The sequence below is a fragment of the Juglans regia genome, chromosome 7 (genome assembly GCF_001411555.2).
Source record: "Juglans regia cultivar Chandler chromosome 7, Walnut 2.0, whole genome shotgun sequence".
NCBI lineage: Eukaryota > Viridiplantae > Streptophyta > Magnoliopsida > Fagales > Juglandaceae > Juglans > Juglans regia.
In genome coordinates this window covers 25,613,094-25,728,778 of record NC_049907.1, presented here as the reverse complement: position 1 = coordinate 25,728,778, position 115,685 = coordinate 25,613,094, and the positions used below count along the sequence as shown (strand labels likewise).

Here is a 115,685-nt window from a genome sequence, read left to right as displayed (position 1 = left end):
TGATCTTCTCACTGCCTGTACTTGCTGTTCATTAGCCAGGTTGTTTCTTGCCAACTTAAGTTCGCGATCCGTCGACATAGCCCTAAGATGTTGTTTCATCGTGTGGTTAGAGTGCATCTTATAGGATTCAAACCTCATGATTAATCCACGCAACCTAATGGTTGAAGTTCCACCAAACTTCAGCTTCAAAGCCTCCCACATGCTTTGGGCAGTTTCATAGGTCTCGAACTCACACATTAGATCATTATGCATACTGCTTAACATTATTATGCGCACGCACCGATTTTTCTTAGCCCATTCAGTATAGGCTAATTCATCTAACTTGTGTTGTTCCGAGTCCCCTTCCTTGGGCTTTGTCAGGGAGTAAGATAAGGCCTCTACAACCTCTTGTTCATCTAAGACATACTGGATCTTGCGATGCCATATGTCATAGCTATCTCCATCCAATTTCTCCCATTTGTTTAAATCGACAAATATACTCTTGGATGCCATTTTACTACAACATGCAAAGAAGGGATATTACACACACACTTAATAAATCTGTCGCGTCCATCCAAGCTAGAAAAAGAATAATTTAGACATATCGCAAGATTGAAAAATAGCAAAGTTTCATAATCATCTCTTGGGCCACAATATCCAATTATTAAATATCTAACCTAATTCTCGTGCAAGTTTAAAACAGATATGGGAGATTTAATCATTGGGAGATTTAATCATCATAAACCTCAACTATACTCCCACTATCTAAATCACCTAGTCCTAGTCATGCGTATAGATAATCTTACTAAAATTGCAGCAACCTTTTGAGCTAGTCTACAAGGACAACTACTCCAACCACATCAACATGTTGGGCCAGTCTACATAGAAGACCATTACAGTCAATTTTTCTTGTTCCATCAGTGCATTTACAGTTCTTACTGGGGCTACCACGGTCTTTTGGCTATACAGTGCATTTACAGTTCTTACTGGGGTCACTGTAATTCTTTTAGCCTATCATTTATACTGACAATTCTAACTAAAACTACTTAGTTGGAATTTTTCTATTTTATCATTAAAAGAAATGAAGACTAATGTCTAAACATTCAAGCCTAACATTCATAGATGATAAAATACTCACATATCCACACGTTCAATTCATACATACATGTAATCACATTTAATCTAAAAAATTAAATAAAAGATAACATGTAATTTAACACTATGAAAAAAAAGCATGAATTTAACCATATATTCACATGTAATCACATTTAATCTAAAACATTAAATAAAAGATCACATGTAATATAACAAAATATCTAAGCATTTATTAAATCATATCAATTTTTTTTATTTTTTTTATAATACAAAATAAATGTATAATAAATACATTTAAAACCCCCCACCAAAACTAAAGGAAAGTTGCAACCCAGTGGTGTGCTCTTCCCTTGTTTAAACGGTGGTCTTGGGTTTGAATCTCAAGGGTGCCACTTTCATCCCTTTATTTCATTTTATGTTAAAAAAAAAATAGGCTCAAACAGTGTTGGACCGCAAAAAATGGTCAAGACCAGGTTTTTTTTAAAAAAAAAAAAAAAAAGAAAAGCCGAATGACCTAGCCCAGATGTTTTTGTTTTTAAAGAAAACTAATGGGCCGAAAGGCCCAAGCCCAACCTAGATTACTAGCACAGATGACTTAAAAGTCATCTTCAACCTCTCGTTAACAGTGCCACTCCTTGCAACAAGGCAGCTGCCGCCACCATCTCAGCCATAGAAAATTGCGGACTCCCGCATCCGTTATTTTCCTCACCTTGAGCCATCGAGAGATGGCAGTTGCTAGAAAAACAGGTGGGGCCGCACCACCTTTTTGGTGCATGCAACACCATTGTGGTGCTCTTCGTGTCACTGAGGTAGTGTAACACCTTGCATGGTGCTCGTTGCACCAGAGAGGTGCACACTGAATCGTGCTTGTGAGCGCTGCACCACCCTGGTGCACGTAGCACCTATGTTATGCTTGTAGCGCCATTACCCATCAATGGTTCCGGTCACGGATGCCCACTACTAAACTAGGAACAATTTTCATGGGCTTTTCAAAAACAATAGAGGACAAAAAAAAAAAAAAAAAAAATTTGGCACCCAGATTTCAAGCATATGGAAGAAAAAAATATAAACTGGAAACAACTTAAAAATGGCTCTGATACCAATGTTAGAAAGCACAGCGGAAAAATACCTTAAGCATAGCTTACTAAGTTGCTTCACAAGTTTATCCATTTTAGCAATCCTCAAGCGTCTCTTCTTAGTGGCGAAGTGTACTACGTAGTATAGACTAGAGTAACACTTAACATATCTAAAGCCTAAATACTATTTCAAGATAGAACAAAAAGAGAAATATTTCAGATGATCCAAAAAACCAATCGAGGGGGGTTATATATAGCCCACCCCACACGGTTGGCCTTAAAGGTCAGCCTTCAATTGCCATTTAAATGGCAATAATGCAAGTTTAGGCCATGCGTTACACGCAGGAGAGGAAGGGGACAGCCCCACGTAGGCGCCCTTCCATTCAACATATATATTTATTATTTTATAACAAAAATAAATTTATAATTTAACGTACGTATAATATTAACTCATGTCAATTTATAAGTTTAGTTTTATAAAATTATTTTATAACTAAAACATTTCTCTGAAATAAACCTATGAGTTGATAAAGAATAATTTAAAAAGTTGCATAATAGTAGTATTGTTATAAAATTATTAATTTTCCTTTATTTTTATTGTACTGTCAAATAAGGTCCTAACCGTATGATTGTTTTATTTCAAAATTTTCTTTCTCATTATATATGTATATTTTTTTAAAAAAATTTATTTTTAAGTCGGTGACTTTTCCAAACGGTTTTCTCTTAACTTTTCTCATTAAACAATATTCACATGTGGGCAAGATGACCATAACGAGATTACCTATCAGGCCTTCTCTAGCTAACCAAGCCATTCTATCTTATCCTATATGGCTAAGCCTAGCATGCCATTTATGAATCCAAATTATTAGATGCAGAAAGAAAAGCAATAGACTCATTCATATTTGAATAATTCAAATCCAATATTATAAAACCGTCTTGAAGAAAAACATTACCATAAAACACTTGGCCCAAATAAAAGGAAACATAATTATTTTCAAATATGATCCGAAAACCAAGTCTTAATAAAGTAATTACAGAGAGTAAGTTTCGTCAGATCTCGGGAGCGTATAACACATTGTGGAGGAAAAGAGTGCGGTGACCCCGCAAGTCCAACTTGTAGGTACCAAGTCTCGCACCTCCACGCTAGCACCATCCCGCACCTTGATATCACGGCTCCTAGCTGCAATCCGGCGATACTCCACAAATCTGACTATGTATCGTGCTATGTGTTCGGTCGCTTCTAAATCAACAGTCCACACATAATAGGAGTGAGCAACTATCACATGGCTAGTTATAAAAATAATGTGAGAAAAGTCAGAGTATACATTCTTCAGCTCAGTGCAGTCACAAGCGAAGTTGCATTTCTTTTCACAGTTGAAACACTCTAATGTTGACTTGTTCTTCTCGCTCTTGCCCCTTTTGCTGTGCTGAGAAGTTCCTGACACATTCTTAACTTGTCCAGCAGCTACCACGTTTTTGGACTTCTTGTGCTTAGGCCTTGATGCCTTGCATGAACCAGAATCAGCCACATAGGCCATATGATTGGGCTTAGCAGCTTCTACGCGCTCAGCCTTCAATTCTAAGTGACGTGAAACATCATCAAAGTCTTTGATATTCTCGTATTCTCCTAATAATTTAAAAAGTTGCATAATGTTAATATTGTTATAAAATTATTAATTTTCCTTTATTTTTATTTTACTGTCAAATAAGGTCCTAACTGCATGATTGTTTTATTTCAAAATTTTCTTTCTCATTATATATGTATATTTTTTTAAAAAAATTTATTTTTAAGTCGGTGTGTAGAGTACACTTAATAAAGTGTTTACATGATATAATTTGATTTCAAAGATAAATTTTAAAATTTAAATATCAAACTGCAAGAATCATAAATAAAAACATTAGAAAACGTAAAAACAAAAGAAAATCTTAAAACATATCAAAGTGATGTGCGAGTTTCAACTCTCTTCTATAAATAAACATTTAGTATGGTAAGCCATTCAAACTTTATTTTTGACCAGATGGGCACCACGTGGAGAGTGAAATAGTTGACCAGATGTAATCAAAATCCTCGAACCTTAGTCAAATATTGGAATTTAATCTCAATCAATACACGATTATACACTTCCAACTCCATTACCATCAAAACAGCAAATAAAATACTCATGATTTTATATGCCTATGTATTATTGGGATTTATTATAAAATTAAACCTTTATCATTTTTACCCCTTTGAAGATTTAGGCAGCCTCGCTCAATATTTGACTAAGGTGGTTTTGATGATGAAAAAGTGGAGCATTGGATTACCAAACATTCAAGAGAAATGATTTTTTAGTAGTAAAGAAATGTTATAAAAATAAATCTATAAAATTTAATATAATTTTTCAAAATTTTCAAATAAAATATAAGAAATAATATAAGTTTTTTAAATTTTAAAATAGAAATTATATTTAAATAATAATTATATTTAAATTATTTTTTAAAATTTAATAAAACACTTTAATTAAATCATTTAACTATTATTTATATAAATTTTAAAATATTCTAAATATTCAAAGGAGACATTTAATGCTAAGCATGTGTCAGTCACAATAAGCAGATCTTGACTGTCGTGGGCTGCACGTGGTTAGTTAATTCATATGATTATGTTAGTGTATTAAATTTATTTATTTTTAAATTATACAAGATGCTTATATTTTGAAATTTTTAATTTAGATTTAAAAAATAAAAAAATGATATAATAAAATAAAAGAGATATAATATATAATTATCCGTATATAAATAGTGATATCAAGCGGTGTACTGCCACGTCAACCTTAACCTTTGACCTGCACAACGGTCAAATTATTGGGATCGCTTTAATAGGAGTTGTCTTTTTCAAAAAAAGTAGCCGTGGGCCCGTGAGCCATCTAAAGTTGTAAATTATGTGATCTGAAAAATATTCGTATCATCAGCTTGTGAGGGGGAGTAATCCCAAAGTCGTACCGGACCTGTAACGCTTCGTGTATGGAAGGGTCGAAGAATTAATATCTATCACTTATAATAAATCTGTCTCTTCAAGTACTTAAAATTTTAAAGACTTTATAAATAACATGCAATCTCATATTTCTAAGTAACCATAATACAAATTTCATAAATCGTCATTACAAAATAGCATAAACTAAAGAGGTCCACAATTTTTTAATAATTTCAACGAAATAAAATGACACAAATTTAATTTTCAATAGGTCCAACCAACTCAAAGTTCTTCAAATACTCAAGTTATACCCTTCTACTAACAATGAGACTCGACCTTCTATCCATATCTAGTCAAACTCTAATTTCTAATCCAGACCCCTAGCTGGGAAATCAATGTCATCTAAAAATATATGAAGATAAAATGTGAGTTATCAACAACTCAGTAAGCAGAGAACATATACTAGTATGTAAACATGAGTCATTTTTAAAAAGAATGGTATGCAGAAATAAAACATTTTATTTTCATATGCACATCTCGAAACATGTCATCAGAAAGATCAGAGCGGCTTTTCAATCTTTTCATATTCATAAACTATTTTAATATTCAAAAACCGCTTTGGCATAACGTAATTGCACATCTTCATCTTATCATATCATATCGTATCATATTATGTCATATACCATATTTAACCCCATAGTAGGGTTATGATATCCCCGGTGGTCAAACCAGGCAATATCATGTTATGAAACTTCATCTTTTTCAATCTCGGAGCTCCGAGTATGCACATAGGAAAGAACACATAAAAGACCACTTTGTTTCCAAAGTGGGTACACTCGTATCATATCATATCATGTTGGTACCAACCATATCACGTGAACCAGTATCATCATATCAAAACCATATTCAGAATCAGATTCAGAACAGATAAGTATGCCAAAAGTTTATCATATCCATATCATATTAAAACATGTGTGAAACATATTCGTATCATTTCCATTTGATTATAACAAACCCAAATCATTTTCATATCATATGTACAAAAATTCACAGATATCGTATTTGTTTTTTTGCACATTTTAGAAACATGTCAAATATTTCTCATGTCTACATATTTAATATCAAAAACATTTCTTTTCTCTTTCATACGTATCTCATGAGTGAATGCAAAACATATACTGAGGTTGTTTTTCACTTTTACTTTTAAAACAACATGCACATTTTTACCAACCAACCTCAGTTCATTTCTTTTTATGCAAATATAGCATAGGAACCCAGCTTATCTAGACTTCTTAACTTTTCGAAAATTTCCTCAATAATACCAAACAAAATTAATTATCACCTATAAGATAATCACGTAAATTTTCATAACTTTCCAATCAATCTCTTATTTTAATATTCACGCCCAAAACTTCTAAAATTCCATTTTAAAATTCCTCAAACCCAAAATTCTCATTATTCCTAAAATACCCACATCTACTTTCTAAACTCATCAATATCCAACATAATAACTCTGACCAAAATATTAAATTTTAACTTATTTACGATTGAGATCTTACCATGATTTATAAAACTAAATAACATAACTATATCGAAATTATTATAAGTAGATAATCATACTTTTGTTTAAATAAATGAAAAAATATTCTTTTAAAAGGATTCAAAAATAAGATTTTGCACTAACTGATCATTCCAAAAAATCAGCACTTAATAAATATTTCAATAAAAATATCAGCCTCTAAAAAAATACCAACTTAACAAAAATAGACCCATATGTGCCTAACTCCCAAATAAAGAATAAATCACATGCAGCCCCCGTTGCACACACAAAATACACAGTTAGTTGATGTATTCAGACAGAAAGAGAGAAAAAGGTAATAACACCATTTATCTACTTGGTGACTCGTGACCCAACATTTCCCTTTTAAGTAACTACAAACAACAACAAAAAAATAAAATAAAAACCAACAGAGGCCAAAAACGTGAGCGATGGCTGGGACTAACCAATGGAAAGAAAAACTGAGGCAGTGGCACCATGGGAGTGCGACGAATGCTTGGCTGAGGTGGTAGGTCTTCCTCGGCAACATCGCACAAGGAGAGAGGGAGAGAGAGAGAGAGAGAGAGAGAGAGAGAGAGAGAGAGAGAGAGAGAGAGAGAGAGAGAGAGATGAGGGAGCGGTATGTGAAAGAGAAGACGGAGGGAGAGTAAACCGAAGGGGGAGACACGGCGAGGGGGTGATAGTGACTTATCGAGAAAATTGAGGTGTCGTGCGGCGGACTGGGGGGTGACAGTAGTCTTTGTCGGCCGTTTCTGTGGTGGCAAGGATGAGCTTTCAGTGGAGGGTGATAGCAGCGGCTTAAGGTGGCTAAACTACTCTATTTTCGACTACCAAAAACAGAGGAAGACAAAGCTTGCAACAGAGGCCACGGGGGCGTTGGGCGGCAGCTTCGTGTGGTTGGACACGATGGTGAGGTTTGGACTAAGTTTCACAGTGGAGAGTGATGACTGAATGGTTTAGGATGGCTGAGGCGTGAAGAGAACAGAGGAAATAAAATTATGGTTGAGAAAAACTTAACATATATATACGCTATAAATAGAAAACAGAACAAACCTCAAACAAAGGGAAGGGAAACATGCATGAAAAAGGAAAGATGGCTTGAACTCGTGTGATGGAACCTAGAAATGTTATCCACGTACATGAGTTTGGCAATGAGTTGGGTTTTACAAGACCAAACAAACTTGTCCCATATGGTTTGAGTAGTTTTAGGGCTTGAGAACAAGGGGTGGGTCGGGCCAAGTCAGTCCAGGAGAAATAGTCAGGCAACACGCACTGGTCAGGATTTGGAAAACATAATTGTTTGACGTCACTATTGACGGACAACCCTAGTGCTCAAAGTCAAGGACAACCTATGTCCCTGAATCCCAATGTTTGGACTGGCCTAAGGAGTAGATGCATCTAACCTAGGCCATGCTGCATTTAATGAAGGGTGGAAATGGGCATGCCACGATAAGGAGCCACACCTCATTTAATGAAGTCTGAGGCTAAGCAAGCCATGACGTGCCTCCTAGGTTGTCCGTGGTTGCCACGATCAAATCTGGCCCACAATCAAGTTTGGCAAGTCTGTTGCACAGCAGGGAGCTGGTAGGGACACACGATCTGAGCACTGAGCGACACATCCACAATCTCCTTCCTAATGATCGCCCCCGACCAGGTATATATACCCCTCCCTCAGCGAGGGGAAATGTTCAGACACTTTCATACTTAAGATTTCAAAATCTTCATAAGGAAATCACATACTGACTTTGGCATTGGAGGTGTCCCCCACCACTCCGAAGCCCTAATTTCTTTATAGTTGCAGGTGGACGAAATGGGCCCCCGTAGAGTTGTTAGGGTTGCGAAACACGACATCAACACAACCTTTAATTTTTTTAAGGTGTCTAACGAGGAATTTAGATTTCAAAATCGCTCATTGCTCGGTCCTTAGTGATTTAAATATATATAAATATATTTGTAATATTTATGAAATGTTAGATGGAGGGGCGCCCATGTGGGGCTGACCCCCTCCTTAACTGCAAGATAAATTTTGATTTGTAAAATAAGTTTAAAATGAAGTGTTGTTTTCTAATCAAAGTTGAAAATAAATGATGTATTTTCCTATCAAAAGTACCTCTGAAATCAGATGCCTCATCCTCTCTTTCAATTGGAAACTTTTCAATTTCTTGGATTTAATTTTTTGCTGAATTCTTGTATGTTAATTTCGATGGAGGGCAAGATATGCCGAATGCCACCCACCTCTGCCTAATAAAGTATTTTTGACAATCAAAAAAAGGGAAAAACGAGAAATCAGAGATTTCCAAGTCACTTGTGTGCATATTTTTCAAACATCTTAAACTGTGCTATTTGAAAGTTCAACATGAATGTATTTTCTATATGGAGAAAGAAAATGATATCTTCAGCACCAGTAGGCAATATGCTTGTAGAATTGCACGTTCGCTCTGATTCAGGAAATCCAAACACAACAATAGCCATCTTTTGAAAATATCAGCAGAACAAGTATTCTTATTAGACAATGGGGTGGTGAAGAGCGTAGACAATGGCGCTTGTGGTTGGAATTTCGCAATGGACTTTCTCACAAAAATAGAATAAACAGATGAAAAGTAGATTCCGAATATCGCCTCAACTACCATAACAGCCAACTGCTTCAAACGAATAGGCAATCCCACCCACTGCTTTCTCCATTTGAACATATCATTCTCCAACTATGAAATATAAATATTGGGACAGCACAATGACCACATAACAAATGTGGCAAAATACAAATAACAAAATCAAGGTAAGAGTTAAAAGTTTCTAATACCACAACACACAGATCAGTCACTCTGAAAATTAGAAACACACTTGACTCTCTCCACTCTATGGTAATCATCTTAACCCAACAGATTCTTCTTGTATAGTTTTAAGCCATTGGAAACGCAAGAAAACTGGTTCATATACGAGGCCAAGCACTTCAAGAGAAGCAAATACTTATTTCTCGGCTTTATACTCCATCTTTTACCTTTCTCCTAGGGGTGAAAGCCGATCGTTTCGGAGCAAAAAAATCGATGTTTTGATCCGGACCGAACTGACCAAATTCAAAACATATGAAATATAAAATTTTAAATATATTTTATATCATAATTATATAATTTTTATCTAATTTATTATCATTCAATATATAAAATATTTTTTTAATAAATTACTTATATAATCCACATTAATAATTCACTTAATTTTAATTTAAATAAATTTTTTTATTAATTTATTTGAAAAAAAAAAAGAAAAAAAAAATAATTAAACCGGACTGTACTGAATTGGTCCAGTCCCTATCAATGTTCGGTCCAATCCAAAGAATAAATGATGGATCAAAAATTTCGATCCATCACCCGGACTAATTTACACCTTCTCCTCGTTGGAAAATGGTGCATATTTACTTCAGGAAGAACTATAACACCAGAACAGCTTAACTTATCGAGCTAAAGGTACATTTTGAAAACAATATCTTGAAAATATTCCAACATTCAAACAAAACTTTGATATTTAATAGAGAAACATCCATGTATTTAACACCAAATGAAAACAAACCACGACTCTCTTCTGACGCAGAAATCAAAATATCTTTTCCAAGAGTTAAGAAACTAACAAAGGACAAATTCGGATAAGAAAGCAGCCGAACAACAACAGCAAAGACCTAGTAACCACCCTTAAGATCGTTGACAACATCGTAAGGAATGGGAGTCACCGTCTCCAACGTCGCCCCCTCCACCATGAATCCTGGTTTAGGGCCCTCTGGCTGCCTCTTGGTGCTAATGATCTCACCTTTTGACTTTGCCTCAGCCTTCAACTGATCATTCTTAAGCTTCCTCATACGGAAATCCTCCGTGCACCTTGAGGGCAACACGTGCTCCACACGAACATGGATCCTCTTCCTGATAATTCTGTTACCCACCTGCATTTACATACACACATCTCAATCAATTAAGACCCATCCAGATCTAAAATGCCCAGAATTGGTTATGTAAATGTTGTCACTTTAGTCAATATATGTTGTCTAGCATGCTACATCTTGGCAAATGGTGACATCCAGATATACCCAAACATGCTTTAAAAACATCTCACACCATCCAGCATCACTACAACAAACTAAAATAGCATTTGAGAAATAACCTTACACAAGTATGTGGGTGAAACTAAAGCAAATTGTACATAGATCCTCCCAAGGAAATGCACTTGTTATCAAAGCAAATAACTAATATACCTTATACGCATTATGTTAAAAAAAAAGGGTCACAATGGGCCAGGTTGCTTAGTCATTACTAGATTTGGACTAATAGAAAATAATTTTATACCAATCACATACCCACTACATGAAAACAAAATTAAGAAATGAAGGAAAACCACTGAAATTAACAACCATGGATCCTCAATTCAAGCATAATGGTGCAAACAGAAAATGAATATAATCTTCCATGTTATTTCCCAGAAAACCATATATACAACAAAATCATTAAAAAAAAATCAGCCACACAAGCAAAACCACTGAAATTAACAACCCAGGATCCTAAATTCAAGCATAGTGGCGCAAACAGGAAATGCATATATCTACTATAAACCAACTAAATCCAGAAAATAGACAACACCATTTATCAAGCAAGATCACAGAAACCCAAAAATTAAAGAACAAAAGCGAATAGTCGAACACATATGCAACACGAGAAAAAGTGTAAATAAAACGCAAAAAGCAAAAACCCAAACAAGAAAAAAAACATAAAACATAAACTTCTACATCACCTGCTTGTTGATCTCAACGCCGATGGCGCGCTTGGTGACGTTCCAGACTATGCCGGTACGGCCATGGTAGAACTTGTGGGGCATACCCTTGTGGACGGCGCCGTTCACTTTGATGTCGACATAGTCGCCGATCTTATAGGTCCTAAGGTAGGTGGTGAGGGGGATGTAACCCTTCTTCCTGAAGGGCCGAGCGAAGAGATCTCGGGTCCGAGAACGAAGACCGTGACCAGCAGGCATTTCCTCTCGCTCGCTCTCTCGCTCTCGAGGAAGAGGATATGGGTGTCGCAGCTAAAACCCTAAGTGATAGTGTTTGCGGTTCTTTTTATAGCTGGGGGCGGCTTTTAGGGTTTCAGTGCTTTTGCTGTTCCTGGGATATGTGAGTTGGGCCTCACCCGACATTTTCATGAGTTGGGCCATCTCTCTTTTCAAAAACTAAAAGCCCATGTTTGTGTTTTCATCCCTATTTTCCAAGCACGAGAATTTTATCTTTTAGGAATAAGATATAGTTTGTACCTTTATAAATAATTAAAAGTTTCATCATTTACACCATAAACTATTATAACTGACATTATACCTCTTTCATTAAGATATGACAATCAAAATCATATAATATAACTTACTTTTCATTCACTTTAACGATTAAAATTTGATTAAGATACGAAGGATAAGTTCTTAATAGTTTGAGGATCGGTGTAATATATTTATTTTAATAATAAGTAAAAAAAAGATATATTTTTAGCAACTTTATTAAAAGTTCAAAAATAGGGTCTCGCTCATGATTAAAATTATGTTAGTTTTTACTGTGAATGGTTGTGTTTTATGGATCTTAGCATTCTAGCCTTGCTCTTTGATTTTTACCTCTGCTTGGCCTTTGCATCCAATTATCCAACACTTTCAGGGCTATGAGGGTCCATTCTTGCTTTGGGCTCATATCCAATGGGCTTCCTGACTAGGTCCATTCCTTTTAGGGCTATGAGGGTCCCTCCAGTTACCTTGCTAATTCTTCTCTCGTGGGCACGAAGAAAATTTAATGATCGGTTAGTGCTACCCTGCTTGTCGGTTTTCATTCCCACATCTTTTGTAATGACGTTGCTGTTTGTTTGCTCCGCTCTCCCCTTAGGCACCTAGTTGTCCACATTCTGTTGTATGGACGTGGTGGTTATTAAATGGGCAAAATGATTAGTGCTCGCCTTGGGCGGGAATGCAACGAATACCTCACTTGACTATTCACTTCCTTAGGGCTTTGGAGATTTCAACAGCTGCTTACTTTTGCGACATGCGTCCCAGACTTTGGGAGTGATGTAACTACTCCATCCCCCCTTTTTCGTTACATCACCAGATCATATAATGATGTTGTTGTCAGCCTCTTTCTTTTTCCACTCACGCACGTAACTGTCGCTCTATTTCTTCTTTATAACCATTTATTTACTCGTCTTTTTCTTTTCGTCCCTCTTTCTTTTACACTCTCACGCTTCTCTCTTATTCTTTTCCCTTGACTCCCAGACTTCTCTTCGCCCTTGTTGCAAGATTCCAGCTTTCTTTGCTTTACAATGGCCCAACATAGTTCTTCTCAATCTCCTACTAACAACACCCCCTCGTCGGCCCCAAAATTCTCTATTCAAAAGGATGTTCCTTATTTTGAAGGTGTTGATTGGCACTCTGTTCTCACCCCTAGGGACCTTACTAATTTGAGGAACTCTTATGGGATTCCAGATTCCGTGATTCTTGAACTTCCTCAATGGGGTGCTGACGACGAGAAAGGTTTCGCTAAGAAGGTGGCCTTGCCAGCCCAAATTTTTGTTCATGGCTTAAGACTTCCCTTTTGTCGCCCAGTGTGCGATGTTCTTGAAGTTGGCGCCTGCCCAACTTCATTCTCATGCTTGCAGGGTGCACTTGTGCATATTGTGTGGTGGATGGTTTTGGAACCTGTTCTTCACTGGGGTGCTGACGACGAGAAAGGTTTCATTGAGAAGGTGGCCTTGCCAGCCTACACTTTTGTTCATGGCTTAAGACTACCCTTTTGTCGCCCGGTGTGCGATGTTCTTGAAGTTGGCGCCTGCCCAACTTCATTCTCATGCTTGCAGGGTGCACTTGTGCATATTGTGTGGTGGATGGTTTTGGAACCTGCTCGGGAAGAATACCCATATCTGATCGTCTGAGAGTTCCTTGTGGTTTACTCGATTAGGGGCTCAACGGGCAATATTTGTAGCTTTTGTACGCGTTCTAGACGCCTGGTGTGATTTGAAACTTGCCATTCTAATGCTAAATAATGGCAGAGGAAGTTTTTGTTTATTTTTGGTCAAGGTTGGTAATTTCCCAATTGTGAAGCATTGAAGGGCGAATTCCCTATTAATGCCAATTGGCGTAGAGTTCTTGACGATAAAGTAATGACAGTCACTTTGTCAGAGCGGGAACAAGCTCTCATTGAAATGGTCCTCTCTTGGGTTCAAGAGAATGTGGATGCCATTTGGACCGAGGCCCTTTTAACCCCAGCCAATATTTATTTTTTCTTATTATGCCCGATCGCTTCAGTATAAGTGGTTGCTTGTGTTTGACAAAGGTGGCAACACTTCCCAATAAGAGGTCCGCTCCTACTCCGCCTAAGAAAGTGAGTAAACATTCTCTTTCGGCATGAGTTATCTGTCAAGAAGAGGAAGATCCCCTTTCCCATTGGGGCGTTGAGACGTCCGAGCCGTCCTTTGACCAAAATGGCGCTAGAACAGACACAAAAGCCTCTGTGCATGTTGACGACTGTCCCTCATCTACCCCGCCTTCTGTGATCATACACTCGTCGACACGTGGGGCCTCCTTTGGCCTTGACAATCTTGAAGACTTGATGGGCCAAGTGCTTATTGACTTGGTCACTGCCTTCGATTTTGACCTCCATTCTTAGGAATTTGGCTTAGCTCACTAGCCTTCTTTTGAACTTCCCACAATCTCTCCAACCAACTTGGTGCAGGGCGGAGGAGAGGGACACAGATGTCTGCGTCACCTTCTCTTTGGGTCTCTCCGCTTCAACGCCTTCAGGAGTTACCTCGCCAGTGGTCCCTGAGGATTAGGATCAGAAGGAGGAGCAGCTAGTCACCTCGACCTCCAAAAGGATGAATGAGAGAGGGAAGCTACTCCGAACTCTCTTCCAACTACTATCTCTGAGGGTGAGACTCCGCCCACTGATTTGGAAGTGAGTAGGGAGTGGGTTTCCATTCTTTCTCATTTTGACTCATCCTTTGTGGGTGACGGGGTATCCCCCCCTCTCGGGAGGGCATTCCACCATGGGAGATGGGGGTGAGGAGGGGCTTGCTATCCCCCACTTTGTCATGGTGGAACCTATTCGCCCAACTGAGGAATCTGGTGGTGCTCTTGGGGGTGGGACCTCTTATGGTTTTTTCATACCAGGCTCCCATTCTCTTGGGTCTCGACATGACTCAAGGCCAGGGTTTCCATGGGAGAGGCGCCTAGGCCCCTCCCATCCCCCCAAGTGAGAGTCTATCAGAGACATGGTTGGCCGGCTAAGAGGCTTTCTTTCTTTGGTATGACTTACTCTTATCTCTCTTTTCTTTCCTTCTTGCGATTTCTTTACTCTATTTTTTTTAGTGTTGTGTTGGTCTAATTGTTGTAGGGGTGGATGACTTAACTGCCTGGATTGTTGCAGATAGGGTTGATTTGGAATAAGAAGTTCGGTCGAGGTACATGTTTGCCATTTGGGCAAAGAGAGAGTTTGAGAACTGGAAGTCTAAAAAAGCCCGGTTGGAAATCCTCTTCGAGTAGTCGGATGGTTATGCCTGCTCACTGGAGGGTGATCTGGACATTCGTCGATACAACCTTCGAGGTGAGCTCATGCAAGCAAGGGAGGCTTAAGCTGAGGATAGCTTTGAGTTAACATTGTTGAAGGCAGAGCGGGATTTCGCTCAGGCACTACTGTCTAGTCTTAGGAAGGAACTAGAATCCTCCCAGAGGGAGCTAGCCAGTGCTAATCGACGTTGTGTCGAACTTACTGAGGCTATGGCGTCTGGTGAAAAAGCTCGATGGTAGGTTGATCTCGAGCTCTCTGAAACCAAGGGGTCTTTGGAGGAGCTTTCCTAAAGGCATGCAGCGATGAAGAAGGACCGGAAATGGATGGATAAAAACCAGAAGAAGCTGGGTGACTCCTTGTTGCATCTTGACACTATGGTCAAACACCGGGATCGACGAGTTCTGGAGTTGGAATCAGAGTTGGCCTATTTGAAGGAAGAACTTGCTTGACTATCCCCTTAACTCACGATGACCAGGTCTGTCTGTGACTGTGCCTTTGGCTATGGCTATGGGGCTGGTGTGGAGCGTCTCATGTCTTTTCTGTTCGTAAACCCCTGGACCGACTTGAGGCGATTGAACCTTGAGTCATTTAAGCTTGATCAGGTTTCTTGGCAGTTCATTGATGCGTTGGGGTGTGATACCATGCTTGACGCATTCCTAACTACCACGTCAACGCCCTCGGCTTCTGTTGCTCCCCCTTTGGAATCTCTTATAATTTTGTATCGTGTATATCCTCTCATCGAACAATGTATGGAAAATGTATTCGTTGTATTCGTTCTTACCTTTGTTTGGGTACTTGATGTTTGCTTTGCATTTTTAGCAGTTCTTTACAGTCACCTGTTTTGCTTGTCATGAGTTCTTGGGTTTCATTTTGATAGTTGAGGGTCGCGGGGTCATTTTGACTTGCTCGCCCATTTCATCACCGCGAGTCTTTGTACTCAACTTTGGTAGTTTGGGGGTCGTGGGGTCCTTGACCAACACGCCCGTTTCTTGTTTCAAATACGAGATTAAGGAGAGAAATTATCGCTTTTATTCATTGTTCCTTATTACAAAAATATACAAGATCAAGAGTAATATTTCTTTAAATGCTCAACATTCCAGGGATGCATGCAACTCCTTCCCCTGACTATCTTTTAGGCGATACGAGCTAGGTTGATGACTGGCGGCTACAATGTATGGTCCCTCCTAGTGGAGGCCAAGCTTTCCACCCTCCTATGTGGTTACCCCAGTCTTCTTTAGCACTAGATTTATGATTTTGTGAAATGAATTTTATTGGTTGTTTTAATATGCTATTTGGACATAGGACTTGATTTTTTATGTTTCAATATTTTGATTTAAGTATGAGAAATGAGATTTGATAGAATTGCAACAAAAATAAAAAAAATGACCTATGTGTGTTTCAGCCTTGATGAGTTTGTTATGGTTGTGACGTGTTTTAAAATTTTCCAATTAGATATTTGAATTTATGACAAAATTTACACAAGAAATGTAAATTTTGGTGAGCTTGAGAGTTAGGATGTAAAATACTTAAGTTAAGGGTAAAATAATAATTTTCTCATATGTGGAGGGATAAAATGGTAATTTTATTAAAATGTAGAATTTTCATGTTTTTAAACTATTAGTGATGAAGTTCCTAACATTTAGAAATCTTTATTTACAATTTTTCGTGTTTTGTGCATTTTTCTTCGTAACACGATAGTCACTGTAAATTAGCTTCTAACTTATTATCAGATTATGGTGTATGTATATTGGTAAGGTAACAAGTGGTTATGATCTTATGTCATCATATGTGCTATGCTATGTCATGTCACTACATATATATCTATTACACTTTATATTTTATGACACGATGTTTATCTATTACATCTTATCTTCTGTCATAAAATGTTTGTCTATTACACATTACACCATGTCATGAAATGTTCATTTGTTACATATTATTTCATATCATGAAATGCCATCTGTCACATATTATTTCATGTCATGAAATGTTATTTGCTTCATGTTATGCCATGTCATTCATCTCACGTACATGACACATTACGTTATGTCATTTCATCTGTTATTTCATTTCATGTCACGTCATGTCTCGAGTTCAGAATATGTCTCCAAAACAGTATCTTCCAAGTTTAGTCATGTTACGTCCACATACAGTCAAGTTATTGTTCAAGTTATTATTATTCAAGTATCATTATAGTTACCTCATGAGACAAAAGTACTATTATGGTAACCCCATGAGATAAGAATATCATTATGGTAGCCTTATGAGACAAGAAAATCGTGGCAATTCCATAAGATAAGGACATCGTAGTAACCCCATGAGACAACAATATTGTAACGACCTGGCCCAATAATTCTAAGATTGGAATATTGAGAAATCTTATTAAGCCTAAATTATATTTAATGAGTCATATTTGATAAGTTCATGAGTGATAAATTATTGAAATTGATTAAGAATTTTAATTAGGCTTAATAACTAAGTTAAATCTCATTTATTATTTATTAAACGAGTTATAATCATTTAGAATTTAAAGAGCGGCTATTAGAAATTTATTTCAATTTAAAATCATTACTGATTATAGTTACCTATACAGCTTCGGTCATTCTCAATCAACTACTTAATTGTAAAATATATCTTTAATTCAAATTTTGATTTCATCCGTCGATCACTATCAGAGTCCAACTTGAACTTTTCGCCATCCTTTTCCAAATTTCTTATATATCTTCCACTTTTTTTTATATTCCTTAGCATCATGCATGCCCACGTCTAGCATGCAACAAATCTCCAACGCCGACGCATGTCCCTACACTTCTCTATAGCACAGTGAGCCTTCGGCTACGTGGTAGTGAGAGTAGTTTAGATATTTTGTGAATAGTAGTGAAAAAAGTAATGAAAAAGTAATGATATAATATTGAATAGTAGTAAAAAGTAGATAAAAAATAATAATAAATAGTAGTGAGATATTCTGAAAATACTTAAAGTACTCTTAGTACTCAAACCTACTCATCAATTTCTCTTGGCCTCTCCCACTATTTTCACTTTACTCTCTCTAAGGTTATCCTCTCTCAATCATTTTTTCAATATTTTATTAATTTATTCTTTATCAATCGTACACTAGCAGGTATGCAAGCTTAAACAAATGATGGCTGACTATTAGTGACCTTTTGGTGTAGCCCTCTATGTCAAGTGAAAAGAATATCATTCTAATGAAATATTAGTATAGCTTTTCAAAAAGTATGTTCAAACTTTCAATTTAAAAAAAAAAAAAATTATCATTTAATCCTAATAAAATATTTTTTAAATAAAATATCATTTATGAGATCTTTTATATCTGATGCTTCGTTATTAAGAAAATTTTTCAAGTCAAGTTTAATAGCATATTGGTTCCTAAATTCGTTTTAAAAAAATAAATTTATTGAGGAGTGAGGTGTTACAAATATAGTTCAAGTTCATGTTATTTCACGTTCAGGTTCATGTTCAGTCTTAGTTCAAGCTTATGTTATTTCACGTTCAAGTTCGTGCTCAATTTTAGTTCAAGTTCACGTTCAGTTCATGTTCAAGTTCTTCTCATATCAGTTCAAGTCATGTTAGCACATGTCATGTTATTTGTCAAGTTACGCCAAGCTTATTGATGATTATGTTATGTATTCATGCTTTTACTGTCATGCATACATCTCTAAACTGTCAATTAAGTTATTTGTTAACTTGATGAGATTTGTACTTAAATCTCACTGTAGTAGTCACAACTACCATTTCCCCCAGAATGGTAGATCATGTGCCAGGATTAGGAGACGCGGCAGATGATCGACCAGAGGCGGCCGACTAGACAGTGACAACACATTGCGGAGCTCATCGCTTTGATGTTTTGTTTCATCGATAGTATTATGGCATCCTTAACTAAGTTATGGAAGCTACTCGATGGATTAGCCTAGTAGCTACCTTAGTTTTGCATGTACTTAGGGAGCTCTGTCTCCAGTACTCTTATGGCTGTAGACCTTTTGAATTTACGTTGTAACCTATACATCTATTATCTTCAGTTTATGAAATATGTTTTAATTTTTTAGGATATAGCATTCTGGTACTTTATGCATTGCTAAAAGAAAAAATTCACAGCGAATATTGCATATTGTTTAGATGCATGTTAGGTACATTGCATTTTTAATTGTCATGAATGGGCGCAAGTAATCTTGTATTGCATGTCCTAGCGCTTCAGAGTCCGTCCATCCCAAGCGAAAATCTGGGGACGTCGCACTCGCAAAATAGGATGTTTGTTGAGCTTCCATTATCGACTAGAATTCGCCTAGTAGTATAGTTGGTGACGAAGAGGGTTACTACTAGTGCGTCGTCATGCTGGTACAAGACCCCTTCACAATCTTCTTCCCTAAAGGAGATCATTGTTGTATTACCACGCCGTGGGGACTTGGGCAGTCTGTTCACCATGTAAACTTTTTCATATCAAGCCTTGAGGACATGCACTCTCCTACTAGAGTTTTGGCAAGGGGCATCGCGATCGTTTTCTCTTGTCTACTGCCACCTTTTCGGACTAGTGCTTCGACGAGAATTGTGTTCTTGCTTCGGCTTTACACATTCAGCTAGCATCCGTTCAACCTTTCCACTACCTGCCAACTCAGATACCCTCTTTTTCATTGTAGTACAATCTTTCGTCCAATGGGTGTCTGACTGATGGTACATGTAAAAGCGTTGCCCTTTCCTTGCCTGTCATTGTTCCTTTCTCGAAGACCCCTCTTTTTCTTTGTACATTCAAGTTATTATGAATGACCCGGGCTCCTTTTTCACATTTGGACGCTTGTCTCTCATGCCTTCTCTCTTGTTGGCCTAAGCTAATCTTCATATCTCATGTTTTGCTAGAATTCTTGCCTTCTGACTTCATCTCACTCTTCCTTAGCTCAATGCTCAATAAGGGCTTGTACGGTGTTTTTCGCATTGACAAAGTCATCAGCTCTGTCCATAAACTCCCTCAGGGTTGAAGGAGTTTTCCTCGCCAACTCGACTATGAATGGGCTCCTAGGCCATACACCTCCCAGAAGAGCTACCAATGTTATATTTTTATCTTGGTTGTCAGTTGTTAACCTCTCCTTATTGAATCGATCAAGTATGCCTTTAAACTTTCTTCCTTTCATTCTTTAATGGTTAGGAGATATGCAGCAGGCCATTGATGCCTCTTGCTCGCCATGAATAGCGTATGGAACTGCTTGGCCAATTCTTCAAATATTGATTGACCCAGACCGCAGTGTTCCAAGCCAACCTCTCACCACACCCTTCAATGTTAGCAGAAAGGCTAGGCATGTTATTTCACCTAGAAGACTGTGTAGAGTCATGTGCACTTTGAAATTCTCTAGGTGATCGACTAGGTCTCGGGACCTGTTGTACATCTTTATCTGTGGGACTTTAAATTTTGGCAAGAGTGGTGCAGCCACCACCTTCGTAATGTAGGGCAGGTCTGTGCAATTCAGCAGCTGCTCGACCGAGGATGATCCCCCAATCCTTTGGCCATCTCCTCATATTTATCGAAAAAACTACATAACTCTTCGTGTAGTTTTTCTTTTATAACTCTTCAGCGTTGATCCCTCAGGTGCTTTCCACTTCTCCTTCTAGTTGCTCATTATGGCTCAGTTATGTGGCCTCGCTGAGTTCAGTGTTGTGATGCTTCAGCTCTTCATTCTCCCTTCGTAGGTCCTCCATTGTTTCCATAACCTTCTTTAATTTCTCCTCAATTTTTGCAAGTCGTGCATCCATGTCTATAGGTGTTTCGTCTTCATTGTGAGTTGCTTGAGAGAGTGTGGTGGTTGGCATGTGGAAATCATGTTGGAGTTCGATGGAAACTAAATTTGTAAATTTAAGATCCCACAGACGGTGCCACTGTTCGAGACGTGTTTCCCACGCTATTCACCAACGCACTCTACTTGCAACAGAGAAAGTTGGCGGCCTAGAGTGCCTGTAGCACCTTTAATGCCTAAAGTTAATGATACGTAGAAGGGGATATCACAAAAGCTCTGAATATCAAGTTCCCTGAATTGTTACCTTCTTATCACATATATAGGTCTGGGAAATTAAGTACCAGTTATAAGCTCAGTCCTCTCGTTGTTCTTATCGGCTTAACATGATAATCATCTGAAGAGGGTGGGTTTATCCCAACTTACTAGCCTAATCATTTTATCTGGCATGCACGACGGTTACCTTATGGGTTCGTATTGGTCTCTAAGACTTGGGCGACTAATCCGTTCTTGCTTTGGGCTCATATCCAATGGGCTTCCTGACCGGGCCCATTCCTTTCAGGGCTATGAGTGTCCTTCCAACCAACTTTTAGTCTTTTACCACTTCATTTATGCTAATATATAAATAAGTCTTCCCAATTGCTCCTCCATTTCATGTCTTGCTAATATTCAAATAAGTCTTTCCAATTTGGTTTCGTTTGGATATTAAAAGTATATCAGATGATCTGTGAATAATATTGAAATAGTTTATAAATAATAATGAATATTAGTGAAATAGTCTGAGAATAATTATGTTCCCAAATAGACCCTTAGTCCTCCATTTCGTAGTAAGACACATGGCATAATTTCCTCTAAAAACAAAGTGCTTAAAGGGTTTTGTTACAATTTAGAAAAAATGTCCATTTAAACTATTTTAGGAGTCTCGAAATTCATTATTTTTTCTTTCCTATACATGAATAAGAATTTGATTCAATAATTGGTCGTTGGAGTTCGTACTTAGGAGTATTTTATCTGAAATTAGATTGATTTTGAAAATGATTATTAGAGTTCTTTATCAATTGAAATTATAGGAGATCTTTTGGTTTCCATACGTTTCTTAACATTATTGCCATCTTCATTTAGACTTATCCATGCCTATTGCTTGTTTAATAATATTTCCATCTTTTCTAAGCCTCATTTAATGCTAGATTCAATTTTAGGATATGTAAATTTTGTAAATTTCTTTTGAAAAAGTGAATCCATCATAGAAAAGTTGATTTTTTCATATGGATCACAGATCTCTCCTACTTTTTTGTAAAGAAACTACTCAATTGTGCACTCTAAAACTGTATAAATCATTTTCTTTTCTTTATTATCCCCAAGTTTATGCAAAGTTCACACTTACACATTACATTGGCTAGACATAAACGTATGAGAAAATATATTTGCAATTTTATGTATGAGAAAATATATTTGCAATCGTGAATTGTGCAACCGCCGCGTAATTGTTTTAAAAAAAGTGAATAAAATATAAGACCCAAATGAAAAAAATTAATTTTTTAATTGTGATCCTCACTCTTTTGCAAAGCAATTACGTGACCTTTACGCACTTCACAGTTATATGTAAAATTACTCTAAGCGTATTGCCCAGTTTGGATTAAAAAAAGTCTCCAACTCATACTAACTCATTTGATCTAATCATTACAACTTTCCTAAATTTTTACAAAAAATATAATAAACAATTCAATTTTTTCAAATTTCAAAATAATAATAATATTAAAAAATAATATTATAATAATATTTTATTCAACTTTCAACTTTCATCTCAAGTCACTACTCACCTTAATGACAATGACTTCAACAATCCATTTCACTTGTCTATATAAATATCGAATGACCATAATACCTTAATTTTGAATTAGAAAATGAAGTGAATCCTATTCTTCCTTTACGAGTTCAAAGATCATATTGAACGCATCAAACGTATCAAATAATTTTGCCGCACACAATCTTCTTTCTATCCATTCGGCCCTGTTCATTCAAGGGCATACCCAATCTAACTTGATCTTTGAGAAACATGTCCTTCCTATTTCTATCCAACTTACCCTGACCTCCTTTTAACACTTCCTCTACGTTCGAACTTTGCCCGCTGGACCATTCCATCTGCGCCATTAACTAAAGATTTGACAATTCCATTTCGACTTTGGTAAATTTTTAAAGATTTATATGCTTATGGGTAAATGAACATTTCTCAATCATCAAGAAATATATTGAAGTGCTGGCTTTATATGTAGACAAATTGAAGTTTGCGAAGGATTTGATGTATCTTACATTTTCAAATCAAAATGAAAAACACAAAACTTCAATATATTTTATGTTTTTGAAACCTCTGAGTATTACACCCTCCATCGGTCAACTTATGGTATTTGGGACACCAGATATTGTCATTAAACAATCTGAGTCCACAAGCATGTAACGAGAGTGCAATGCCAAACCACAACTGTATTCAAGTATATGTATCAAAGTCTTCAATCTTCCCTAGAGCACTGAAAGAACTACTATTAATCATGGCAGATCAGAAAAATTACTACAAAACTGAATTGTAGGAGTATCAGAAATTTGTACTTATTAACCTCAATAATTATGAGTTGAGGGAGACTTTGACCTCAATGGAGGAGTCTGTTAGAACGATTTCCTTTGAATTCTCAGCTTTTGGGTGATTAAGAGTATCCAATTTTACCCTCACATGCAGAGGTTTAATGAAGATGAGGTCTCTCAAATCTCTGTTTGATTTTAACAAAATACGAATGAATGAATCTCTTTCTGCTTTTCCAGTTCTATCTGGGTTCAAAATATCCAGTATCCTTGCTGCATATTTCTCCTGATCGTCATCTCCTAAATCTGGTTTTTTAAGTTTCAGATACAATGCAGCACAAATAATAACCTGTGCGATAATTATTAAAGAGAATAGTTAGTACTAATTGGACATAATGGAGCCTAGGTGAAGAAAACATTTATGATGTATGACCTCAAAACTGTGACAATTTATATTGAAATGATAGTCAATTAAAGTTCCATATAAAGGTAAATCAAGATGCTTATTTATACTTGATCAGTTTTTGCCGTTTGAGAAGATGGTGAAAGAGATGAAGACTAGGGAATGATTAGAAGGTTTTGGAGTTAAAATAGCTTTCTGAGATGGCATATTGTTTTCCCCATTCTATATCTTCTTGATTACCGTAATTCAGGTTTCTTCCTTAGTGTAATAAAAAATTTCCCAGGACTTGTATTGACAGCACAGCTTCAAAATTCTGATGCTTCTAACAATGAAACAAGCAAATAAATACAAAAAAAGAAAAAAAAAAGAAAAAGAAAAAGAACAATCATACCTCACTTGTTCCAGGACTTGTATTGACAGCACAGTTAATGTGAACTCTCTCATCTTGAAACTTACTATCCATAGCAGTATCATTATCTTCCACAGTCAATTCTGGTTCAGGTGTTAAAAAGGCGAGACTATCCAATTCGTCATACCACTGTTGGGCAACACCAACCTGCATGCATCCAAAAGCTGAACTCTAAGCATCTCAAAGCATTGACAAACAAACTTCATGTGGAATATTTAAGAAAATAAGAAATACTGGAGTGTTAAGAACCTACCTTCTCTGAGGATCCTGCTTCAATCTCTACTACTGAGACTTCAGCAGCAGCTCCTCTTGCCCAGCGCCAGATACATCCTTCTTGTAATGGTTCTACTAGCTTTGTATCCACAGGGATATCCACGTTTAACTGTATGTCAATCCTACCTGTAACAGGCGGCATACTTCTAAGGTCACTAAAGCTGATTAAACTAAATAGCACACCACGGGCATATTCTGGATGCAAATTCCAAATTTTGACAGGTTACAAATAACTGGAAAGCAGATGCTCATTTGTATGTAAGGATCTTTAGCTCCCACACTTGTTTTTATCCTCTTTTCATCAACTTTTGTGAACTAGGTATGTGAGCAGCATGATCAAAGTTCTCAAACACACTGCCCAGCAAAAGGTAAACATCTAGACTTCAAAATGCAAAACATCACGTCCTGTGAAATACTTGTCTCTTATTTTCTTCTTTGTTTTAAGTTTTTTCCCATTAAGAACCCCAACAAAAACCACAACCGAATTTTGAAGAAAAAAGAGTGCAACCTTGTTTAAGGTCAATCTTGTTGAAGACTGTGACTATGGTCGGTAGAATAAGCAAGCAAATTACGTTTCATTTACCCTTCCTACAACTAAATTAATGCAATGACAGTGTGCCCCGTTGCATATTCAAAAATTGGCCATCACCAATGTCTGTCTAGGAAATGCAGCAAAAAGTTACAATGTTTAGCAAAAAGGCACTACTTTCCTAGCTGAGCAACGCAATAAAGATGAGAAGAGGTAGATACAGTATTAAAGAAATAGGACGTTAATAACCATTGAAAAGCTTACTGATAAAAAAAAAAACCATTGAAAAGCTTGAAATTGAACATAGATCTCAGTTCAAGAGACCCAATAAAGACATCAGGTCCAACATCATATAATGAAATTAATTCCAAAATTTTGAGGCTTGGGTCTTCATTGTATTTTTTCTAATAACATTTTTTAAGTGCATTTTGTCTAACAACTTCTCTTTTTGGGTTTAGCAATTGACACAATTTAACTCACTTGTAATTCCTCCAGTTTATGATTTTACCAAGTATTGCGATGGCACATCCAACAAATACATATTGAGAATTAAATTTCCAGCATTACATTTATTTTACTGGTGTGAAGATAAGGCTTTCAAAGTTGTATCAGATTGCACATGATCAAGATGCTTTGGTGGCAGAGCTATGGGATTGCTCTAGTGGTTCTACGCAGTGGAATGTTAGTTTCTTCAGAGTAGCTCAGAATTAGGAGATGGATGCAATTTCAGAACAATTCATCTTATGTCGGATAAGATGATTTGGACTCTATCCGGGAGTGCAATATTCTCTGTTCGGTCTTTTGCAAGGCTATTACAAGGCAGTATTCTATCCCTTTCCCTTGGAAAGGTATCTAGAAGAGTAAGATGCCCCTTAAGGTTGCTTTCTTTTGCTGGACTGCTTCCCTCGGGAAAACCATCACCATAAATAACTTAAGGACGCGAAGGATTATTATTGTTGATTGGTGTTGTATTTGTAAGAGTAGTGGTGATTCTCTGGACCATTTATTACTTCATTGTGAGGTGGCTATGGCCATATGGGGTGATATTTTCAGCAGATTGGACTTGCATGGGTCATGCCTGGGAGGGCAGTGGATCTCCTTGCCAGCTGGAGAGGTTGTTAGGGTAATCCCCAAATCACAGCAGAATGGAAGATGGTCCTCCCCCTTATGTCTGATGTGGTGCATTTGGATGGAGCAGAATGGGCAGAGTTTTGAAGAGAGGGAACATTCTTTGGAAGAACACACAAGATTCTTTTACAGTACTTTATTCTTATGGGCCTCTATTATTGGTTTCAATGGAGCTAGTTTTCATGATTTTCTTATTTCTATTTCAAACGCCTAACGCCTCCTTATGTAGGTGTTTCCTCTTGTATACTTGGCCTATGCCAATTCTTTTGATTCAATAAAATCTTATTTGACCTTAAAATAATTATCTTATGTATCAAATTGCCTACAATTGCATAACTGATGACATTATATGCTTTTATATTGCAATGGATGCCATATATACTTAAAGCAATCCTGAGATAGTAAAAAATGACCAAGTCTCTAATTAATAATTTCAGAAAGGTCCTCCCTACTTGCTATTATATAATAATTTTTGCATTTGACAACCAAAGTCAGACACATTATGGTGGTGTGATGGTGCCATACGTGCAAGTGGAATGGGGAATTCGTGATCATCTTTTAGTCCACCATGAGATAGCTACCACGTTATGGCAACTGGCTTTTTAGTCTTTTTGGGCTAAATTGGGTGGTGCTTAGATGAGTGGTAGATCTGTTGTCATGATGGAAGGGGTGGTTAGATAGTCATCATGGTGAGACATTGAGGAAAATCATCATATGGTTTATTGATGTGTGCATAGGGTGAGAAAGAAATGACCGAAGTTCCAAAGACACCTCAAGGACCACTGAAGACCTTGAAGCCCTTTTACTAGTATATAAAAACATAACAAGTCACTTGGAAACTGCCTAGGCAATTGGTGGGGCCATCCTTTCGACGACTAAAATGAACATATCCAACTGAATCTAAAATACCTGGCAACAAGCTGAAACATTGAAGATGATCAATCTGTGCTCCCCAAAGTCCACCACTGTCAAAGCAGCCAGAAAAAATGGGGAAAGGATTGAGGTCAGAAGAAAGTCTGTGCACTGCCATCACATAGCAAGATATTGGTTAAAACAATAAAAATTAAGGTCAGAACCATATCTGCTGCATCATTTGTAAAATAAACACAACTGAACCCAAACTCCAATTAGGGGCTCATTTCAATTTATTTGTTTATTTAATGATGAGGAACCTCAAAAAGCAAGGTCTGAGTCAGACCTGTCCTGGGGAGTAAACCCCAAATACAAGACCTCACCCACTAGAACCATGCATTAGGTAATCTAGAACTCTTGGTGCAGAATCAAACCGAAGATGTCTGAGTCTACAACACATCCCAAGCTCGTCCTTTGATCACCAAGCTGAACCCTAATGGGTTCAATATTAAATAGGCCCAACAATTTAAATTTAAGAAGGCATACTTACGTTGTATAAACTCTCTCCAATGGTGAGCACAACCAATAAGGTAAACCAAGGATCCCAAAATTTGAAAACTGGATGTTTGAAAAGACACCTGATTCCCTATCAATTTTCAGGATCCTCTGTCCAACTTGAGAAACACACAACATGAAATGAGAACTGCACACCACCCACATGATAACTCAAATAAAAAGGAAGATGGTAATCGTCCAAAAAAAAAAAAAGTTGATACCTGTGTCACATATGACTATGTGATTCTGCAAGGTTGTAGATGAAGATATGAGACCAGCATATGGAAGCCCCTCTGGTGTTGAGGAAGTATCAACCTGTGCTTGTAACGCATCACATGGCATCTGTTCCAAAATGGATATTTTCTTCATTATCCACTGTCCACCGGTCTCCAAAATATTTGTAAATCCTTAATTTAATTTTCACAAGTCAATATTAGACTAAGAAGTAAACGCTTAATAAACAAAAAAAAAGTGACTAAAAACTAATTGGAAACCTTTTACAACTTCTTTGATCTTCCCTGAAGCCATATCCATGATCCATAGAGTATCAAAGCTGCAAACATATCCAATTTGTTAAACCAACCGCTAAACATTACTTAAGATTATCTGCTAGGATTACTTGTATAAAAAAAACAAAGATTATCTGCTAGCATCAAGACACTGAAGCATTACTATCAGCGCTCAAGATTATCTGCTAGTACTACTTGTAAAAAAATAAATAAAGATTATCTGCCAGCATTGTGCCATAATCTCAATTATTTGGGCTTCAGAACTTAACTTGCTGGATTGAGATCCTCTCCATTTCACTTGAAACGGATAGTATCCATTAAGTGCAAAACATTAGGTGTGTCATTTTGTTTCTAAGGATTAGATTGACAAGTAAAATGACCAAAACACCCCATGTTTTGCAAAAATGAATATGATCCATTTTAAGTGAAATGGAAAAAATCTTTATCCAACTTTGGCATGCTTTTTATTTTTAAATTAATGACCTTTCTCACAAGGTATACTTGTGAGTTGAGAGAACAGAATACAAGATGGCATACATTTTTGGGACAGCAATAGTTTGCACAACTTTGAAAGGACTGAGATATCTTTAAGGTTATACACATTTCGAGTTTTGTAACTGTTGTATTAAAATTTTCAAACATGTACTCCTCTGTTGCAACTAGTAAAGCAGCCTCAAACAAAATTGAGCAATGCAATATTCTTTTCCTCATTACTACCACCCTATTTATGGATATCAACAAAGATAATAATATCTCCTCATAGCCCTCATTCCCATGTCAAAAAATCTGTTTCACTGTTGCGCCCGGTTGAACAGGCACCCAGTACTGCAGAAACATGAGTACATACAGTGCTGCACAGAATTTCCAAACATGGATACGTGGAAAGCTGCATGCTTAGAAAACATAAGGACTCTGTCCTTTTCCTTCACCAGACTCAAGAGGACAGAACTAGAAAGCATTGAAATGAGAAAACCTCAATAATGGGGTTTTTTGACATATGCCAATATTGATGATGGGCGAATACTGGGAAATGATATAACAATGACAAATAAATAGGTTATATTTCCATTTTCTTTAATTTGGACAGTCTGCCCAGACGGGAAAAAACTTGCAGTCTGAAAATAGCTGACCCCAAACACACTGCTCCCAACCTGACTTCCATCTAAATATAATAAATCGCATAGAGAAAAAGGATCCATGACTTTTGCATGATTTGAACTTGAGAACCACCTCTAATAAATGTGAAGATGTAGAAAACCTTGATTAACACCTAAATTTTTTAACACTCGCATAATGGCTTGGGGACATGCTAATAGATTGTGAGGACATTGTGCAAACATATGTTGAGTCCTACCACAGAACATGACATGTATTAGGTTGATCCAGTTAGATTAAAGATACAAAGAGCGATAATAGTGATAGTCCTTTTGGGTATCATAGAGGAAGCCGTTCTTTTATAGTGCCTTGACCACATGGTGTTATCAGGTCAATTGCAATACCACATTTCACAACTTATGGATGTGCTAGCTACATCTGCAATTATTATTTTTTAATTATGTGGAATCTCAAAGACTGTACAAATGTAACATATTTTACCTGGTCATACTCCAAACCCATATAATGCTCCCACATCACACGGATCAGGTAAATCATCGACTCTTGACCAATAGGATGTGGGCCCTAGAACTAGTTCGCACCAAGGATCAAACCTTAGACCTAGAGGGAGCATACCCCAAGACCAAGATCCTTACCACTTGTGCCAACCCTTACAAGTGCACATCTATGTGATATTCCAAACTCCTTTTTATCCTCTTATACATTCTAGATCGATCTAGTATATACTTGACTTTGGACTTGTTACATCCATGTCTTGACATTCTTCCTTGTGGGGTGGGGTATCATAACTTGCATTTCTCTAAGCATCACAATCAAGCATAACTTCCAAGGCAAGACAACTTGGATATATATAGCCTGTACTCAGCATGGGGTTCATTTCGCAGGGCTTTTTATGGATTCTTCCGGGGTGCTTTTGCTTTAAAATCAGAAGCTAACCACACCCTATTTCATAAATCAAGCTTCTCACTTCTTGTGAACTGGTTTAAACTTTCTTCGCAGTTTTTAGAAGCAGCACTTGTGTTGCTAAGGGACCTGTGGCTGTAAATATTATTAAAAGCCACAGAATTACAAAATTGGCCTTTAGACAAGCCTAGGATATCGACACCAACTCAACAGCATGAACCCAGAACTCAAGATCAAGCTTACCTAAAGGTGTAAGAGTAATTATCAATAAATATCAAAGAAGAGGGAGTACAAAATGTCAAGTTAAAGAGACATGTAACAAAAAAAAAAAAAATCGAAAGATTTTTCATCCGACCATTTAACATTATATTAGATCTGTGATAAAAATATATTTTTTTTCCTTGCAATACATGTACATTTTTTCCTCAATAAACAAATTTATTTAAGGGTTTAGCAGCCACATATTAACATTCCATAATAATGAAATACACGGGAAACCAATGATTACCAAAAAAGTACCCAATATATGCACATATAATGAAAGTGACTTTACCTCTTATAAAAAAAAAAACAGATAATGAAAGTGACTAAAGATAAACAAAAATGAAAATGCATCCCATAAGAGAAAATCCTTTTGATATCATGGGAGTAAAATGAGTAATATCATAGTAAATAAGGATCAAACAAACAATCTGCAAATACTACCAATAAGGTGCATATCTTGAAGCACATATCTTACAGAAATGTTAAGTGGAGCGAAATTCAACACAAGTAACAAACGATTACAGTATACTTTTTTTTTTTGATAAGTAAAACGATTACAGTATACTTTATAAGGTATAATTAAAATAACCGTGTTCTTACCTACGGTTTATGATTAAAAAACTATCATCTATTGATTTCATTAGATGCCAAGGGAACATCAGGGAATTGGAATCAAATTCTTCGGATTTTGTATCAACTCTTCTTCCCAGACCCAGCATGTCCATGATCCAGGTCCATGAGGAATTACCCTTCTTATCATTGTTGCTTGTTGGATAGAGTGTCTCTAAAACTCGACTTCCCAAATCAGCTCTCCTGATGGCATGGTTCTATGTAAATAGGGATCGACAAGAATAAAATGGTTAGTGAGAAAACTGCATAAAAAATAGTAATCTCTAACAGAATACAACCCCCATTCCACCCTTCCCCCTCGTATCATCAAGAAGAAAAAAGGAGGGTCACAAGAAGTACAACAGGAATGGAGAAAAAAGAACTCATCAACAGGATGGGAAACAAAGTACACAACACATAAGATTTAAGAGGATATTGGCTGTACAAACAACTGCAGCAGATAAGAGTGCTTAAAGTTTAGACAGCAAGGAAAAGGAGGCAAGAGGTCAAAGTTCTGATTGGCACGATATGCCCATTTCCAACTTAGTTTTTCTTTTTATTTGCACTACGTTTGTAAAAGATGGGGTGACTGCTGGGGACTCCAACTCACTCCGCTGTCATTTTCTGTTTTTTAAAAATAGTATTATCTTGCATATAATATTTAGTTAAGAATGTATACCTCTGAATCCACAAAATACAGGCAATCCTCAACAGCATGATAAAACGAAGCTGCAGGACGGACCAACTTGGCAGTCTCAAATTTTCCATCCTCAAAACCAGGGGAGGAACCAATCTGACACAAAACAATAATTCTCAATCCACATTTTCATTTTTCCTTTCATTTGATATCAGAACAAACCACAATGAAAGATATAAATTAAGCAAGATATGAGTTGAAAAATAGGTGCAAAAGAAATTTTTCTCAAAACAGAAACTAATAAAGAGGGCTAGAACTGCCGAAAGCTGATATTCTAAAAAAAACCCTTTCTGTAATCCAACCAGAAAACTACCATTCTTTTTTCTATGAAACAGACAAAAAAAACTCTATATTAACATGCACTTTTTCAACACTAGATGGGCATATAAATAACCAGACAGATGAATTCAGTGATCATTACTACATCAAACGGATAAACCTTTTACCAATAATGACGTCCTTGAGGGGAAAGATGACATCTCATGTTAATTAAGAGAAGAACCTATATGGAGACATTTTTGGATAAATAAGCTTAAGGGAAGGAAGGAAAAAAAAAAGGACGGAATAAAAGAAACAATCTAACTGTGTCAGGTAACTTAGAAATGGAAAAAGAGAGAACCAAGTGAAGACTATGTATGTACTTAGGAACTAGGGCAGCTTATAGAAAACAGTCATAAGATTTTAGCACAAGTCATGGTAGAACTGCCTGAAAAAGGGGGGCAAGCCTTCGGAGTGCATTACTGCAGAAAGCTACCTATTGTCATGTTGCCACTTCAAAGAAGCACATTTGTGAGGAGCATTGTTATGAGGGAGGGAAAGCACAACTGAAAAACCACTTCACAGAGGCGCTCCCATCTTGCCCCTGATGCCATTGGTCATAAAACTGGGAGGGAATGTGCCATATTAGAGTAGGATGATCAGAGATGTCAGTCAATTACAAAAGACCCCATCTCTCTCTACTACATACAAGTGTTTGCTGGCCAAACAATTGCCAGATAATTAGCCCTGGGTTTGTTCATACAAAATATCTGAAGGTTAGGAATGCTTCCAGATCACCAACTGGACCTTTCTAATAAAAAAAGTCCAGATAAGAACGTCAACCTTTGGGAGACACTTTTGTCCTCCAATGCAACATCCTGAATCAAAATTTTGCGAATTAAATCAAATAATCTTACTGGCATTACCAGCATCTTGAAATCTCTACTACCATTTAGTCAGCCAACATCTTGAATAAAGTAAGTGGCTGATGTCTATATTTAAATAATAGTAAAGGAGGCTAATAAAATCAAAGCATTAAGTGTCTATGTATTCCACTTGAGATAGGCAGCTCTACCTCAGAAATTCCCACACATCCTTTTCCATGGTAGCTCCCATGAAAGAACATAAGTACAGAATTAATGAAAAGAACAATCATACATGATGTTCAGGTATTGCTTGCACGAAATCACTTATGCACGCTTCTGTCTCTCTTTACATTTGTTTCCCAAATACATTTATTATTTGTTATTCCGTGACAAAATCATAGGGTAAGTTACCTGTGTGTTTTTTTTTTTTTTTTCCCGAAAAATGTCTTCATCCTAAATCTTGTCATCCCTAGTCACCCAGCTAATGTGCCATATTTTAAGTGTCTTTTCATTTAAGCTACTTAAATGTGCCACATCAGCCAGTATGACTGAGAATGATAAAATCAAGGATGAAGAGTAGCATTGCTCTCCTTCTCTGTGTGTGGATTGGGTATTTATTTCACAATCTTTGTAAGAAACTACCACACAACCAGCAAATGGACTTGAAGCCAAATTGCATTTTCCCATGAACTCTATAATAGATTTCTATACATACACAGTCAAGAATCTTTCCATTCCCATTAAAGACAATAATCCGATGGTGATTGGTGTCTGAAAGGAAGAGGCGATTGCCACTCTCATCTGCAGAGATGCACCCTGTAAAAAATGATGGCAATTTTGAGAAAACTACATACTATTCTATTGCACCATGAAGAGCCAGTAAAGATCATACACCATAAGAAACTTAACAAAAAAAAAATGTACATGAAATGAACCAATTTTCATTAATTACAATGTTTTCAAGATTTGGTATCGATGTGGTCTTGATTAAAAAAAGAACTGGAGTTCATAAATCTCCCTGAAGATGAAAATCATGTCAAACAGATCAAATAACAGGCATCTAGTTGATCCTCAATTATGTTTAGCAATAGTTTGAAGTTTTGAACCCCAACAATTACAGCACCTACACTTCGTGAGTAGAGATCAATTCAACAAAAATCAATAATAAATGCAAAATGTCATCGGAAAACTCTTCATTGTGATAGATGGTTTGGCATAGCACACAAAGTTTTGCCTCCTAAATGAATAGACAAGCACAAGCACACACTGCCCACCATTTCAAACGAAAAGAAAAGGCAAGCCATATTAATAGGTATGGCACACTTCAATAATCACAACTTATACCTACCACATTTCCTAAAATATACAGAAAAACGTGAATGAAATTGGGCTACCATGTATGGTTATTGACATAATTGTCAAAATTCTTTCCAGCCTCCTAATGGCCTGCCCTTATGGCATAGGTCATGGCAGACAGACAGAATGCACACACGTATATGTCTATAAAAATATGTTGAACCAAGTCTTGTACAATAAATGTTATATTATTACAAATAAACATAGCTCAATAGATTGGTGACATCTAGAAACCTAAGGTACAACAAAATAAACATGGTTCAATAGATTGGTTGGACTTATTTTCAATGCCAATATGTGTTGGACAACAACAGGTTTTCATGAGCTAAGAGAGAGTCCATAGAATCCAAATTTTAATGTATGTAGAAATTAGGTAGAGGTCAATCATGATATAGGAGCAATGCTTCCCTTAATATTGGTAAGGAAACAAATCCATGTTATGCTTATTTCCAGAATTCCTCATAATGAAGAGAAACTTAAGAGTCAAAGCTACCACAGATAATTTTTTATATGAACTCTAGGTGTTGATAGTTAAAAAGATTTATTGCAGACAGAAAAGTTATTTGTCATAACCCAACATGGTTGATTAATAACCAACGTGTGCGAAAATTCCAGTCAAAGTTCCTTCACTTAAAGCTTAAGAAACAAGGCTTTAATGTGTTCCAATAATTAATGATTAAAAAATCTTCTAGGAGGTAAAGATTTGATGACAGATACACAATTTTTTCAAAACTCTAGTCATCATTCATTATGCAATTTTAAGATCTAGAGGAAAGCTAGATTAGCACTTCTCTTGCAATGGTACATAGCAGCAGAACCAGTGCCCCTAATGGTTTGTCATCAGTTCAATTGCTAAAAAGTTTGCAAAATTACAAAAAGATTTCATGTAGATGGTATTGGGAATAAATTCAAAAATCATTTATCATTGATACCATTTGCCATGATTGAAGGACGCCCAAAACACATTTATGTGATATTTTTCTATGAATAAAAAAATGATATTTCAAAAGAACTAATCAGAAAATTGGGTTCCTTGTAATCACTTATAAACCCCGTTGACCTATTATTCATACACAAGGAATATGGCACTTACCAAATGTGCAACACATTAAAAATCCATCCAGAACATCACCTATATGGTATGAGTTGTTGAAGAGCATCGAGTGTGTGAGAACCTTTTCTTCATTGCGTTTATTTTAAGATAAGGGATGGTAATAATGTGTGATTATGGCATGATATTTAGCATGTGACATTGCTTCAAAGGATAGGATTTCACACCAATTTGCAATTGTTGTAGATAGTGAATGTTCAATTGCATGGCAGTCAGGAATGTCAGGTAAAGGAGCTCGATGTAAGAATATTATATCTGCGAGATATTTGCAATGTTGGATTGTAAATTGATTTCCTTTCTCATTTTTTGAGTCTTTATACTCTAAAGTCTAATATTCCATCTAATGTAGTGAAAGACAATGTCCCAACCCTCTCCACAGGAACCCTTGGAATCTAATTGGCTCACTCCCGTTGCACAGGTTCAATATGGTGGTTTTGCACCCCAGGGAGGCCACACGTTCTCTAATGTCCGTCAGCCTAGTGCACTCCTCTATAACTTGTAGGAACAGTAGGTCCTTGTAAATTAATCATCCGTCAGTTCCTAAACAAACAAAACAATGGGGTTGCAAAATAACTCATAGCAACTTCTGCTTGTAACTGCTGAAGCAATGAAACTGGTAATGAGCAATTAATAACTTTTCGTATATACAGCTACATCTCATCATTCCGTAGAATTTTGACATGTGGGTATCCAAAACAGAAAGCAGTGTCATCAATCAAAGTTCAGAGCTCAAATCTTCAAAAAAATCAGAAATTATCATAGAGAAATATAAAGATTTATATTTTTTCCTCCAATTTTAAGTAAGGCAATGATACGATAAGAGGCAGGAGTGGGGCAGAACCTGGGATACAAAATCTAAATCATGAAGACATTCAACCACCCAAATTTTTCATAATACCTCAAATAGAAGATGCAACCAAATGGCAAGCCAACAAAAGCTATGCATGCGAAACCCAATTACCTGGGAAGTTAAGCAGCAAATTCCGTGAAAAAGAACATAAATACGGTTCCTTAGTGACCTCAGCATGCCTGGACCACGTGCTTTTCACGTTATGGACCAACCTAGACTTGTCTTTTTCAGTACCTACCTCCTCAACAGCTGCATAGGAGCACCAAAAGAGAGAATGAAATTGAATATTACATGATTATGTATTGTCACCAGAAGTTTAAAAAAAAACATTTGATAGGTAAATTAAATAAAAAGTTGAAAGTTTTAAGAGAAAAGAAAAAAAAAATCAGAAGTTTAAAACAATTACTAATGGGTAAAAAAGACGAAAAAGAAAGGGACAGACACTAATGACTTCAATATTCAAATTCTCTCTCTCTCTCTCTCTCCCCCCTTTTATTTGTTGTAGAGTAAAGATTGATTGAAAAAGTCAAAAGAAAAAACAACCAGAAGTTTAAAGCAATTACTAATGGGTAAAAAAGACGAAAAAGAAAGGGACAGACACGAATGACTTCGATATACAAATTCTCTCTCTCTCTCCCAATATTTGTTGATGAGTAAAGATTGATTGAAAAAGTCAAAAGGTGGCGGAACCGGGAACAGAGAATGTAAACATCCCAAGCGTAAAGTAAAAGAAATAAAAGAAGCAAATCAAATTTCAAAAGTGGCATATACATATACATATTCACAATCATTTATTTTCTTTAAATAAATCACATAGTTATTATGTGGATGTTTCTGATTAAATTGTAGGATAAATAACAATATACCACCCAGTGGTATAGCCTAATATATTTTTCCCTCTGTTCTCTGAAAAGTGTAATTGAACCTACTTGAACTTTAGACTAAGATAAAACCATAACATTTTGCATCAAAACTAACAGATCAGTTATGCATCAGAAGCACATGACTAATGAACCACGAATAGAAAAACTAGAGTCATATCATCATCCACGCACACAACATTATACATATGTTTTTCTCTTTTTTCTTCTAAAATTTGACTAAAGGCATGAAACACATAGAGATCAAGATGGTTTTTCCCAAGTACATGGCGTACGGGAAACATCTAGTAAGATAATGTAAAAGAGATAAATTTAAAGAAAAAAAAACTTGAAATAGAACCACCAAAATGAGCGCTAATCCGATAAAGGTTTTTAGAAGCAATCCTTATGATCTGCCACCGTCTTTTCCTTATACTAAAAACTAAGGTTGTTCCTTTCTCTCCAAATACACCACAACATGCTACTTGGGATCATCTGCCAAATGGTTCATTTTGTGGAAAACTCAGCCTCTATTTCAAACAAAACAAAATTTTCACCACGCTGCTGGGAACCACAAAATTTAAGCCTAACAAACCAACTATAGCCCTCCAAAGAGTGGTAGCCATCTCACATTCTAAGAAGCAGAAAACGAGATCGAAAAATCATGAGCATTAGCTCCGTTAAGCACTAAAGCAGAAAATCAAATCAGTAATTGTGCACAAAAAAAAAAAAATCGTAGTTCCTCCAAAGTGCGCTCCTTATCATTAAGGTATCAATCATTCATTTCCATCCAAATACACTACATAAGACACAAAGCCCAAAGGGACTATCTTCCAAACCTCATCCACATGAGAACAACCATGAATCCCGTTCCAATTAGCTAGAAGGTCTACCACTCTCAAAGGCATAACCCAAGCCAAACCGATTCTACAAAAGATGCCATCCCACAATGCCCTTGCCACCTCACAACACCCTTGCCAAGGGGAGTAACAAGTTTACAATTCGATCATATTATAGCTGTTGACATTCCAGAGTTGTTTTCCTTTTCCTTGGAGGTGAATTTGGAGGTCTCACGGGCCTCCAAAGTTGCTTTTTTCATATGGACTGCTTCTCTTGAGAAAATTTTGACGACGGATAATTTGAGGAAGTACGGTTTCATTGTTATGAACTGGTGTTATATATGCATGAGGATATTTTGAGTATTTAAAAAAGACGAGGAAATCATGTTCCTAATACCATACGTGTTTTTAAATTCTTGTAGATATTAATATATTCATTATATAAATATATTTACAAAGACCCAAGTTTAGTTGAAAAGGTTTGTACATAAAGTTATAAGTTATAATATAAATAATATATTTTGTCAAAATTATATAATATGTGAACAAGTTCGAACTCGCTTGAAAAATAAAGAAGCTATTTGTATATAGAATATAATTCAATGATAAGCTCAAGTTCAAATAAAAATGATGAGAACAAAGTTTCACCACTCACTATTTGCTCGAAAGCGACTCGTTTACACCCTTATAGAGACTAGACACACAAAACACTCTGCCCCCACCCCTATTAAAGTAGCTTTTCATTGATAATGCAGGATAAAAATGCAATTGGTTCCTTTCAAGCAAATGGAAATAAAATCTTACTGGAAACTTTATACATATATAAAGACACCAATGCTAGCATAGACAAAATATCAGCACTGTTGCAAGAGCATAAGTGGAAACATGAATACCTTTGTTAAGAATTCCAATATCATGGCCCTTCTCATGGTAAAATACATGACTCCTAGAATCTTTGAATAGAATGTAACATGGCACATTTGCCACCTGCATACATCAACAAAACGTTAATTTTAATGAGAACAACTATTAACAGCACTAAAACATATGCAGAACCATAAAGAACCCCACACACACGGAGAAAATTGTTTTTTGATAGGTCACACAGAGAAAATTAACAAAGAAATGATGAAAACAATAGACTACTCATTTACCATATTAGAGTTGTTTATGTTAATGCATTACTTTTACCTGGGAATATTTTGAACACATACCAAAATCATTATAAATCAACAAATATAGTTGTCAAATGAAGCACAATTCACAACTTTAGCATACAACAAGTGTTGGATATGTAACAAGGATGGTCCATAACTACTACCACTTGGTTGCTTCAAGTAAAATACACAATAAATGTTGTGGAAGAAATGAAATAAATAAAACCTATTGAATCACTTTTCCATAATTTCTTTGTCTCAACTCTTACCTGTCCTTGGCTTGACTTCATAGGGCTAGCCTATCCTTAAAACCTTTTAAAAATGTATCCCAATTGATCTAATAAGATTCATATGAATAATAATAAATAACATATCCTACTGGCTAGAGGCTACTAGCAATAGTGTGTATTCAAGCATTACAAGCAATGTAATTAACAAGAATAAATAGAGCATACTTCTTGAAATATTACATGCATGGCATAACTTCATAACATTACAATATCTGCCATTTCATCACAACACATGGCCAGTAGAAAAGTTGAACTGGAACAAGTTAGTGATCCCAAGACTCTTTAATGCATAATGAAGCCTACACTTTTTGTAGACAAAAGTCTCAATATAGTTTTAAGGTTAAACAGAAAATTTAAAGCTCACCTCAGGAAACATCTTGTTTGACAATAAAATAGGAAATGTGATGTATTCATTCATTATTAGCTGAACTACATGACTTCGATCAACAGAGGAAAAAACTGAACTGCCACACTGGAAACCCATTATATGGAGCTGAGGGAACCTACAACATTGGCAGGAGGGGATGGGGAAGAGGAAGTTTAGAATAACGAAATCATTTATCGTAAGTGAAAAGAAACAACTATTGAACATTATTCTACCTTTGCTGAAGTGACTTTGCTTGTTCTAGCATCCAGGAAGAATTGGAGCCATTTATCGAACCATCGAGGAACTGTCCAGCAAGAACCAATAAGGTTGCACCCGTCTTGAAGGAGTCCTTGTTTTCCCTGAATGTATTTAGCCAACAATGACAGGGTCCTGCCCAATAATATGTCAAGCAATTGAATAAGTGAGCGAAGCAAGAAAAGGCATATACCGGAACTAAACTATATATATGATACAGACATACTTGGTATGTTTGGTTATGAAAAATTTTAAGAATATTTTAGATTTTTTTTAGATGTGTTCTTTATTGGATTTTGGAAAAGGAGGGTAAATTTTGATTTGTTTTTTTTTTTAAATAAGTTTTATATTGGAGTTTGTGAAAGTGGGTAGGTGGAGTTGAAAAGCCGTTTGAATATAATTTTTTTTTGTTTTGGAGTTTGTAAAAGATGTTTTGATATTTGTGTTTGGGGAATCATTGGCGGAAAAGTTGAAAAGTTGAAATATAATTTTTTTTTCTTTGAGATTTCAAGATGTTTGGTTTGGAATTTTCAAATCTTTCAAAAAACTTTACAAAATTTTGAAAAATATTTGTAACTAAACATACCCAAAAAATTTTCTTAGAGATGTTTTACCAAAACTACATACCACCACAAATGATCTGGCTACTCTATGAAACCAAAAACATTACGGCAATTAAACCTAGTGAAACGTACTCTGTTTCTTCCTAGCAACCAGTCCCCCAGTGGGAAAAAAAAAAAAAAAAAAAAGAGAGAGAAAAGAAAAAGAAAAGAAAAGAAAAAAGTCTCCTTGTATCTTCTTATCCTAACATCAAGAAATATTGACATGGTACATTGAGAAAGGAAATATGTTACTTATCAAAAAAAGAGAAAAGAAAGAAAGGAAATATTTGTTGATGAATAGTAACATTGTCATAATTAGCTTTGTTGGACTGGATGGTATTTATGTAGTTGTAATTGTTCTATTCTAGTATAAATAATATGCTCAGGAGATTGGGAACTATAATTTTGGGTCCTTTCTTTCTGTCAGTTGTTATCTCTCTTGTCTTCCCACATGTCTCACCTTCTCTACTTCTTCGTCTATTTTTTCAACTATATGTAGGTAAACTACACAAAATGCTCTACACCTCTTCCACTCAGCAAATCTATTCTCTACTCAAATACTTTAATACATTATGTGCCTGCCATGAAAGATGACCCAAGTGGCAACCTAATATGTCATTAGCAAAGACCCCAAACTAAAATCTATAAATGTATCCACCCGCAATTGCTGATAGTAGCAACTTTCTAACAACATCCATAACAAAAATGAACAAAATGTTGACTTTCGATCTCCATATCCATAGTGTTTGTTCACTGAATTGGAGAATTTGAATGTGAAAATACACTTAAGCCATCCTTGTCATCAATTGCAAAAAACCACACCTAACATATATATCATCAAATAACACCAATTAACTGGGTCATAGCTTTTTAGTTTTCATTTTGCAAGTTCAACTTGTAATCCTGCTTCTAATCCCACCATGCAAACATTTTTTGGCAATTAGAAATTAGGCAAAATTTCCCTTCCTCCAACAAAGGCATTTTGAGTATCAACTACCAAATTTCCCACCACTGTCCTTAACCGGTTTGCCAACACCTTTAGGCAGTAATTTACAGAAACTATATTGATGAATGAGGAAAACAATGAATGTTTGGTCAGGAATTCAGTGGCTTCTCAAACTTATACGAGTAAAAACTAAGGCCTCGTTTGGTTACATGGATGAGATAGGATGAGATGAGATGAGATGAAAGTTAAAAGTTGAATAAAATATTGTTAGAATATATATATATATATATATATATATGAGTTCTTCTATATAGCATCCATTGTAGCGGTGCACACACTAAGGGTAGGTTTGGGGGGTGAGATGAGAATTTTGTGTTTTGTTTTGAAGTTTAAAATATTAAGTTTTAATATTATTATTGTATTGGGATTTGAAAAAGGTGTATTGAGATTTAAAAAAGTTGAATTGTTTATTATATTTTGTATGGGGATTTGAAAAATGTGTAATGATGATATGAGATGAGATGAGAATTTTGTGTTTTGTTTGATGTCCCAAACCTGCCCTAAGTGGATGCTTCTGGTCCATTTTTTTTTTTTTTTGGTTTTGCACCAGACGGCTTCTCTCTTCGTCTCTCTCTCATCTCAACTCTCTCTCTCATCATCTCTCTCTCTCTCTCCTAGACTCTCTCTCATAAGATCGACTCTCTCTCTCATCGTCTCTCTCTCCTCGGCTCTCTCTCTCATCTCCGCTCTCTCTCATCTCGAGCTCTCTCACTCATCTCAGTCTCTCCCATCGTCACTCCGCTCTCTCTCATCTCGAGCTCTCTCACTCATCTCAGTCTCTCCCATCGTCACTCTCTCTCTCATCTCGAGCTCTCTCATCCATCTCGGTCTCTCTCATCGTCACTCTCTCTCTCTCTCTCTCTCTCTCATCTCGGTCCTCTCTCTCATCTCCTCTCTCTCTCTATCATCATCTCTCTCATCTCCGCTCTCTCTCTCATCGTCACTCTCTCACATCTCGGTCTCTCTCTCTCATTAGCTCTCTCAATCTATAGTAATTTCGAATTTGAGAGATGAATGTTGTAGGGTGTTTTTCGTCATTTTACTTATGTCACGTAGGGTGTGCAGTGGCTGCTCCCACTACAGTGGTTTCTCCCCCGAGTTTTTCTATATATATATATATATATATATATTTTTTTAGATTTGAAAAAGTTGAATTGTTTTTTGTATTTTGTTTGGGAGTTTGGGAAAGTTGAATTGATTAGATGATATGAGATGGTTTGTAAAAACAAATCAGGCCTAAGAGAAAAGAATGCAGGCGTCTGCCAAATTTTTAATGACTTGCTCTAGTTGAGGTAAAACATAAGAATCATGGAAACTAATTCAAAGATCTTGAAATTTTAATTGTTCAAATATCCAAGTAAAAGTAGCAATGACAATTATCATACACTATCACTCTGAATTTCACTTGACAAGCTTAGAATTGTGCATATTTGGTCCATAAATAGCAATGGCAATGAACAAAAAAGGCTGATGTATTAGTGAGAAAAAATACACTAAGTATAGAAAGCACAATGATTCATCCAAGCATGAAAGAGCTACTAATAAAACTGCATGGCTCATCAAAATTAAGAATCAGCCCAACACTGATAAAAGGATTCAACCCCATTCTGCAGATATGCAAAACAACAGCACTACCATGCTAGATATGGAAGGGAAAATCATATAAAACTAACCATCCCTAGTAAAAAAAAATCTCCATACTTTACAAGAAAAATTGAAAAACTGAGAAGATATAATATTTTTTCCATGAACAACAATCCTTACATTACTGAAGTGGAAAAAGGAAATATATCATAGGAAACAAATTCAATACCTTCAATCTCATCTAAAGTGGAGTTGATGAAGGACAAAAAATCACTTTCAGGGTTACACTTATGTGATACTTCTGTTATCGATTGATAACCTGAAAGAAGACTGTGCGTCATAAGTTAGGAGAGTTGTCGAAGTTGCAATGCCCCAAAAAGAAAGTTCATCATTCATGAACATAAATGATGCATTTCACTGAAATATAATGGAATATGATGGTGATAGATTTTGTATCTCACTTCCATGACCATTGTTAGGGACATACAGTTTTTGCATTATTTGCATTATTAGATAAACCATGCAACATCCACATATGTTATGTAGAAGAAAATATCCATAACATTGAAATAAACGATATAGAACAATGTACAGATGAGATTTAATTACCGTTTAGCATGACAATCAGTCTCTACAATCTTTTTGTCGATTCTCCTTGAAGAATTAGGCAAAGGTATAACAGTCAAACCCGACAGGTCCATAACTTTTCTAGATTGTTGATAAAAACCACCTAGCAAACAGAAAGCACAATAAAAATACGAACAAATTGAATACCTAATACAAAATTAAAGGACTAAGGCCCCGTTTGGTTTCACAGATGGTCTCAACCCATCTCAGTCCATCTCATCTCATTTGATCTCAACATTCAAACACCATTTAAACACAAACACTATTCAATTTCAAATTTCAAATTTTTAACTTTTTCATCTAATCATACCTAATCATTACAACTTTCCCAAACTTCCAAACAAAACACAAAAGACAATTCAACTTTTTCAAATCCCAAAACAAAATAATATTCTAACAATATTTTAACTTTATAATATTTTTATTCAATTTTTTTTCTCTCCTTTCCCAAAACCCCATAAAACATCTTAACACAAACCATTTCACTACTATTCACAAATTTCTCATCTCATCTCATCTCATCTGTGTAACCAAACAAGACCTAAATCTGATGTTGTTTCTACTGCAACACAATAGAGCCCCTAAATGGCCTCATGGCCCCTACTCATGAGTCATGACAGTATAAGGCCTACACCTATCAAAAAAATTCAAGAAATTAATGAATGAGATTAAAAAAAATAATGAAAGGGGTTAATGTATTGATAAAGCATTCAATGAAAATCACTACAATTGATTAGAATTATTATCTCAATACATGCAGGACAATTTTGGCTTCAGGAGCTAATCAGTTAGGCCAGAAGAGTATCCTCATTAATATATCTAAGAGGAAAGTTTCTTGAGGGCCTATGCACCCCCGGGATTAGTCGGGATACTGTTCTTAGACACTTGGTGCCAATAAATAAATAAATAAAAAATCTAAGAGGAAAGTACAGTTGTGATTAAGTGAACATTTGTTTCGGATTATTTTTTGGTTATTGGATAACTGATTAAATGAAAAAAAAATACTGAATTACTGATGAACGGCAGAGTGCATTTAGAGAACACATACTATTGTGCTTTCTTTTTGCATTGATATCTTAAAAGTGAGGTGCAAGATATTCGTAATCTAATTGCTACGAGGCAAAAAAAATCAGCAATACTACTAAAAACGGTGCAATAATTTCAGATATAACCAATCATGGAAAAATATTTTTTTGTTAAAGTAGCTTTAGACCAATTTTAACTTGGTCAACCAAACATAATAAGAGACAACCAAACATATTAATCATCATCCTTTTGGCCATCATCCTTCATCATCATCGCTTGATGTGGCATCAAATGTAATGTGAGGATACTTTAAGACATAGCCTACGGAAGCAATTTTTTGACATACCAGCACACCACTGAGGTCCCCGCTGAAATTGGTAAGGATACAAACATGGCCTTTGCTTGAGATTATTCCAAGTTGAGGAAAGAAGAAGTTGCAGAGGTTTCATGGTTCAGCTCTCGGGCACGTTGAATTGGAGAAAGGAGCGTGTTCGGTTTCTTGAGCAAAATCTTCAAGACTGCTGAGAGAATGAAACTTTTCAGATCTTATAGAAAAGGTAAATGGTACACAGTAGTCATTAGACTATCAGGGGCATCATTTGACATGCAGAGCCAGACCATTAGTTACAAAAATCTTTCCTGAAAAAAGCATATTACTGAGTGCAGTGCAAGCTCCTTAGAATTTAAATTCTTCCCCTCTCAACCAAAGAAGACCAAGCCCTAACTATGACAAACCATTCACTTGATCTGATAGGAAATCTCTTTAACAAATCCAGCCGCACCAGTTTATGAGAAGATGAGCTTTAGTTCAAATAGCGCCACTCCCAGCTCTCCCATATGAAACGGAGAGTAAAGTAAAGAACCAAATATAAAAATGGACAGGCATTCACTAGGCTCAGACTCAAAATATAAAAAATTCACAAAACACGAACTGAGTCGGGCATTTATTCAAACATGTTGCAAACAAGACCCAGTTCCTCCGCCAGATTGCTGGCCGTTGATACAACCCGTGACTTGGCAAGCACAGACTTTTCTGCGAAATGGATATTTGATATCATATACATAAAAATAATAATCTCCGTATTCAAGCATGGTATGGCAAGAAAATGTTCTCATTATGTTTCGTAATGATTGCTCGATGCCCAAGTTGCAACAATGGACTTGAGACTTGAACTTCTATTAAATGGTCATAGCCAATGATCACCATAGGAGAATAAGAAGAACATGGATGAAAGCTGGAGTGAAACTATGCCAGAGGAAAGAAGATCGACCGTAACTAGCAGAAACTCCATTTAAAGATGGACGTAGAGAACAAAAGAAGAAAAGTATAATGAAAGTACCTGAGAGAGAGAGAGAGATTGCTGATGATTCTGCTGAACAGTTGCTGAAGGTGCTCTCTGTTTCTGTCTGATCAAGACATATAATTCGTTGTAAGCCCGCTCGTCTAGTTTATAGTCATGCATTCAAATCCTATGTCGGGCGACAAAATCATCACATATGCAAGTGTGAAATGGCCTACGTAAATTACAAAGGATTATGCTAGTTCTACCGACGTCCCAACCGATAATCTGACCGATAAGTTCAATTTCAATGTTTTTTCTTTTTCTTTTAAATATTTTTTTAAAAATAATATTATATACAGTTGTAGAGTACACAAATACCGTATAGTCGCTTTAAAAAAAATTGAGATCTACTATTAAAATTTTTTTTAATATGGAACATGTTTTACTTCTGTACACAAGTATTTCTCTTTTTTAAAATCTTTAAATATTTTTTTTATAAAAAATACATAAATTCAATAATATTCAATTCTTTAATTACTAAGAATTTTTTTTTTTTAAAAAAAGCATCGGACAAAAGCATCGGTACTTAATCGGTTCAAAAAGCAGTATTCAATTACAAAACAGCATACTACACTGGGGTGGAAGAATCATCCATTAAAAAAGACTCCACTTAACGAAAATCTTTTTTCAGTGAGATATACTTTTTTATAAAAGGCATATGTAAAATTTCTCTATTACTTTCATCTAGCATTAATAAATAAATAAATAAATATATATATATATATATAGTGATACTCATGATGGGCTGACATGGCAAAGTCAGGAAATGCCACCTCAATCAGTTTACAATAAGCTAGCTATTTTATTTAACCAAGAGATCGTCCCCAGTTCTCACCAATAAGTGTAAAATTACTTTTTTATTTTATATGTTTTTTTCAAGCATTTTTTAAAATCACTTTAAATATTTTGTTAAAAAAATTACAAATTCATTAAAAAACATTTCATTAACCATTAAGTTAAAAAAACGAATCGATGGAATCTCTCGGGACAAATAATCGGTGGCTTAAGCATTTTCCTTTATTTAATTTATTTTAAAACAAAGCTTGTCTCATGTATTTCTTTTATCTGAAATTAGTTTTAGGCATATATAATTGAAAAAATCTTATTCTCAAGTCAATATGTAGAATACATCTAATAAAATGCTTACATAATATAATTTAATTTAGAAAATAATTTTTAAAATCTGAATTTTACAAATCAAATTTTATCATTTAAGTGATCTGGAAGGTACGCTCTACATACCGACTTGATAATAGAATGACTCGTATAATTTGTCGTTCACTTTCACAAACTTTTTATCTCATCTCATCTAATTATTACAATTTTTTTAAATTTTCACACAAAATAAAATAAATAATTTAACTTTTTCAAATTTTAAAACAAAAATAATATTAAAAAAATACATTCTAACAATATTTTATTCAATTTTTAACTTTTATCTCAATTCATCTTATCTTATCTCATCTTATATACAAAAATAAACGAGACCTATATCTATAAGATATCTTACCTTAATATTTGACTGAGATTATTCTTATTTATTTTATTTATGTTAGTAAATGCGTGGGTAATATTTTCTATAATTATATATAGAAAAATGGTATTTGTAGTCATGGAATGCGCAAACACCGCGTAATTCCTTTAAAAAAATGTAAAGACGGGATCCACATGATAAAAAAAACTAATTTTATAATAGTGAACCCCACTCTTTTTCAAAAGAATTGCGTGACGTTTGTGTACTTCACAACTATATGTAGCATTATTAATGTATGTATGTGTGTATATATATATATATATGTCCTAATTAATTGAGCACGACTTTCTACTTTTAAAGAAAGAAAGTAGTATAAGCCTCTCAGATCATAAGAAGGTAGTACATGATCTTATGATCTGATTATGCGCATAAGCTAATAGCTAGCTATTGTTACTAATCCTAACACAATCTGCAAATTTGACAATAAAATAATACAAAACAATAGGCGGATAAGTGTTGAGTTTAATAAAAAAACTTGGATTAATTTAACACGAACTCGAATTTAACTTGACTATATCCTAATTGTCATCTTTGGACCAACTCAAATAAGACACGGTTTGATCATCTGACTAATCTGCTTTTTTTTTTTTTTTTTTTTATGGAAACCATAACTGTATTCATTAGTTAAACTGGAAAACAAATTACATAGCTAAATACCCATAAAACTATGTAACAGAAAATAGAAAATCAGACTACACCATTTCAAACTCAACAATTAGAGCAATAGGATCAGGAATATGATCTCCCAAACTGCTAAAGTATCCTGAAACCGTGCATGCTTAGCCAAACCATCAGCAGTTCTATTTGACAATTGATTAGCATGTTGGACTGAGACATTAGGAAGAAGTGTCATTAGATCCTTGATAGCATATATTAGGTTGCCCTGCATTGACATAGGTTCCTTCATGTTTTGAATTGCTTGAACACTTAGAAGAGAATCTGATTCCACAATTAACTTTGATATACCCATTGGAATGCATAGCTGCAGACCCCTCAAAATGACAAGTAATTCGACTTCAATAGGATCTTGCACAACAATCTCTCTACCACTTGTTGATAGTAGAACTTTGCCTTGAGAATCTCTTAAGATCACACCAATGCCTGAAGAAGATAAGTCTGCAAAAATAGCACCATCGGTGTTTAATTTTAAAGCTGCAGCTGGAGGAGGGTGCCACTTATAATTCATGTCCAGAGCTTGAGAAGAGGATTTATGGGATTCATCATATTCTTTATAGAGAAGTAAAACATGTTCCATAGAGAGAGCAGGACTTTGAACAACTCCATATAAAAATAGGTTCCTTCTGTGCCAAAAGACCCAAGCCATAAGGAAGATTTTTTCTAAGCTGCCAGCAATACCAGTCTGTAAAATCTTCTGAGAGACTAGCAAAACATCCTCTTGTTCACCATCTAAATCCATAAAACTGAACTGCTTCTTCCAATAAGGCCTCAACCAAGAACAGAAAACAAGTGCATGACTTGTATCCTCAAGATTATTTTGACAGAACTTTCATACATCTACTGATACCACCTTCTTTTTTTTTTCAGATTGTGTAAAGTGGGTAGCCCATCTTTAAGAGCCCTTCAAGAAAACACTTTAACTCTATTTGGAATATGTAATTTCCATAGTTTCTTCCAGAGGGAATAATGAGATAGAGCATTGGAACTTTCTCTCTCATTGCTATTGAACTTCAGAGAATAAAAAAACTTATAGGCACTTTTCATTGTAAACATTCCATTTTATCACAATTCCATATTAGTCTATCCTCTCGTGGATAAGAACCCAAATTTATCTGTAAAACTTTAGAAGTTTCTTTAGGAGGCAGCAACCATCTAACAAAATCAATCTTCCACCAATGAGTAGTATCATCAATTAGAGAATCCACAGTTTCAACTTCCACACTACACTGAGGAAATAGAGGCTTAGGAATCGAATCCTGATTGGGCAACCATGAATCATACCAGATATTAATGGACTTACCATCCCCTGCTCTCCACTTGCAACCCCTCATCAGATAAGCTCTTGCTTCCCAAATTCTCCAAGCAAAGGAAGGGTTAGGATCAAGATTGGCATCCTTAAAATCACATGAAGGAAAATATTTAGCCTTGTACATCTGATGCAACAGAGAATCTGACTCATTTATAATACGCCATCCTTGTTTAGCAAGTAAGGCAAGATTAAAAGTTTGTAAATCTTTACAACCAAGCTCTCCTTTTGTTTTAGCAGCACACATTTTTCTCCAACTCACCCACCTTATTTTATTTTCTTTCTTTTTCTGACCCCACCAGAACTTAGCCATCATGTTCTCAAGTTCCATGCACAAATTGACAGATAATTTAAAGCAGCTCATAGAGAAAGAGGACATAGCTAAAGCTACAGCTTTTATAAGATATTCCTTGCCCCCTTGAGACAAAAGCTTTTCTTTCTACCCTTTAAGTTTCTGCCAAACTTTAGATTTAATATCAGCAAATGATTGTTTCTTATTCTTACCAAACATTGGTAGCAAACCTAGATATTTCTCATAATGTTGAACCCCCCAAAAAGATAAAATCTCAGCTTGTTGTATAGACTTCACATTTTTACTAAAAACCATGACAATTTTTGCTTTATTCACTTTTTGTCCGGAAGCTTGCTCATAAACCTCAAGAATGTGTTGAATATTGAGATTAGTTTGCAAAGTAGCCCTACAAACTAATAAATTGTCATCTACAAATAGCAGATGGTTCAGCTTTGGAGAATATTTGCAAATCTGGACTAATATGCTTATTTGATATGTCATTCTCATAATAACATTATTAAGATTGGTTCATTTTCACAATAACCATGACATATCTTTAAAAGTTAAGGAGCCATTTAGATATTGAGTTGAGATGAAATGAAAATTGTAAATTGAAAGTTGAAAAAAAAATTATTTTTTAATATTATTATTATTTTATAATTTGAAAATTTTGATTTGTTTATTATATTTTGTGTGAAAATTTAAGAAAATTGTTATGATGAGATGAAACACTTTCATTATCCAAACGGGCCTTAATGGCTCGTGAATAAATTTTAAGAAAAATGCTAAGTAGCTCCCTGAGTTTGTCCGATCAATTTGAACGTTTATGTATTTTAATTTTTTTTAATGATTACAAAAGTGACTACCAATAAATGTGTGTATTCTTGTTTTAAAAAATATTTAACTATGTTGAAAGAAAAAGGAAAGAAAATAGAAATCGACTAGAGTCATGCCCAATAGTACATGCTGGGTGGGGCCCCTTAGCATTGTCCAAATTTTAATGATCTTTTTGCCACCAGATATTAATAAAGCCACAAACAACCACAAGAGAATTTCTTAAAAACTTAAAATCTCCCAAATCCAATAATTGAGATCCTTAGAATCATTTTCAGAAAGAAAATCAAATAACCTCATTATTTATGACGGACTACTGCAAGAGAATAGTCGAATTTCACTGAGATTGATGTTTCCTTATTTCAATTTCTAAAATAGCTAGCTTATTTTTTTAGTATCTCAATCAAGAGTTGAATCTTTATAAATTTAAATAATATTTTAACTTTATAATATATATCTAATCTTATGTATATTGTCAATGTCTAATGATCTATTTAATACTAAATAATGCTACTCATCATCAAGTTTTTCATCATCTTTTAATCATCTCATAATGTGACATTAGATAATTGGAGATTATATATTATGTTTCACTTGTGAACTTATCATTTAATGTCACCTTATGAGATGATGAGATGGTGATGATAAAATGGATGATAAATATATTTTTTGTTAAATACTATATGTATACGGTTACGATATATCGTGAGTGTTAAAGAAGAAAAATAAGTTTACCTATTATGTATTTGAAGAAGTATGGAGACATGAATCCATATGATACAAATCCGATTGAAACATTCGGCCGGAAGCATATCGGCCGATTTTATCGGATTGATATGAACCTATTAGTTATTCAGAGTTGAATTAGTATTAACTCATTTATAACCAAACACGAATTACAACTCTTATGCTTGAAGCATAGCCATTTTTCTTCTAAAATTTTCCATCTTTAGTTTTTTTTTTTTTTTTTTTAAATCTTGTGTTCATGCGCTCAAGTTATGAGATGTTTTTGACATATCGACTTTGTATTTTTATTTTTTTTAAGAAAATGATGGTATGACGTCTAAATATGCCCACCAAATATGTCCACTCACTCACGTAGACATATATATAGTGATAATTAAGAATATTTAAAAAAATATTTAAAAGAAAAGAAAAAAAAGCTATATGCATTTGTGTGCATATTTAATAATTAAAGATATTTAAAAAAATGTTGTAGATGATGTCAAGTTGCAAACTGAGTCAGTTTGCAACCCAGTTAGAGCATTCTCATTGGATTAGCTAAAAGCTAAATCCAATGAGAATTTAGCTATTAGGTGGATAAATTGCTCACATTGAATTAGCTATAGTTACAGTAATATCCAAACTAATTTCTAAATTTGGAAGACACTATTCATTCATCAAATCATTTTTATATTATTTCTTTCTCTTTCCTTTTAATATTAATTATTTCTCTCTCCATTTTAAATGACAATTGAAAAAATATAATTAGAATACAATTACAAATTAATATATAATATTATAAATAGTAAAATATGAAAAAATAAAATAAATTCATAATTAAAAAAATTAAAAAATTTTCAAAATTATTAATTACTCATTACTATATAATGAATAAATAGATAATTCAATTTGGAGATTTGATGTGAATAGTCAAAATTAAATTCATCTTATATTATTTTATTGTCATATAATGAAAAAATGGCTATTCCAATGTAGAGATTTATATAAATGGAATAGCTAAAAGTTAAATTCATCTTACATTCATAAAAAATGTACTTTAATTTAGCTATTCCAATGAGAGTGCTCTTAGAGGGCTATCATTATCCATGGTTTTAACTTTTATGGCTCATGGTCGATGATGCGGATTGGTGACCACGATGAGTCAATGACTACCACGGGACTTATAATCAATGTTTAAATTCTGTTTTGGTGAGCGCGCGTTTCGGTTTAAGTACTGAAACAAAATATTTTGATATCGGTATATGCTGGTATACCGTTTTGGAATTAATTATATATTATATATAACTATTTATATGTTTATATAAACTAACAACTAATAGAATAAATACATATATATATATATGTAAGTATTGATATTGAATTATGAAAATGCAAATAAAATAGATAATTTGGTTAATAGAAGATGAAACTGACCTGCATTGAATTATCCAAATGTAAACAAGATGACTTTCAGCTATAGTAAATTATCTTCTGCGGTTATATTTGACAATTACTGTAGTTCAACCAAAAGTATTAAAAAACTATTTCTTTTGTCTGAATATACAAGATTCTCGCTTTCTCGATTTTAGTAAGCCAAAACAGACTAGAACGGGTCGGAATTTAGAGCGAAATAGAACAAGAAGATATAATGTACCAATATTAGACCGGACGAAATTTAAAACTATGCTTTAACCCCCAAGTCTCTCTCTCTCTCATTATTTTCCAATTTGATAGGGTTGTAATTGTTTTTCTTTAACTTCTAAGATAATTTTGACTTTTTTAAGGAAAATGGTGTGCTTTGCAGTTGTTTAGTAGTTTGGGACTGACTACTAAATTGATTGTTTGAGGAATGATCCCAAATGGTACGATAGTTTCGAGGACTATGTTTGTTTTCTCCAAAATCATGCTCTTGATCAAAATGAAGCCTAACTCCGTTTGGATACGGTATCTCGTATGATTTGTAAATAGTAATAAAATAATTTATAAATAATAATAAAATAATTTAAAAATATCTTAAAACATTTGTGTTTCTAACAGGCCTAACATTTTGAGAATATAACGTTAATTTCATCTATATATACGGAGCAATCCAAAACAAATCAAGATCATATACGCCAGGTATGAAGAAATATTCATTATTAGGCCTATTATGCATCATAGGCCTAACCATATTGGGAACATGCATAATGGACCACGCCGAATTAAAAGGCGGAGTTGACCATTAAATTGGCCCATACATGGGCACTCCTGAAAGAAAAGTCCATGGGCTTTATATATACCACATGGTGACCCAAAGCCCAAAAGTGTCAGTTCTGTTAATTGGAATGTGTACGAAATTGTTTTAGGGCAGAGCTTACGGAAATAGAACGAGTGAACAACGGTGCTATTCATCTCAAATATTATTATTTCTAATAATATTGAGAAAAGATATTTACAATTGTAAATGATATAATTTTTGCGTAATCATTTTAAAAAAAATGAATAAAAATATGACTTACATGAAAAAAAAATTAATTTTTTAATAATGAACTCTACTTTTTTCAAAACGATTATGCGGAGTTTACGTATTTTACGATTGTATGTAGAATTACTCAATAATATTTTATGATAGTGGAACATTTTAAATAGTTTTTTTATTGATTATTTAAATGAAAAGCATTTAAAATTTAAAATGAGTCTCGTCACTGGGAATGTAATGTTATATATAATTGTAGAATACTTAAGCATTACGTAATCTTTTTGATAAAAATGAATAAATATAAAATCTACATAAAAAAATTAATTTTTTAATAATAAATTTCACTATTTTTTAAAATGATTATATGGTACTTACGCATTTTATTACTATAAATATGATTTCTCTTCCAACATATGACTAACCCCACTACTATTCACAACTCATCTCAGCTCATCTCAACTCATCTCAACCCATCTCACTACTATTCATTACTAGTCAATAACTTTAACTCACAAATCTCACTACTATTCACAACTCATCTCATTACTATTCACAATCCATCTCAGCTCATCTCAGCTCATCTCAAGTCATCTCAAATCATCTTCAAATCCAAACATCTCCTAAATCAACCGGGGCACAGGTGGCTCATTTGTGAGTACAATGCTCAGTCAATTCTTTTCATTCCATTCAATTATCTTTTTGTCTGATGGCTTTGACCTAAAATTCAAGAGTTACCATGCTCATGATAGTTTATAACACGCTTATGATGTGGTTGTCCCACGCCGCTATAATAAAAAAACTGAAATGTTGGTTACTTTCTGGGCCTTGAGAATCTGAGATTGCTATTTTTTGTTAGAAAATATATTTTCAATCGTGAATTGTACAATTATCGTGTAATTAGTTTAAAAAAATAAATATAATATAAGACTTATATAAACAAATTTAATTTTTTAATAGTAAATCTCACTCATTTTTAAAGTGATTACACGACGTTTACGCACTTCAAATAAAATTATTCATTTCTTAATAAGAAGTAATAGTTACAGTCGTGAGTGTGTAACTTCCGTGCAATCATTTTAAAAAAAATAAATAAATACGAGACTCACATAAAAAAATTAATTTTTTAATAATAAATTATATATTTTTTAAAATAATTATATAATACTTACGCACTTCACAATTATACGTTACATTATTCTATCTTAACACCTAATAAACCAAGATAAATATACCTTCAAACTTATTTCCTTCTTTATTGCGCTGATGTAGGGACCACACTCTTATCATTCCTTCTTTCGATATGATTTTTAAAATTAAAAATAAATAAAGCATTTATCCACTCTTTTCCTAATCTTGACCAAAAAATTAAAAAATAACAATCAACTAGTCTACTACTAACCAATGGTTCAGGACTCATGGTTTGGGAATACTTCTATTTTCTCCCATCCCCAGTCATAAAGTTGTGGGTATTGAGTCGGTTGACACTTTCCAAAAAGTCAAAATGTAGATCAGCCGACAAAAGTGGGCAGTCAGGGGGCGGGGGGCTGTATGCACCAAAATCCACCTGCTGCAAGGCCCACGTCAAAATCAGCGGCTTTGGGAATCCCCTGTTTTCCCAATCCTCGGCAGTTGGCACCTTTGTCATTCGACAGGTAGCAAAAACCGATGGATTACTATACAGATTCCTATAAATACAGTACTAACCCTTAAAGCTAATAAATAAACCAAAGCAATTCCTATCCTCTATACAGTCCTTTGAATTTAACTTGAGCTTTAAAAACTACCTTTAATGGCTTCTCTTTTGCTCCTATTGTCCCAAATTGTTCGTCCTCAGACCACCGCTCAATCTTTATTTACAAGAATTCCTTTCTCCTCCACCACTTCATCTTCTTCTTCTTCAGCCTCCTCGTATGTTGCTGCTGCTGCTACAATTGGATTGACGGGCAAACAGCCACTGAGACATGAGGCAGCCAGGGCCAGGGATAACAAAGACTCTGAAGAAGAGATGGAAATGGAGAATCTGCAGGAGTGCAGGGTCTGTGTCGAATCAGTTTGGCCTTGATCTTCAGTTCCGGTTTCCAGCACAAAGTGTTCAATTCAACAGTGTAAAAAAAATCATTCAAGTTTTCAACTTTTATATATACCGATCATCAATGGCCGAAGTACTCTATTATCTTATCTCCCTCTCTCTTGTTCTATTTTTTTGTTTTCATTTACTTATTGTTTGAGACTAATTTTATTTCACGAGTTGACTGAGTCCATTTACGATTATCAAATTTAAGTATATTCTTGTCTAAAAAACATATTTCTATAACTCATAAATTTAAATAAAACCAACTTGTGTCAAATGTCAATCGCAAGCTAAACTGAAACATGGGTAAATTTATACAAACAAGATTGGTTCCGAAGTAGGTTGTCCAAAATGCTTTTCTTTACCTTAATCCACGATCTGTAAATTCAACACAAATGTTATGCATTAGTCACTATTTACTTTCACGACTTATATCTCTAATTTTTTCATAGAGTGTAGAGTTGTTTTTCATAGGATATAGAGAATTTTTCATAGAATGTAGAGTATGGAGTGATGAATAGTGACTAATAAAAGAATTTTTCTTAATTGAATTAAGATAAATTTGACAGAACCCAAATTAAACCAATTACAACCTTTTCATTTTCGGATCTACTTGAATAGTCTATAATTTCATCCGATTAACTAATTCACTTGATATACTATTATCATAATAAAACTTTCAGTTTGGATCATTTTTACGATATCAAGTACAATATAAACCTTAAAAAAGTCTTAAATGGTTAGTATAATTTTAATGATTGTTTCACCTTTATTAATAATAAAGTGGCGGAAATACCACCACATATATAATGATAATTAATTAGTAAGCTCCAAAAAATTCAAGTGGTTTTTTGAAAGTAAATAAAGATGTCTACAAAATTGGTACTTTTCCCATCTCCGCGATGAGTTCATCCCATCTCTCTAGTGAGTTTAATCCTTCTTGAACTGAGTTCTTGTTCTGTATCTAACCGAATAGCTTAAAACTTTTCCATCTTTTCCAACATTAATTACTAGCATTAATTCACTCTTCCAAAAGTTATCCAAAACTTTCCATCTCTCATTAACTCGCCGTCCAAAACCTGATGTAAATTTATTAATATTGAGTTATCCATGTTCAGCATCCTGCACCTCAAACTCTGTTAATCCCAATTCCATGAAACCCTCACTTCTGTTTAAAGAAACCATGGTAGGAGCCTCGACTGAAAGTGATGTCCCTGTGAACTGGAATGATCTTGACCTTGAGCTTGAAACAGATGAAGCATCACAGCTTTCAGCGCATGTCCTTATAGGCAGAGTAATATCATCTCGTTCTCTCAATAAACATGCTCTTCATGCCACTATAAAGTCAACATGGAGCTTTTCAGCAGGGCTCAAAATAGAGGATTTAGATGTTAATATGTTTTTGTTCACATTCTCAAATGCGATTGAAAAGCAGAGGGTTCTAGATCAAAGGCAATGGAACATTAAAGGTTTTCATTTGGTAATCTGCTGCTGGCCACCTGGGTTAAGTCTTCTTGAAGTTGATATGAAGATGTCTATATTTTGGGTGCAGATCCATGGGCTGCCTCTGGAGTTCATGACTAATGTAAATGCTGAGAAATAGCTGCAAAGCTTGGAAATTTCATTCAAGTTGAAAAATCTACAGGTCTAGGTATTCTCTTGCGACGATATATGCGAATACAAGTTGGAATAAATGTTGAGAAACCGTTGTCTGAAGGATTTCCATTGGTCCAAAAGCATAAACCAGCCACATGGATTAGTTTTAAATATGAACGCTTATTGGAGTTTTGTTATTGCTGTGGGTGTTTGGGTCATCTTCAACAAGTGTGTCCATCTCTCCATACTAAAACTGAGGTATCAAACTATGGGCCATGGATGTGTGTAGAAACACAGACCATTAGAAGGACCTCTTATTATGATTCTCAATCATTTCCTTTTGAGCCAAAGCATACGGATGTTCAGCAACAACAAGAAGAGTTCTCTTCATCAAATGAAACAATGAATTTTTTTCCACTGATGTCGAGTAAAGGGAAGGAAGTTATGTTCCAAAAGAAAGATCAGTGTGAGGAAGATTCTCAGGTGGTTCAGTTCCTATCAGATGATCTAAACAGTAATACTTCAAGTTTTCATGGAAGTTTGGCATGCATGGGGTTAGGTGGAAAGAAGAAGAGGACAGGTGGCCTCGTCTCAACTATGGAGACAAAGTAGTCAGAATTAATAAAGGAAAGTCCAACTAATCATATCCTGCCGTCATCCATTGGAAGGTCGACCTCAACTGTTGATGAAATACTGACCGTTGATCAAAGTAATCCTGAACTGACGGCAGGTAATATTGGGGCTTCGCCAAACTTTGAAAAAAAATCTTTTTCAACAAATTTTGGCTCAGTTTGGAAATCTGCAGAGCCCAAATGCAAATCATTCAATGTCACTCTTAGTAAGCCCATCAGGAAAATCTGTCTTGGCAGTCCGTCCCAATTTAAATGAAACCCATTTAAAGAGCCCAAGGAAAGAAAGCTTCACGTCTCATCCTTACAGTCCATCTGCTCTACGCAATGTGAAAATAGCTAGCCCAACCCACCTGAACACCAATCCATCAGATTCCTTCACTGCTTTTAACTTGTCTAGCCCTTACCAAGATGTCCATCCTCCAACGAGATACCTTGCTAGCTCATCTCAGTTACCTAAGCCTGGCAACCCACCCCCATTTACTCTAGAGATACCAGTAAGTGCATCTTTTCCTCTCTCCCACCAAATCCCTCTTACTGAAACTGTACAAACCCCAACCCCTCTTAGCCAAGCTTCGGCCAAATCAGGAAAAACTCAGTTCAGTTTAGATTTTTCTCAACTAGGAGATGGGGGAAGCTCTGAAGCAGGAGAGGATAATAGCAAATTTTCTCAAGTTGAAAGTGTTCCTTCTACTGTAATCTCAATCAATCCAAACAAGATGAAAAGAAGTGAGGTGGTCTGCAGAAGGTCAAAGAGACTCAGGTTCACTCCATATGGAAAATCTGAGCTCATAACTGGTAACAATTCTCGTACCCAGCTTTTCAAATCCATAATATAGATGATGAGGCTGTTGTGGCAGAGCCGATGCTGCCACTAGGGCAGAAATGAAAATAATCTCTTGGAATTGCCGAGATCTAGCCCGACCCCGTGCAATCAGAAGCTTACGGGCTATAATCAGGAACCAAAAACCTGATTTAGTCTTCTTAATGGAGACTATTTTGCTTAAATTGAATATGTCTAATATTGTACATAGGCTAGGTTTTTCTACTGTAAATTCTGTGTATGCACCCTCAAATTACAATTGGGGGGGTCATTTGGTTTTGTGGTTAGAAGGCTTGGAAGTGAAATCTGTAAATGTTCATTGTAATATAATCTCTATGTTTGTGTATTCGGAACCTGTGCATACCCCTTGGTTGCTTAATTTGGTTTATTGCCCTGCTCAATACAGTAAAAAAGAATTTTTTTTGGAATCTCTTAAAGGAATGTGAAACCAATTTTGAAGGACCAAGACTTGATATAGGGGATTTTAATTCTATTTGAAGCCAGAATGAAAAATTTGGAGGAAGGTCCTTTGCTAGCTCCTCAAACTCTAACAATCTGAATTCTTACATGAATAGGAATGTCATGATTGACCTAGGTTACCATGGACCCAAATACACTTGGACCAACAATAGACATGGTTTGGGTCATATTAGAGAGATCCTTGACAGAGGTATAGCAAATCAATCTTGGATGACCCTATTTCCAAACTCTTCCCTTCAACATCTTCCCATAAGTGCATCTGATCATTCACTCATTGTGCTTGATACTGTGGATAGAAGAAGGCACTTTGCTAGTTTTAAATTTGAAAAATTTTGGATTAGAGACCACACTAGTCAAATGGTTGTTCAAAATGCCCGGAATAGTCATTTTATTGGCAATCTGAGCTATATCCTTAAAAAAAAACTCAAACAAGTTTAGACTGCACTGAAAAAATGGAATAGGTCTCACTTTGGGCATATTCAATCTGGCATAAGAGACACCACCAAAGCTCTCTTGAATATCCAAGAAAATGAGCCTACTTTCAACTCTAGGATCATGGAGGAAGAACTCAAATCTGAATTGAATGAATTGTTAAGGAGAGAAGAGATTCTTTGGAAACAAAAATCTAGAGTCCAATGGTTAACCACAATGGATTTGAACACAAAATTCTTCCATCTTTCTACCACTGTGAGAAGACGTCAAAATACTATTGATAGTCTTAAAGTAAACCTCAATTGGACTGAGGATCAGCATGTTATTCAAACTTCTTTCTTGAATCATTTTAGAGATGTCTATGCCACGTCAAATCCTAGTATAAACATGGATTTAGAGCCCCTCTTTCCTAAAAAGGTTACCAAGAGAATGGTATTCTTTGTGAAATTCCTTTTGAGGAAGAGATTATTCGCACTCTTAGGCAAACTCCATCTAGAAAAGCCCCTGGGCCAGATGGTTTTACTGGGTTTTTCTATAAGCATTATTGGGATATTGTCAAAGATGATTTCATAAAAGCTGTTCAGAACTTTTTCATAAGTGGAAAGCTTTTAAAAGAATTAAATGACACTCATATTGCTTTAATTCCAAAGATTAGGAACCCTAATACTGTTCATCAGTTTAGGCCTATTAGTCTTTCAAATGTTTACTACAAAGTCATTGCAAAGATTATGGCGAATAGGCTCAAAAAAATTCTTCCAAAAATCATCTCCCCATACCAAACAGTTTTCGTTCCTGGTAGAACTATTCAAGAGAATACAATTTTGGCCCAATAACTCTTTCACTTTTTGAAGAGGAAAAAAGGAAAAAATGGAATTATGGCAATCAAGATTGATATGGAAAAGGCTTTTGATTTCATGGAGTGGGGGTTTATTTTGAGAATCCTGGAAAGCTTGGGTTTTAACAGAATATGGGTTAATTGGATCAAAGAGTGTATCACAACGGTCTCGTATTCAGTTATTATAAATGGTGCTCCAAGAAGGTTTATAAAGCCTAGTAGAGGTCTGAGGCAAGGGGATCCCCTTTCACCCTTTCTCTTTATTCTGGGCACAGAAGTTCTCACTAGACTCATCACTTATGAGGAAAACTTGGGAAACATTCAGGGTATTTCTATTAGTAGAAATAATCTCCCCATCTTACATCTCCTTTTTGCTGATGATCTTATTCTTTTTGGGAAGGCAAATAGCCCAACAGCAATCAACTTCAATAGTTGTTTGGAAAAATATTCCTCATGGTCAGGACAAAAAATCCATGTTAGAAAGTCTTCTATAAAGTTCAGTGAAAACACTCAACCGAGACTAAAACAAAGAGTCAAGGAAGTTTTTAACTTTAAGAATGGCTCACCTTCCATTAAGTACTTAGGCCTTCCTCTGTCCTTTAATGGTTCAAAGAAGACTCATTTTCAAGAAATTAAGCAAAAACTCTCCCAAAAGTTGGCGGGATGGAAAGCAAAACTGCTTTCCCAAGCAGGTCGTACTACCCTCATTAGAACGGTTGCTAGTTCAATGCCCTCTTATATCATGTCCTCTCTTTCGGTTCCAAAATGTGTTGCTAGTAGTCTTGATCGCACATTCATGAAATCCTGGTGGGGATTCCTGGAAGAGAAATCCCATAATCTCACTCTCAAATCCTGGAATTCTATTTGCAAACCAAAGTCTATGGGTGGTTTGGGAGTTAGGTTAGTCTCTGATTTTAATCAAGCCTTTCTTTCAAAAATTGGCTGGCAGATGATTATGGGTGTTGATGCCATTTGGAGAAGAGTCCTTGTTGGTAAATACCTGAAAATGTCTCCCTTTCTGGATACTACTAAAAGAAATACTGATTCTTGGATATGGAAAGGTATTCTTAAACAAAAGGATTTTCTGAAAAAAGGTTTATGCTTCCAAATCAATAATGGGTGAACACTAAAGTTTGGAATGATCCTTGGATTCCTAGCAACCCAAACTTCATACCTACTCGGAAAGATACAAATACCCCTATTGACCCTCTCCTTTGTGTTTCGGAACTGATGATGGAGGAACCTAGGAGATGGAATATTATTCTGCTTCAAGCCCTCTTTAGTCAAAGTACAGTGAATGAGATAGAAAAAATCCCACTTGCCCAACAAAGTTTTCACGATCTCTTTGATAAACCTGTTTGGACTTTCCATAAATCCGGTTCCTTTAGTGTCAAATCAGCTTATGCTGCCTTAACACTATCCAATGCTCAGAATATGATGGATAATAGCAGTATTCAATCTGATATTTGGAAGGGCCTTTGGAAACTTAAGATTCAGGATAGACTAAAGTTCTTTTGTTGGAAAATTCTCAATAACATTTTGCCTACTCATTCCCGTATAAAGAACTTTGTCCAGATTGATGTTGATAGACTTGATTGTCCTATTTGTAACACTGGTAAAGAAACTCAATCTCATCTTTTCTTAAATTGCAGTTTCTCCAGAATCCTGTGGCGTCATTCCCCTTGGCCTTTAAACATATCCTCATGTGCTCAGAATGATATTAGAGTGTGGGTCAAGTGCATTCTTGATCCTCTCAGAATGTTAGGAATTCCCCTTGAGGAAGAGCACCATTTTCAAATTTTTGCACTTGTGGCTATGGATAGTATATCGTTCCTTAGAAAAAAAGTCCTCCATGAAGATCTTAAACCTAATTTATCTACTTTTATATCTTCCACTAAAAAAATTTTTAAAGATCACTGTGATGCATGGGGCAATTTACAATTAAATTCTAGCAAACCTTGGGGACCTATGCCTGTTGATCACTGTCTAGTCACTTTTGATGTTGCGGTTAGACAAAGTGGAAGCATAGCAGCAACAATTGGTAGAACATCTTCTGGATCCATCATCTTTGTGGTCACAAAGCATATCAGTAGCCAAAATCCAAACCAAGGGGAAGCTACTGCAATGCTTTTGGGAATAGAAAGAGCCAAAGAAACCAACTTCGGTAAAGTTGTGATTGCAGGAGACTCTCTTAATACCCTTCAAGCAGTAAAAAATTCAAATGTTATCCCAGATTGGACAGTGCAACCAATTATTCATGATATCAGGATTGCTCTTAAAGGTTTTGACAGATGGGAACTTCGAAAAATACATCGAGATGAGAATCGATGCGCGCACTCAGTTGCGCAGTGGGCTGCCACCAAAAATATTTTTGGAAACATCCCACTTATTAATATTCCTCCTTCTTTGCTGAACTTCCATAGTGGGAAAGACCCACCTATTTTCTTGTAGTTTGTCTGTCTTGTAATCTGTTTTTTGTCTTGTGTTTGTCTTGTATTATGCTACTTAATGTAGCGGACTTATTTCTTAATATTAGATGTGTTTTCAAAAAAAAAAAAAACCTCCAAAAAATTCGCTAGCGTCGAGATTTTAAAACCCTTGATCAAAGTTTGGCTAGGGTTGGATGCAAAAATGATTTCATTTCAACTTATTATTATCATTTTTTTAAATTTTCACTTAAATTATAATAAACAATTTAATTTTTTTAAATCTTAAAAAATAATAATATTAAAAACTAATATTCTAATAATATTTTATTTAATTTTCAACTTTTATTTCAACTCATCTCATCTCATTTCATCTCACTATCTAGACCTACCATTTGACTTTATGTTGCAAGGAATGCTAACTTGAAGTTCTCCCAATCTTAAACCTCCAAAATTGAATCCTCATAATCCAAATTTGAAAATGAAAATCAAAGAATTACTCCCATTCCGTGAATTTACTATAAGAGAATAGTTGAATCAACAATTCTGACCTCAAGGGGGGAAACAAAAGGTATATCAGTGGTAAAAGGGGAACAAGGTTAAATCACTTGTTGTTTGCTGATGATTGTGTGCTGTTTGGAAGAGCTAGAGTGGAAGAAATTGCAAGAGATACTGTTAAGGTATGAAAAAGCCTCAGACCAGTTCTTGAACAAGGAAAAAATTGTTATTTTCTTCATTACTAACACCAAAGCTGAAGACAAAAAGAAGTTTTTAAAGGAAGGGTGACTATAGTGAAATGAAGTTATGAGAAATATTTGGGACTCCCTACCGTGATAGACAAATCAAAATATAATACCTTTAGGTGTATAAAGGAAAGAGTGTGGCAAAAGATTAATAATTGGAATAACTCTTTACTCTCAACAACAGGGAAGGAAATTATGATTAAGGCTGTCTTGCAAGTTATACCCTCATACAATATGAGTGTGTTCAAATTGCCTAAGAAGCTTTGCAAAGAACTGAATATAATGTTTTCAAAGTTTTTGTGGAGAAACCGAGAGATACCAGTATACAGTGAAGAAGCTGGAAGAAGATGGGGCAACAAAAAGGGAAGGAAGGCATGGGGTTCAGAGACTTAGAGAGTTTTAACTCAACTTTGCTAGCCAAGCAAGGATGGAGAATAATTCAAAATCTTAATTCCACGACTGCAATAATTTTAAGAGAAAAGTACTTTAAAAATTCTTCACTGTTGGAGGCAAAACTGGGAAATGCACCATCCTTAATATGGAGAAGTGTGTGGGGATCTATTGTGTTGTTAAAAGAGGGGCTTAGATGGAGGGTGGAGAATAGCAACAAAATTCAAATTTGGGGTCAAAAGTGGTTATCCCCTCCTTCTTCCTTCTGCGTGCAGTCCCCCACTTCTATATTAAGTGGAGAAGCAAGAGTAAAGAAACTTATACATGAGGAAAAGAAGGAGTGGAATGAGGAACTCAAAGGAAAAATATTCAAGAAGGAGAAGGCAGACCAAATATGTAGCGTCCCCCTCTAAGCAAAATGAACATAGAAGATAAGTTGGTTTGGGGTCCCTCCAAAAATGGATTATTCACAGTTAAAAGTGCATATTTTCCTGAAATAGTAAGGAAGAAGGCCTTGAAAGGTGAGTCATTAGGAAAGCTTGAGACAGATAGTAGGTGGAAGGATATTTGGGAGTTGGATGTACCTGGGAAAATGAAGATATTCATGTGGAAGGCAAGGAATAAAGAAGAAGAGACTGTGATGCATGTGTTGGGGCACTACCCTGCTGCAAATGATGTTTGGGCTATGGCTTTGAATCCCATTCAAAAATGAAGGATGGCAGAAGACAACCAACTGAAGTTATGGGAAGAGTTGACAAAGAAGCTCAATAAGGCTGAAATGGAAGAAACAACAACAATTATGAGAAGTTTATGGATTAGAAGGAACATGTTCATTTTCGAAAAAGAAGTTTCTTCGTCCCAATAATGTGATCAGATCAGTACGGGAGGGATTGAATGAATATCAGTTAGCTTAACAACCTTTAAAGAGGTTTGAGAGACCAACCAATGCAAAAAGGGGTGAGCAACATTGGAAAACACTGAGGCAGAACTTTGTAAAGGCAAACTAGGATGCAACACTTGATGTAAAGATAAGGAAGATGAGGATATGAATCATCATTAGGGATGAGAAGGGGAAGGTGATGGCAGCAGGTTGCGATCAAAGAAGCAATGTTAAGCAACCAGCCATAGCAAAAAGTTATGCACTAAGGAAAACAATGGAGATTTGTAGTGATATGAACTTCGGCAATGTGATTTTAGAAGGGGATGCACATGTTATAGTTAATGTAGTCAATGATAGAAATAAAGAACTTTCTTACTATGGAAGCATCATCAAAGGCATGCAGAAATTCTTACACGTGTGGTCTGAGTGGAAGGTGCAATTTGCACATAGAAGTAAAAACACAACATCATATACCTCAACAAAAACAGCTATACACTTAGATGTTGAGAAAGTATGGATAGAAGAGGCTCCTGACTTTATATTGAGTTGTTTAGAGAAAGACAAAGTTTGAAATGAGTGAATACTGAATATGAATGAAATTGGCATAATAAAAAGAGAATGCTGACCTAAAATCAACTAGAAGAAGTAAATGTGAACGAGGGTTGGGTGGCAGGGCATGACCACCCCGCCCACCTTGTTTGGTTGGGACACAGGCCATGTTAGCATACGGTGGACAGGGGACGAGCCCATGCCTGCCCGAGGTTTACCTCGTTTACCTGCACGTATTTTGTTGTTGAGAGAAGGGGTTGGGCCAATCCTGCCTAGGGTTGACCCCATTTGCCCAGCCGAAACTTATATATAGATATGTATAAACAAGTTCGTAAGTATAAAACGATGTTGCTTTGGAAAAAATCCCAAAATGACATTTTTTGGTTTTTGACTAAGTATATATATATCCCAAAACCCTAAATGTTATTTTCTCATCCTTCTTTCTCTTCCTTCGCTGTTCTCTCATTTCCTTTCTCCTTTCTTCTCTCTCCCTTCGACATTCTCTCATCTCCTATTTTTCTTCTCATTCTCCTCCTCCTCTTCCACTTTTTTTTCTCCTCTTTCTTGAAGCGTGGTCGTGGTTCGTCGTGGAACCACGACCACGCCATGGTCTTGCCGTAGCATAAAGTTGAGATTTTTTTAAGCTTACTTTTTTCAATTTGTGTTAAATGTCGTGTGTTTCACTATATGTAACTTCTTGAATTTATTATTGGATGATGGATCTATGGATTTGTTGTTATTTTTTGGTTGTTTTGGATTCTTTATTTTTTCCGGTTGTTTTTCGCCATGGGTGAATGATGGGCAAGATGGACAGACGATCGTGGGGTTCAATCCACCCTTTAGCATCTAGAAAAAGGCATCTGCCCACAGGGATTGTGCCTAGTTCAGGGGCCCAAACTATCTCCTACCCATGCGGGAATGAGGGGTGGGATAGGGGCACCTTGCATTCAAGGGGTGCGGATAGCACCTTAACGTGATTTCAAATAATACAAATCTTGACATTAGTGTCCATTTGAAAATGTAATTATTATCAAGTATTTTTAGATATTTCATTCTCAAACATCACTAAAAAAAAAAAAAAAAACACTTCCTAATTTATAGTTTTCAATTTTTCAATTTTTTATCTAATCATTATAATTTTCTCAAATTACTAAACAAAACACAAAAAACAATACAACTTTTTCATATTTCAAAATAAAAATAATATTCAAACAATTATATTGAAACAATTTTTTAACTCTATAATATTATTATTCAATTATTTTTCTCTCATTTCTTAAAACCTAATAAAATATTTTAATTAAATCATTTAACTATTATTCACAGAGATACTGAAATATTCTAAATATCCAAAAATATCCTTAGTGTCCTTTTGCTTTTGAGTTTGGAAATTAAAAAAAAAAAAAACTTTTACCAGTTTAAAAGTTCTCTTTAATAATATAATTTAAAGTACCAAATTCAACTTATGTTAAAAAGTTATGCCAAAAACTACTAACAACTTTAAAAACGTTTTAAACACATATTTGCCGAATAATAAATAGTTTTGAAAACCGATACAACGAGTGTTTAAACAATGCTTATGAATGGTGATTTCATTGTTCACATGAGGCACTGCTCATGTGATTGTGCACGTAAAAACGGCCGTGATTAGCATTTGTAAACAGTTTTTGCAGCAGTAACTTTTTAACATTAGTGACTTTATTATCAATGGTAATCTCAAACTCACTTATTTTTCGAGTGAAGTAAAATTAGGTTAACGATACACTTAATGAATTTTCTATAATTATTTTAAAATTTATTTTAAATTAATTAATATAATTATGTCATTTCATTAAAATAGTTGTAGATTTATTATAAATTTATCATTTTTCCTAGAATTAACCCATTTATACTACATGAATCATCAATTATCATTTATCATGACCATGGTCTATAGGCCTAAACCATATCCATTTTTCTTCCTATTTTCTTTTCTATCTTTGTTTTTTTAATTTTTAATTTATTTATCTCCCATCAGTCCAGCCGAGCAATCCAAATTTTGATAGACTTTTCAAAGTTTCCAACACCATTCGAGTACTGGGATGGAAATTTGGAAACACCCTAACGTAAAAAGCAGGGTGCCCGATCCATACCCTAACGTAAATGACAAGGGAAAACAGCAGCCCACCAGGCACCAGCACCCAGCCACAGCCAATGCTCGGTCTCGGGACTCATGATGGTCCAAACATTTTCTGGAATGACTTATAATTTGGGTTGAAAAAATATAAATAAAAATGTCTGTTTTAGTTTAAAATAATATATATGTACTTCTATTTTTATTTATAATTTTATTTAAAAAATTTATTTTGTGAGTTTTTCTTTTAAATTATAATTATTTTAAAATTTAAATTTCATAATTTTTAAATTTTAATAATTTTTTCTTAAAAAAATTAGCCGATTTGAATCAGGGGGAATCAACGCACTCGAAAATCCAGCTGCAGCCCATTTACCGGGTGAAAACCAGCGGCTTTAATTTGGAACAACTTGTATTCATTACCCCAGTAAACAATCTTTCAAACAGGTAACGGCACTAACAGTGGGCTCCTCCACCCTTCCTTTATTTCCGTCTTTTATATATAGATACGGGTTCGTGCACCTTTGCCAAGCCTAAAAGCTTAAACCAAAGCAATCAGTCTCTTTCCTACTCCTTCAACTGGTAGATAAACCTCTGACTCTAAACTTTCCATGGCTTCTCTCTTGCTACTTCTGTCCCAACTTGTTCGTCCTAGAACCACATGTCTGTCCTCTTCCTCTTCAGGGTCTAAGAATGTTGCTGCTGCAATCTGTTTCACCGCCCAACGGCCACACAGATATGAGGTAACCGAGGATAACGAGGTCTCGGAAGATATGGAGCATCTGCAGGAGTGTAGAGTTCGTGTCGAATCAGTCTGGCCTTAAATCTGCAAATCCAAACTGAGTTGTATCAGAAATTATTATAAGTATTGATGTAACCGAATCAAGTAAATTAAAGTTTTGGTGCACATGAAGGGTCGAACTCTCTCTCTCTCTCTCTCTCGTTTTCTTTCTTTATTCCAGCAGGAAATTAACAACAAATAATCAATTTCTTGCCCATGATGATCTTATTCCAACTGGTTAATTGGGTCAAGCGATTGGATTTCCAATTGGGCTTGGGTGCGTGAATTGTCAACTGCTATCTGAAAGATCAAGTGGATTTCAAGTTTCAACGTTGGCACCTGGTTTTGAAAAATGGTTTTCAAAACCAGCTCTCTCTCTCTCTCTTATAACCAACTTACAAAATACAATATTAAGGCTGTGTTAGACGTCAATTTATTATTATTTAATATTTTATTATTAATTTTTAATAATTTTTAATATTTTAATTATTATTAAAAAATTATCTAAAATTACGTCACTACCTAAACATAGCAAGGCCTCTGTCAACTCAGAAATGAACAATACAAGACATCATAATTAGTTTCAACATCTATTAAAAGTCTATTAAAAATAACTTCTAGAGAACTATTCCACAGTTTTAGAGTATCTCAATGTTACGGGGATGTCTACACTTTGTGAAATTTCAAAATTTGAAAAAAAAATAAGACAATTTATTTTCAAAGGCCCATGTGATGATAAAGAGGCAATCATATTTTTAATGGCTTCAACAACATTCGATTAGGGGTGATACCGCCCTCTACGGGGCCCCTCCCCCGCCCCGCGCCTCCGCATATGTGGGGGTGGGATTTTTTTCCCGAATCCCGCCCCCACATGGGGGACGGGGTCCCCCGTCCACTGCCAGGGGTGCGGGGGTGGACCCCCACCCGTCCGCACCCCGCATAAGCTATTGGGCCTTTGGCCCAGTGCATTTTTCTGTGCCCTAAATGGCTCAGAATCGGTTTTTGGGCCCCTTTGAGCCCATAATTCGTTTTGGGCCACTTTAGGCCCATTATTTAGATTAAAAAAAATATAAATTTAAAAATAGAAAACAAATAATTTTTTTTTGATAAGTAGATATTAAGTTTCAACTATTAAATAATTAAGTAATATTCATCACTAAGGCAGTAAGACACTATGCTAAAATAAATAGTTTACAATTATACAAATTAAGAGAACTAATAAACTATTACACTATTACAAACTCTTCTAAAAAAATAAATATTACAAATTGTATAATTACTATTGTAGCAACATTACATTAATTGTAAATTAAGAAAATTGATTTTGGGGTGGAGCCGTAGTTGTGAGTTCACTGAGTTGTGTCGAATGTCGATTGCTGTGAGATTGAAAATCAATAAGTTAAAAATAAAAGTTAATAAGTCAAAAAACTTGAAATATTAATAAGTTAAAAATAAAACAAATTAAAATTAAAAAGTTATAAAAATGAAACAAAGTTTTAAATGCAAAAAACAAATAGCGGAGAAATTATGCAAACCATGGCAATGGTGAGTCCAATACAAAGTCATACTGCATCGGAGGTAGCCGTAGACGCCGTCTCACGTATCACTATAAGTATTAAATTTGAAATCAAATTAATGAATACCAATTAAATGAAAATAAATAAATGAAAATAAGAAATTAGAATAAATACTAGATCCAGACTGATCATCACTCTCCTCCTCGACGTCGGCCTTCTCATACTCAAGAACATCCGGAACATGAATTGGAGTTCTCTTGATCCAATTCTGCGTGCAAATCAAAGCCTCCACAGTTGCAGGAGCTAATGAACTCTGAAATGAATCTAATACACTCGCTCCGATGCTAAATGCCGACTCTGAGGCTACTGTGCTAACAGGGATGACCAAAAGTGTGCGGGCTATCTCTCCAAGGATGGGATACTTCACGACATTCACCTTCCACCAACTTAATATATCGAAATCTCGTGAAAATGGTAGAATCTCTACTGCTAAGTATCTGTCTATCTTTGACTGAGCCTTTACAAAAGGCCGGAGGAAGGGGGTCTGCTCATACCTCTCACCCCACTCCAATCTACGTCTTTTCCCAACCTTGACTTCAAGAAACTGTGAGCCTGAGGCTGAGGGGGTAGATGTAGGTGCCGCAATATTACCACCCCGCAGGATGAAAAACTCATCAAATAATCTAGTAAAGGTTTCCCGAACCCTTGCTGCAATAAGCTCCGCCCATACTTGCCTGTACGCAAGGCCCAATCCAAATATCATGCCATCCAACTTATACCTCGGGTCAAAGACGACAGCTACATATAACAAAATATTAGCCCTAGTTAAATCTCTCCAATACTTGTCATACTTTAACTTCATAATCAATGCCATCTCCCGCAGCCTAATGTGACCACCCGCGACCATATTATCTAATTCTTCTTTTACCCTACATATTTGCTGGCATAAAACATTGGATGTAGGGTACAAAGTTCCGGATAGCCTTGTGGTGACATCGTAAAAAAGCCTAAAAATCTCTACAAAAATAGTTACAATTTCCCAATCATCAGCTACGGGTTTCCCCAATCCCCCGTGATCATCAAAATATTTTACATATTGGATGTCTTCCTCACCCAATAATGCAAATTCCAGCCTATATTCTTGGGCCACCTCCAACATCAGAAATGTTGTATTCCATCGTGTAGGCATATCAGTACAAAGGCCCTTCTTAGATGTTAGACCCGCAGATCTCGCAGCAACCTTGAATTTCTCCAACCTTGAAGAAGAACATCTCACCCATCTCACAACAGTCCTAACCCGAGCAATCGAGTCATGAAGATCTCTCAAACCATCACTGACAATCAGATTCAGAATATGTGCCGCACATCTCACATGCAGACACTCACCACCCATAAGTGTCTTATTTGCCTCTCTAAGATAAGTTTTCAAATGTCCTAATGCAAAATCGTTAGACGAGGCATTATCAACTGTGACTGTAACAACTCGGGTCAAACCCCACTCTTTTATTGAAACCTCCAAGGCCTTCCCAACTGTCTCACCCTTATGATCGGTGATTTTACAAAATTTTATAATTTTCTTTTGTAATGTCCAATGACAATCAATAAAATGCACAGTCAAAGACATATAATTAAAATTTTGGATCGATGTCCAAGTATTAGTGGTGAGACAAACAAATTGATCCGTCAATTGACCCCTCAACTTCTCATTTTCAATGTAAAAATACTTTTTTACATCCTTTGCCACCGTGTGGCGAGAGAGAATATTAAACCTTGGTTCCAAGTAGTGAGAATACGCTTGGAACCCTTTCCCGTCAACAATTTGAAAAGGTAGCTTGTCCATTATGACCATTCGAGCTAGATGTCTTCTACACTCATCGGGATCATACTTAGTATACCCCCTCAAACTTGCACTCCCACTAGTCCCATCCACCATTTTTTGAAGTCCAACTTCTAGCCTAGATTGGCTTTTCTCTTGTAATGATCTTAATATTGGACTTTTTTTTGCATTGCTCTTCTAAGTGCACCTTTAATTGTGAGGTGTCATGTTTCCTATAGTGACATCTATAAATTTTTCCACAATGGTTACACTTGGCTTGGGGGTTACTTGAGTCACCACCCTCTAGTTTGGTGAAATGACTTCAAACTATTGAAGCAGGTTTCTTGCTGGTTTTGGGGTCGGGGCAAGGTGCCATAGGGCTAGGGGTAGGGGTATTAGTAGGAGGGGTAGGTGTAGGTGTAGGGGTAGGGGTAGGGGTGCCCTCGGCTTGGAAAGGAGAGCTCGCACTCGAATCCGTTGGCATATCCATAAACTAAAGCAAACAAGAAATCTAAAATAATAGAAAACATAACAACTATATAATGAACATAAAAGAAAAGTAGAAGAAAAAAAATATCACACTATCACTTGACATTCATATATATATGTAAATATATATATATATATATTGTGTACTTTGGTTATAAATGTAATAAAGTATATTAACAACAAATACACTATATGTTGTTAATAAAGTATATTAACAAATACACTACATGAGGCAAGAAAATATGGATGTTTTATTTATTTAAGTAAGGTAGAAAAGTCCACATCCAACAAATTAAAAAATATTAACGAAGAAATGAGAAATAAAAAAATAATATTGAATTTTTGGACTCTTATATTCTTCTTTTTTTCTTTTTTTTTTATAAACATATCTTTTGGGATATTGAGATGTATGCTTAATTATATATAGGCAATATCTATATGTATTCTTTTTATAAACATATCTTTTGAAACGAGCTAGAAAGTCCCCAATATTCTTTATCCGACCTAAAGTATAAATTAGTTAAATCATGTAGAGCAAAAATAAGCTTTTTAATTTCCTTGTTCAGAAACTTTCATAAAATAACATCTAAAATCAAATATTACCTTTATTTTTAATATTTTATTTTTATGCATCATATATGGGTAGGGAAGAAATAAAATAACATCTAAAATCAAATATTACCTTTATTTTTATGCAATATCTAAAGAGCATTGCTAGTTAAAATAAATTTTATAACCTATAACTTAAGTAAGAAAGTAGTAGTTGTGACACTACTATAAATTTTATATATGTATATATTACAAAATCTAAAATATTTATTTGTAAATTACTAGTGGGGTTATGAGTTATCGTGTCACCACTAAGTTGTATGATATATATTTTAGATTAATTTAAGTTGTATGAAACCCTAAATTAATTGAAACCCCTAAATTAATTTAGGATTTCGGATTTGAGCCCTAAATTAACTAATTTAGGGGTTTCAATCTTTGAATCCCTTAAATTAATTTAGGGTATTTCAAAACCCTAAATTAATTTAGGGGTTTCAAAGATTAAAACCCCTAAATTAGTTAATTTAGGGCTCAAATCCGAAACCCTAAATTAATTTAGGGGTTTTAATCTTTGAATCCCCTAAATTAATTTAGGGTATTTCGAAACCCTAAATTAATTTAGGGCTCAAATCAAGCCACAGATCGGGAGCTTACCACCTCAAGGGTGCCGCAAGGCGCGAGCTACCCCACCCATGGAATGCAGAGCATCTACGAAAGTACTATGTCTAAGGGAAATATATGTAGCTTTTTTATTTTCTAGTTTACTTATTGATATCATTTTTCAATAAATACCTGCACATTTTTACACCTTTTCTTTGGTTTTTTTACAAACTCAAAAATGCGGCCAAGACCTAAAGACAAAAGGTGAAGTGGTTGAGAGATCTCCCACTAGCCTAATAATTAAAGGTAAAACGGTCGAGGGATCTCCCGTTAACACATTCTTGCCAAAAAAATAACGTGGTCGAGGGATCTCCCACTAGCTTAATAATTAAAGGTAAAACGGTCGAGGTTGCAAAGGAAAGGGACTAGGATCAATTTCATAGCCCTAGAAATCTCCTTCTGGCTCTGGCAAAGATACTTCTTCTTCTTTTTTTTTTTTGTTTTTTTGGGTTCTCTTCCAAATAAACAATGGAATCTGATCAACATTCATTAAGCAACTTACTTCTTAATCACCATTGATAATTCTTATCTTCTTAATCAACATTCATTAAACAATGGAATCTCCTTCATGCATTTTTGTATTTTGGGGATTCAACACCTTGTGATAACAATGATTGAAAAAATGATTTTTTGAAAATATAAAGTAAAAAGCAAGACTTTTTGATAGCGGATTAGAAGCTTGAGGGAAGAAATGAAAAGACACTCAAAAGGGAAAAAAGTCATAACTAAACTGAAAACCAATGGATAATCAACTAGTATCATCCACCTCCTCTTTCTACCATTTAACTACTGTTCCCCATGCTTTGGCACTAATTCATAAACCCCTTTGGGTTTTGGGTGAACTTCAATATCAGTACGAGTTTTTAGATGAAAGATCTATATTTTAAGGTTAACTTCCATGAGGGAAACACTGGCACAGAGAAACTCTAACCCACTGGGGGTAATGTATCCCTATATTCCACTATGAGTTAGATTTTTTAGATCACATGCCCATATGAGGATTTGACATATAGAACCGTTGGAGATTATGGCTTTTCCATTAACATGATAAGAAGGTTTCTCAAGCTGAGATCAATCTTTTACTCTCTTTGAGGTTTGAGCCACCTCTCTAGATGTTTTTTTCAAGACGCAATTCCAAATTTTGGCCATGAACGATCTGTAAAAGTCCAGCTCGTCTTTGGAACTATCGTGAGGCAACAAGAATCATGGAATAACAGCAACTAAATCACCTTAAACCCCCCCTCCCCGACGAAAAAGAAAAGAAAAGAAAAGCAACTGCATGGGGCTTCGAGGAGGAATGAAGACTTTCAAAGATAGTTCCGTCATTGTATTCATGAGACAATAAAGATTGATGAGTTCGAGGAGGAATGAAGTTCAATACTGGTTTAAGTATGGTCTAGTCGGTAATGATTGACTGCAAAATCTTTACAACCAATGGGATAAACCTTAATTAAGGAGTTAATTATATAAGACTTTCAAAGAGCGTTCCGTCATTGTATCCATGAGATAATAAAGCCTGATGAGTTCGAGGAGAAATAAAGTTCAATACTGGTGAAATATGATTTAGTCGGTAATGATTGGCTGCAAAATCTTTACAATCGACGGGGTAAAGATTAATTAAGGAGTTAATTATATATCGAGATAACATCAATAAAGTGCAATACAGTAAGTGAACAAAACTGATATTGCATATTTGCGGCAATAATTGGGTTATCCAAAAATTAACGACATGGACGGAAAATATGACTAACCATTTGTGTCAACAAAATCTCGCTATAAATATTTTCTTGGTTGGTACAGGAATAAATTACTTTTTGTGGTAACAAAATATATTTGCTACCTGCACACAATATCACTAGAAATGTTGTTGAATTTTCTTGACACTAAATGATTGTATAGGACAAAAATATTTGTTGGGGAATGCTAACTACATTTGTGGCGATAATTGTTTTTTTTTTTTTTTTCCTTTTTTACTACAATAACACCTTAGTGGGAAATGCCTTATTTTTTCCTACCATCTGTATTTTTGGCAGCGGATCGGATCCACAAAAGTGACAATATTTATCAGCTCAATTGAATGGGATATTTTCGATATTGAAATATAAATATTGCTGCAATATGCTTTTTAAGATGTAACATTTTAGCGTTGGCGAAATATGGACAGAAATACTTATTTGCGGCGATATGGATTCTGAGTACCGCAAATGAACATATTGATTTCTTAGGGAAAAATCTTATTGCAAGCAAGTTTGTGCACCAATTCGTGCACCAATATTGATATGTAATACATATGTTTAACGAAATGAGGTGAATTAAAGATGAAAATAATTTTTATGATATAGGAGATTTTCTTCTTCTCTCAAAAATTTTTTTTTTATTTTTTTTAAATAAAAAAAAATCATCGGTACGCGATATGGTGCACGAACTCACTTGTATCTAGCAAAAACCTTATTTCTTAGTGAAAATTGAACTGTGACACCTAATACGCTTTGTGAGTACTAATCAAAAGAGAACAATAATATTGAATATTAGCTAAAACCAGGAGTTTAGGTCAACATTTTACAGATCGTATAGGTAAGGTAGCTAGAGAGGTTGACATGGGAGTTCATGCCTCCACAATCCACCAGCCAAGATGCACATCATGATCAAGATATATTGTCCCGGCCGGTGGGGGAGGGCAGGGGAGGAATTCTTGCTTAACACATAGGCTTTACTTATTGATGGCGCGCAACATAGTCCATATATATATTCTCAGGCTCCTAATTTTCATGAAACAAAAACAGAAACGAAACAAAGAAACGAAACCATCGAGATATTAATGGTTCTAGTACCCTTCATTAGCCTCCGCTTTGATAGGTCCCTTAAATGATAAACTCAAGTAAGTGTCCTCTTCGGGTGAGGATGTACCACAATTGTTTGCTGGAATAATTTTTCTGCCTTTTATTAATGATCCACGGCTGCTTAAATAGCAGTCCACAAAACTGAAAGTGAAAACAGAATTGCCGAAAACAGAGGAAACACCTAGAGCCACTACTAGTGACTGACGCCTACACCTCCACGTTCTAACGGAAATAAACATGCAACAACAGAAAGATAAAATGCAACAACAGAAAGAGAAATGCAGCAGAAAAATAGAAACTGACTTCAAGCTACGACTCAGTCCATGCACGCATGTGACTTCAACAGTTATGACTCGGTCCATGCACTACGTCCATGCGTTTCCATGCACTTCGTCCATGTCTTTGCACGTTTAACCTCCTCCCATATACTTGGGATTTGATTTTAGGCCCCTCCCCGAACGTCGTGGCCTATCACGCTTCCACAGCCGGGGCACCAGGCTTGTTTGGCGCCTGGTGAATCATGATAAGAACCTTCTATCTTATTTTCTTTGAATTTCCCGCCGCTGAGTCTTCCCCATACGCCTGCAGTTATTAAGAAAGTAGATTGCAGATCTAATAAGGGGATAAGAACACTAATTAAGAAGTAAGAAGATTCTAACTAAAAAACTAGTTCTATGGGAAAGAAAAGTAGTAGTGAAACTTAACTGGCTGGGATATTGTTTGTTCTGGCTTCCAATTTTGGAACCAATTCAACCGAAATTAAGAGAGCGATGAAAAGGATGAGAGATAAGGCCTTGTGAACCATCTTGCTGCTCCTCACACTCCTCATCTCTTGAAAAAACACAAAAGAGGTGGAGATATTATATAGAGTCTCATGTTTTTATTAATGTACCAATATTTCTACAAATTAATAGCAGAGACTGACGATATTATTCAAAGGAGTTTTAGGTCAGAAAAAAGAGAAAAGAGTAAAAGTAAAAGAAGACGACATGAGGTTGTTGATTTAGAGGGGAAAACCATGTCAAGGAGTATGAAACTTGACTATTCTTTTGGAAACGACACCATGCCTGCCAGCATTGACTAGACTTGCAGAGTGCAATTAATTACTAGGCAATCGGCCAGCATCACCCACGTACACGCCACAGGAGACCGCTCAGGGCCACCACCCAATACTCATGGTCATAATCTGTTTTGATCGGCCCACACGGAACCTGCATACAAGGGCACTCGATATATAATTGCCTTTTGTGCAGTACTGCTTTTTCAAGAGATTCATGCTTTTTCGTTGACAATATTGGTTTAGTGTACTTGGTTAGAATTTGCTTGGACCAGATCTTACAGAGCGCATTCATAGTAGTTCGACTTTATATATGTTATTTTGATCTTTTCCAAGGTTATGTTAATAATAATTAATTGCACAGAATTGACTACACTTTTGGAATCTTCTTACGTCAATGCGTACATACATGCATGACTTTATAACATATATATATATATATATATATATATATTCTATGACTCGAAGAAAAAAATAACGTTGAAAATTAAGAAGTGTGGCAAATTATTAATCAGCATCGTGACTTACAAATTTAAACAGAGAAAACTGTATGTAAATATATAGCTAGAACCTCTAACTAATTTGGCTCCTCTATTGTAATATTCTTCTTTGTACGACTACACTTTTCCTCGAACTCGTAGTAGTTATCCTTTTGCCACCATTCCTTAATTAATAAATTCTGTTACGTATAGTCACTTCTTATGTTTATTTTTTGAGCATTTTAGTGATGTAATTGGCTGTATTATGTCTTTTATATTTTAAAAAAAATAATACAACAAATCACATCATCAAAGTGCACAAAGAATACGTAAAAGTAACCGTATATAAAATTTTTGTTAATTATATGATCTCCTCAATCGTTAACAACATCTTAAACAAACAAAAAATCTATTTATAAGTCTTATTTGTTACATAACTAACACATCGTTGAACTAGCTAGATTTGCAAAAAATGATTGGTATTTTAATTTTTTTTATTAAATGTTAATAGGTTCCACTATAAGTAATGTATTAACACACCAATTTATGTATATATAGCAAAACTCATATGAAAATAACACTTCGATCGGCACAATTTGGAAATTGATTGTAAGTTGGGGAAATCAAAGTACTAATGCGTACTCATTTCATAACATAAACACACTACAAGAAATACTCTGTTTTCCCACGATTTTTCCCTCTATGACTACCGCTAGTGGGAAATAGTGAGATTATGGCACAAAACCCTTTCGACGCAATAAGTTTTGCCAGATAGCATGAGATTTCCTGCGTTGAGTGAAAAGTTGTGGCGAAAAACAACCTTTGGCGACGATATTTCATTTGTGTTAAAAGGTCGTAGGAATTACTAATTTCTAAAACTAATACAACCCCGTATTGCACTTCTAATTGCTTCGCAATTTATACTCCAAGAGCCCTCAACTAGCGATTTCCCCTTCACCTTGCAACCTCACTGCCGACAGTGGTTTCCTTGCGTCGCCGCCCTTCGACGTCCACGAGACTACTGATAGTTGCCGCCCTGTTCAACCTCACTGCTGCCAGTTCTCGCCACTCACGACTAGGGCGTTGATTACTTTCAACTCCCCTAAAAGGTGATTTCTCTTTCAAATCTTTGCCTATTGATGATTTTTCTTCTCAAATCTCTGTCTCTCCCTCTCCCTCTCCCCCTTGGTAAATCTCTCGCCTATCGCTGCCTCTTCTATGTGTGTGTATCTCTGGTTCATGAGCCCGGTTTTTTCTTCACAGTTTTTCATTGTCTTTGTTTAGCCACGAATATACATAATTTCGACAAATACTTGCATCTCATTAATTACGTTCTGATCCCTTCTGAATCCAACTCTTTTAACTCCTACATTTAGATTCATCGCCTTTAAATTTAGAATGTTATGTGTTAAATTTGGATTTGTTTTTGTATTTTTACCCCTTCAAGGTGTCACAACCCCGCCCCAATCCTACGACCGGGATGTGGTCGGACAATTGGCCTTTTCTTCCCTTTTCATTAATAGTACTATTTCTACTATGCATTTTTTTTTTCTAAAAGGGATGGACGTGAACATGTCGTACATGTACACTGCGTTTCCAGTTTAAAAGTCAACACCAGATAAACAATCTGTTTAAGATTCTAATTAAAGGACTCTTAGAGTCCATCATCCATCATCAAAACATACCAGTTCTAATAAAAAGGGGACTCAGTTCCCATAACACATACAAAAAGGCATTTAACCTTCCTATGTGGGGTTACCATCACCCCACCATAGAAAATACACCGTTACCATCACCCCACCATAGTACTTACACCGTTGCCCAAAGGCATATTGTTTTAAAGTCAAACCAACAGAACGTCCCAATATGGGACCCATAATAAAAACATAAAGAAAACATAATCATTGTCCTCCAAATCAAACCAACCGAGAACTCTAAACCTCAGCCCCTCCCTCCTCAGCAGCACCCGGCACCACAGCCTCATCGTTCATACCTGGACGTTTAAAACATAAACACAAAGTGAGTCTAATACTCAGTAAGCAGTACACCATGCCGTTAACTTAATAATCACATAATCTTTTCTTTTTGAAAACATGCATACATAAACGTTTGCTAGTTCTTGACAATGCTTTCATGCATAAACAATTAAAGAATAACTATACTTTCATGCATCATTGTACTTCAAGCTTAACCGTACCTTTCATGCATAACTTTACTTTCATGCTTAACTGTACCTTTCATGCTTAACAGTGCTTTTCATGCATAAACTGTACTTTTCATGCTTAATTGTACCTTTCATGCTTAACAGTACTTTTCATGCATAAACTGTACTTTTCATGCTTAAACATCCCTAAGAAATGACTTTACTTTATATTTCACTTTTTTGGGCCAGTACACACTATTACGCCCCGTGTGTTGGGATTAGCGGTCTTTTGGACTCGGATTCCACCAGCGGCCACAGGTTGAAACCCCTTTTATGGGGGTAGCACTGGGTGCACTACTAGTACCACTTACTCGGCATTGCCATCTGCCCATTCTTTGGTCCCCTTTCATTCATATGGCCATTACGTACGTTCATGCTTTTAGTTCTTTTCTTTTCTTTCTTTTTAGTTAAACATTTTCATTATCTTCCTTTGGTCCAAATGCAAATGCTTTTTACTTAAAAAGTGTTTCATGTCATGTTACGTATAAGTAAGGCATAGCTATTTAAGAGAGAGCATGCATAAAAGTTTCATGATGCATTACCTTACATATACACAATTGTAATCAATAAGATACTTAACAGGGGCTACCAAGGAAGGCTCGTACATAATATATACATTTATTCTTTTATAAGAGATCATGCACAAAGAGAGAGATATTCTTTCATAAGAGAGCTTTGTGTGTAAGGAGCATGGTCATAGCTACTTACTTCGAGGCTTTATAAGTAGAGTCTTTAAATCTTGAAATTACACTCCTATTCAATGAAAGGAAATAACATATTAAAATTCATTTCACTAAAGACTTTGCTACCCAATACCCATACATGCTCCCTTAGATTGTAAAAATGGAATTAAGGCGTCTTCCTTACTCGTTAAACTACTTACATGGCATAAGTCAACCCTTAGTATCCTCCTTCCAATATTTAAGAAACTCACATATTTTTCTAAAACAAATACTAATAAAAGATACAACTCTTGGCAGCTTAAAGGTTTCTAAATAAGCTTACTAGCTTAGGTTTAAAACTCTTGATGGCTTACTTAGGCCATAACTTGAGAAAACATGTTTGAAAATCATAAACTTTAACTCTATAAATTAACAATTAAAGACATGAGTTTAACAAAAGTAAAACATGACTTAGACTCAAGAAAACATAAGAAAAGGGACTATAAAATTCTGCCTTGGGACACTCGGCTGTTATACACACCAAGACAGGACATACACACACACGGCTTAGGGCCATAAAACAGAACACACACACAAGCACAACTAGATCCATGAGATAGAACACACACACAGCTAGACTCATGAAACAGAACACTTAAACGGCTTAGGACATAAAACAGAGCATATACATACACACAACTCGAATTCACCAAAACATGGCATGACCCACGGCAAGACAAAACTCAAGGTGCTCGGTTTTAAACCAGAAAATTTAGGTTTTCGCTTACTACCAAGTAGAGCAGTTAAATGAGAAAACAAATGAGGAAATGTCTCTAGAAATTACCACATAGTACTCGGCTAACATAAAATCTGAAAACCCCCAATTTGCAAGAAACTCATGGAAGGATTATAATACCTGTTTGGGTCCTTTTAGAAGCCATGGAAACACACGCAACGAGAAGAGGAAGAGAATCCGAAATATTTGGGGCTGGAACACAACAGAAATTTCTGAAGAAAAGAACCCTAGGTTAAACCCAACATCCAAGATTCCAAATCCAGAATTTAGAGCTAAAGAAATCCACTTACGGGGTCGATTCCCATGAGGATCTTCGATGGAAAGCTTGGGTTCACAACTGAAAGGGATCGGCTTGAAGAAATGAGAGGAATCACACGGGTTAGTGGAAACCGAGAGCCTCTCATACGCAGGAAGAAAGCTTATGGAAATTACTTCCTTTGTTTACTTTGGGGACCGACGTGTAATAGGAGGAAATGAGAGTCAAGTGACTTGTTGAAGAAGCCGACGGTTTCACTTAGAGAAAAGTGAATTGATTAGTCAAAGCTTGTCTTACAAGCCAAAGGATGGACAGTGGGGAGGGATTCAAGCATAGGAGGATATTTTCTCACCTACCCATCCTATGGTTGAAAAGGTTTGGGGTCATATTTTAATTAGATAAAAGTAGAGGACTTAAAGAAAATATCTTAAGGTCTTAAAACAACCCACTTTAAAAATAAAGACACACCCATCTTAAAATAAATAATAACATAATGAAATTCTTTGTTTCAAAATATTTAACTTAAAATATTAATAAATGACGTAAAAACCTACGTAGTAAGATTCGGGTATTACACAAGGTGTGGTCGGTTTGTGGTTCGTAAAATAGTTTGAATTGATTGGATTCATGAGTTTGGGAGACCAACATATACATTTGGCTGACATCAAATGTATTGACAGTCTTCATATCTTTACTCACAACTTATTAGTCCATTTCTATGCGTGCATGTGTCTCATAAGCTTTGTTTGTCATATGATCTTCTATGCTGTGTAATATTGAAACGATAGAGCTCGTTTGTAATAATTAGGAGAAGAACCTAAAGCTTTATAGAATTAGCTAAATCTGTGGAATGTTTAGCTAAAAGACTACATGATCCATGCTTCAACATCATTCTTATTCATTATTCATTATACATGTATCACATTGCTGTGTAAATGCTGGAATTATGGTTAGTGCCTTATGTGGATGTTATGGGCCAACCCTCATTAGTCAGCTGTTATGCAGTTTTGTATACTAGTGGAATATTTATGTGCAAATTTTCTTCACAGCACAGAGAAAGAGTCCTAATGGAAATTAAAAAACTCACATGTTCAACACCTATCTTTTATTGCCATTCATCTATTTTATTGTAGTTATTTATATAAATTGTAGGGGGGTCAGTTTAGTTGGGCAGGTTCCAATAAAAAATTAACAAGTCAGGCCTTTGAAACTCATTTCTTACAGCCTTTTAGTTCTTCACAACACAAATAGTACATTCTTCACAGCCAAATAGCCTTTTAGTCCCTTTTTATTTTATTCTTTATTGTTTTAATATGTAATTTTTAATTAGTTTATATTAAGCTAAATACACTTTGGTCTTTTCTGTTTTGATAGCAGTACTACTTACGCTCTTTTCTTACACATCGTCCATCTCAACAGGTATGACCTATTTGACTCCACACCCATTACCTTTGTTACGTTTTTGTAATAAATTTTCTTTAGTACCCAATTATCATGATATGCAATAATAAACAACATTTTGCATTGCTAGTCTTGTATTGTTGTTTTTCATGTATGAATTGCTTTTTTTGTACTTGAATATGGTTGCTTTGTTTGCTTAAATTACAAACAAATACTTGAATTTTCTGCTTTGTTTGCTCATGTCATATTTCATCATGTTGTCTTTAAATATGTAGAAACTGACTATGCTAATTATCCTTTGGGCTAAGTTATGCAATAGGCTAAAATTTAGCCATTATTCGAAGCATGACAACATCCCAGAATACAGTCACACAGGCCTTATTATGTAGTAGGCTAGATGTTGTGATTAGGTGGGATTGGAGGGTTGTTTAGTGTGCATATTACCTACCAGTTAAGGGGAAAAGCTTAGGGAGATGGCCTAATTAATTATTATGCAGCAGGCTAGGTGTTGTGATCATATATAACCTGATGTGCGAGTATGCTAAGAATTTGAATGTGTGCTCCAAAATTTCATTGATTTAATACTGCATAGTTTCACATAATCTAGTTTTTATGAACATAGCCGTGCTTATTTGCTAGGGTCTTCGTGTTGGTGTCAACTTGGCCTTGGCCATTGCTCTATACAACATTTCAGATCTGTGTATTCTCTGTAGGTATAGTTCATTTATATTGCATAAAGTGATATTAGTTCTTTCGGATGCTTGCACTTGCCATGAATACCAAGAATATTCAACTTCCAACTGCTCTCAAATTATGGATTTTTTTTCCCCAATAAGTAATAAATTTTATTCAAAGAAATAGGCATAAGCCCAAGTACACATGATGTATACAAATGATATGCTTACAACTTTCAGAAAGAAAAAAAGAAAACTGCCACCATAAAGCTAAAACAGATGCAGAAAAATTATCCACCATTATAGAAGCTTTAGCCCAAGAACTCAAAGTACTCAAGAAAAAAACCCTAATATCTCCCAAAGAACGTTCTCTATCTTTGACGCATCTCCCATTTCCTTGGAGCCAAATGCACCACATAAGACAAGGAGGAATCATTTTCCAAACACTCATCGCCTTCCAACAGCTCTTCACACCCTTCCACCCTACCAATAATTCCACCACTTCCCTGGGCATAACCCAATGTAATCCTATCCAACTCAAAGACACAATCCACAAGAATCTTGTCACTTCACTGTGAAGGAAAATGTGATTTTTTAGATTCTCCATCCCTTTTGCACAAAACACACCAATCTGCAATAGAAAAACCCCTCCTTCTAAGGTTTTCAGTAGTCAATACTTTGCCCAAAGAAGCCACCCAATAGAGAAAAGCAACCTTAGAATGAACTTTCACTTTCCAAATACTTTTCCAAGGGAATACACAACTACTATGGCTTGACAAAATTCTGTAACAAGATGAAAATGCCACTATGCAGGGACAGCAGGAATCCACACCATACAATCCTCTCTATCTTGGACCAGTTTTGAGCTGTAAAGTTTAACCAACAGAGCCTTCACTTCATCCACTTCCCGATCATTAACATCCCTTTTAAAAATAACATTCCATTCAACCTTATTGTTACTACTGCAAACAAATCACCTACAACTGCATTTTGATCCCTTGCAATTCTTAAAAGGGCAGGAAATTCTAGCTTAAGAGCGGTATCCCCACACCATAGATCATGCCAAAAGAGTATCCTCTTTCCATCTCCCATCTTCAATCTGAAATTACTGGAGAAGGAATCCCAACCTTTTCTTATAAATTTCCACAAACTAACCCCGTAAGCTCCACTAGATGCTTTAGAACACCAACCTCCCCACAAACTTCCATATTTCACATCTATCACATTTTTCATCAGACCTTTGCTCTCCAATTGATATCTCCAAAGCCATTTCCCAACTAAAGCTTTATTAAAAACCCCTAATGCTTTAATCCCGAAACCACTGTGATCCAACGGTTCACAAACCTTCTTCCAACTAGCCAAATGATACTTCTTTTCCTGAGCTATGCCTCCCCATAAGAAGTTTCGATATAAACTCCCAATTCTCATTTCAACCTTTTCCGGAAGAAGAAAAAGAGAAAGGAAATAGGTGGGCATGTTAGACATAGTACTTTTTATAAGAGTGAGTCTACCCCCCTTAGACCAAAAAATCCTCTTCCATCCAGCTAACCCCCTTTCAATTTTTCAATGACCCCGTCCCATATGTTTACAGCTTTAAATCTGGACCCCAAAGGATGTCCAAGATACCTCATAGGCAATGAAGAGATTCTGCACCCCAGTAAGTCAACCAAATCTGATAAAATTCTGAACATCACCCATAGGAACAATTTGGGACTTTGATAAATTAACTCTTAACCCCGAAGCAGCTTCAAAACACAGCAAAAATGCTCTTAAAGCACATATAGTATCCTAATCAGGCTCACTAAAAAATTGGGTATCATAAGCAAATAAGAAATAAGAAATCTTTAAATTATTCCTTATCTCATCAACCACAAAACTGGACAGAAAATTACCCTCCACAGCCTTCTCAATCATTCTACTCATGGCATCCATGATCATAAGAAAAAGAAAAGGGTACCCTATATCACCTTGCCTCAAGCCACTAGAAATACATAAGAAAACAGCGTTCTCCATTCACCAATTAATATAGAATATGTAAAGTAATCAAAGAACCCCCATGAGATAAGGTTTAGTGAAAAAAACTAGCTTTTTCATGAAGTTTCCTTTAGTATTGATATGTAGAACAAGGCAAAGTAGAGACCCTTCTGTATTCTGGCTAAAATCAATAAAATTTTGGTTTCAATTTCCCTTGGTTTTGGAAACCAAACCTGCCTTCGCATCGATTAATTACTATTTATTACCAATTACATTTCATTCTGTCCTTTTTTGGCTTTCCAGGGTGTTGCTGTTGCAATTGACGTTTATTTTGCAACACAGAGGTGAGACTCTTTAAAGGCAACTTTGCTTCAAGTTATTGAAACTATTTATATTCAGTTATCTATGCCATATACTTTCTTTTCTCGATTTTAAATATTTATTTTTTTGCCTATGTTGCAATGCATAAACCAAACTCAAGATATCATCCCATATGCAATTATTGATACTTTATCATAAATATATAACAAGTGTTTAAAAGAGTAGCACTGATGTTAGTATGTGATGAGAATTTTCTGTAGAAATCATGCCATGGACATTATAGTTTCCAGATTTAACAATGTCCCCATTTTTTCTTTTAACATTCTTGTCATTCATATTGTCACCTAATTTATGAAGCTATAGTAAAGTAATACCCATCACCTATGTGAGGATTAAAATCATAAAATGGTTGTTTCCTCTACAATCGGCACCTAATGGGAAGCATTCGAATTGGTTACGCGATTTGTAGTTTTGCTGAGCCCTTGGTGTTATAGTTGTAGGTATGGAAACTTGTGTTTTTGTGTATAAAAGCCAAAGAAGGCCTCTCTTTCTGCTTTTGAAATAATAGAAAACATCAATTTGAGTGAAAGCCTTATTTTAACTAATAGATGTGATGTTTTTGAGGTTTAAACCTCGGTGTTGAAATAAGGTTTTGTGCCAGATACAGTGTGCGCTGCTCATTTGCAAAAGAAACACAAATTTTTTAAATTTGTCTATTTGGCCTTGATAACTAAACTTTTGGATGTTTTATTTGTAGCCTATTTATTCCCAAATAGCTTGAGTCCTGAAATTCTGATGACCCTCTTTGTCAACACCCACATTCACGCGATTGATGAAGTCTTGGTGTATTGAATAATTAAATACTTTCCTTCTCAACGAAAAAACTTATACAGAATATTTGTTGCCTCGTAAATTAATACAGTTTTCTATTGAGGCTGTAATTTTTATTAATGCACCGAAAACCTCTCCCTAACTGGTCCCTCTAGACTTTAATGCATGGTTCCCAACCCTTGGGAATCCACTTCGGAATTGTCTCTCTTGTTGTATTATTAATATTTATAATTTATATTAATAATGTACATGATATTTTATTACTTGTTGCAAGCAATTTCTTTTAACTCTTGATACTTTGCATATATATATATATATGCAAATATAGGCCATGACCTCGCCTATATCATGTATAAAGCAGAAGTTGTTCTTAACTCTCTTAATTTCTATGTGTTGCTCATATATATTCTCTTAATTTCTTTGTGTTGCTCATATATATTCTCTTAATTTCTTCGTGTTTCTCATATATATGTGACAACTGGAAATTACTAGGAAAGTAGCTAGGAATGTTAAATTGATTGACAAATGGTCATCTGTTTTTCCTTGTAAGAATTAATTGACCAAAGTTCAATACAAATTAATATATGTTAAGTTGGAAGTAGAGAGTTGGGCATATCATCAAGAGACTCCTTACAATCATAACACTACTTACCCATCTGGCCTACAAGCTGCCCTTCAAACAGTTTTTTACCTTGAATACTCTGGTGATTTCCTTCAACTAGTTTTGTGTTAACCCATTATAATAGTTCAGGGGTATTTTTAGTCTACCAAGAATTTCCTCATATCCTTATTAACTTGTACAATTCCCTGTGACTCAACCAGATGGATAAGGCTTGGATGCATATTGAAGATAGATTGCGTTCGAACGAATACGCAATTGGCGTTAAACAATTCATAGATATGGCGAAGGTCCATGCACCGGGTAAAGAATGCATAAGGTGTCCATGTAGGAGATGCCGAAATCGAACTTTCCATCCTATTGCTATGGTTGAGGATCACTTGTTCATTGTAGGTATTGATCCATCTTATATGGAATGGATATTCTATGGTGAGGAGGAAACTTTGCTAGACGCCACATTTTCGGATGAAGAAAGTGATGATGCCTATAGCTACAATGACTACATTGATGATGTAGACGAGATGTTAGATGACATCCGTGTGGGATCCTTCATGGATAATTCTGGTAGAATACCTAAAAATTCTGACGCAGGGCCTTCACGACACACCTCTGATACTCCAATACACCCTAACTTCGACGAGTTGCTAGATGACACAAGAAAGCTACTTTATCCAAACTGCACAGAGTTCTCAAAGCTATCATTCATAGTCAAGTTGCTTCTCATAATGACAATTGGTGGTTAGACTGTGAAGTCTTCTGACATGGTTATAAAGCTTTTGTAAGCAGCATTTCCACATGCTCTATTCCCTGCCTCATATAACGAGGCTCACCGCTTACAACGTGGTTTGGGCTTCAGTTATACAAAGATACATGTATGTCCAAATGATTGTGCCTTGTTCTGGAAGGATCATGCTGATAAAGATGAGTGCCCTAAATGTAATGCATCTAGGTGGGCCTCAAGCACAACTAACCAACAGAGGATACCTCAAAAAGTCCTTCGATATTTTCCTTTGAAGCTGCGGTTGCAAAGGTTGTTTATGTTAAAGAAGATTGCCCAAGCCATGAGATGGCATGTAGAAGAGCGTGTTGACGATCCCAACTTCATGAGACGTCCAACTGATTCTAGGGTATGGAAAGACTTCGATAACAAACATGATTGGTTTGCCCAAGATCCTCGTAATGTCAGACTTGGTCTAGCAAGTGATGGGTTCAACCCATTCAATAACATGAGCAAACCGTACAGCATTTGGCCAGTGCTACTTATGCCTTACAACTTGCCCCCTTGGTCATGCATGAAAGATCCATACTTGATGATGTCATTGTTAATCCCTGGACCAAAGGCACCGGGAAATGATATTGACGTGTTCTTGCGTCCCCTAATAGATAAGCTGAGAGAATTATGGGAAGAGGGAATTCGTACATATGATGCATACAAACGAGAGTTGTTTCAGCTGAGGGCAGCATTGCTCTGGACCATCAATGATTTTCCTGCATATGCAAATCTTTCAGGCTGGAGCACAAGGGGTAAGATAGCATGCCCTACATGTAACTTAGAAACAGATTCATTGTGGCTTGTGCATGGCCGAAAACATTGTTATATGGGTCATCGTAGGTGGTTGGTGCCAGATCACAGTTGGAGAAGAAAAAAAAAATGCTTTTAATGGTAAGGAGGAACATCGTCTCCAACCTATAATGAAAGCGGGACAAGCTTTAATGGAGCAATTACATGAGGTCTCAAACATGCAGTTTGGTAAATCAACAAAGAAGAGGAAATGTACGCCCAATGAACTTAATTGGACAAAAAAAAGTATCTTCTTTGAGCTTCCTTTCTGGTTAGATTTGGAATTGTGACATAACTTGGACATCATGCATATTGAAAAAAATATTTGTGATTCATTCCCGGGAACCTTGATGAATATTGAAGGCAAAAGTAAGGACACCGCCAATGCGCGTAGGGATTTGGAAGATCTCGGACTAAGGAAAGAATTACACTTACAGCATGATGGTAATCATACTTCTATGAGTCTTGCATGTTACATGCTAAATGTTACTGAGTGAAGGAGTTTTTGTGCACGTCTGTCAGAAGTCAAATTTTCGGATGGTTTTGCCTCAAATATTGCCCGGTGTGTCAACGTTACTGAAGGAAAAATCATGGGAATGAAGAGCCATGATTGTCATATCTTCATGCAATATTTGTTGCCGGTTGTTATTGGTGGGTACCTACGACCCGATATTAGGGGACCTTTAATAGAGTTTTGCTCCTTTCTCAAAGAATTATGTTCACGAACACTAGACATAACAGTGTTGAAACGGCTTCAAGCTAATATCCCCATCATTTTTTGCAAATTAGAAATGATATACCCACCTGCATTTTTTGATATCATGGTGCACCTTGCCATTCATCTGCCAGATGAGGCATTGCTAGCAGGACCTGTTCGGTACAGGTGGATGTACCCTTTCGAGAGGTATTTGGGTAAGTTCAAGTGGTATGTCAGCAATAGAGCCCGTCCAGAAGGCTCAATTGCTGAGGCATATGTTCATGTCAAGTGCCTGATATTTTGCTCTATGTACCTTAATGATATCGAGACTAGACATAACCGAGAGGAATGAAACAGTGACTTCGTTGGGCAAACCACCCGAGAGCCAAGTTTATCGATTTTCAACCAAAAAGTTCCCCTGTTAGGGGCAACAGGAATCACAAAATTACCCGACGCACTGTTGGCCAAGGCCGAGTGGTACATCCTTAATAATTGCGCAGAGATTGAGGATAACTTATTAACGCATTTGGTTTTTGTAGTGATCACTATAACAAAATTCAAGAAGAGGACCCCAGTAACATCGAGCATAGGCACCAAAGTCAATTCCCAACGTGGTTCAAAACACGCGTAAGATTTCCCTTTTTCACTAGCAAAAAATATCCCTTTCCAGAACCTTCGAATTTCTTCAGCAATTTCTCATTTGTCAAATGTAATTGTTAGATTGCCGAGTTGCATGCTAAGACTCCCCAGAGGTGACCGGTGACATATATGCATTAGCATGTGGTCCAGATCAACTAGTCGTATCATATGCTGGTTATATAATGAATAGAATTCTGGGACATTGGCGACACGAGAAGGGGGATACACATTGGGGATCACTTCACGAGTGTCAATACTTCTAGGCAATGGTATAAAGATGAGACTTTCGCTCTAGCATGTCAAGCGTTGCAAGTGTTTTACATAAAAGACCTAACTTTGGGGAGAAGTTGGCACGCAGTACACAAGATAACAAATAGGAATGCTTACAATATTCGGCACAAGACTGAGGACTTGCATGAACTTGATGATGAATCCGACGTTGAAACAGAAGATGAGAGTGACAATGATGTTATCCACTATGCTACTGTTAATGAAACTAATCCAGGCATGCTCAATCCACTAACCCGAGTAAATGAAGACCACTTGCCCATTGATCCATCAACATTGTCACCAGAGCAATTGGCTGAAGAAAGTGACGATGAGGCCTTCATTGATGATGAAAACATTAATGACGCTTTTCGGATGGAGAACATAGATGAGGGGGATAGCGATGGTAATGAATGAAAACCTCACTTTCATTATGCATTAGATTGTTGGTGATGATTTATCTTATCCTATTTAATGATAAGGGTTTCTCAACTTATATTTATAATGTTAAGCACTTCTACATATATAGCTAAGTCAGTTATTAAATGATGTACCCGACTTTGGATTCCACCATACATGCAAATAGATTGATGAGGATTTCATACACATGCTTTTTATTATTCTGTTATAGTACTATTAATTCACCATCATAAAGGTATATATTTACTTTTGGATTTATATTGCTGACTGACTTGGGAATTATTTCATCTGTTTGCAGACAGCGCGTGAATTTTCTCATTGGGAGATCATCTCCACACTTCAAGAAAGCTTGTGTGAAGGCATTATTTCGATATAGTGTGGCCACTGTCTGTATGCTTTCTTACTTTAACTTGCAATGCTGAAAAATGGTTCTCAACAAGTACTGTTCCTTTTGATATAGGATTAAAGTTTCCAATATACGAATGCCTTGCATTTCAAAAACCAAATCTATCAAAGTACATGAATTAAATTATTAAAGATTCCAACCATCACATTCTTTTAACAATTAATGCCTTCTACACGAGTAATAGGGGAGCAGCCCAATACACATGATTTATACAACTACATATCAGTCACTACAACCTATCATCCAAATCACATGAGAACAACTAAATTCAAGTCATGAATTTAGTAAGGTACAGATGATAGTGCTGGTACTGAATGAAAAACCGAATATGAGACAATATTAAAATGTACTAACTTGTTTGTTATAGCAAAGTGTTTTGTAAGCTGAGGAATCCATGTATATTTTCAGTCACATTCACACAGTGATGTTAACTTACACAATGATGTTGGTGGGAAATTAGGAGTAGATAGTAATTATGAAAAAGCTAACACAACTTTTTTTTTTTTTAAGAAGAGACGAAGATCACATGTCCATGAGTGACCCCCTCCCAATTTTATTAAAAGCCCTCACTTATGGCGGAGGAAAACCGTGGTAACAAGCAGGACATTTGGGATTTACAAATAATGAAAGAAAAACATCCCAAATCTAAAAAAAAAATGACCATAAAAAAAAGGTTACCATAAACAAACTAAACATACCTAAGAAAATGCCCACAAACGCACTTAAAATCTAACATGGGGCAAACCCGCCTTATCCAACCGAAGCATGCCTTTCAACTTATGAGGCAACGAAATAAAATCATAAAAATGTTATTAAAACCTTCCTCGCCCCGTCTAGCAAGGAAATCTGCTGCACTATTCCCCTCGTGAAACTGATGTCCAATGGAGAAATTCATGTCTCTTAATAACATCAAAAGTTCATCCCAATATTCCCATAAATACCAAGCCGTGCACTTGCGACTACTCAACCAAGAGACAATCAAACTGGAGTCGCTCTCAATAATAATTTGAGTAAAATCCAATTCTTTACATAAAGCTACTCCAAAAATTAAAGCTCTCAATTCAGCCTCATTATTCGTACCATGACCAAAAGAAGAAGAGAAAGCACCTTTGAAAATACCTCTCTCATCTCGGATGACTCCTCCTCCACCACAGCTGCTCGGGTTGCCATGACAACACCCATCTATATTCAATTTGATCCACCCAGCATTCGGTTTCCTCCAATAAACCAATTTCGGAATAGGCTTTGTCTGATCAACGTAATGAACTTCAAGCATGCGAAGAATAGCTTCATCCCTGGCCGAGATAGTCCAATGTTTCTCCATCAGAGATGAAATCTTCCGAATCCAAACTTTCACTGCCAAACAGACACCTGATGCCGATTCAAAAGAGTTTTCCATTCTAGCCTTACAACATCGCATCCAAAGCCTCTAGGTGATAACAGACGGTATGATGCCCATATGAATCCCTCTATGAGACGACTTCTTCGCAACATTGAACCACTGCATTACCGCCATCCACCAAGGCATACCAGCCAAGTGATTAATACCCAGCGTTATGGCTGCCCACCTCCAAACTGCCGAAGCAATACTCCCATTACAGAGCACATGATTTAAACTTTCTTTGTGACTTTTAGAACAACAGTTACACCGAGAAGCCAAAGGAATTCCTAGAATTTGCACCCGAGAATCCAACACCAGACCATTAAATCTACCTTTCCACATGCACACAGAAATCTTCTTCGGGAGGAGGTGATGCCAAATCCAATCCATGCCCAGATATTCAGTTCCTTTTACACGAATTAGGTCCCAAGCTGAAGCTGACGAAAACTCTCCCTTAACTTCAGGTTTCCAAATGGTGATATCACTGCCCACCTTACCAGCCACAATATCATTCATGATTTCCTCTGATTTCTCTAAACCAACCAGTTCTAACAAATAATTCTCATCCCATGAACCATCAACCCAAACATCTTTAATTCTGATCTCAGAATGCCCGAAGTCCCTACTGGCACATAAAGGCCCACTTGCCAGCCACCGATCAAACCAAAAGGAAGACCTGCCCTCCCTCACCTTCACTATAACATTCTCTGTCACCTTAGGAAACACATTCATAATAGACTTCCAGAATCGGGAAGCATTCCTTCTAGTCTTCGCCATGAAAATGTGACCATGTTTCACGTATTTAGCACGGAAAAACTTGGTCCAAAGATTATCAACAGTTAACAATCTCCAAGCGAACTTCATGTGAAGGGACCGCTAAACTTCATCAAAATTTCTCATGCCAAGACCCCCTTCATTGTACGGCTTGCATATCCTATCCCAAGAAATCCATTTCATCCTTGGTCTCCCATTCAACTCTCCCCAAAAAAATGTAGAGAGTAACGAGTTGAGTTTTTTAAAAACTCTCAAAGGCACATTTAAGACTGCCAGCATGTGAGTTGTAATACATGCTAAAACATGTTTCATGAGCATAAGCCTACCTCCTTGCGACAGTAAACTTAATTTCCATCTAGCTATTTTTCTCCTAATCTTCACAATGAGGGGTTCCAAGTCTCTAGATGTAAGTCGTCCTAACACCAAAGGGACACCCAAGTAGGTGACCGGGAACTTGCCTTCCATGAAACCTGTAGATCTCATGAGATTACGATGCTGGGCCGAAGTAATAGAATTTGAGAAAAAGAAGGCCGATTTTTCCTTATTGATTAACTGCCCTAACCACTTTTCATAAACTCCCAAAGTGTTGATTAACTTAAGAACGGAACGTTTGCCGCCATTCACAAAAACTAGAAGATCATCAGCATAAAGTAAATGCAAGACAAAAGGCACACCCACTGGATGTGAAAAACATCCAATTCGACCCTCTTCAAAATTTTTACAAAGTAATCTTGAAAGCACTTCCTCCATAATAATAAATAGATAAGGAGATAGCGGATCACCTTGTCTAAGATCCCGAGCCAGTTGGAAGAAACCCTTGTAAGTCCCATTCATCATAATAGAGAACCAATGGGTATGAACACATTCCTGTACCAGATTACAGACCTGAGAAGAAAAGCCAAATGAATTCATCACATTTAGCAAAAATTGTCAGTCAACTCGATCATAGGCTTTGGCCATATCAATCTTCACCATAATGTTGCCGCCCTTTCTTTTCTTATTCAGAGAATGAACCATTTCCTGAGCCAGAGTGATATTTTCGAAAATGCTACGGCTAGGAATAAAAGCTCCTTGTTCATGAGAAATCAACTGAGATAACAAAGAGGTCATCCTTTGTACCAGGACCTTTGAAAAAATTTTGTAAGCGACAGAACATAGACTAATAGGTTGGAACTTGTCAAAACTCTTGGGATCCTCCACCTTCAGAATCAACACCAGATAAGATGCCGTATAAAATTGCGGTAAAGTAGAACCCGAAAAGAAATCCTTGGCTGCCTCAACGACATACTCTTTGATCAAATCCCAACAGCTAAGATAGAAACTCGAGCCAAAACCATCAGGTCCAGGTGCGCTTTCTTAAGGGATGGATTTCAATGCAGCCAAAATCTCGGTCTCAGACGAGGCTATAGCAAGTGCCAAATTATTCTCCGCAGAAATAGAGCACTGAATTAGAGGAGCAAGATCCACCTGTTCAACAATAGAAGGATTAGTAAGATAATTTTGAAAATAATTTAAAGCACCTTGATGAACCTATTCTGGTGAATTCAAAAATTCTCCATTCTCTAGCCGCATATTAGAGATAACTTTAGTTTTCCACCTTTGGTTAACAATTGCATGGAAAAATTTAGTATTCTAATCGCCTTCTGAAATCCATTTCTTCTTTGCCAATTGCGAAAGCCTGAGTTCTTCACGTTGTTCCCAAGTATCCAGTTCAAGTTTTGTGACCAAGAAATCACATTCTACTTCCTGATCATAACCATCTTGTAACCGACTCTCGAGAACCTCCAATCTTTCTTCTAATTCTTTGATATTTTGTCCAACATGCCCAAAGACCTGATTATTCCAAGCTTGTAACGCAAGCTTAGTTTTCTTCAATTTTTCTGCCAATCGAATCAGACCCACAAAAGTAGTAGGATACTTCCAAACTTCTTCAACACATCTCTTAAAATCTCCATGCGAAACCCACATATTCTGGAAACGAAAAGGGCTAGGGCCGTAGCTAACCACTTGTTTTTGAAAACTAATGAGCATTGGAGAATGATCCGAAGTTTTCCGTTTAATATATTCAAAGAAAGCTTGAGGAAATCTATTAGCAAAATGGATATCAATCAACACTCTATCAAGACGTGCCCAGCTTCTAGAAAGCCCCTCATGGCCATTACACCACGAAAGGCGGTGACCCACCACCTGGAGGTCCAATAAGCCACAGTGATCAACACAATTATTAAAATCCTCCATCGACGCAATCGGTCTAGGATGACCACCAACTCTTTCACTATCTTCCCGGATAATATTGAAATCCCCTACCACAAGCCATGAAATCTCATTGTCGTCTATCACGTCTAAACTTTGCCATAATTCATGACGCTCTATGCTATTGCACATTGCGTAAATAAAAGAAATTAAAAGCTTCTCTCCACCAAACTGAAACCTTCCAGAGATTACTTGATTAGTCATAGATAAAACCTCCCACTCACAATCGTCACTCCAGAAAATCCAAATTTTACCGCAACTTTCGCATTACTACAAACATTCGGTAACCCCAACGTACAAGCCAACCTAGTCATTTTATCAACTTCAGCAAAAGGTTTCGAGATACTGACAATATATGCACACCATACTTCTTAACTAAACTTTTTAAGTGATTACGGGAACTACCTAACCCTCTTAAGTTCCAAACTAAAATTTTACCAATCAAAAATTGAGCTTAGAAGATCAGGATAAAACCCGTAGGGATTGTCTCACAGTGTGTTTCTTTGATTCAGTTGTAAAACTCGGCTGATCATGCTCAGGGTCCGAATTGTATGTCTTTTGTCGAGCCAGTGCGCTAGGAACATCTTCATCTTCTGGGTCTGATATTGAGCCAATCGGTTCCTCCCCCACGTCACCATCATTTTCAACTGCTAATTGAGTCCAGCATTCCATCTCTAATATTTCGGAGACCAGTGCTGTGTGGCCCTCATCAAATAAAACTCTGCTCGGAACATCTTCCATCACCAACAACTGCACCATAGGACTACCAACTTCAACCTGGACAGCACGACTCCATTCTGTTTCTCCATGCATAGGAACCAATTCATGTATTTTCACTATATCCACAGGTTCCTCTTCCACCCTTGGTTCCTTCGTAACAGGCTCTGTTTGCCCAAGGACAATTGCCATGCACATTGGATCTGACTGCTGTATCATCGGCATTTCCTTTCCTTGTGTCTCCACAGCCCCAACCATAACCAGAGCTAAATTTTGTTCAATCACTGGTAAACCTTCTTGCATCGCACTGTCCCCCACTTGTTCTATCTCCTCCTCTTTCTCACTTGTTTTTCCTTTGTCATTCGATTTTGCTTTCCACACTTGCTGATTCTTGAACAAAGCATGGTGACTTGTCTCCCCTCCTGCCTTACTCCAATTCTCCCCCATACGACAAACCACATTCGTGTGCCCCTGTCTACAACACTTGGTGCAGTAAAAACCAAGTTTTTCATATCGAACTTCCTGCCATATAATCTTGTTTGTCGACACTACAATTGGAAATCCTTTGATTGGTTCCTCCTTTAGATCCACTTCAACACACATACGTGCACCCGTAGCCCTCGTTTTATTCAATGTCGCATTGTCAGTTCCTAGGAAGCGGCCAAATCTAGTTGCAAGGATTTGAAGATAGTCCCTTCTATATAAGTGCAATGGTAATCCTGGCAGGACAATCCATTGGGGAGCCAAAGAGGATTCTTTCCTAAGATCAAAGTCTTTGGACCATTTGAATAACCGAAAAGAGTTCCCCTCCAAAGTTCTTCCTTCACGTGCCCAACCATGAATAAAATCACATTCATTTTTCATGTGGATCAAAACATGGTAGTCGTCCATGAAACTGATCTGAGGAATCTCTAAAAGGCCCCATTTTTTCACCACATGCAGACGTATATTATCGATGGACGGTCTAACTCGCGTGAATTTCATCACCAAAGCAAACTTAAAATCTTCCTCAGTCTTTACCATCTCTGGTTCCGAAAAAATAAAACCCAGCTCCCCATCAATGTCTACTAGAAAGCGCATAGGTAACTTGAATGATGTATTTTCTACATGTTTTGAGACCGCCTGTGCATAAGAGTTATTCCGTGAAGCTTCAGGAACGACGTTCCCCAACAACGGCAAGGCCATCAGAGGGGCAGCGCACGCCTTCTACAAACAACCCTAGGAACGTAAACGTCCTGAACAAGAAACCCAAGATCCTTGGACTTTCCAGAAACAGAGCAAAAGAAAAAATAATCGCCCCAGACCTTCTCTCTCTAGCGTTCTCTCTCTTTGTGGTCAAATTACTTACCCAAAAAAAAGCTAACACAACTTGGTATAGTGTTGATAACTATTTATGATTTGTGTATGTTAGATATTCCATGTTGATTGTTGTGTTGTAATTACAGGAGATACAACAATGGTGATTAGAGTAAAAAGAGGCCGGGGTCTTCGACACAGACGTCTACTAATCGCATCAACCCCTATTGACGAAGTTCCCGAATTGGTGCCTCCGACAAGGAGCCTAAGAGATGAGGAGGATCCCATAGGTGATGCCTCAACTGAAGCAGTACCAGAGGTGGGCGTAGATATGTCAAATCACGATGTACAACATGACGGCAATGAGGGGGGATAACATGACAGGCATGTCACCAATATGATGTTCACCACATGTATCTTTACTAGTTTTGTTGTTTATAATCCTTAGACATGATTCTATGTATTTAACGAGTTTATTAATGTCGTTAATACAGTTCCACCCATTAAAAAATGAGGCCGAGGGCCTGTGAAGGGTACAGCATTTGAAAGGTTGAGAAAATTTGGTAAGATCCCTTTAAATATAAAGGATGGGCATAGGGGTCCATCATGCGAAAATGCCACTATATTCAGTAGTCGACTGAGTTGGATTATAAGAGTACACGCTGAAATGCGGCATGCTAGTTGGAGTGCTGTAGACAACAAGGAGAAGCATGGGCTCATAAATCGTGTTAGAGTAGGGGTTTAATATATCAGCCTAGTCATTATTATTTATGATTATGCATGTGATTTTTTTAGTGGACACATGTATGTGAAATTGTACAATGCTTTGTAGGGTGATTTTGTCTTCGATTGGTCAAAAGATAATCATCGGGAGGCTGTAGTAAATGCAATCGCTGATAAGTACAATACGTACCATTATGAACTACACAAGTACTACCTTAAATATGCATCGCATAAGGAGGCAGTAGCTGGTCAGAGAAAGTCAGTGGAGCCACATGTTTGGGAGTGGCTATGTGATAGGTTGGTCAGCGGGACATTTAAGGTAAGTATGAATAGTGTTATATCCATGTTGACAAAACTGATTATTGTTTTATTATTGCTCTTATAGTTGTCATCAATATATATTTCGTTTTCATGAGGCATTGAGCATCGGTGTTTAAGTGTATGACAATAAAGCTTTGGAATTCTCTCAGGAGTAGTCTCGTAGAAACACAAAGAATAGGAAAAAACAGAAGGTCAAACATACTAGTGGGAGGAAATCATTTGTCAGGATTATGGAAGAGAGGGTAAGAACTGTAGTGTTTATAGTGTAAGCACTAATGTTTTTTCTGTCCATACAATGTTTTTAAACCTTAATTAACATAAATTATAAATGAAGGGTGAGGAGACACCGAATATGATTGCATTTTACAAAGAAACGCATTGGTCTAGGCAGAAGGGGAAATTCATCAATGCAGCGAGTGAACACAATTATGTGAGTTAGCTAATACAATTTCTCAGTCTAAAAAGGCTTTTCTTTAATACATGGCTGACCTGCATGCAATGATATTTTTCTTTATGAAATTTCAGAATCTGATGGTAGGAGGTTGAATGAGAAAGAAACTGAAGAGGTGCAGGATGCTGATGCTGCTGCTGATGTTTTCAAAGAGGTCTTAGGGTATAAATCTGGCTATGCACAAGGTTAGGGCCACTCAGTCATTCCTGAGCCATCCCCTTTTATGCAAAACAACAAAGCATTTAAACGATTGGTCAAGGAGAATGTACGAAACAAGACTTTTGCAGACATTTACAAGACTCAACTAGAGTCACTTTTGGGTGATATGGCTGATCTGCGCAAACAGTTTTCTGAGCATGACAAAGTGCTAAACATGATAAACTCACAGTTGGAGTCAAATAGGCAGTCGCAACAAGAGACTCCAGGAGATGCTTAGGCATCTCTTTCAGACTTCAGATTTTTGCAGTGTTGGGGATTTTTGTGTTTTTTGTTCCCCCTATGAAAATGGCAGTGTGTTAAATGTCAATGGTTAAGATGTGTATTGTGGGCAGGTAGGATGTGTTTTGACAGAAAGGGTGGGAGGTGGTTATATAAGTGGGCTTTTGTGTTGGGCATTAAGATGTGTATATAAGTGGGCTTTTGTGTTGCCCACAATATAAGATGTGTATTGTGGGCAGGTAGGATGTGTTACAATATTGTAACCTGGTTTCTTCATGGAAGTAGGTTAAGGCAAATGTTTGGAGATGGAAGCAGCATCAGGTAATGGTTTTCACCATCAATATAAGTGAGTATCTTCTCATATAAAATGATAATTATGGTTTGTTGGGCTCTATATATTCTGTACTTGAGTGGGAAACACTTGAAATTGATCAAGTTTTGTTTTTATCCAGGGATATTGCTGCATGCATGTAGGTAGCTGAATAGAAGGAATGGTTCCAGCAGTTCACAACTGTTCCATCACAGTTGAACATGAGATACAGTTCATAAAGAGAAGTGAAAAATATAACTTGATAGGAGCACCAGATCCAGTACTGATGGTATATGCTTAATTTATCTGTTCTTGTTTACTATTTATGTAATCATAGTACATGATGTTAGCATTTGGAACTTGGGAATGATCAATGTTTGTTTAAAATAGATACTGTTTTTGGTATTGACTGGTGTATTGAAATTCTAAGTAGTTAGAATTGATTGTGGTTCTGATGTTGGTGGAAGATAAGAGTCAGTTTTTGTAGTGAAAATACTTGACGTGGTTCCCTAAAATTAACATGGTGTGTATGGTATGTCAATTTTACATTAGTAATTATTTTCGAGTTATATATAGGCAATTGAAACAAGAAAGGGAAAAAATTATAAAGACAGAACTTAGGATCAGTTTGCTGTCAATATTTAAAATGAGGATTGTGCAAGAAGCAACTCTGGTATTTTACGTGTACAGCAAAACGAAGGTGACCTTCATGATGGCCTTGCTACATTATATACTGGTAGTATGTAATAATGTACCCTCAATTCAAATGGAATGTGGTTGCAGGAAATTATATCTTTTGAGGTTGTCATGCTTTTTAGATTGTTCATGCAAGATGTCAGTTTTATGTCATATTTCATACTGGATTGATGTTGGTGAAAATATATGGTATATTGTTCATATATTGGCTAAATATGTGGTCAACAAATTCCCAACAAATGGTGTTCATACAACAGTGGTAAGGTGATTTTTTTTTTGTATCTTGTATAGAACTCATAAATACAGTTCGATCATGTAATAATGACCATATTTTTTTTTATCTAGCTTTAAGTTTGCCTCTCTGTTTTGAAATGTGGGAATCAATGAATTGAGGATTCAATTTGAGGTTGAAAACAAAACCTCAAGTTGGAAATGGGCCATCCCTGCCTACCATTGTATGATAAACATACTTGAAATCTTTTTGAAATTATGATATTTTGAGTATGATCAAGCATTTATTTTTTTGGACTATACAAAGCCATTTCTTGATTTTTTGTCAACTATATCCAGCATACTGAGAGAGAGATAAGATTATATATATATATTGTACTGTCCAATGTGGAAGATAGTGTTATCACATACTAATAATGAAGGAGGTGAAAACAGTACCTGGCTATTGATGATATATTTGGTTCCAGTGTTATTGTATACTAGCCAAGGAAATCTTATATGGCAGACTTATTGTTTTTATAGCTCATGTATTAGATCAATTTATATATTGCTGCAAGTATATATACATTTACCAGCTTGCTGGAGGATTTAATTTGCTCATGTCCATGGGTTCAATATTGTATCGACAGCCAAGTATATTAAGGGAGATGGTATGTGAGGATTTCTTACTCAGATCACTGTCATGAGGAACTAATTCTTTGTAGTGTAATGCTTTTTTGGCTGAGGCAAGAGTTTGATGTGATGATAACATCATTAACATGATGTATGCTATCTGCTGGACAGGCCTTTTCCATTTAGCATACAAGAATCAAGTAGAATATAGAGGCTGCATTTGGACAGCTAGTGCTCATCACCTAGTCAGATCAAAATGAGTTCTCTCATGTGGATGAGTGCAATGGAGATATGGGGAGATTTAATCTGGAGCAAAGTTCATCAAATGGATATATGTAGATCAGAAGTACTATAGTTGTTTTATGGGCTATACAATAGTTGTAACAATCAAGCTGATGACCCTCTCTTGGCCTTCCCACACAATGAACATTGATGTATTACCATTTCCTTAAATGAACAGTTCGAATCATTTTATATGGCTGAATGTGTATTTTGGAGTAATTTTGCCTAATTTTATATGGTTGTCAACTTATATTCACTCCTTAATTTCCAAATTTGAGGAAAAATGTAGACAATTTTAATGCTATTGTCTACGGTTCCAGGTTAGTGGAGAAAACTTGTTTAATTCCCAGGAGCTAGAGATCGTAGGAAAACGCTGATACCATATGCTATTGCGACCACAGCAAAAATGCTATTGCGACTAGAGGCCTCCATGGCAAAAAAATTAATTGCCACAACTGTTGTTGTGGGATTTATGGACGAAATTGGTTTGATGTAAAATGCATTTCCAACAAACTTCCCTCATGGAAAGTCTACATTTCCTACAAGTTAGTTGTGGTGGGGAAAAGTCTTTTCATCATTTAATGCAATAGTATTTCCCACAACATTCTGTCATGGCAAGTAGGTTTTTCCCACCATCAGACTTCATGGGTTATGAAGATAACACATCCATAGTTCCCACAGACTGTCATGGTGGATAATAGTTATACCCACTGATTGCACTCATCAGGCTTGCTCCATTTACCATGAGCTCGAACTCCCTTTTGCGACGAAAATAGAAGTTTTTCCACACGGAACGTGCCGTGGTGAAACATTAGTATTATCCACGAGTTAGAGTTATTGTGGATAATAACACTTTTTGCGGTGAAGTATACGTCATGGCAAGTAGGTTTTTCCCACCATCAGACTTCATGGGTTATGAAGATAACACATCCATAGTTCCCACAGACTGTCGTGGTGGATAATAGTTATACCCACCGATTGCACTCGTCAGGCTTGCTCCATTTACCATGGGCTCAAACTCCCTTTTGCGACAAAAATAGAAGTTTTTTCACACGGAACGTGCTGTGGTGAAACATTAGTATTATCCACGAGTTAGAGTTATCGTGGATAATAACATTTTTTACGGCGAAGTATACGCCACGAGACTCCCACGGACAGATTTGGTGGGTAAAAGCTATTTCCCATGAAAAACCGGCCTTTTGCCATGAAGTTCCTCCTTGGGAAACTACAGTATTTGTTGTAGTGACATATATAAATTAATCTTGCGATGTAATATATGTTTAAAGTAGATGCGGTCAAGGCATAGGATGACTGCATGTAGTCCTTCGATCGAGTTATTTATTAAATGTCTTAAAGCCTTTGATGAACAATATTAATATTGCTGAAAGTTTGTTACCAACTACATTTCATTATTTTTTTTTCTCAGTAATAATAAATGGTACTTCTAATTAAGGTCTTCTTTGGATGTTTCAACATGGAGATCCACCGTTTTCATTTGACGTAGGATGTGCAAAATTTGATTTACTGTTACAACTAGCAATTATAAACTAATAGGAATTAGCGATTGAGATTGAGAAAATACGTAAAATAGAGTGAAAACTCTGATAAATATAAATTTAAAATTATGAGAATTTTTTCTGAAAATACAAAATTCCAATTATTACAAAATTTCAATTATTGCAGGACACTGAAAGGAGTTATCTGAATTGGGGTCATAAGTAAAATTCTGATACCCATAGCCAAATTATGGCCAAAATGGTGACGTGTCAATATTGCCTCAATCTGAGGAATTTTCATTGTTTCTTATCATATTTGCGTTGATATACCTTTTCGAGATAATCAACAGTACTATCAACTTAAAATCTAAAAAATCTACATCATTGGACCCGGATCACCCTAAATCAAATTGTTCATATTAGGCGAGAGTAAAATATTGAACAAGCTAGGCCTTTACTTCGTATGGCAACATTGGTGCATTCCAATTTATAAGGATCTAAAGATTGCTTGTTAGTGTTGCATTCATTATTTGTGGATGACTTTATGATTTTTGTAAACCATTTGAAATCTTGTTTGAAGGTAGGGCTGTAAAATGAACAGGCTACTTGACTGACAGTTTGACTCGATTAAACTTGAAATTGACTCGAATTGAATATTAAATGGACCATTCGTAGACACAGAATTAGACTCGATTATTAAACGATACAAACTCGTATAAAACTCAACCGAATTGAATAATGTTCGTAAACAAACTCGTATGAAACTCGACTCGACTCGTCAACTTTACTCTTGTATATGTATACATATATAATACAATATATATAATAGCAAAAATTTATATATTTATTATTAATTATGTATATAGAATTATAGTGACTTATAGTTATAGTCCACTACATATACTATAATTTTAATTTATAATATTAATATATCGTATTGATATATTTATCTCATTCTTAAAAAATATTGAATTGTCCTATAAAGATTTATGCGAACAGGCTATAGGCTATAGACTATAGTCATAACTTATTAACTTATCACTTATCACTTAGTCATAACTAGATTTACAATATTGTTATTATTCTATCATTATATCATTATTAAAGATTTATCACTTATGATTATATCATTATATATTCTATGAAGTTACAAAGTACTTGTGATTTTATCATTCTATGAAGTACTATTAATAACTTATCACTAGTAGTTAATCTTATTACTTTATATATGATTAATCACTAGACTCTAGTAATATTGTATTCATAAGATTATATAAACTATTGTAATATACATATTTAGTGTTAATATCTATTATTATTAATTAATAAGCTCATACTAGTTGACTACTAGACTAGTGTCTATTGTGTAGTGAGTCTAGTGACTAGTAGTAGTAGTCTAGTATTAATTGTTACATATGCATTATAACTACAAGCATAAATAATAATATTATTTTATGCAAATATAAGACCGTAGGGTATCAATACATAAGTATCAATATACACATTTTGTAGTTAATATACAATATTAGTATAGTAGTATTATTATATTATACTAATTAATATAACTATAATATTATATTATGAGAACTAAATTATAATGTTTGATAAAATATAATGTTAGAAAATTTTGTTTAATTAAATACTATAAATAAATATAATTTTTTTTTTTACAACACTACCTGCTAGTTTTATAGTATATAACAATTAACATGTATTATATTTTATAGACTATAGTATTTTTTTCTAAACTGACTATAGTATTTCGGTATTTAATTTTGTAGTTACTTTATTTATGTGTGGTCTTGTGGAGTTATTGAGGGACTGAGGCTGTTATTTAAAACAATCTTAATTGTGAGCCGTTGATTCCATACCCTAAAGCTAGGGTTACAACTTACATGATGCTTATCTCATTTTGAACTTCAGTCGTTTCACTTTCATTGTCTCACACTTCGACTCACTTCTTCTGACCTTCTCTCATAGCCATCGAGAAACCCTAGCCTCCTACGCTTATGCCGGTTCCCTCCTATACGATTTGCATGGAATCAAGGGTTAAATCAAGGTTCTCAAAGGCTTTCAACTAGGGATTCTCAAGGGGCTGAGAGTGATACCGGCTGCAACTATGAGAAACCCTAGCAGATGCAACTGATGACCGTATTTTCAGGGAGTTGTGGTTGTAATCTCACTCTCTAAGTTCGCAACCGGGACTCGACAAACGGGTCATTAAATACATGCATTTATGACTCCCAACCAACTGAATCCTTGATTTCGTGGTCCCTGGTTCTTTGGTTCATCAATCCGTCTGTCTATCAATCAATTAGCTAGGTACTTTTTCTGTTTCTAAGCATTTGGTTGGGAACTTGGCAGATTTCGAGCCACTTATCTAGTTATCAACTTATTTGAGTATTTTCGAGAATTCATTCTAATTCTCTCATAATTGTAGTATTGTATATCTAGATCTAATCATCTAGGTACGCCGAACTCCTAAGTGGTCAGTGATGTGACACTGTTCTACATACATCACCAATCACGACATCTATGCACGCTTCTGTGATTGTCTATCACATTGATTGATAAGTTTGTCTTTTTTTTTTAAATTTATTTTGTAATAGCAGAATATGCTCTATTAAGTTGTTAACTCTTTTCCTATATTGATTTTACTATTGTTTGAAAACATTAGTTTCGAGCTTTATATTGTTCATATCTGAAAATTGTGAAAAAAATCTTTCTGAAGAATTTGCCTACATATCTGTGCTTGAAGCAAAATTTCCAGTACACATCGCTATGAGGTTAACTTATTTTCCCTCCTATTTGGTGCCGTGTTATATTTATTTACTATAGATTTAAAATTTTTCTTTTGCTTATCTGAGTTCTCTCAGGTTATTTGTGTATATTGTTGACTGGAGTAAGGAGTGTGGAGATTTGGTTTTGGCTTTATGTTCTTGCTCCAAGTATTAAGGATGCTTTCTTTTAAATGTTTTGGTTGATTAATCTGATCCTATCTGATTCTTGCTTTAAGTATTTAAAGATGCTTTCTTGAACCTGTTTTGGTTGATTATAAATTATCCTATCTAGTTCTTGCTTCGTGTTCTTGTTTCAAGTATTTAATTATGCTTTTTTTAACATGTTTTTGTTGATTAATTTGATCCTATTTGGTTCTTGATTTATGTTCTTGCTTTAAGTATCTAAATATGTTTTATTTAACATGTTTTGGCTGACTATAAATTATCATATCTGGTTGTTGCTTCAAATATTTAATTATGCTTTCTTTAACATGTTTTGGTGGATTAATATGATCCTATTTGGCTCTTGATTTATGTTCTTGCTTCAAGTATTTAAAGATGCTATATTTAATATGTCTTGGTTAATTAATCTTATCATTTCTTTAAAATGTTTATGTTCTTGCTTTAAGTATGAAATGGTGCTCTGTTTAATATGTTTTGGTTCATAAATCTTATCCAATCTGTTCTATGTTTATATTCTTGCTTTAAGTATGAAATGATGGTGTGTTTAACATGTTTTATCCAATCTGTTCTATGTTTATGTTATTGAGGTGCCTTGCTTCTGGAGGCACATCGAGTAACCAAGGCAAGACTGTATACTGAAACTATTTGAGTCAAAATTGTTTGACTTTAACATCTTTTAGTTGATTAGTATCAACTATATCAGCCTTACCTTCTAGAGGCACTTTAAGCCATCAAGGCAAGGCTGTATACTAAGACTATTGGAGTTAAATTTGTTTAACTTTAACATATTTTAGTATCCTTGCTTCTGGAGGCACCTAGAGCCATCAAGACAAGATTGTTTTATTTTAGTTGATTAATATAACCTGTATGGTCAATATTTATATGCTTATTTTATGTTTTTGATTTTGTGTTCACAAAATAGTTATTTTAGCAAATGGATGATCGTATGAATGAACTTGATCTGGTGGAGGAGTATGAAAATGAAAACTCCATTGGGATTAGCTTAGTAGAGCCCATATCTGATGATGATGGAGTCACTGCAAATACTGAGACCCCTAATATTGTCTCTTATGAATCCCCAATAGAAGTGCGAACAGTAGCCTATGAAAGAAAGAAGAGAAAGATGACTTCTGTTGTAGGAACGATTTTGTCAAAACTGAAGGAGATAGGGCTAGACAACCTCAATGCAAGTGGTATAAAACCTTGTTTAAAGCATCTAGATCGAGTTTTACGACTACACTACGTAGACACTAGCTAACTTGCTTGCCATACATGTTGCCTAATAAAAAAAGTTTTAACAGTTGAGTCTAAGGAGTCATGGCTTCACTGTATCAAACTTTACATATGATTGTAGTAGGGTCCGAGAGCTTGCCTCTCATATGATACTATATCGAGAGCTTGCCTCTCATATGATACTATATCGAGAGCTTGCCTCTCATATGATACAACACCATAAATATCCATTTTCTTTAATAGTGCTTGTGATATTTAATAAATTCATGAGTGCAAACACTCTATATTGGAAAAAAAAAAAATGTCTTAGGCAAATGTAAAGAATGAATGCATGAGAACTTATGAGACTGAAAAGATGAAGTTAAAGACTTTGCTTAAACCTATTAACAAAGTTCATATTACAATTGACATGTGGACTTCTTGTAAAAAAAACTTTCATATATGATAGTGACATGTCATTTTATAGATACTAATTGCCATCTTCAGATATGTGTTTTGAACTTTTATAATGTGCCACCTTCACATACTGGCATTCTTATTGTTGATGCTTTAGATAAGTGTTTCCAGGATTGGAACATTGAGAATAAAATTAGTTCAATTATTGTTGATAATGCAAGTTCTAAAGATGTTGTCATTAGGATTTTGAAAGATGATTTTAGATTGAAGAAAACATTGTCTGTTGGAGGGAAATTGTTTCATGTACGTTATTGTGCGCATCTAACTAATTTACTTGTGTAGTATGGACTTGGGGAGATTAGAGAGATCTTTAATTATGTGAGATGGTATAAAATATCTGGTAGTATCAGGAGTAGGCTAAAATAGTTTAGTTAGATTTGAAAACAATTGCAATTGCCCTCAAAGCAACTGATTTTGGTTGTGCCTGCAAGATGGAACAACACACATTTAATGTTGGATGCTGCAGTTCAATTCAAAGAAGTTTTTCCCAGATATGTTGATAGGGATGAGAGTTTTAAATGGGTTCCTGTAACACTCGTCCTTGTGGTGGGACTTTTTACAAAATATTTTTATTAAAGGACGACGGAAATTACAGTTCGATTTAAAACTTTTCACTTGCATACCCAGGGTGCGAGACTCTACGTTTATAAATAAAATGTGCTTTGGGATAAAAAGAGGTTTACAGCGGAAAACATAAATCTTGAAATAAAAAGGCCTCTCGTGTGTTTAAAACTCGTGCCTAGACTTCCGTGCTCTTCCCCATGGGCCATGTTCATCCCGATCATGCAGTTCCTATGGGGGGAGGGACATGCATAAAAACTAAAATGAGTCGAAGACTCGTAAGCATTACCCCAAACAGTTAAAATATAACAATGTAGGTTTTCATTCATGCATTCATCATTCGTACATACTATTACATGCATGCATACGTGCTTACGTGCGTTCATTTGAAAACGTCACTGGACGGGGTTTTTCTCTTTTAAACATGGGCATTCTTTTCGTAAAACGTTTCTCCCGTCAGTGCCTTCATTTCTTCAAGAGTTCGTGCATGCTTATGTGCATACGTGCGTTCTTTTGAAAACGTCACTGGATGGGGTTTTTCTTTCAAAAGGCTTTCCTTTCTTTAAAACGTGTCTCCCATCAGTGCCTTCATTTCTTAAAGGTTCGTGCATTCATGCGTTCATACAAGCATGCATACATTCATTCGTTCTTATCACTTTCATTGGCCAGTACACACTGTTACGCCCCGTGTGTTGGGACCTAGATTTCTTCGGACCTAGATTCCTCCCGTGGCCACGGGTGGGGAATCCCTTTCATAGGGGGCAGCACTGGGTGCACTTCCAGTACTACTTACTCGGCATTGCAATATGTCCATTCATTGGTACCCTTTTCATTCATTCATGTGGCCGTTACGTATCTTCATACATTTCATGCTATCATTTCTTTCTTTGCTTTTCATTCGTTCGTTCATGTCAGCTCGAAAGAGCTGGACCTTTCATTTAGTTCTTTCTTTCATTTAACAGTCCTTTCTTTTCATGAGGAAACATTTCTTTTCATGGGAAAACATCGTTTGGGGCATAAGCCCGAAAATGGTCTTTTCCTTTTTTCAGTTCATTTCAGTCATATCCTTTCTTTAACAGTTCGTTCGTGGAAAATTTCATTTAAGAACATATATGGGCTTAAACGTTAGTTTGCGTGGCATCCATAAGTGTCACCTTAAATGTCATCAATCATGGCGTCCACAAGCATCACCTCGTGGCGCACATGAGAGCGTCGGTTCGTAGGATCCATAAAAGCAACCGTTGTCATGCCTTTCATGCATTTTCATCAGTTTATGGATTTTCTTAGAACATACATACAATAGATACAGCGTATAGTCATCCATTCACATGCGTACAATTAATACTTTGGTTGCATAAACAGGGGCTGCCAAGGAGGGGCCGTACATACTTATACCTTTGAACACTTAGCATTTTCTTTCTTAAAGCGTTTTTCATTTCATTTCGTGAGCATCTTAAAGGAAAAGCGTTTCTTGTATCTTGGAAAACTCTAGAAGAGTATGAACGTAACACTTACCTGGACTCCATGCTATTTGCATGTCATGCAGTCCATTCATGTGCTTGTCAGAAGGCAACCTACATGCATACACATACCTTAGCGTCATTCTCTATCTAATGCATAAGCAACTTAAACTAGAAATAGAGCTACACATCACTTAGAACACCCTCCTTCTATCCCGTGCACTTACGTGCCCTTTACTATGTTAAACCCTTCGGGGACCACTTACGATCACCACATCTTACAACTCAAAGTCTTGCCTCGAGTGCTCATCCACTAAAGTGAACCCATGATTCACCTTAGGATTAAGACACTAAGACATTCGTCTTACTCTTCTTACTACCACATTCCGACGCATGATTCCGACCGATGGAATCACGCATCCCAATCCTAACAATACGCCTGCCACTACCTTCATGCATCTTAGCCCACACTAAATCCTCATTCCCATCCATATAAGCCACACGGCTCTAAGCCAACTCTGAGGCTTAAGCACCGTGTAACTATACTAATGACAGATTACCCATTACATATGGTGAATCCGTCCGACACATGTGTCTACTCAGATTACACTTGTACCTTACCCTTTCATCACCTGAGATCAACATATGACACGTTGATCACCTACTTGTATAAACAAGCACCATACTCCGATATCAACCTTCTCTTAACCCGGCTAGCATGACTCTTCACGCTACTCGTCCCTTTTGACAGTTCATCCCAACACTTAACATGACAAGACCCCATTCACAACTACGCTTTATGTCACGTCATATAGCTCGAGATTGCTCCAAAGCTACACCATGACCTTGTCACATCACTTGACATCCCGTTACATCATTTCTATGCCAACTCCTAACTCATCACGAGTACAGTTCCTCATGTACTCCTTTCACACCGTGACATCTCATCACGTTCCCGTTACGCCATTCCTACACTCTAACACCCATCATTAGCATGACTGCCAATAACCACGTCACTTCGTGACATTGCCCAGTCATGCTTCCGTTGCGTACTCTTAAACTTGTTCCTCAACTTCGTCCATCGCAAGCACGACTGTCAATAGTCATGTCACTTCGTGACATTCCTCAGTCATGTTTCCGCTGCGCACTCTTATACTTGTTCTGCTACTTCACGCATACTCCTAGCCATAAGTCCATCATGATGACACTTGCCACTTCAGACTACAGGCTACACCATAACTACTTCGGGACACTGTTCCACGGTTCCCGACACTACCCATCACGTTCCACGCCCATCAATCACATAACCATCCTTATCTCTACGACACGCCACATGGAGTGTTGCTGCCATGTGGAGTACACTCCACGTATACTCCCTTCACATACGCCACATCATCACTATGGCATACCCACCATATGATGCATCACTATATCACATGGAGTACACTCCTCGTGTACTCCGTTTCATACATACTACGCCACATTACCATTATGGCATACCCGCCATATGGTGCATCAGTACACCACATGGAGTACACTCCTTGTGTACCCCCTTTCATACACACTACGCCACATTACCATAATGGCATACCCGCCATATGGTGCATCACTCCACCACATGCAGTACACTCCACGTATACTCCCTTTACATACGCCACATTACCACTATGGCGTACCTACCATATGGAGCATCGCTCCACCACATGGAGTACACTCCACGTGTACTCCCTTTACACGCACTACTCCGCATCACCATTATGGCATATCTACCATATGGTGCATCACTCCACTCTATGGAGTACACTCCTCGTGTACTCCCTTTACATACCCCATATGGCATATCCGCCACATGGTGCATTATTCCACCATACGGAGTACATTCCACATGTACTCCCTTCATACACATCACACCACATCACCATTATGGCGTACCCGCCATATGGTGCATCACTCCACCACATGGAGTACACTCCACGTATACTCCAATCACATGCATTACGCCACATCACCATTATGGCATATCCGCCACGTGGTGAATCACCCCGTCATACGGAGTACATTCCACATGTACTCCATTTATATACCATACCCCACATAGAGTACATTCAGCGTGTACTCTTCCCGTTCCGCACTACGCCAGGAGAGTATATTTTACATATACTCTCATTGTCACACATTACGCCACACACAAAGTACACCCCGCATGTACTATTCCCATTCCATCTGCCACGTCATCAATACAACACATACCACAACACTACATAGCACACTTCACAATTACGCCCAACACTTCACAGTACACTGCACGGCACAACACTTCATCACACAGCACCACATCATAATACCATAACTCCACAAATACCAACAGCACAGTCCACAACCTAGTCAACTAATCAATATCTAACATAATTAACGAGGGATAGAGGGTTATACCATCGACGGGATAACCCGTGCGTTGCTCATTGATCGTCACAACTGATGATGTCGGAAGTGTTGTACGTGGCGGCTAACCCACGTACGTTAACTGTTTAGGCATTTGGATAGCTAAGTGTGGTCTTAGAAGGGCTCGTGAAGGCCTTGTGATGGTGGTAAGGAGCATAACACGGCGGATCTAGCCGTGTACAGTGGCGGTCAGCCACGCGGTGGCTGTCCATCACATGCAATGACTACCCACCACTCAAAGTGGTGGTTTGGACCTAGGGTTGGGCTGAGGGGATGGAGCTCATGGTGGCACTGGGGTGGCGCCATGGTGGTTCGCGGCGGCGGATCTGGCCACACAGTGGAGGAGAAGCCGTGGGAGAGTGAGAGAGAGTGTGCGTGCATGGGTGGTAGATCGGGGCTATGGGTGGTTGGGATAGCTCGGTGGTGGCTTGAGGAAGCTGAAGGTGGTGGTCAATCACCGTGGGTGGCGGTGCATGGCGGTGAGAGCTATGCAACCCGTGCGTGGAGAAGGGGAAGCCCGTGCGTGGAGGAGGGGCTTCTGGCCATGGGTCATGTGGAGGAGGAAAGGGGAGGAAATGGGAAGTCCATGGCAGTGCTTGGTGGCTGTGGGTACCGCGTACGGCGGTGCTAAAGGTAGTGCACGGTGAAACCATGCGTGGGTCTCTTGTGCTTGCGACGGGGAAGGTGACTACATGTGAGGGCCTGAGCTCGTTGGAGAGTGATGGCCGGTGGAAGAGGAAGTTGCCGTGGAGGTGGTGGCGCCATTGGGTGGCACACGGCGACGCAGTAAGCACTAAGCCTGTTCGGGCTGTGCACGGCCAGTGGAGAGAGAGAGGGAGCGTGGGAGAGAGAGGCTGGCATTGGAGGACTCACTGGCGTGAGGTGGAGCTGGGGGTGCCGGTGGTGAGAGCTGGCGACGCACGGCGGCACCGGGCTGAGGCATGGAGCTTCGGGCGAGGGGAGAGGCTGCGTACTGTGTATGCTTGAGGGAGAGGGAGGAGAGAGAGAGAGAGAGAGGGCTGGGGAAAAGTGAGGGAGACAGAGAGAGGGTCTGGGTATTTAACCCAGTCCCTTCATCTAGGGATCCACGTAACGATCTAATGGTGGATCTCAAATACTGATTTGAAAATGCATAAATATTCACTTATTAAAAACGCTTAGAGGAATTAAGGTAGAATATTATTTTAAACTAACTTTAGTTTATAAAATAATATTCTTCATCATTAATAAAATGATGAAGTCTCACTTAACATATTAAAGAGAATAAAACCATTTGATTAATAAAAGCTTATTATGATTGTCGTATTTAAGATCAATCTTACTTCAATGACACTGAAAATACTCCTTATAAATATTTCCAGCATATTTAAAACACTGGGCGTGCCTTAGAAGTCACACGATATCTTTCGAAACACGCCATCATGGTTCAACACGCATGACGAGTCTAGCAGTCGCTAGATAGAAGGGGCAAACAATCACAAAAATCTCTGCCCTCGAGATTTGCTTACGTCATAAAGACGGAACATACGTCAGAAAGAAGAAGCGTACATAAGAAGGAAGGAGCAGGGTATCAACTGTTGAAAAGTGGGGACAAGTTGAAAATGTTTGTCAATTTTTCAATAAAGTGACCAATATTGTATTCAGGGGTGATTACCCAACAACAAACTTATTACTTTCTAAAGTATGGAGAATAAAGGACATCTTAGGTAAGAAGAGTAGAGATGAGAATGAGTACATGAAATCAAGAAAAATGAGTGCTAAGTTTGAGAAATATGAGGGGAGTGTAATCTATTGATGGTAATTGCTGCGGTGTTAGACCCTAGATTCAAGATGGTGCTGATCCAGTTTTGTTTTCTTTTAATTTATCAAAAGCTGGAAGCTTCCAAGAATATTGAGTATGTCTCTTAAGTGTTGCATAAGTTATATGATGAGTATATTCAGGACTACAATTCGACTAATAAGACACAAAGAGAGTAGGAAAATGCTCGAATAAACATATCTAGTTGTTCCTCAAGTGCTGAGAGAAGCATGCAAAGTGGCCAATCATTATTTAAATCTTTTGTTAGAAGTATTGATACACTACAACCTATTAAATTAGAATTGGACAATTATTTAGAGGAGAGCTTATATATGTCAAGTGGGCTCAGACGCAATTCTCGATGACTTGGAATGGTGGAACGCAAATAGTCTCTAGTTTCACATTTTGTCCAAATTGGCCCGAGAATTGAAAGCAATAAGGGCGGATGTAGAAGTCAGAGTTGCAGCTTCTAAAAAGAAGGCCGAGCAATACTTCAACAAGCGAGTGAGGCCCAGATCTTTTAAAGCGGGTGACTTAATGCTGAAGGAAACTAGTGTCACCACGAGAGAAGAAGGGAAGTTAGGCCCTCGATGAGAAGGCCCTTATACTGTAGTAGCAAGCCACAAATCGGGAGCTTACCATCTCAAGGATGCCGTAGGGCACGAGCTACCCCACCCATGGAATGCAGACCATCTACGAAAGTACTACGTCTAAGTGAAAGATATGTAGGTTTTTTATTTATCGGTTTACTTATTGATATCATTTTTCAATAAATGCATCCAAGAGCTAAAGACAAAAGGTGAAGTGGCTGAGGGATCTCCCGCTAGGCTAATAATTAAAGGTAAAACGGTCGAGAGATCTCCCGTTAACACCTTCTCGCCAACAATATGACGTGATCGAGGGATAT

The 115,685-nt window shown here is 36.2% G+C and overlaps 3 protein-coding genes and 2 long non-coding RNA genes across 8 annotated transcripts; all 5 read right to left on the bottom strand.

The window, feature by feature from the left end:
• Positions 1-10,143: 10,143 nt before the first annotated feature.
• LOC108987344 (60S ribosomal protein L21-1) lies at positions 10,144-11,754 on the bottom strand. The gene is made up of 2 exons (XM_018960249.2): positions 11,432-11,754; positions 10,144-10,589 (listed from the first exon to the last, which is right to left on the bottom strand). Exons 1-2 carry the CDS (start codon positions 11,666-11,668, stop codon positions 10,332-10,334), a joined length of 495 nt encoding a protein of 164 aa, XP_018815794.1. The 5' UTR covers positions 11,669-11,754; the 3' UTR covers positions 10,144-10,331.
• An 11,491-nt stretch (positions 11,755-23,245) lies between these two features.
• Positions 23,246-46,358, bottom strand: LOC108987302. 4 transcript variants are annotated; one of them, XM_035691737.1, is made up of 18 exons: positions 46,175-46,358; positions 45,181-45,355; positions 43,791-43,911; positions 43,411-43,511; positions 39,968-40,124; positions 39,732-39,870; positions 38,814-38,907; positions 36,333-36,470; positions 33,620-33,720; positions 31,763-31,876; positions 31,075-31,301; positions 28,177-28,235; positions 27,904-28,089; positions 27,678-27,801; positions 27,185-27,240; positions 24,599-24,744; positions 24,328-24,492; positions 23,246-23,882 (listed from the first exon to the last, which is right to left on the bottom strand). In XM_035691737.1, the coding sequence occupies exons 2-18, from the start codon at positions 45,281-45,283 to the stop codon at positions 23,580-23,582; spliced, it is 2,334 nt and encodes a 777-aa protein (XP_035547630.1). In that variant the 5' UTR covers positions 45,284-45,355; positions 46,175-46,358; the 3' UTR covers positions 23,246-23,579. The 4 variants fall into 4 exon arrangements, with proteins under 4 accessions (XP_035547630.1, XP_018815735.1, XP_035547631.1 ...); XM_018960190.2 differs by having other exon boundaries at positions 45,181-45,352; XM_035691738.1 differs by lacking the exon at positions 46,175-46,358 and adding an exon at positions 45,453-45,844 and having other exon boundaries at positions 45,181-45,352.
• Positions 46,359-48,426: 2,068 nt separating this feature from the next.
• On the bottom strand, positions 48,427-49,128 carry LOC108987311. Its single transcript, XM_018960202.1, has one exon. It carries the CDS (start codon positions 49,126-49,128, stop codon positions 48,427-48,429), a length of 702 nt encoding a protein of 233 aa, XP_018815747.1.
• Positions 49,129-77,163: 28,035 nt separating this feature from the next.
• Positions 77,164-77,508, bottom strand: LOC108987305. The gene is made up of 2 exons (XR_001995515.2): positions 77,327-77,508; positions 77,164-77,203 (listed from the first exon to the last, which is right to left on the bottom strand). It is a non-coding gene; the product is annotated as an uncharacterized LOC108987305 (long non-coding RNA).
• Positions 77,509-80,043: 2,535 nt separating this feature from the next.
• Positions 80,044-82,251, bottom strand: LOC108987306. Its single transcript, XR_001995516.2, has 3 exons — positions 82,109-82,251; positions 81,939-82,030; positions 80,044-80,150 (listed from the first exon to the last, which is right to left on the bottom strand). It is a non-coding gene; the product is annotated as an uncharacterized LOC108987306 (long non-coding RNA).
• Between the last annotated feature and the right edge of the window lie 33,434 nt (positions 82,252-115,685).

Coding starts and splice junctions, on each gene's coding strand:
- LOC108987302 (XM_035691737.1), bottom strand. CDS start 45,283: ATGAAACCTCTGCAACTTCTTCTTTCCTCAACTTGGAATAATCTCAAG. Junction 40,125..43,410: donor CACTTTAGATGAGATTGAAG/GTATTGAATTTG, acceptor ATTATTGGGCAG/GACCCTGTCATTGTTGGCTA. Junction 38,908..39,731: donor CAAACAAGATGTTTCCTGAG/GTGAGCTTTAAA, acceptor TGATGTATGCAG/GTGGCAAATGTGCCATGTTA.
- LOC108987344 (XM_018960249.2), bottom strand. CDS start 11,668: ATGCCTGCTGGTCACGGTCTTCGTTCTCGGACCCGAGATCTCTTCGCT. Junction 10,590..11,431: donor GCGTTGAGATCAACAAGCAG/GTGATGTAGAAG, acceptor ATGTAAATGCAG/GTGGGTAACAGAATTATCAG.
- LOC108987311 (XM_018960202.1), bottom strand. CDS start 49,128: ATGGATTTAGATGGTGAACAAGAGGATGTTTTGCTAGTCTCTCAGAAG.